Raw genomic sequence first — 144,179 nt, 5'->3', positions numbered from 1 at the left:
ACTGATCCGATGGCAGGAGCCAGGTGCTTCTCCTGGTGTCCCATGGGGTGCAGGGCCCAAGCACTTGGGCCATCCTCCACTGCACTCCCGGGCCACAGTAGAAAGCTGTCCTGGAAGAGGGGTAACCGGGACAGAATCCGGCACCCCGACCGGAACTAGAACCCAGTGTGCCGGCGCCACAGGTGGAGGATTAGCCTATTGAGCCGTGGTGCCGGCCTCATTTCTTCTTATAGTTGTTGCTAAAGTGCTTATTTTCCTAGACCATGTCAGCTTTGGGGATGTATATTCTTGAATAAGGTTGGAACACTGCTACAGTTACTACATGGAAATTTCTCTCTGGTTAAGTGACTTGTCCAATGGTATGCTTTATTTAAGAATTCTAATCTCAATAGCATATTTTTTTCTATACTTGGAGAATGTTTTCTTCTTTAATAGCCAGCAGCCTATGTCTTTATCTCTTTAAGCAGTTCCTTTATCTTCTTTCTTGCACAGATGTAAGAGAAAAAAAATGCAACAGATGAGGAGATATGACACAAAAAGGAAGAATTGGCTTTTTAGGAATCTGATCTATAAATGGCCTCAGGTAAAGAGGCAGTGTTTATGGGTGAGAATGTTGGCCAGTGGGTGATTTGATAATGTGAGTTTGAAAAAGTTCTTCACTGAAATCTCTTAGTGCAATCGGAAATCAAATCCTTAGTTGAGGTTTTTGAAGGAGAGGAAATATTAGGACTTGAGTGGGAAAAACAAGGTTGTAGGTATTTATTTAGAAGAGTACTGAAGGAAATTGATAAACAATATAGAGAATGTTTTCCTGGCAGCACTGAAATCTGTAGCCAAAGGTCTAAAGCAAGATTGACTATCATGGTTGCATCCTTTTCTCTTCTACATTCAGCTTCAGAGTTTGACAAAGAGAGAAGCAAGGGGCTGAAGAGCTGAATTATTATAACTGAATACATTACATCACACTGATAATGAAAAGGAGATGGATATGTGAAAATGTGTTAAGATTAATAGATTCAAAGTGATAAATGATAGTTGATGTTGGGGTACTGGAAGGAATGACCTGGAAGAAAAATAGATGGTGGCCAAATTGGATGTATAATATTGATATATTGATACAGAGGATTGCAGTTATTAGTAATGATAGGATTTGGCAACGGTAATATCTTTTATTTAAAGAAACTATAAAAAGAATTAATGTTCTAGAACTACTTTGTTCAATATGTTAGCTGTTAGTCACATGTGGCTATTTCAAATTAAATAGACACATTCTGAATTAAACTGACTAAATCCTAATGCTAGCACTTTGTGAATCTCCTAGTTCACAGTATTTAGAGTCTTTGTCTCACAGAGATCAAGCTTTTTGAAAAAAAAAAAAAAAAACAAACTTGTTTAAGTCTTATGTGACTTTCATTTGAAATGCTAGTATCTAAAGTCCACATATCACACATCTAACACAAGTAAGAATTAAGATATTACTACTTTTTCAAATCTCTTATATTTTTTGTTTCTCAAAGATACATTAGAGTAGCACTGTGGGATTACAAAGAAAGCACCCATCTATTTTCTCCAAATCAAAGAGCTTTCCTCTGGTAACTGTTCAGAAAGAACTTTTCCTAACAACTTAAATCTAGTGGCCTCACAGGTTTTCAAAGTCTGTAAGAGGCTGCCACAAAATTTTTTTAAAAATATATGTTCTGGGGCCGGCACTGTAGCTCAGTGGGTTAATGCCCTGGCCTGAAGCACTGACATCCCATATTGGCTCCAGTTCAAGACTTGGCTGCTCCACTTCCTATCAAGCTCTCTGCTATGTCCTGAAAAAAGCAGTAGAAGATGGCCCAAGGCCTTGGGCCCTGCACCCACGTGGGAGACACAGAGGAGGAGGCTCCTGGCTCTTGGCTTCGGATTGACACAACTCCGGCTGTTGTGGCCAATTGGGGAGTGAACCATCGGATGGAAGACCTCTCTCTCTCTCTCTCTCTCTCTCTCTCTCTCTCTCTGCCTCTTCTCTCTCTGTGTAACTCTGACTTTCAAATAAATAAATAAATCTTTTAAAAATACAATATATCTTCTAGGTAAAGTTTCCATTGCTATATAAAATGAAAAATACTAACCATTTCCTTTTCCTATTGAAATTCTAAAAATTTACTTATTTTGTATTCATTTTAGAGATGAAGTGATATAGAGAGTCAAACAGGCATGCAGACACACACAGATAAATCTTTCTTCCACTGACTCATTCTTCAAATTCTTACACTCAGGCTGATGCCAGGAACCTGGAACTCAATCTGGGTCTCCTATGTGAGTGGCAGAAACACAAGCACTTGGGGCAACACCTGCTGCTCCCCACCTCCCCTGGGTGCACATTAACAGAAAGCTAGGTTTGAAAGCAGAAGTGTGACTTGAATCCAGTCACTCCTTTATGGTACCAGGGCCAAATATCCAGCCCCCAACTTTATTTTTTTATTATAGTCCATTCAGAAATATATCAAGCAAATTTTTTTTTCTTTTCTTTGAAGAGTTTATGCTATTTTTTTACTTACTCGAAATAATTTATAATATTTTGTTGATTTCTGGAAAATAAAAGCAGAAATGTTAATCATCTCAATTTTACCTTATCATTCATTTGAATTTACTAACCTGTTCATAAATTTTAAGCTGAATTTTCTGTAAATAATCCACTTGAATATTATTGAAGATATATTTAGTGATGATCAAATAAATTCTTTAAAGATGGAAACTATTTGACCTAGAAATAGATATAGAATGCTCAAATGGGGTGAGAAAAATTACATGTGTTAAAATCTCATGGAAGAATGTATTAGCTCAACTTTCATTGACCTTACTAAAATATCTGAGAGAAGCTCATTTGAGAAAGAAAAGTTTCATTTCAGGTTACAGTTGAGATTAAAGATTTGGACATCTGGTGGAGGCTGCTTATAGTGGGTGCAGACACATGTTCACATAATGAGCCAGGAAAGATAGAAACTAGGCCAAATTTAAACTGAAATAATGAAACCTCACCACTGAGGGAATTCTCCCAGTGACCAAAGACCTCCCACCAACCCCACTTCTCAGTTACCCTGATGAGATGAAGTCTCTACCCTTAATCAAATAATCAATCATTAACATTAAGACATCAGAGTTTAAATATCCACATGGGTTTGAGGAGACAAATCCTACTGTATCCATAACACAACATTCAATTTATAGTCATGGGGTATAACACAATCATGGTTATAGTTCAGAGATTTATGATGACCTCTCCATTTGAACCATTTTTCACCAAAGAAAGTAGGTGCATTTAACCTAGGTGGCACGGATCTATTGGATTGCTTAACCTGTCCAAGTTTGTGAGGATAGCAGTGGAAAAAGCAGGATACCTAATACCCTTTATCTACCACCCTCATGCACAGAGACATTCCTGTGTGGTTTGATTTTTTAAAAGATTTAATTACTACTTATTTGAAAGGAAGAATGAGAGAGAGAGAGAGAGAGAGAGAGAGAGAGAGAGAGAGACAGCCAGGCTGAAGCTAGGAACCAGGAACTCCATTCTTGTCTCTCACATAGGTGGTAGAGCACAAGTACTTGGGCTACCTTCCACTGCCTTATGCCTTACCAGACTCATTGACAGAAAGCTAAATATGAAGTAAAGCAGCAAAGAATTGAATTGGCACTCTGATATGGGATGCTGGTGTAGTAAGCAGAGACTTAATCTATTGATACACAACACTGTCCCCTTGCCCCACCCCCCCCATTGTGATTCAACATAACTAAACTTACAATATTTAGTATTGATTATCCTGAGGGTCCTGATTTTATCTTTTATACCTCCAACATTTCTTTTTTTTAATATTTAGTTGTTTATTTTAAAATCAAAGTTACAGATAGAGAAGGGTGAGAGAGAGAGAAATAGCTCCCATCTGCTGGTTCACTCCGTAAATGGCTGCCACAGCCAAGACTGGGCTATGCTGAAGCCAGGAGCCAGGAGCTTCTTCCAGGTCTCCTACATGCTTTGCAGGGGCCCAAAAACTTAGGCCATCTCCTGCTGCTCTCCCAGAACATTGGGCAGGAACTGAATTAGAAGTGGAGCAGCCAGGTTACAAACTGGTGCCCATATGGGATGCTGGTAATACAGGTGGAGGCTTCACTTGCAATACCATAGCACAGGTCCCTGCTACATTTCTAAGCCTAAGACTGCCTATTTTCTTTGTTACTCAGAGAACCAAATATGGATTTCTATTGAAAGTGTTACCTTGGCCAAGGAGTTATTCTTCCAAGTGTTCTTTAGTTAGCATAAGTGTTGCCTGTCAAGTCTTAGATTTGTTATGCAGTCAATGGTTGCATTAAAGCCTCCTTTTGTATGGACATGGATTGAAAGGAATTCTCCATGGATTTGGGCAAGAATCTGGTAACCATTTCTAACTTGCTACTTCATCTTCCATGAACTAGGGCTAGGTACTAGAGCTATAAAACTTTTTTTTTTTTTTTTTTTTTGGTAAATTTGCATTGCTGTCATAAATAGAAGCACAGTACCTTGGGCACTGATATCTGATTTCATTATGCTAACAATATGTTTTCCTACAGAATTTTATTGTCATTGCTTACATAGCTTGACCCTTTGTTGTCCTATAGATAAATGAGTTACTTTCTGTGCTTGGAAATAATAGATTTTTCATGTCACCGCTTGGCATATGTCAACATTTTCTTTTTTATTTATTTACTTATTTTTAATTTTTTAAATTTTTTTACATTTTTTTGACAGGCAGAGTTAGACAGTGAGAGAGAGAGACAGAAAGAGAGTTATAGACAGTGAGAAAGAACAGAGAGAAAGGTCTTCCTTCCGTTGGTTCACTCCCCTAATGGCCGTTAAGGCTGGCACTGAGCAGATCCAAAGCCAGGAGCCAGGTGCCTCCTCCTGGTCTCCCACGCGGGTGCAGGGCCCAAGCACCTGGGCCATCCTCCACTGCACTTCCGGGCCACAGCAGAGAGCTGGACTGGAAGAGGAGCAACCGGGACAGAATCCGGCACCCCAACTGGGACTAGAAGCCAGGGTGCCGGCGCCACAGGCAGAGGATTAACCAAGTGAGCCACGGCACCGGCCAACATTTTCTTTTGATAAACTATTGAACTTTTCTAGCTGATGGCTTGCTCTGTTCCTCAGGATCTGTCCCCTGGAGGATTTTAATTTATCCTACTAAGTGGAAAAAGTTTTGGAAACTTCCATGATTCTGTATTTTTTTTTTCAATATTTATTTATTTATTTATTTGAAAGGCAGTTTCAGAGAGGTAGAGGCAGAGAGAGAGAGAGAGGTCTTCCATCGGGTAGTTCACACCCAAATGGCAGCAATGGTCAGAGCTGAGCCTATGTGAACCCAAGAACTAGGAACTGCTTCCAGGTCTCTCACATTGGTACAGAGACCCAAGCACTTGGACCATCTTCTACTGCCTTCCCAAGCCATAGCAGAGAGCTGGATCAGAAGAGGAGCAGCAGGTCTCCACAGGCATGCATATGGGATGCCAGCACAGCAGGCAGTGGCTTTACCCATTATGCCACAGTGCTAGCTCCTATGATTCTGTATTAAAATAAGACACTATTTGTAGAAGAATACTACCTTTTGAAACAGGTGTCTTGTCAGAACTGCTAAGTCAAAACCCTGCAAAATTGTATATAACACAACTACTTGGTCTTTAATATGCTCTGCAAAATTCTAGAAACTTACCTTCCTCCTTTATTTTACACTGTAATTTTTTATGTCTCCTCAATTCTATATACCCTATTGTCTTATATACTATATATTTTTGTCATGTCATTTCACTAATCAATTTACAGTCAAAAGGAAATGATCATTCAAAGCTCACTTCAAATAGAACTTCTTCCTTGGGGCCGGTGCCGTGGCTCACTTGGTTAATCCTCCAACTGTGGCACCGGCATCCCATATGGGCGCTGGTTTCTAGTCCCGGTTGCTCCTCTTCCAGTCCAGCTCTCTGCTGTAGCCTGGAAAGGCAGTGGAGGATGACCCAAGTGCTTGGGTCCCTGCACCCGCATGGGAGACCAGGAGGAGGCACCGGGCTTCTGGCTTTGGATCGGCATGGCGCACTGGCCATAGCAGCTATTTTGGGGGTGAATCAATGGAAGGAAGACCTTTCTCTCTGTCTCTCTCTCTCTCACTGTCTAACTCTGCCTGCCAAAAAAAAAAAAAGCTTCTTCCTTAAATTTTCCTTGATCTAGTACTTGAGAAGATATTTTTTCTCTTAAAAATTTCTGTAATATTGTAAACTCTTTTATTAGGAAACATAACTCTTCCTACTGAATCATAATTATTTGTATACATATTTATATCTCTAGTTAGATAATGATCTATAGCTAATTCAGCTCTCTTTACAGAGTAGGTTCTCAATAAGTATTTGATAACAATATACATTTTGCAATTCATTTTCAAACTGTTTTAAAAAATGACTAAAAAAACTATTCAGAATGCATTCAATATTAATTTCATAGAATATTTTCTAGCTGAAGCTGGTGTTTATTTCAGATTGAATCCCTTCAATGCAAAGAAATGTATGCATCAAATCATTTATTGGTTAAAAAAACCTCAATGTTTATATTTTAATTCACAGAAAAGTTATAAATATTGTACAGAGAATTTTTGTATACCCAACACCTCTTTTCAGTTTGTATTATTTTGTTATATTCATCTAAACTATGAACCCAACATTAGTATATTGCTATGGACTAACTAAATTTTATTTGAATTTTATCAATTGTCTCATTAAAATATTTTTTCCACTCCAGTGTTAGATAGAGGATAACTATAGATTTTGAATTTCTACTTGAAATAGAAGCAATATAGTAAACCCATTATGGATATTATGGAGTTGGAATTTTTCAACACAGGGAGACATGTCAAAGAGAGATTGGGTTACCAGTATATAAACTTATTCTTTTGGTTTTTGTAGATAGATTATCTGTGGAATAGAGTTTTGAAAATTTAAATTTTTATTTCTTTATTTGAAGTGTGAATTTTTCATGTTCTATTTATATATGAAACTGAGAGGTTTTAGAAATTTCCTGTTAGAAATTGTATGGCTTTTTTATTTTTATTTTATTTTTAACAAAAGTAAAAACAATATTTCATACTTATTATATACCTATTAAATACCATGCACTGTGATAGATACCAGAGCATGTATGCATCTCTGAACATAGGTGTACATGAAGCATGATATATCATCTATTTCTGCAATCAGCTGTATGTTGCTTGTGAGCTCCATTTAATTGAACTAACATTCTAAGACTGTCATGTGTATACAGTTCTCCTTATTCTTCTAGAATTGTGTCAAAACTGTGGGCGTTTACACCATTTGGGACAAAGAGGCCTTTCATCATCAGGTGTCTGACTCAGGTCACTGTGATTCACAGGCATCTGTTGTACATGATCACATGATCCTTCCTGACCCAGGGTCTCTCTCACTTTTCTACAATGATTAGAAAAGGGAAATCTTTTTTAAAATGCTGGAAAACACTTGCATTAGTTTGTGTCACGAGATACACCATGTAACCTTTCTTCTCAGAGTAGGGCAACCATACAAGACTCACGGGTCTCTCTCCACCTGCAACCCAGGGGGACCACTTTATTGTTTAGACCTGAGAAAGCTTTTCTTTTCCTCGTGGTTCTTCTACACCCTTCTTTTCCCTCTCTATTGTCCAAGTCTCAGTTCTTAATAATCATAAGGAACTACCATTGCTTCTTTCACCTTTGACATCACCCCCCTCTCTGCAATAATAAAGCCACAGTCCTGCTACCTGCTAGAATAGGCAGCAGTTGATACCGGTACTGAAAGCAATGCAATGAAGTAGGTCATTTTCTCATTTTACAAAAGACACAACTAATTAAAAGCAACATATTTATCCATTAAATAAATGACATAATAAAATAAGTAGCCACATCTTGTTGATTTATTTGGGGTCAACACACAAAAGTTGTTAGATACAGTGAATTAGGTTATGCTTGAAATAATAGATGATATCACGTGCAACATACCTCAACACTTAAATTAAAGTAAAAATTCAAAGGAAAATTGGTTTCCAAAGCACGAGTTTGCAGACTACACTTGATTTTGGAATTCTGTGCAGAACACATGCCTTCATTTGAACAGAATGTGGTAACAGATGCCTTTACTTACTTCTGGTGGGAATTGAGAACTTTGATTCATAAATACAAGGCTACTTGCCAGTATACTTAATGAGATTTCATATTCTTCCATTCTGACACTTTGAATGATCAGACTGCATCATCTTGTTTTATTACCTTGCACACCAGGAATCATGCTAGCCACTAAGCTAGTCATGAAGATATAATGGAGTGGTTCAGTGATCATTCCTTCCCCAAAATATGGGAAAGGAATATATTTTTGGTAAATGAGACAGGAACATAAGCATGGTTAAGCACTGGGCTTAGATACATATGCCAGAAAGATACCTCATGGATAAGTTCACTTGTTGATACCATATATAACTTAATTTTTAATTATGATGATCTTTTGGGTACAAAACCTTCTGCTTCCATTTCAATTATAAATATTTATGAAGTAGTTGTAATTAGTTTGACTTTCCTCAAGTGCATTAAACCACACTAGTTAAAATATTCTATTTTTAATTTGTGTACATTTACTCAGATATTTTCCTCACCTTTACCTCTATAAGGCAAAGAATAACATGTTAAACAGAACATGATATTAGTTGAAGTTTTTATTTTGCTATGAACAATGCAACACTGTTTTAAACTTTAGAAATTTTCAGATATTTATTTTAGCCAAGCAATGGGAAGAACCTAAATTTGAATAAAATAATATCACACTTATGAAAAGAAAACCCCACCATTTGCAACAACATGTATAGTACAGGAGTGTATTATGCTAAATGAAATAATCTAGACACATAAAAACAAGTACTGTATGATTTCACTTTACCTGGAATCGAAAAAAGTCAAACTCACAGAAGCAAAGTAGAGTGGTGTTTGTCTGGGGCTGAGGATAGGGTGATGGGAATTAGGAAATATTGGCAAGAGGTTCAACGTTTTCAGTTATGTGGTTAGTGAGTTTGGGAATCTAATGTATAGCAGAAGGACAATAGTTAATAATGCTAAATCATGTACTTGAGATTTACTAAGGTAAGTATATTTTTAATATTCTTACAACAAACAAAATAGTGGAAAGTATATGAAGTGATGGAAGTGTTAATTAGCTGGATTATGGTACTCATTTTACAGTGTATATGCATATCAAATCATCACCTTAAGTATATGTAATTTTTACTTGCCAATTTACCTCAATAAATGAGAATAATAAAACATGCCTATTCCTAAACCAAAAACATTTTTGAAAACCGAATTTTCATGCAATTATAATGCAAGTACATATTCCTGTTTATATAATGTGAAACTGATTTTTATCTCATAATTTTCAATCTGTTTCTTTAAAGAATATTTTATTAGCTTACCTTCATCTATTTTACATATATGAAATTCAGAATATTAAATTATTTTTCAAGTTAAGCCAAAATGTAATTATGACCTATATACTATTTCAAAAACACTTTTACTGATTTTGGAAGATGATTAATTTAATAATCAGAATGACTTCAAATTAACTATTATAGTTTTCAATTTTTTCCATTTATTGTAGTTGATTTTTGAAGAAGACATATGAAACTAATAAAATAAGTTATTATTTTATTTTCAATATGGAAATTTAAATTTTACATCTAGCTGTGGAATGAATCATGTTTGAAATACACTTAGTTTCAAAGCTGGGTAAAAGTTAGGGATTTATAAATCATTTCATATTTCAGGTATCTCTTATGTTAGCTCTGATTCTACAGCCATCAAGGCAAAAGGGGAAAGAAATGAACTGAAAAGTCTAACCTCCTGAAAGAGGAGTGTGCCTTTTCTATTTGATGGTACAAAGCTTGCATTTTAGGAAGTAAGCATGTTTTCTAAAACAGAGTTATTTATTAATATTAAGAAAAGCTATGGATAAAATTGTTAAGACTGATATACTACTATAGTTTGAATGAACTGTCACTACCTTGAAATTTACTGTATATGAGTGAAGTGCACATTTTTTCATTTGATTATTGTTTATAGCCTTTGCTTATATTTCTGCCTTTTACTTCTCATATGTTGAACTCTTTTTTTAATGGAAGCATTAAGCCTTTGAATATAATGTAAATTAAAAATGTTATCTCAAAAATTTAAAAAAATGAAAGAATAAAACATAAAAATGATAATAAAATAAAATAAATGCTTACAAAAAAGGGAAAAGCCATGGGATAGATAATGTAATTAATAGATAATATAGAATTGGTAATAAATTCACAGTAGTTATAGAAAGAATAAAAGTATGCAGCTGATTTTGTACATGTTTCCAGATTTTATTACATTTTTAAGTGAAGTAAACCTAAGAATAATAATCCTAATTCAAAACAGTGAATTGCAACCATTTGGTAGTGAAATAGTTATGGTTTGGGGAGGCAGCTGTAGGAAGTAAATTATATTAATGTGATTACTAGTGGTATAACTACAATTGTATAGCAAAATCTGGGATATGATACTGGGCACCAAGAGCTATTTGTACTTCCAGCATTTTTAAGTAAGAAAATAAAATATGATAACATGAAACTGCCAGTATTCTACTGTGAATTCTGAAAATGACAAGTCATGTGACTCAAATCAGGTAGTAGAAAGAAAGTTACCAGGATCACAATAAGGAACGTATAAAGACCAAAATGGTGAATAGAAAACAGAAGAAAAGTTACTAGCTGAATTCCTCAGAGCTCCTTCAAAACTGATTCTGAGCTAGTCAGATTGAGTGTGTCTCTGGTTTATTTATTTACTGATGGATCAAATGTCAACCAACACTTTTGTGAAGTGCTCAATTCATTATCTCTAATATGGATATTGGTTTGGAACAGAGAGAAAATGCACTCCCTCCTGGCCCCCAGGGAAAACTGTAATGTGCAATGCATATTTGAACAAGTGAGCAAATATATGTGAATGTGATGTGCATATGACAGTCTTCTCTAAAACATCAAAAGCTGGAATTGAAGTAATTGATGTAGACTCTTTTGCCAACTAGTAAGTGTGAAATGTGTATGAAGGCATAGACATCATGGTATCATTTATCAAGAAAAAAAAATAGATAAACACTTGGGAATCAGTTAAGAGATAATTTTTGGAAGGACACATACAATCTGAGGTTACATTTGGAAAACGAGTTACAGATGAGGTTGGGACAAAAGGATGTTTACTTTTCATTTTATGTTCTGCATTTATCTTTGATTTTTTTAAATCAACTACAGACTTAATTTGACTTCTTTCTTTCTTTCTTTCTCTCTCTCTCTCCCCCTTCCTCCCTCCCTCCTTCCTCCCTCTCTCCCTTCCTTCCTTCCTTCCTCCCTTCCTTCCTTCCTTCCACACACACAGAGAAGAGAGAGAGATAAAGAGAGAGTACTCTCATCCACTAGTTCAAAGACAAATGACTGCAACAAACAGGGCTAGGCCGGGACTAAAACCAGGAGCCAGAAATTTGATCCAGGATTCCCACATGGGTGCGTGGAGGTTTGCATAAATGAGAAGCTATAACTGGTTCTTGAACCAGATACTCTGACAATGAGAAATGGGCGTCTTAATCAGAGTCTTAACTATGACTGCCCCACAGTTTCAGCTTTTAACTTGAACATTTAATTGTTTTAAGAAATTTAATCATGTAATTTTGACAACTCCTTATGAAAAGATTTGAACCAAGTTAACAAAATCATATGATACCAGACCAGTGTGACAATGTACACTAAAGGTACCACTCTAGAAATGTTTGTGGGAGTCGGCACTGTGTCATAGCTGGTTAAACCACTTCCTGCAGCCTTATGTTCAAGTCCTGGCTGCTCCACTTCCAGTCCAGCTTCCTGTTAATGTGTCTGGGAAAGCAACAGAAGATGGCCCAAGTACTTGGGCCCCTGCACCCATGTTGGGGACCTGGAAGAAGCTCCTAACTCCTGGCTACCCTCTGGTCCAGGTCCAGCCATTGTGGCCATTTGGAGAGTGAACAAGCAGATAGGAGATCTCTCTCTCTCTCTCTCTCTGTCTTTCTCTGACTTTCCATGATTTTTCTATGACTGTGCCTTTCAAATAAAATAAGTAAATTAAAAAAAAGGAATGTTTATAGACTTGGTGGTTTCTATAACTTAACTATCCATGGAGTATAATCATGAAAAAACAAAAATTTTTCCAATCTTTAAAGTCTTTCAATGATTGCAAACCTACCTGTTATTAATATTTCATATGTTCACATTAATTTTGTGAATTTTAAATATTGCTTTAATTTTTCCCATGTTGAGAAAATTGTACATAAGGAAAAGATCAAACCAATACTTTATAATCTCCCTCTGTAATCTTTGAATACACTTTCCTCCCTTATGGAGATAATCTGAAAATATTCCATAAACTGGCCAAAATAATGTGCTCATATATTTACCAAAAGGTATAAAAGACAAGTTTTCATCATTGCCTAAAATATGGCCAGAAATGTTATTTTTAGAGGACATCAATAAAATATAATATCAAGAATAAATATGTATCTCTTTCTATGGAAAGGAGAGTAAAGTATGAATAGAAAAAATAGAAGAATGCTGTCAAACTCAATTCAGGATGTTTTCCCCGATTTGGAGGACTTGGAACTAGTTACAAGAGTAGAACAGATGAAATGTGGTGGGTACACCCTTTCAAACAACATCCATTTCCTCTATTGTTTATATAAAAAAAAAAAAAAAAAAACAAAAAACAAAAAACTGCAAATCTAGAACTAATGTTCTAGCAATGTTACTGTCTTCTTAAGCCTAGAAAAAAGGTCAACATTATGACACAACAGATTAAACTGCTGTTTGTGACACTATCATCCCATAGGGGAGTGCTGCTTTGACACCTGTCTGCTCCACTTTCAATCCAGATACCCACTGATGTGCCTGGGAAAGCAGAAGATGGCCCAAGTGCTTGTGCCCTACCACCTACATGGGAGCCCTGGATGAAGTCCCAGGCTTTGGTTTTGGCCTGGCCCATTCCAGCCACTGGGATCCCTTTGTGGAGCGAATCAGCATGTGGAATATTTCCTCTTCCTTTGGGGAACTATTTTTCTAACAGCCATTCCCTTTGCCACTTAAATTTATTTAGAAGCAATTTCTAAATGTATTAGTTTTAATTTTTTTTTAATTTTATTTTTTAAATCTAAATTCAGTGACATTGGACAAACTGTAATGATTCTTCTTTTTCTGAAGTTCATAATGTAACTGAATTGAAAGTTTATCATGTCAATATAGCATATACACATGCAAAATATAAATCAAATTTCTAAAGAGAGCTTAGAGTATAATCATAGACATCAATGAAATGGGAAAAAAAACAGGGGTATCCATGAAGACTGGAAATTTCTTATCTATAAAAGCCTAATTACTATACATTTATCAATCCAGACAAGAGCTAATAAAGACTGAAATCAAATGGTAATTTTAGGGGCTGGCGCCGTGGTTCACTTGGTTAATCCTCCACCTTCTGCACCAGCATCCCATATGGGTGCCGGTTCTAGTCCTGGTTGCTCCTCCTCCAGTCCAGCTCTCTGCTGTGGCCCTTCCAGGCCCAAGTGTTTGGGCCCTGTATCTGCATGGGAGACCAGGAAAAAGCACCTGACTACTGGCTTCAGACTGGCAGAGTGCTGACTGTAGTGGCCATTTGGGGAGTAAACCAACGGAAGGAAGACCTTTCTCTCTGTCTCTCTCTCTGTCACTGTCTAAACTCTACCTGTCAAATAAATAAAAGAATAAAATAAATGGTAATTTTAGAAAAATGAATTGTTTTTACTTTCATATTTATGAGTTTATTTTTTAATAGTAGGCATTACTGCTATTCAGAGTTTTCACAAACTTTCCTGAGAAAAACAAAATTATATAACAAATCACAGTTGATCCACATGGATTCCTTTTTTCTAAACACTATATCTGTGAGTGGAAATATGCCCTCTGCCAAGATAAGAATATGTCTAGAATTGCAACTGTGCAGTTCAGCATTGAAATACTCTTTCTCTTTGTGTTTAAGCTCTTTTGCAAAATGGCTTGATGTCCCTTCCTTCTGTGTCTCACCACCCAATATCATGATCTCATGCTAATTCAAGTGGAAGTGAAATGGTAATCTATGTATTTAGTTCCTCCTTAAAAATGAGTAATTGAAATAGCTAGCAAAATCGGGTATAGAAGGTTACACTTGAAAGATAGAGTCAAAGTACATGACAAAATGAACCATGGAGTTTTTGCACCAATTCATAATAATTACAATACCTTAAATTCATAGAATGCTTTTGTCTAGTGAACTCAGAGTGCCCTACATTTATTCAGTCATTTCAATACAAATAATTCTGTTTCATTTATTTTATGATACCATCGTAGCAACAGGGAAAGGAAATAAATGGATATATTAAAAGTAATTGCTTAGAAAGTGAAATTATTGAATATATTTTGACATATTTATCTTTCTCTTCACAACACTGAGTAAAATATATTGCATAAAGTAAATGCTTAGAAGTAAATATGTTGTTGAAGAATGCATTTTAGAAACAAGTATAATAAAACTTGATATGCTTTAGAATTAAAGAATATGTATTTTGATGCTATCAAAACTAGGTGTGAACCTTAATCCAACATCTTACATGTCTTATTTATCTGATTTAAGCTTACAAAACTCCAATTTGCTATTCATAAATTGAAAGAGCACCGTATTAGGATATCTGTGAAGGTTATATTAAATACCCCTGGGAAATTCTATAGCTCGTTTCCTGGCATACCACAGTCACTCTTAGTTATTACTGTAAACTATGTCACTGATTTAAAGATAATGGTTAGCTTCTTTTTGCTGAAATATGCTTTCCTCATTCTATTTCATTTTAACATCATTTTGAAATTTCCCTATCTCCTTCTCAACAATGATGTTAGGTATTGGAATGGGCACCATAACTTCTACATTCCATTCTAGAGTATTGAACCAATTTAGAATTAAGACCTTAAGAATCGAGAATGAATACACTAAGAAATTAAGATTTGCGACATCTCTAGGCCAAATGATCACTGATATTGTTGATATAATATGTATTTCAGTACGTTTCTAATGTAAAAAAGTGTACAATTTCACCAGTCACAGGCCTTTGTAATGTAGTGCCTATGTGCATGCATGTGTGAGTGTGTGTGTGTGTTTGCATGAAATAAATGGTTATAAGCAATTATGTTATTGGATTATTGCTAGATGAAAATCCATTTTGAAATCAGAAAGTCATAGATATTCTCATGTTTTAAAGAATGACCTCTTAATTGTCTGTCAATATGTGGAACACTCTGATATCCATCCCATACTTAGCACTGTGCCAAATGGAGCAGAGGAGACAAAGCTTAACATGTATTCTGTCTTTTAAGAGCAGCCACACTTAATTAGGGGAGAAGAATAAATGTGTTTAAAAATCACTAAACCAATGGAAATTTTTGTCAAATATGAGAAAAGGAGTAAAAACTCACAGGAGAGATGACTGTTGATTTGCAGGCAGAATTCTCAACATTCATTTATTCTTTTAATTGAAAAATGCAGTAACCCATTCTGTATTAGTTGTTGGTGAGTCCTGGAAATAAATATTAAATGTAAAATGAAACCTGTGACCTCTAGGATCTCAAAAGGCATATAGGTCAGTATGCAAAGAATGATAATACATCAAAATTCACACAATAAGATAAGTAAACTTCAGAGTAACTTATAAGGTTGGATGGATGTGTGAACGCTTAGATTTACATGTGTGTTTAACCTATTGGTAGCAGATTCTTCAAGTCTCACAGTTGAAGCCCTACACACACACACACACACACACAGAGTATATGCATGCATGCACTCTTAGCTATTACAAAAATGTAATAATTTAATTATATAACCTCTTGAAGCTTGTCTATTAATAATGAATCTTTCCAGGTCTCTAGCCTAAATTTAGATAATGTAATTTCTTTTAAAGATTTGTTAATTTATTTGAGAGTTAGAGTCAGAAAGAGAGAGAGAGAGAGAGAGAGAGAGAGAGAGAATCTTCCATCCACTGGTTCAGTCCCCAAATAGCCACAATGGCTGGGGCTGTGCCAGGCTGCAGCCAGGAGTCAGGAGTTTCTTCTGGTTTTCTCACAGGGATGATCAGGGCCCAAGTACTTGGGTCACTTTCCAGTGCTTTTTCTAGGACCTTAGCAAGGAGCTAGATTGGAAGTGGAGTAGTCAGGATTTGAACCAGTACTCATATGAGATGCTGGAGTCACAGTGGCAGCTTTACCTGCTATGCCAAAAAGCTGGCCCCCAATGTAATGTTTAATAGTTGTAAAATATTATGGATACCTAGGAAGTTTAAACCATGTCTTTAACATGCACACATATCCAAAATGTTTATCCAGGTCTGCCTTCACAAAATATAGATCTGATTATGTCAATCCTCTCAACATAAAATTTTCAATTGCTTCATCTTGTTCTAGGCATGCATATTTATACTCTGAAAATATGCCCATCTCTGGCCCTAGCCCTCATCATGCCTAGGTCATGATTGCTGATTCATGATGTAGCTACATCAGCTTTTCCTAGTTAAATCCCACACCTCTATCAGATTTCTGTCTGCTTTTGTCTTCTTTGTCACTCTCTTGCTGTGGATTTATGTTTTCATTTTTATTTTTATGTATTTTTAATGTTTCATTTATTTGAAAGACAGAGTGACAGATGGAGACAAATCTTCTTGTTGCTCATTAACTCTCCAAACAGCCACAACATTCATATGAATTCAGGAGCCAGAAACTCCATCCTGGTCTCCTACATAGGTGACAGTGGCCCAAGTTATCTTCCTCTGCCTTTATCATGTCCATTTTCAGGAAGCTATATCAGAAACAGAGCAGTCAGAACTCAAACTGGCACTCTGATATGGGATGCAAACATAGCAAAAGTTGGCCTAATTGTGCCTCACAACATGGGTTCCTATATTTTTATTTTTCTTTACTGTAATATTAATAATTGTCATGAAAAATAGAGCAGATAATTCTGTTCTTTAGAGGCAGAGGTTATGATGTTTAAGCAGAGACATTATAACTGATCTTTGACTCAAGATTATGTGAGGTCTCAAAACATCCCTTATTTGCTTTGTATTATAGAATAAGATACAAGATTTTATCATACCCATTGTCTTTAAATATCTACCATTTGACAAGAAATTTAAAAATAAAAAAAGAAAATCATGGTCCTTGTTTTCAAAAGTTCAGTGAAGATGGGAAGAAAGTACCTCCCGTTTGATAGGACAGGGGAAGATTTTATACAGGCGGTAGAATTTGGTTTATTTTTAAATATGGATAAGATCTGAACAGTAGAAACAGGTATGCAAGGTATTCCACCTTGAGACACCATCAGTAACTACTCAAAAAAGGGTAAGTAGCTTGTTGACAAATAAAAAGAGACAAAATATCTATTCCTTTACCTATTTATCCATCTACCTACCTATCATCTAGCATTTAAACATCCATCTCGATATATTTTTTCTTAAATAGCAGTAATGAACTTGGACTGAATGGTATGTATGTATATATTCGGATTCTTTATATTAGCAATCAGAGACTTACTGTCTTCAAGTGAATGAGATTATAAATACACACACTCCACCATGTGAATGGCATAGTGTACTGATTTAAATGTGATCAACACTTGATGTTATGGTCTGTGACTTTGGTCCTAGTAAACCTCAAAATATACTAATTGAACTAGCTGTAATAAGAAGGTTGCATTACTTACAAATTTCTTAAAATAATACTATTTTATAAACACTGATTTTGGTATTTACTATACACATTAAAGAAATTTTGAAATTTTTACTTGAAAACAAAAATATCTAGATATTTCAAAATGGTTTCTACTAGATTTTTGTTAGAAAAAAGAGAAATTAATATTATGATCCTCATATATAACTGTAGAAAACATATTTAAAATAGCATTTCTACCCAAACATGAATTTCCCAATCAGTTATTTCATCCCTAATATAACAGCATGACAGAATAAATACAAATTAATGCTACCAGGCCTCCGTGGAATCAGTTCTGAAGTGTTTATATGCAGTACTGAACTAAAAAAAAAAAGTAGCAGATAACTTCCATCAAAGAAACTGTGGCAATGTATTGTTCTGTTTCTGAGAGCACACACAAAGTGAAGTGCTTGTCAGTCAGGAGAAAGCTTGGACTTCAACGCAATGGCTATAAAGCCGCTTTGGAAACTACAAAACCAAATAGTACAGCTGGAGAGCGAGTATTTCACGCTTAAAAATATTGTGCCTCTAGGACTAATTATGCTTTTGCAAACTTAGTAAAACATTGCTGTTTATTTAAACTTCGCTGTACAAGATCTCCCTCAAATGAATGGTAGCTATTCTGATGCCTGCACATAAACATCTATTTTGTAGGGAAACTGGCAATTAAGGACTTGTAATGAATTCTAGTCTTTTTCAATCTTTTTAAAAGAACACCACGGCATCAGAGAAAGCAAGATATGAATTCTTTAAAAACCTGCCCTGTGTTTTTCTGATTACTTAAAATGCCAAGAAAGTAACTCATTTTTGTCTGTGGGTTATACATTTATATATACATTTTCTGTTATAAATCCAATATAAATTATGATTCATGATTTTTCAAATGGACTCTACTTGTAATTAGACATTCTATAATCTGTATAAATAATTCTAAGTAAGTATGAATCTATAGATATTTCTTTGTTGATACCCCAGCTAAATGATATAGACTCATTTTATAGGTTCATTCATTTTAAGAATACTTTTAACTCTAAAATATTCGGTTCATATCATATGACTGTGTGAATATAGTCTGGATATAGTTTATTATATAAATATATATGCATTCTCACAACATGAACTCCCTTATATTCTCAGTATAAACTCGTTCCTCCTTTACACTCACAGTATAAGTTCCTTTAAGGCTTTTTTAGAAATATAACAGTTAAAAAAAAAAAAACAACAAAACTATGTGATTATAGGTATGTCATCCCTTTGTGAGCTACTAGGGCAAACTCAAAGAACATATGATTACTGAATTTTTGATTCATACTTTATGACTAACAAAATTATAGCTAAATAGAAAGTGAGAAGAGAAGTGTTTTGGATAAATTGTTACTTAATAATTTCATCAAGCAGTCTATCTTGAGAGGGACAGATATTTCAGAAGTGAGGTGCTTTGTGATGATAGTGGAGTGGCTACTATGAAAACCATACTTCCCAAACAGTGAATGCACTGAGAAAGGTCAGACAGCTCTTTTGGTCTCCAATGGTGTTCTCCCCATGGATTGCACTTGGGGGAGGATCTTTTATCTGCTGCAACTGTTGGTGCATTTTTGATATGCTGAGTCATAAAGAATTCATAGGGCAAAGAAGAGTAAACAATTACAAAACCAGAGAGGGCTAAAGCCTAAGTATTGCTTCATGCTAGATTATCTTGCTTCGAATTTCATAACGTTTAGGGTTGAATTGGAATGTCATACAAGTTTCATGGCAATTTATTGTACTTCATCTGCACAACCTCTGCCCATAGCGCTTCTTTTCCCATTTAAACAAAACAAACAAATAAATCCAAATAACAATAAATTGAAAACAGTAATTGTTTCTTTTAGTACCAGTAACAAATGCACACATGTTGCCCATGTAGAATCAACCATGGAATCATTCCTTACAGCGTGTTATTAGGGAATATGCATGGCTTTATTTATTTTGTTAATACTCATGTAACAATGAATTAATTATATTATATTCTGTCCTCTCATATGTAATAGGACATTGGTGTTTGTGTTATTTTCCCCAGTAGCCATGCTCAAGCTCCTAAGAGCCTTGGGATTAATTTGTCAGATAACTTTGTTCTCTCACCCGTAAAATAGAAGGTTGTAAGAAAGGATTAAATGACATTTGGAAAATCTCTAGCCTAGTACCTGTCACATAGTAAATGTTCCATAAACGTTTATTGAATCCAAATATGATTCCCTTTGGGATATTTTCATTCTAGATAGTATCTCTCACCCCATCTCTGATTTTAAAACTAGGAAATAATACTACTGATCCTTAATTAGAGCAATAAAGAGCTTGAAAATAACAGCTTTTTTTTTTCTCTTCTGATGGTAGACTTATGTTTCTATTGTAATTAAGCTGATGTCAAGATTGAACCTGAATATAATCAAGCTGGGTGTATACATACACAATGAGATTTGAGGATGAGTAAAAACCAAACTGATTCACACTTTTTCCAAAACAACTTCTGCTATCATTAGTTTATGTATTCCAAAAAAGTATGATCTAGGTGTAGGAATATTTTCCAGTTATATTTATCTCTGAATTTCTGAATATATGTTAGTGTATATACATAAAATGCATCCCATACATTTCTGCTTAATAGATTGCTCTTGATCATAGTACAGGCATTAACAAAATATTATGGAGGACTGACATCCTCAGTTAATGTGGAGGAGGTAGATAAAGGAGAAAGGTTCTTTGACTATGTTCCCATGAGCAGGGTCTGGATGACCTAGTCATGGAGAAGGGCAGCACAGTTGAGAGTAAAGAAACAGGAAAGAAGAGACAGCTCATCTGAGAATACATAAGGAGAGTGATGAAAAGGTAATAAATGGGTGTCAAAAAAATTTCAATTCTTCACTGTTTTGTTAGCCCTAAGCACTGCTTGCTGAGGCTGTTGGTCAGTGATGACTCATTTGTTACTGCCAGTCCTTGGGTTTGAGGAGTTCCATGCTCTGATCTCCTTTCAACATGCTCTCTCACACGGTGCCCATTTTCTCTTAAGGTCATTGTGAGGTTGGGCATCTGAAGGAAGAAACTGGTAGAAAAAGTGCAAAGAATGAAGAGGAATAGTTCAAACTGAAAAGAGGTTCATTCGAGAGGAAGGAGGTTGACTGATTCAAAGCTGAGAAGCACATTCTCAGATTAACAATGAAAGTGGGTAGGTATCAGACCATGAGTTGATATTTTAACATATCAAGATATGTTTATGTCATAAAATTGTAGTGACCAATGAGGTGGAGCAAGATGGCAGTGGAGTGAGATAATTGGTGATCATCTCCCCCCAGAGATACTAATTTAAACAGCTATTCATGCACCAAGTAGCCTTCACCAAAGCTACAGAAACCAGATGAGAGACGGCATGCCCTGGTTTTAATATAATGATAAGATGAGAAATATTTAAGGAGCAAAGAAGGAATTGGCCACATCACACCTCTTTCAGGCCCAAGTAGTATAGGATGGACAAAATACCTTGTCTGTCACCAAGAGAGGAAGAATGAGTTAAGACCAGATCTCAGACTTGAAACACAGTACCAGGCCTACTACAGTAATAATAAAAAAAAATGGCTCAGAGCTCAGAACTAGGCTACTGTTGTGAGAGCCAGCACCTCAGTAACCCGAAGATTTATCCCCAAGCCAGTGCTACAGGAGGACCCTGTAGAATTTTCCTGGCATCAGGGATGTGTGACCAGTGGGATAGGCTTATTTTGTCACATATCAGCATCAGTTTCATGTGGGCCTTGCAAACACCTATAAGACTGTGCAGAGCCTGAAGATTGTGAGAGGCAGTTGTGACCCGGTTTAGTGACAGGCTGGCTGACTAGGGGACTTCTTTCATCACCCCTTCTCCAATCTAGGACATACAGCAAGGAACTACATGATAACTTCTTGGAACTTATGGGCAAGTTGGAAAAGCAAATCACTGGGAATATCCTAATGGTCCCCATACACAGTGGCAGCAGCCTCAGGCCACAGAGTTGATTTCAGCAGCAGACAGATCATAGCAATGTGGATATGGTTTTACCGTGGTGCTGCAGTGTTTGTTGGTTGCCACAGGGTCGGGTGTCTGGACCGATTGTGGCCCCAAGGGAAATTTGTAGGGGCAAACTACCCCTTTTTTATTGCCTCCCCAGTAAAGTCTTAGTGACATGCCGACTGTAGATACATGATAAATCTGAGTCCAAGGCTTTACCACAGCAGTAAGGCAAACCGGCAGCAGACTTTCAGCAAATCTCAGTTTTGGTGCCACCTAGTGCTGAAATGGTAGAAGAATCCATATGCTACGGAGTAAGTGCACTGCTTAGGATTCCCTGAAGGACATGCACAGATGAAATTCAATCATGAAGACATTAATCCTTTAACACATAGATAAAACCATAGACCAACAAACGCCAAAAACTCTCAGGGAACTATGACTCTATCTAATGAACAAAATGAAGAGCCAGAAATCAACCACCTAGAATCTGACATTTTTGAATGTTTGGATAAAGAATTCAAAATAGTTGCTTTAAGGAAACTCAGTGAACTTCAAGAGAACAAAGGGGAACTAATGCTCCAAGAGATAGACTAGACAGAAGATGGAAATAATTTGTAAGAAGTCAGATACATTTAACTGAAAACTACATTAAATGAAATTAAAAATGTAAAAGAAGGCTTCAATATTAGCATAGATCAAATAGAAAAAAGAATCAATAGAGTCAAAGATAGGCAATTTGAAAATACACAGAAGGATAAAAAGAAAAAGAATCAAGTGGAGGGGCTGTCACTGTGTCAAGCAGCAAAGGCTGCTGCCTGCAGTGCCAGCATCCCATATGGGCGCGGGTTTGAGTCCTAGCTGCTTCACTTCCAATCCAGTTCTCTGCTGTGGCCTGAGAAACTGTGGCAGTAGAAAATGGCCAAGTCCTTGGGCCCCTGCATCTGTGTGGGAGAGCCGAAAGAAGCTCCTGGCTCCTGGCTTTGGATCAGCGCAGCTCTGGCCATTGTGGCCATCTGGGGAATGAATCAGGGCGCGCTCTCTCTCTCTTGCTCTCTCTCACTCTCTCTCCCTCTCTCTGCCTCTCTGTAACTCTGACTTTCAAATTAAAAAAAAAAGAATCAAGTGGAATTAATAATGATGTCAAGAACTTTGGTATTGTATGAAAAAAAGCAACAACCTGACTAATGGGGTTCAAGTGGGACTTGGGAGTGCCAAAGGGTAGAAACCATGGTCAAAGATATATTAACAGGAAAACTCTTAAATCTAGGAAGTGTACCATTTTCTAGGTAAAAGAAGGTCAGATATCATCAGTCAGTTTCAACTCTACCAATTATAACCAAAGATATATTATAATTAAGGTTTTCAATTAAAGATAATGATAATATTCTCAAAGTTACAGTAGAAAATAAACAGAAAATGCAAAAAGGGGTGTCAGTGAAGCCTGACTCTAGACTTCTCAGCAGAATCCTTACAGGTCAGGAGTGAATGGGATGAGACTTTCACAGTTCTTAAGGAGAAAAACTTCCAGTAAAGGATAGTATACCTGGGACTGGTGCTGTAGCACAGCAGGTTAAAGCCCTAGCCTGAAGCACCGGTATCTCATATGGGCACAGTTCTAGTCCCGGCTGCTCCTCTTCAGATCCAGCTCTCTGCTTTGGCCGGGGAAAGCAGTAGAAGATGGCCCAAGTGCTTGGGCCCCTGCACCCATGTAGGAGACCTAGAGGAATCTCCTGGCTCCTGGCTTTGGATCAGCTCAGCTCCGGCCTTTGCGGCCATCTGGGGAGTGAACCAGCAGATGGAAGACCTCTCTCTCTGTCTCTACCTCTCTTTGCAACTCTTTAAAATGAATAGAATAAATCTTTAAAAAAAGAATAGTATACCTAATGAAATGATCCTTTAGATAAGAAGACAACATAAAGGACATTGCCAGACAAATAAACCCTGAAAACATGTAACAACAAATGTGTCTTACAATAAATGCTAAATGGAATATCTCAATTGAAAGAAAGGGTTGTTAACGAATAAGAAGAAAGTAGTGTAAGGTAGAAAGCTCAATGGTGATTATTTTAGCTACACAAATTTGCAATGCTCTGATATAGTACACATGACACCTAAACTTTTCATATCTTTAGTGTGATGACTAAAAGCAACTACATTGAAATCTTAAGAGACAACCAATGTAGAAAATATAGATGGAAAATAACCAATTTAAAAATAATACTGATACTATGTTAAGCAGGCATAATAGAAAGATATTACAATAAGACAAAAAAATGCAAAATGAGAGCCAATATTGTGACATAGTAGGTAATGATGCTGCCTACAACACCAGCAACCCATATGGATGCTAGTTTGTATCCTGGTTACTCCTCTTCTAATCTAGCCCCCTTTTCATGGCCTGGGAAAAGCAGTGGAAGATGACCCAAGTGTTTGGGCCCTGTCACCTTAGTGGCAGATCTGGGTGAAGCTTCTGGCTCCCGGCTTTGGCCTGATCCAGCCCTGGCCAATGCAGCCATTTGGGAGAGTAAACCAGCATGTGGAAGATCTTCACTTTCTCTCTTTCTGTATCTCCCTCTCTCTCTGTAAATCTGCATTTCCAAAAGATAAATAAATCTTAAAAATAGCTTAAAATGTATGAAGAAGTGGAATGTAAGTCTAGAATTATTTTCATTTGTTACCTCTCTCTTTTTTTTTTTTTTTTTTTTTTGACAGGCAGAGTGTGGACAGTGAGAGAAAGAGACAGAGAGAAAGGTCTTCCTTTTGCAGTTGGTTCACCCTCCAATGGCCGCCGCGGCCAGCGCGCTGTGGCTGGAGCATTGCACTGATCTGAAGCCAGGAGCCAGGTGCCTCTCCTGGTCTCCCATGCGGGTGCAGGGCCCAAGGACTTGGGCCATCCTCCACTGCACTCCCGGGCCACAGCAGAGAGCTGGCCTGGAAGAGAGGCAACCAGGACAGAATCCGGTGCCCCGACTGGGACTAGAACCTGGGGTGTTGGCGCCGCAGGCAGAGGATTAGCCTATTGAGTCGCGGCACCGGCCTGTTACCTCTTTTCTTTTAGGCTTATTTTCTCTTCTTTATAATAAATATCAAATTGGCATAATTTCAAAATGGGTTTAGATATCCAAAATTCATTTTTAAGTGTTATAGTAACAACAAAGCAAACATCTCAAATGCACTTAACCAAAATAATAAGCACAGAATCAAAACACTAAATACCAAATAAAATACTAAATAAATATATGTATATTTATATATACTATATAAATACTAAATAAATAGAAAACACAGAATCACAAAGGAATATTTTTTCTAGTTTATATTAACATTTATTCTTTTTTAAACTTTTATTTAATGAATATAAATTTCCAAAGTACAGCTTATGGATTACAATGGCTCCCCCCCCCAATAACTTCCCTCCCACTCGCAACCCTCCCCTTTCCCGCTCCCTCTCCCCTTACATTCACATCAAGATTCATTTTCAATCCTCTTTACATATAGAAGATCAGTTTAGTATATATTAAGTAAAGATTTCAACAGTTTGCCCTCACATAGCAACACCAAGTGAAAAAATACTGTTGGAGTACTAGTTATAGCATTAAATAACAGTGTACAGCACAGTAATGACAGAGATCCTACATGATATTTTTTAAAAATTGATTAATTTTCTATGCCATTTCCAATTTAACACCAGGTTTTTTTTTTCATTTCCAATTATCTTTATATACAGAAGATCAATTCAGTATATACCAAGTGAAGATTTCATCAGTTTACACCCACACAGAAACACAAAGTGTAAAAATACTGTTTTAGCACTAGTTATAGCATTACTTCACATTGGACTACACATTAAGGACAGATCCCACATGAGACATAAGTACACAGTGACTCCTGTTGTTGATTTAACAATTTGACACTCTTGTTTATGGCATCAGTAATCAAAGAAGGAGGTGCTTTTCTCTGAAGTGAGGAGAGAACTTCCACTTTGACTATGACCCTATCGGAATAAGATCAAAGTCGGCGAACCCTAAAGGCTTCCATAGCCTTGGCAAATCATGGCTAGAGCCTAGGGAGATTACTGACACCACAAAGGAATATTGTAAAAGATGGAGAAAGATAGTAGCTACAATTAAAAAAATAAACAAGACAACAATAGTAAAACCTTACCTATGAATAAGTGCCTTAAGTGTTAATCGATTAAATTATCTGACTAAAAGGTATAGAGTGATTGAATGGATAAAAAAAATCAAGAGCTAATTATATGTATCTTACAAGAAATTCTGTTCACTTCTATTGACACATATAGACTTAATATAAAAACAGAGGCCGGCGCCGTGGCTTAACAGGCTAATCCTCCTCCTTGCGGCGCAGGCACACCAAGTTCTAGTCCCGGTTGGGGCACCGGATTCTATCCCAGTTGCCCCTCTTCCAGGCCAACTCTCTGCTGTGGCCCGGGAAGGCAGTGGAGGATGGCCCAAGTCCTTGGGCCCTGCACCCTCATGGAAGACCAGGAGAAGCACCTGGCTCCTGGCTTCGGATCAGCGAGATGCGCCGGCTGCAGCGGCCATTGGAGGGTGAACCAACGGCAAAAAGGAAGACCTTTCTCTCTGTCTCTCTCTCTCACTATCCACTCTACCTGTCAAAAAATACATTTATATAAAAACAGAAAGATATTCCATGCCAATTCAACCTAAATGCAAGCAGTAATAGCCATATTTATATCAAATAAAATGCATTCTAAATCAAAAGCAATTAAATATAAGGAAGGTCATTGGGTAATGATGATATATTCCATCCAGAAAGAGGAAAAAATAATTGTAAATACATATGCAATCAAATGCATAAAGCTGATATTAATAGTCCTATAGAGAGACTCCACTACAGTGATGGTAGAAAACTTTAACACCTGCTTATCAGAAATGGACAGAACACTCAGACGGAAAATAAACAAAGAATCAGAAGAGCTCATTTGTACTGTATATCAATTGGAACCCACAGATGCCTACAGAATATGTTGTCCAATGGGTACAGAATACATGTTCTACTCAATAGAGCATTCCCTAGTGCAAATCTTGGTTACAAAATAACTCAAAAATTAAAAAATACTCGAATCATATTGTGTATATTTTCTAACCACAATGAAAGAAATCTAGAATTCAATAACAAGTAAAACTTTGTTAGCTATCTAAATACTTGGAAATTAAGGAAATTATTCTTATACAACCAGTGGATCAAAGTAGAAATTAAGGAGGAAGTTAAATAATTTCTTGAAGTGAATGAAAAATGAAACACAAAATCTGTGGGATATAGCAAAATCAATAATGGGATAGAAGTTTAGAAGAATTGATACTTACAACAACAAAGCAGGAAGATTACAAATAAAAAATTCATTGCTGTACCTCAATGAATAGGACAAGAAGAAATCAAACATAAAGAAGTAAAAAGAATAATGAAACTCAGAGCAGACAATAGAAAATAAAAAAGTTGTACAAAACCGTATATGTAAGGAAGAGATGGTTCTTTGAAAAGATAAGCAAAATTGGCAAATGATTTGCTGGCCTAACTAAGAAAAAAGGAGAGAGGGAAAAACACCAGATATGAAAGGGAGACATTACAACTGACAAGACAAAAATACAATGGATTATTAGAGATGACTATGAGCAACTATATAGCATCATATTTGATAACCTGGAAGAAATGGAAAAGGTATAGGACACATACACCATGCCAAGATAGAATCATGAAGAAATAGAATACCTATGAATAATAAAAAATAAGAAATGTGAAACAGTAGTAAAGAATCTCTCATCTAGGTAAAGCCTTAGACTAGATGGCATTACTGCTGAATGCTACCACAAATTTGAAGTATCAAGAGAAATTCTGTTGAATTAGTCCAAAAAATAGAAGATAAAAGGATCCTTGTAAACTCATTTTAGGAGGCCAACATTATTTTGATACCCAAATCAAGCAAGAATACAACAAGAAGAGAAAATTACAGGCCAATATTCCTTCTGAAATGTGATGAAAAATTTCTCAACAAGATATTAGCAAACCAAATTCAGCATAAGATTGAAAATTATTCACCATGACCAAGTGGGATTAATTCCAAGGATGCAAAGATTGTTTAACACATACAAATCTATAAATTTGATAAACCACATTAACAGATAAAAATATAATAGCATATAATCATCTCAGTTGATGTAGAGAAGGCATTTGATAAAATCTAGCATTTCTTAATGACAAAAACTCTTAAAGATTAGGTATATAAGAGCAGACCTCAACACAATACCATCACATGAATTGACAAAATTTGAAGACTTTCTCCCTATTGTCTGTAATAAGCAAAGGCTGTCCACTTTCACTGCTGTTGTCCATCACAGTACTTGAATTCCTTGCCAGAGCAATTAGACAAGAGAAAAAATAAAGGGAGTGCAAATAGGAAGGACGTAAAATTGTACAATTTTTCTGGTTAACATGATCTTATGTGGAGAAAACATCAAAGTCTCCACCAATAAGTATTAGAAATAAATACCATTAGGAATAATAGTTGAATTTAGGAAAGTAGTAAATACAAAGTTAAGATTCTAATATCAGTAGCATTGTTATACACCAATAGAAAATTATCAGAATAAAATACAAAAAATGCAAACTCATTTCCAATAGCTACAAAATAATAGTAGCTAAGAATGAATTTAACCAGAGATGAAACATCTCTGAAATGAAAACTATAAAACATTGATAAAATAAATTGAAGAAGACATATAAAAACTAGAAAAATATTCCACATCATGGCTTGGAATAATCAATATTGTTAAAATGCAAAACGAATTTACAGAATCAATGTAATACTTTTCAAAATACCAATGACATTTTCTTCGAAAGGCTCTAGTAAAATTTGTGTGGACTGAAAAAATACCTGAGGTATCCAAAGTGAAATTAAACAAAAATAACAAATTAGGAGGCATTATGCTACTTGACTCCAAAATAGATTCCAGAGCCACACTATCACAATACCACATTATTGCCATAAAGACAGACATATGGACCAACAGAACAGAATAGATACCCTAGAAACAAGCTCATGCACCTGCAGCTAAATGACCTTTCACAAAGGTGCTAAGAGCAGTCACTGGAAAATGAATAGCATTTTCATAACTAAACTGGATATATACCTGCAGCAAAATGAAAGTAGACCCCTATCTCTCACCCTGTACTAAAGTCAACTCAAAATGGATTGAAGACATAAAACTAAATCTTTAAAAATACTAAAGAAAACATAGGAGTTATGCTTTAGGACATTGTAATAGGCAAGGATTTTGCATGTGTGCTGCGGGGGGTATCAGACCCAAAAGTGCAGGAAACAAAGGCAACCATAGATAATTCTGCACAGTAAAGGACATGATCAACAGGGTGGAGACAATCTGTGGAATGGGAGAAAACTGTTCAGTTATATATCTAACAAAGGGTTAATGACCAGAATGCTTAAAGTGCTCAAACAACACAATATTAAAAAAAAAAAAAAAAAACAACAAAAACCAAACCTCCAATTGCAAATGGGCAGTAGGTTTAAATGTACATTTCTCAAAGGAAAACATACCATGACCAACAAGTGCATTAGAAGATGGTCAATATCTCTGGAGAAATGCAAATCAAAGTCACTAAAATATCTCCTCACTCAGGGTAGACTGGCTGTAATCAAGAAGATAAAACCTCACATGTGTTGTTGAAAATGTGGAGCAAAGGGAACACATGCACATTGCTAGTGGGAATACAAACTATTATAGCCACCATGGAAAATATTGTAGAGAATCCTCCAGGACCTGAAAATAGAATTACTATATGTTCCAGCAATCCCACGATTGGGAAAATATCTAAGGGAAATAAAATCAATGTCAAAGGGGGACAGCGCTGTGGTGTAGCGGCACAGCAGGTTAAAGCCCTGGCCTGAAGCGCTGGCATCCCATATGGGCACTAGTTCTAGTCCCAGCTGCTCCTCTTCTGATCCAGCTCTCTGCTGTGGCCTGGGAAAGCAGTAGAAAATGGCCCAAGTCCTTGGGCCCCTGCACCCAAGTGGGCGACCTGGAGGAGGCCCCTGGCTCCTAGTTTTGGATCTGTGCAGCTCTGCCTGTTGCAGCCACCTGGGGAGTGAACCATCAGATGAAGGACCTCTCTCTCTGTCTCTACCTCTCTCCAAGACTCTGTCTTTAAAATAAATAGAATAAATCTTTTAAAAAAATCAATAATCAATGTCAAAAAGATGTCTTCACTCCCATGTTTTTTTTTTTTTTTTTTGACAGAGTGGACAGTGAGAGAGAGAGACAGAGAGAAAGGTCTTCCTTTTGCCGTTGGTTCACCCTCCAATGGCTGCCGCGGCTGGCGCGCTGTGGCCGGCGCACCATGCTGATCCGATGGCAGGAGCCAGGTGCTTCTCCTGGTCTCCCATGGGGTGCAGGGCCCAAGCACTTGGGGCATCCTCCACTGCACTCCCTGGCCACAGCAGAGAGCTGGCCTGGAAGAGGGGCAACCGGGACAGAATCCAGTGCCCCGACCGGGACTAGAACCCTGTGTGCTGGCGCCGCAAGACGGAGGATTAGCCTGTTGAGCCACGGCACCAGCCCACTCCCATGTTTATTAAAACACTATTCATAGTAGCCAAGGAGGGAAAACAAATAAATGTCCATATAGTGATTAATGGAAAAAGAAAATATGCTACATATGTACAATGAAATATTAGTCATCCATAAAGAAAGATGGAATCCTGTAACTTGGTATTCCGTAGAAATTGAAAGAAGAATTGTGAGTAACAGTCTACAGAGAACAGGAAGCATGGAGTTGTAGGGAAAGATTGTTCAACAAGTACTGAGTTAAAGAAAAAAGTTCTGGTGTTCCATGACATACTAAAGTGACTATAGATAAGAATAATATATATATATATATATATATATATATATATATATATTCACATATAAAACTAGAAGAAAAGATTTTGAATTTTTTTATCAAATAAAAATTGGATGTTTGAGGAAATAGTTAATGTTTATTCTTATTGGGCATTATAGAGTATATACCTGTGTAGAAACATTGAATGATACCACATAAATATGTACAATTTTTTCATGTAAACTAAAAGCAAAAGAAAACGAATAAGAAAAAAAAAAAAACTTACGGTGACACTAAGTGGTAGGTACTGAGTAAGAAATTTCCAGGGACATCACAAGCAGAGAGACATATGCCAGAGAAGTTGAGCTTGAGTAGACAGTGCTGATAGGGAACACTTAGAACTTCTAAGATAACTCTATAGCCACATTTCTTTGAATCTTCTCCCCTCAATAGCTCTATTACATATAAATATCACAGTCCTTAGGAGTAATGTAACCTTCAGCAATTAACTAACCTATTGATAGGCTCAAGATAATAAGTTACTAGATTTCAAGTTCCAATATTTTATTTTTCTAGAAATTTGCAAGCCAATTATTGAACATATATTATTAACATTAAATTATAGAAGCTTAAAAGGAAGTATAATACATTAAGAGAAATATTGCTATTATTTAAATTTATATACTATAGTAATCCTATCTGCTGAACCAACCCCTGTTAACATGAATTTACTTATTTGAGAAAGTTGACAAGTAATGGTCATAAACATATCTATTATCTTGAAAAATGATGCTTAGCTAATGTCAAATGCTATAATTATTTATTATTTTATACAACAACTTAGACTATTGATATATACATTCAGTAATCTCTTATATGTTTAATAAAATATATTAAATATGGTTATCAGAACTGTACCTATGAAATACATGAAATCTGTTTTATTTATATTACTAAAAAAGAAAATAATTAAATATTTAAGCTTCTCAAATACATTTCTTATCAGAAATTATGTTTTTGCATAATTATTAGCACAAGCTATTGGCTTCATTAGAAAGGCTGTGTGAAGACTCTCCAGCAAAAGCAAGTTTTGAGAGTTGCAGCCTTATTAAAGAGTTGCTAAGGCAACCATTGCTAGATAATAATGTGGTGATAGAAAAGAAAAGACAATTTGAAGAACAAGGCTTCTCAAAATTCAGAGGAGAAATATAGCTGAACAAACCTTCAACTGAAAAAAAACCACAGGGCAATAGCAGCTTCTTTCTTGAATTATAAGAAGAGATGGCATGCAACAAGATGTGATGTGATACAGGTCATAATATATTTTGACCTCTTTGAATCCCATGGCCTTGATTTCTCATCATTAGTTTCTCATGATTTTAGAAGTGATGCAATTATAGTCCTACTATAAAAATCTTAAAGCCATATTTCAGCATTTTGGTAATAATAGTAGAATACCTATTGCCATGTGGCTGTTGTATACCCCTCTGGTCTGTTAATTTATATTTTTTAAAAAATATATTTATTTATTTATTTGAAGTCAGAGTTACAGAGAGAGAGGGAGAGATACAGAAGCAGAGAGAATCTCCTATCAACTGGGTTACTCCCCAGATGGCCACAATGCCAGGAATCGACTGGGGTAAAGCCCAGTAGCTTCATCTGCAACTCCTACATGGATGGCAGGGGACAAACACTTGACCCACCTTCCACTGCTTTCCCAGTCGCATTAGCAGAAAGCTGGATACAAAATGGTGCAGCCAGGACCTGTACTGTCACCCATATGTGTTGTCAGTGTCCCAGGCAGTGGTCTTACCCATTATATCGCAATGCTGGCACTAGTTTATTTATTTTAAGAAGATAGTAGCTACCATGAAGCTTAGTTTTTGAAGCCTAAACTAGTATCCTGAGAATAACAGTGTCACGTGTTCAAAACATAGGGTACCCTTGAAAGCACAGCAGTTTTTTATTTAGTTTCTTACTTTTTCATTTAATCATTATGTTCAGGGTTGATGAACTAATTTGAATGCTCAGTTAAGCCTTTGGTAAGAGAAGGTTTGTAATGAAATGTACTCACAATATTCAAATATGGTGATTTTAGATACTTCATTATGCTGGTATTTATTTATTTTAAAGCGTTATAGAGAGGGATGTGTACGCATGTGCACACACACACAAACAGAGGGAGAGAGAGAAAAAGTGAGACAGAGAAAGAGAATCTTCCACCCTCTGGTTCAATCCCTAGATGGCCATAATGCTAGGGATAGGTCAGGCTGAATTCAGGAGCCATGATCTTATTACAGGTTTCCCACGTAAGTGGCAGCGTCCTAAGCACTTTAGCCATCTTACACTACTTTTCACAGGAGCATTAGCAGTGAGCTGGATCAGTAGTAGCCGGAACACAAATTGGTACCCATGTGGGATGCCAGTGTTGCATGTGGTGGCTTTACCTGCTATGTCACAATGTTCGCCCTTTATTATCACTTGTCTAATGATATGGCTGATGTTGCTACAAACTGGTAAAAACCAAACCCTTAATTTTTTGCTAAACTGATCATAATTCTAACCTCAGATTTTTTCATGGCTTAATAATAATGGTTATTTATAGACATACATTTAGCATAATTTGTTTTTATTCTTTTAGGATAAGTTGTATATAATTATGCTATGCTGGATTTCTCAGCTTTTTTAGATCCCTGTCTCTGTAAATATGTTTTCCTGATAGAAAAGATCTCATTATCCCAGTAGAATCTGGTTAAAAGTGCCATTATTTTTCTTAAACAGAATTATTTTAACTTTGGCTATTGACTTGCTACAGTTCATTTTGTAAACAAATAAGAAACATGAAATCATTTGCTGATAGTAGGATTTAGATCAGACATGTTCTATGGAACACGAGCTCCTTAAAATTGTCAGGGTTGCATCTGGAAATTCTGGAAATAAAAGTGAAAAAGCGAAAAGGCTCCAAGTTACAAATTTGACAGCATCACATTATGATTTGACATGGACCCTGACTGACATTGTGAGGAGTGTGGTGGCAGCAGCATCAGCAGCACAGTAGCAAATAGTGCTTATGACATCTTTAAATTAAATCTACAAAATGATCATGCCAGACAACGAAACTTAAAATATTTAAGACTTCATTGTATGTCTCCTTATTCTTTTTTTTATCTTGTTGGCTATTTATTCTAGGTTTAATCTCTGAGTCATGATCTTCAATATTATATTTGCAAGGTTCCAGTTACATCTTTTTTTGGTAATAAATATATTTTAAAATGTACTTGCACACACACATACATGGTCAATGTGAAAAAATCCATGCTTCTTACCATTTCATGAAAAGCAAATAAGAATTAATAGGTACAATGATATTAGTGTTCTTTGGGATTGTTTCAGTTAGAAAGATGCTTAAAGAGCACAGGAAAAAATGATTAAAAAATCCTAATTCCAGGAGACTTCACTGAATAATGAGTTCTAACTAGACATGGAAATTTGCTCACATTTTATGCAGTTAATTTAAGAGAGAATGAAGAATGGGCTGTTGTAAAAGACACACATTATTTCCTCTGGAAAAGCTTTGAGCAGTGTGCAAAGTCAAATTTAAAATGTTTTTAATTGCAGTCCTTTATTGTTGCAATATAGGAACATAGTTGAAGTCTGTTGAACAGATTGGATCTTAGAAGAGACAAATGCTAGCTAATATAAAAGGAGCCTTTGGACTTGCATTTTCAATGCATAAACTTCCTCAGTAAATCCTTTGTCTAGGGTTGTAGACAAATGCCTGTAAGTGAATTTGTGCTTTCTCTGTGCCTATTTTACTACACATCAAATAGATGCTGACAAATAATCTCAATGGGAAGTCACCCCTCAAAGCATTGCTACCTATTTTTTTTTATTTCTGAATATTTATTATTCTCAAAATTATTACCCAGCACATTCATGTAAAACATTAAGAAGTACATTTTTCTATAAGTTTTGCATAATAATTAAATTTCACGCTTCTTCTGGAATACTGCTTTTTCACTATTTTTTTATGAAGTCAGCATTTTGTTTTCAATTTATTTGAAAAGAGAAAGAAGGATGGATCTGTTATTTAAGCAGGCTCTTCAGTTTACATAGTGCAATTTAAAAGCTCTGAACTCTTTCATTTGTAGTATGCAGGGTTCTCCATCTATGTCAAATCCTTGCACACTGTCTCTCCATTTCTTAGGGATAATTTCCCTTTGAGAAGTAAAACATATAGACCTAATCTATATCACTCAAAAATACATGCATACTACTCCTTGAGGTAGAATATAACTTTCTGTAACCTAAACTTTAAAATTGACATCTAAAAGTTATTTGAAATTTTATTAGTTTTAGAATTTACATTTGAAGATTTAAACAATTTAGGCAAAGTCATTACACATGACAAATTGTTTTCTTGCTTATGTTAATTATGTTAATTAACAAGGTGATACTTTACATGCTGCTTGTTTATTTAATCATATAGCCTATATGTTTCTGTAAAATATATATTTGGTCTCTGTCTCGGTTTCCTGACACACAGTTCCTAACCCTTGAAATTTCCAGATTTACAAAAATGACATTTCTATGTAAATGAGATGACTGATAACTGGGGATTCCTACATAGTTTCAGCTGGGGGCTAATCACCCAAAAGGTCAATGTCTGACTAGAAAGTTGAGACATTCACTCTCCCCACACCCATGTCTGAAGAGGAGATAGTGTTTGAAAGTTGAGTTTACCATCAGTGCCCAATGATTCAGTTAATTATACCTATTTGATGAAACTTCCATAGAGACATAAAATGCCAGGGTTCAGTGAGCTTCTGGTTAGGTGAACTACCTTCTGGGTAGGTTTCTGGAATCTCTGTGCCCTTTCTCCTATCCCTCACCCTATGCATCTTTTTCATCTAACTGTTCAGCTGTAGATCTTACAATATCATTTATAATACAATATGCGAGATCATGAAATTCATGGGAAATATGTGGAATGTAATAGTTGTGGGCTGGTGTTGTGGCGTAGCAGGTAAATCTACCATCTACAATGCTGGCATCCCATGTAGGTGCTGGTTTGCACCCAGCTGCTCCACTTATGAATGAGCTCGCTGCTAAAGGCCTTGGAAAAGCAGAAGCCAGCCCAAGTGTTTGGCTCCCCACTAACCATGTGGGAGACCTGGTTGATGCTCCTGGCTCCTGGCTTTGGCCTTGCCCAACTTAGCTATTGCAGCCATGTGGGGAGTGAACCAGTAGATAGATCTTCCTCTCTCTTTCTCCATCTCTCCCTCTCTCTGTAACTCTAACATTCACAAAAATAAATGAATCTTTAAAATATTTTTGTGCATGATTTAAAAAATTGCATAAAAGGTTCATATATTTGAATTTTATTTTTCCAAAATCTCTTTATGTACCCTTAAAAATGACTAATTGTAGTTAAATTCCTATGAGTCGTTCTGGAAAATTAATAAATTCAAAGAGATTTATAGATACTAGCTCATAGTGACATAGTGTCAAAATTGAATTGCATTATAAGAGCATTGTTTGATATGTAAGGAAATATCCCCACAGTTCAGATGTGAGAAGCCTTGTGATAAGTGGAGAGTAGAGAGTAGCGAAAAGCAGTTTTACAAGGTAATGATGAGCAGAAAAAAAAAGAGAAAGCAAGAAAGAAATTCCATTTAAAATAGCCACAAAATAAAATATTTTGGAATACATTTAAATAAAGGAGTGGAAGATCTCTACAATGAAAATTATAAAACATTGATGAAGATGTAATAAAGAATACAAAAATAATGGAAATATGTTCCTTGCTTATGGTTGGAAGTATTAATATTCAATAAAATGTCTCTATTATCTAAAGCAATCTACAGTTTCATAGAATCATTATAAACATTCTTTACAGAATTAGAAAAATATCCTAAATTTCACATGGATAATGAAATATCCAGAATAAAAAAAAATGATCTGGCAAGGGGATCAAGTCAGAGATATCCCAATACCTGACTTCAACAAATATTGCAACACTATGAAAATCAATGTGTAATAAAATAAGACACGTGGGTCATTGGAATAGAATCAAGAGCCCAGAAAATCCACATACATACAGTGAACTGATTATTGACAAAAATGACCAGTATCACCAGCCATCAGGGAAATGTTAATCAAACCACAATGAGACTTCACCTGAACCCTGTGAGAACAGCTATTATCCTAAAGACAGAAAGTAACAAATTCTGACATGGATGTGGAGAAAGGGAGATTCTTCTACACTACTGGTGGGAATGTATGTTATTGCAATCCCTGTGCAAAACACTAGAGAGTTTTTTTAGAAAGCTAGCAATAGACTTGCCATTTGATCAGGCAATTCCACTGCTGGGTATATACCTTACAGATGTGAACACATTGTATCAAAGAGATTCCTGAACCACCATGTTTATAGCAGCCCTATTCACAATAACCAAAATATGGAATCAACCAAGATGTCTTGCATTAGATGAAATGATAAAAATTGTTATACATGTATTTATGCATAAACAAATATGTATGCATAGATACACAATGAGATATTATTCAGCTATAAAATAAGAATGAATTGATTTGTATCAAAATTGTTGCAACTGGAAGATTTTTAAAAAGTTTTATTAATAGAAAGAGAACAGATTTAATATAATTCATAAATAAAATTCTAAAAAATTAATCATACTTCCTCCTACCCTCTCTTATTCCTTCTTCCCTTTCCTTTTTTCCTTTAATTTTTGCAATGATATATTTTCAATTTACATTATAATCATAGGCTTAATATACCAGTAACCATAATGCTCAACATGTGAAAAGTAGAAACATAAATGATATCCACAATAGTCATATCATAAGATGTCTGTTTCATTCTCATAAATCTTTTATTTTCTATATTAACTCTCACATATCAGAGAAAATACTTGATTTTTTTAAGACTCACTAATCATGGTGGTCTCCAGTTGCATGCATTTTGTTGCCAAAGACAAAATTTCATTATTTTTATGGCTGAGTAGTATTCCATTGTGTATATATGCCACATTTTCTTTACTTAGTTGTCAGTTGATGGACATCTGGGTTAATACCATAGCTTAGCTATTGTGAATTGAAGTGCTATAAACATGACAGTATAAATAACATATTCACATAATGATTTCATTTTCTTTTTTTTTAACTTTTATTTAATGAATATAAATTTCCAGTGTACAGCTTATGGATTACAATGGCTTCCCCCTCCCATAACTTCCCTCCCACCCACAACCCTCCCCTCTCCCGCTCCCTCTCCCCTTCCATTCACATCAAGATTCATTTTCAATTCTCTTTATATACAGAAGATCAATTTAGTATAAAGATTTCAACAGTTTGCACCCACATAGAAACACAAAGTGAAACATACTGTTTGAGTACTAGTTATAGCATTAAATCACAATGTACAGCACATTAAGAACAGAGATCCCACATGAGGAGCAAGTGCACAGTGGCTCCTGCTGTTGACCCAACAAATTGATACTCTAGTTTATGGCGCCAGTAACCACCCCAGGCTGTCGTCATGAGTTGCCAAGGCTATGGAAGCCTTCCAAGTTTGCCGACTCTGATCACATTTAGAGAAGGTCATAAAAAACATAGTGAGGATAGTAACCAATGATCCTAAGAGTGGCATTAACCAGGTTTGTTTTTTTTTTTTTTTTTTTTTTTTTTTTTTATTAAACTTTTATTTAATGAATATAGATTTCCAAAGTATAGCTTATGGGTTACAATGGCTTCCCCCCTCCCATAACTTCCCTCCCGCCCGCTACCCTCCCCTTTCCCGCTCCCTTTCCCCTTCCATTCATGTAAAGATTCATTTTCAATTCTCTTTGTATACAGAAGATCAGTTTAGTATATATTAGGTAAAGATTTCAACTTTTTGCCCATATAGCAACATCAAGTGAAAAAACTACCATTGGATTACTAATTATAGCATTAAATAGCAATGTACAGCACATTAAAGACAGAGATCCTACAGAATTTTTTTTTTCAAATTAATTAATTTTCTATGCCATTTCCATTTTAACACCAGGTTATTTTTTTTTTTCATTTCCAATTCTCTTTATATACAGAAGATCACTTCAGTATATAATTAGTAAAGACCTCATCAGTCTGCGCCCACACAGAAACGCAAAGTATAAAAATACCGTTTCAGTACCAGTCGTAGCATCACTTGGCTTTAGACGACACATTAGGGACAGATCCCACATGGGGTGTAAGTACACAGTGACTCCTGTTGCTGATTTAACAATTTGACACTCCTGTTCATGGCGTCAGTAATCTCCCTAGGCTCTAGTCATGAGTTGCCAGGGCTATGGAAGCCTTTAGAGTTCGCTGACTTTGATCTTATTCCGATAGGGTCATAGTCAAAGTGGAGGTTCTCTCCTCCCTTCGGAGAAAGGTACCTCCTTCTTTGATGGCCCCGTTCTTTCCACTGGGATCTCACTCACAGAGATCATTCATTTAGGTCTTTTTTTTTTTTTTTTTCCCATGATATCTTGGCTTTCCATGCCTGCTATACTCCCATGGGCTCTTCAGCCAGATCCGAATGCCCTGAGGGCTGATTCTGAGGCCAGAGTGTTGTTTAGGACATCTGCCATCCTATGAGTCTGCTGTGTATCCCACTTCCCATGTTGGATCTTTCTCTCCCTTTTTGATTCTATCAGTTAGTATTAGCAGATACTTGTCTTGTTTGTGTGATCTCTTTGAGTCTTAGACCTATCAGAGCTATCAATTGTGAGCTGAAATTGGTCACTTGGACTAGTGCGATGGCATTGGTACATGCCATCTTGATGGAATTGTGTTGGAATCCCCTGGCACGTTTCTAACTCCACCATTTGCGGCCAGACCGATTGAGCATGTTCCAAATTGTTCATCTCCTCCCTCTCTTTTTCTACTCTTAGATTTAACAGGGATCACTTTTCAGTTAAAATTTAAACACCTAAGAATAATTGTGTGTTAATTACTGAGTTCAACCAATAGTACTAGAACAACAACAATAACAACAAATACTAAAATGGATAAAGTATTACATTGTACATCTAAAGTCAGGACAGGAGCTGATCAGTTCATTGTTGCTTATAGTGTCCGTTTCACTTAACAGGTTTCCCCTTTGGTGCTCAGTTGTCACCGATCAGGGAAAACAAATGATATTTTTCTCTTTGGGTCTGGCTTAATTCACTCAGCATGATGTTTTCCAGATTGCTCCATCTTGTTGCAAATGACTGGGTTTCGTTGTTTCTTACTGCTGTATAGTATTCTATGGAGTACATGTCCCATAATTTCTTTATCCAGTCTACTGTTGATGGGCATTTGGGTTGGTTCCAGGTCTTAGCTATTGTGAATTGAGCTGCAATAAACATTAACGTGCAGATGGCTTTTTTATTAGCCAAATTAATTTCCTTTGGGTAAATTCCAAGGAGTGGGATGGCTGGGTTGTATGGTAGGGTTATGTTCAGGTTTCTGAGGAATCTCCAGACAGACTTCCATAGTGGCTTAACCAGTTTGCATTCCCACCAACAGTGGGTTAGTGTCCCTTTTTCCCCACATCCTCTCCAGCATCTGTTGTTGGTAGATTTCTGAATGTGAGCCATTCTCACCGGGGTGAGATGGAACCTCATTGTGGTTTTGATTTGCATTTCTCTGATTGCTAGTGATCTTGAACATTTTTTCATGTGTCTGTTGGCCATTTGTATTTCCTCTTTCGAAAAATGTCTATTGAGGTCTTTGGCCCATCTCTTTAGTGGGTTGTTTGTTTTGTTGTTGTGGATTTTCTTGATTTCTTTGTAGATTCTGGTTATCAATCCTTTATCTGTAGTATAGTTTGCAAATATTTTTTCCCATTCTGTTGGTTGCCTCTTCACTTTCCTGACTGTTTCTTTTGAAGTACAGAAACTTCTCAATTTGATGCAATCCCAAATGTTAATTTTGGTTTTGACTGCCTGTGCTGTTGGAGTATTTTCCAGGAAGTCTTTGCCTGTGCCTATATCTTGCAGGGTTTCTCCAATGCTCTCTAATAATTTGATGGTTTCGGGTCGTAGATTTAAGTCTTTAATCCATGTTGAGTGGATTTTTGTGTAAGGTGATAGGTATGGGTCTTGCTTCAAGCTTCTGCACGTGGAAATCCAATTTTCCCAGCACCATTTATTGAATAGACTGTCCTTATTCCAGGGATTAGATTTGGATCTTTGGTCAAATATAAGTTGGCTGTAGATGTTTGGATTGATTTCTGGTGTTTCTATTCTGTTCCATTGGTCTATCCATCTGTTTCTGTACCAGTACCATGCTGTTTTGATAACAACTGCCCTGTAGTATGTCCTAAAATCAGGTATTGTGATGCCTCCGGCTTTGTTTTTGTTGTACAGGATTGCTTTGGCTATTCGAGGTCTTCTGTGTCTCCATATGAATTTCAGCATCGTTTTTTCTAGATCTGAGAAGAAGGTCTTCGGGATCTTAATGGGTATTGCATTGAATGTATAAATTGCTTTTGGGAGAATAGACATTTTGATGATATTGATTCTTCCAATCCATGAGCATGGAAGATTTCTCCATTTTTTGGTATCCTCTTCTATTTCTTTCTTTAAGGTTTTGTAGTTTTCATCGTAGAGATCCTTAACGTCTTTGGTTAAGTTTATTCCAAGGTATTTGATTGTTTTTGTAGCTATTGTGAATGGGATTGATTTTAGAAGTTCTTCCTCAGCCGAAGCATTGCCTGTGTATACAAAGGCTGTTGATTTTTGTGCATTGATTTTATATCCTGCTACTTTGCCAAACTCTTCGATGAGTTCCAGCAGTCTCTTAGTAGAGTTCTTTGGGTCCCCTAAATAAAGAATCATATCATCTGCAAAGAGGGATAGTTTGAGTTCGTCCTTCCCGATTTGTATCCCTTTAATTTCTTTTTCTTGCCTAATAGCTCTGGCCAAAACTTCCAGAACTATATTGAATAGCAGTGGTGAGAGAGGGCATCCCTGTCTGGTACCAGATTTCAGTGGAAATGCTTCCAACTTTTCCCCATTCAATAGGATGTTGGCCGTGGGTTTTTCATATATTGCTTTGATTGTATTAAGGAATGTTCCTTCCATACCCAGTTTGCTTAGAGTTTTCATCATGAAAGGGTGTTGTATTTTATCAAATGCTTTCTCTGCATCTATTGAGAGAATCATATGGTTTTTCTTCTGCAGTCTGTTAATGTAGTGTATTACGTTGATTGTTTTGCGAATGTTGAACCATCCCTGCATACCGGGGATGAATCCCACTTGGTCTGGGTGGATGATCTTTCTGATGTGTTGTTGCATTCTATTGGCCAGAATTTTATTGAGGATTTTTGCATCTATGTTCATCAGGGATATTGGTCTGTAATTCTCTTTCAATGTTGCGTCTCTTTCTGGCTTAGGAATTAAGGTGATGGTGGCTTCATAGAAAGAATTTGGGAGGATTCCCTCTTTTTCGATTGCTCTGAATAGTTTGAGAAGAATTGGAGTTAGTTCTTCTCTAAATATCTGGTAGAACTCAGCAGTGAATCCATCTGGCCCTGGGCTTTTCTTTGTTGGGAGGGCCTTTATTACTGTTTCAATTTCTGTGTCAGTTATTGGTCTGTTTAGGTTTTCTATGTCTTCCTGGCTCAATTTAGGGAGGTTGTATGTGTCCAAGAATCTGTCCATTTCTGATAGATTTCCCTGTTTGCTGGCATACAAGTCCTTGTAGTAATTTCTGATGATTCTTTTTATTTCTGTGGCGTCTGTTGTTACGTTTCCAATTTCATCTCTGATCCTATTGATTTGGGTCTTTTCTCTTCTTTTTTTAGTTAGTTGGGCCAATGGGGTGTCAATTTTGTTTATTTTTTCAAAAAACCAGCTCCTCGTTTGGCTGATTTTTTGTAATGTTTTTTTGGATTCAATCCTGTTGATTTCTTCTCTGATTTTAATTATTTCTCTTCTCCTACTGGGTTTGGGTTTGGCTTGCTGCAGATTTTCTAGATCCTTGAGATGACTTGAAAGCTCATCTATTTGGTGCCTTTCCAATTTCTTGATGTAGGCACCTATTGATATAAACTTTCCTCTTAACACTGCTTTTGTTGTATCCCATAGGTTTTGGTATGTTGTGCTGTTATCCTCATTTACTTCCAGAAAATTTTTGATTTCTCTTTTAATTTCTTCTATGACCCATTGTTCATTCAGGAGCATGTTGTTCAATCTCCATGTGTTTGCACGTGCTCTAGGGATTCCTGAGTTGCCAATTTCCAATTTCATTCCTTTGTGGTCTGAGAAGCTGCATGGTATGATTCTAATTCTTTTGAATTTGCTTAGACTTGCTTTATGGCCTAGTATGTGGTCAATCCTAGAGAGGGTTCCATGTACTGCTGAGAAGAATGTAAAGTCCTTAGATGTCGGATGAAATGTTCTGTAGATATCTGTTAGATCCATTTGGGCTATAGTGTCATTTACATCTACTGTCTCCTTGTTGATCTTCTGTCCTGTTGATCTGTCTATCTCTGAGAGTGGAGTATTGAAGTCCCCCAGTACTATTGTATTGGGGTCTAAGTCTCCCTTTAAGTCCCTTAACAAGTCTTTTAAATAAGCTGGTGCCCTATGATTAGGTGCATATATGTTGATAATCGTTATATCTTCCTGTTGAATGGATCCCTTAATCATTATATAGTGCCCCTCTTTGTCTCTCCTAACAGTTTTTGTGGTAAAGTTTATGTTGTCCGATATTAAGATGGCTACGCCCGCTCTCTTTTCATTTCTGTTGGCGTGGTATATCTTTTTCCAGCCTTTCACTCTCAGCTTGTATGGATCATTGTTGGATAGATGGGTTTCTTGTAAGCAGCAAAAGGATGGGTTTTGTTCCTTAACCCAGTCAGCCAATCGGTGTCTTTTAACTGGACAGTTCAAGCCATTAACATTCAATGTGACTATTGAGAAGGAGTGACTTTGCCCTGCCATTTGCCAAAGATGTTTTCTAATATCTGGTTTGAGATTCCTGTGATCTTTTGCTGTGAGGTTTCCTTCCTTTAACTTCTTTCATATTGGTGACCGTGTTTCTGTGTTTCTGTATGTAACACATCTTTAAGCATCTTTTGCAGGGCTGGACGAGTGGCGACAAATTCTTTCAATTTCTGTTTGCTGTGAAAGGTCTTAATTTCACCTTCATTCACAAATGAGAGCTTTGCAGGATATAATATTCTGGGCTGGCAGTTTTTCTCTCTTAGTACCTGGGCTATATCTCGCCATTCTCTCCTGGCTTGTAGGGTTTCTGATGAGAAGTCTGCTGTGAGTCTAATTGGAGATCCTCTGAGAGTAATCTGGCGTTTCTCTCTTGCACATTTTAGGATCTTTTCTTTGTGTTTCACTGTGGTGAGTTTGATTACGACGTGTCGTGGTGAGGATCTCTTTTGATCGTGTTTATTAGGGGTTCTCTGAGCTTCCTGTACTAGGATGTCTCTGTCCTTCTCCAAACTTGGGAAATTTTCTGCTAGTATCTCACTAAAAAGGCCTTCTAATCCTTTCTCCCTTTCCATGCCTTCAGGAACTCCTAGAACCCGAATGTTAGGTTTTTTAATAGTATCCTGTAGGTTCCTGACAGTATTTTTTAGATTTCTGATTTCTTCTTCTTTTCTTTGATTTGACTGTTTCCTTTCCTGTTCTCTGTCTTCTAATTCTGATATTCTCTCTTCTGCTTCACCCATTCTGTTTTTAAGGCTCTCTAATGTGTTTGCCATTTGATCTATTGAGTTCTTCATTTCATTGAGGTTTTTTGTCACTATCTCAGATTTATGTTCCACTAGTTTTTTCATTTCATTTTGATTCCTCCTTAATATTTCATTTTCACGGGAGAGATTTTCTATCTTGTCCATTAAGGATTTCTGTAGTTCAAGAATTTGTTTTTGAGAACTTCTTAATGTTCTTATCATAAATTTTTTGAAATCTGTATCTTTCATTTCTTCTATCTCATAATCTTCATAATCTTGCATTGGCGTGTCTTGTTCACTTGGGGGCGTCATAGTGCCTTCCCTGTTCTTGGAACCTCCGCTTCTATGTTTCTTTCTTGGCATGTTAGAGATAATTTGTGGTGTTTTTGTTTTTGTTTTTTTCTCTCGTTATACTATGCCTCTAAGTGAGCTGTCTGCTTTGTTGGAGCCTTAGGGGCTGTGATGGGTGTGGCCAGAGAGCTATGCTTGTTTCTTCAGGTTTAAGGCTGTGTACAGAGCAACTCTCCCAGATTTCTCACTCACTTGCTGCTTGCTGGCTCGCTCTCTCTCTCTCTCTCTCTTTTTTTTTTTTTTTTTTTTTTTTGACTCAGTTGGGAGTGGAGTTGAGTGTAGTTGAAATCTGGCCTTTGTGAGTATTCGTTTGATCTACCCCTGGGACCATACACAGAGATTATGCAGCCCTCAATGTGTTCTCCAATTTCGCTAAAGATACTGAGTTTGGCTGAGCTTTACATATGTAAAATCGCGGTGCTCTTTGTTTTGCTTGGTGAGTGAAGGGAGAGGCCTCTGTTCCCCCTCCCCCCAATGTCTCGGACTTCTCAGGTCTTTGTCTTACCCTCCTCCTCCGTTCCCGCGCTGGCGAGATTCTGAGGCTCTGGCTCCTCTCCCGCCGCTGCCACTCGGCTCGTCTCGGTTGGTTTTCCACGCGGTGGGTTCCCTGTAAGTCCTCTGTGTCTCGTCCACGAGATCCGGAAGCGTTTCCTCTGCAGTTTTTTTCTTGAGTCTTTTCCTGAGGCTGCAGTAATTCCACTTTTATGAAAGTTTATTTTCCCAAACTAAGGCACACGTCCTCACTATCCGCCATCTTGGCTCCGCCCCCCCTTAACCAGGTTTGAACAATTATACAGCATTAAGTGGGGAAGAGTACCATCAGTACACACAGGTTGGGAATAAAGCCATTGGTGGTAGAGTAGAGGTTATGATTACAAAGGAATGAGGCCCAAGTGCGCTAGACAGGGTCTAGAACAAAGGACAGAGTCATTATTAGAGGAGCTAAGAAAGGTGCTGTCTAAGCTACAAGTAATTTTTCTGATTGAGAGGCAAATAGAACCTGATAGAAGGGGCTTGATAATAATCTGGTGGGCTTTAGGCCTTGTAAATTCAGAAGCCCAGGCCTATCTATCTCTTCACATGGGGTATATCCTAAGGGAGGTGTGAACCTCCTATGGGAAGGCACTCTGTTGACTTTCATTACTAGGCTGGCCTGGGAGGAGAGCTGGCCAGGTAAAGGCAGGGCGCCTCTCTAACAAGAAATTTACAGTTCTGCCTGCAATGTTGCTGACCCTACTTGGCCATCCCCTCAGCTGCAGTGGTCACTTTGGAAGTTGGGCTGAGTGAAGGGCATTTCAGCTTAGAGCCAAAAAGATCTGTGGCTCTGACCTGGGCATCCTTCGACTCCAGGGCAGTTCCATTTCCAGTGATCCAACTCTTGGCAGAGCTGCCAGGGCTCTTCAGAAGCTGACTTCTGCTGAAACCCAGGCTTACCACATTGAAAGCCACTGCAGTGGACTGGCCTGTTGGGTCTCCTTGGGGGCAGATCACTGTACAGATCAGCCATTAATAGGCCTGCCACCCATTGCTTCTGATGCCGAGCTTTCTTTTCCTCCTGGTTTGTGTTAAAGCAGACCAGAGGATGCAAGTCAAGGGAGTGCCCGTGTCCCATCTCTAATCTTCGGTGACCTGAACTACAAGTCTATAGTCACTGGCATGTTCTGTAGTAGTTTTTCTAAGGTAGACAATGCCCATGAGGAAAATCATATTCTTACTTAAAAACTTTCTTTCCCTTTGGTCTGAAAGGGAGGTTTTTTTCTACTTAATGTGTACTTGGCTGATGGCAAAGTGAATCTAGCTATGAGATTATTATTTAAGTTCTTATTTTGGCTATGCTATTACAGAAAAATGTTAGCCATCTCTTTTATAAAGTCTAAAGATTAAATTGTGCGTCCTACAGATTCCTTCATAAGAGAATTAGTTTCCTACCTTGAAGAGAATAGAGAAATGAAAGAAGTTGGGCTTAGAATAGAGAAATGAGGGAGCAAGTCCTAGATCGCTTGCTGACAATAGCAATATCACATGAATACTTAGCAAACCGTTTCAACCATTAGATAACAACTTAAGAAAACATTTACCAGAAGGTCCAATGCCTTCTATAAATTTTAAGAATCATGTATTTGAAAACACCTCTTAAATATCTAACATGGTGTAGTTTGTTTAACCAGTAAACTTAAGCACAACCATCTAAAATGTTTTTAGTTTCTTTCTACCAACAAGTTTAAAATATATGATACACAGATTCAGGTCACACAAATTAAAATGTATCTTTGATTGATTTTAGCAGCTTAAATTTATGGACAATCTTATCTAAAGCCATTTAAAATAAAACTCTTAATAAAACTTCCCCATGTGGACATACAATATGTACACACATATAACATAGCATAGTAGACCAATATAGCAATTTTAATAATAGCTTTTAAAATCTTTAACTCTTTTTGTAGATTGCCAATTGATTTGAATTGCTTTTGTTTTTAGTAACCTCAGTTAACCATACTTTCTCTCAGTTGGTACTGTTAATACATTATTGGCTTCATCTGTTTACAGAGCCATCCAAAAGTACTGAATATAATAGAAGTGGCTGGAAAAAGTCCATAGGAACCTATAGGAGGACAGCTAAACACAGAACCAACAACGCTTTAGTTTTATGAGCAGCACATCATATATAACTGTGGATGACAAAAGACTTTAAGTCGCCATGTTTAAAATTATAAACTCATCAACCAACAAGAGGCACTTGCTTACTTCACAGTATTTTTGAAAGCACCTGTAGGATTTTACAAGTATTTAACCCTTTAGGCCTCTGGTGCTTTCTCATTAAGATAACTATCATATCTAGTAACACAAGATCATTAGACTTTTTAATTCTCAAACATTTGTATTAATAGCATTTTCCATTATAGAAACTTAAAGTCTGGTACCACATCACATCTTGACAGTCCTTCTAATATAATCCAAATAGACTGATTAGTTGGTGTCTCTATAAGATGAGAGACATAGGTCCTTCGATTTTTTCAGTTGGGCCCAAACTGGAAAAACCAAAGTCCAGGATTTACTGGAAATTTTAGAGACCAGATTGTTTGAAACTTTGATTTTTTGAATGCCTGTCAAGAATGCCAAGAAGGCTCAAAATCCAAAATATCTAGTTGAAATAAGATTCCTTAAAATCATGACATAACATAGACCAAATTTGATCATTGTTACAAGGTGATTATTCAAATCTTTGAAAATAAGCACATATTTAAATAACCCATAGCTCTTAATAAAAATTCAGCTGTTTTTGAACAATTAGAATTTCACAGACATCAAGAGAACATAATAGATTACTTTAACGCATTGCTTTAACAGAGCATCAGAGTTTAATTCTATGTCAAAGAGAAATTGAGCTTCCTGTGATCTTTTGCTGTGAGGTTTCCTTCCTTTACCTTCTTTCATATTGGTGACCATGTTTCTGTGTTTCTGTGTGTAACACATCTTTAAGCATCTTTTGCAGGGCTGGACGAGTGGCAACAAATTCTTTCAGTTTCTGTTTGCTATGAAAAGTCTTAATTTCACCTTCATTCACAAATGAGAGCTTTGCAGGATATAGTATTCTGGGCTGGCAGTTTTTCTCTCTTAGTACCTGGGCTATGTCTCGCCATTCCCTTCTAGCTTGTAGGGTTTCTGATGAGAAGTCTGCTGTGAGTCTAATTGGAGATCCTCTGAGAGTAATCTGGCGTTTCTCTCTTGCACAATTTAGGATCTTTTCTTTATGTTTCACTGTGGTGAGTTTGATTACAACATGTCGTGGTGAGGATCTCTTTTGGTCATGTTTAATTGGGGTTCTATAAGCTTCCTGTACTAAGATGCCTCTGTTCTTCTCCAAACCTGGGAAATTTTCTGCTAGTATCTCACTGAAAATGCCTTCTAATCCTTTCTCCCTCTCCATGCCTTCAGGAACTCCTAGAACCCGAATGTTGGGTTTTTTAATAGTATCCTGTAGGTTCCCGACAATATTTTTTAGATTTCTAATTTCTTCTTCTTTTCTTTGGTTTGCCTGTTTCCTTTCCTGTTCTCTGTCTTCTAAGTCTGATATTCTCTCTTCTGCTTCACCCATTCTGTTTTTAAGGCTCTCTAATGTGTTTGTCATTTGATCTATTGAATTCTTCATTTCATTATGATTTCTCGTCACTATCACAGTTTCTTGTTCCACTAGTTGTTTCATTTCATTTTGATTCCTCCTTAATATTTCATTTTCACGAGAGAGATTTTCTATCTTGTCCATGAAGGATTTCTGTAGTTCAAGAATTTGTTTTTGAGAACTTCTTAATGTTCTTATCAATTTTTTGAGATCCACTTCTTGCATTTCTTCAATCTCATCATCTTCATAATTTTGAATTGGGGTGTCTTTTTCATTTGGGGCCATCATAGTGTCTTCCTTGTTCTTGTTAGTTTGGTTTTTGCATTTGTTGTGTGGCATGTTGGAGATATTTGGTTTCTTCACTGTGGTGTTTTTTCTTGTTACACTATGGCTCTATATTAAGTGGACTGTCTGCTTTCAGTGGAACCTTAGAGGCTTGAGATGAGTGTGGACTGAGAGCTGTGTTTGGTTCCTCAGGGTTGTGGGTGTGTCAAAGATGACACTCCCAGGTTAGTTGTGGTAAATCTCTCTTTTTTTGATTCAAAAGGGAAGTAATTCCCCACAGCTGAATGTAATTGGAGGTAGTTAGCAGGCAAATGATATACCCACAGGAGCCAGAGATCAGAAGCTCTTTCCCAAGGACCACACAGGGAATCTCTGCTGCCCTCAGTATGGGCTCCAATTCTCCTGCAGTCTCTCACTGGGTTGCCAAGTTAGATGCTAATCTCCTGTTATTTCACCCCTCCCCCCAGAGTCAGGTGTTTCTGCTAGGCTCAGGGCCAGTGCAGACCTGAGGTCGCCCTGCTTATGACGTATGTCCAAAATGGCGCCTGCTCTGTCTTGCTCGCCTTTGAGAGGTGAGCGGAGACAGAGAAACTTGTGTCCGTATTGGTCACCTTTTTATTTTTTCCCTCTCTCTCTTCTAGTTGGTCTGGTGAATTTTTCCCCACAGAGTTTCAAGCCTCGTTCCCTCTAGCCTCCTCTTTCCACTTGCCCGCTGGTGTCTCGGGCTATTGAGGTTCGGCTCACCTCGCGTTCCAGCGCTGGTGTGTTGAGTCTGCAGCTGGTATCCCGAACTTGGGCTCCCATGCTCTCCACGCATGTGCACTGTGAATCACTAGTTCCGGAAGAGTTTCCTCTGCTGTTTCATCCCCTACTCTTCCTTGACCCTGCAGTATCTCCACTTATATTAAACTGTCTCTCCCCCGGACTAATAGTGTGCTCCGTGCCTATTCCGCCATCTTGCCGCTCTCCGATTTCATTTTCTTTGAGGATATTACCAGGAGTGAGATAGCTGGGTCATATGGTAGGTTTATTATCAGATTTCTGAGGAATCCTCAGACTGTCTTTCATTACAATTGTACTAGTTTACATTCCTACCAACATTATATTAGGGTATGTTTTCCTCCACATCCTCACATACATTTATTATTTTTTAATTTTTGGATTTTAGGATGACATCATGTTGAGTAAAAAAAAAAAAAAAAACTGAATACAGAGTCTGCATGTTCTCCCTTACATGTTAGTGCTAAAATGAATTATAGAAAGGAAAAAACTGCCTTGTCTTTCAGTTTTGCAACAAATACAGTGTTTTCCCAAACCTTGTTATGAATCCCTATTTGGCAGAATGTCTGGACGTATATACTACCCTAGTTTTGATAATCTGTGACCACCTTGAATTTTACTGTACAGTGCTAAGATTGACATCTTTTCATTTGATTTTTGTTTATGGCCCTTTCCTGTATTTTGCTGAACTATGGCCTTTTTGATTTTTGTTTGATGAACACTTTATTTAGTGAAGCATTAAGCCTTTGACTATAATGTAAATTGAAAAAATGTTATCTCAAAAATGAAAATCCAAAGTTTAAACAAAAAATTTTGACAGCATTCAAATATTTTAATTTACTCCATAAATGTAGGTAAATTCTGTCTAAGTTTCTCACATAACCTTGTTTACACTAAGGAGAGAAAAAAGTGTAAAACAAAAAAAAATCTCAATTTTGTTACTATAGGTTACTGCATTACATCAAGTTGAACTGTTGGAAATCATAATCTCATAATCAAGATTTTAAAATCTAAGTATCTTAAGATGGAGAAGTGAACCCATATTGTTATCTAACATTAAGAATTTATACAATTTCTCTTTCTGGATCTCCATCTTATTTTTTGAGGTCCAGTTCTATCTCATTTGTCTCGAAACACTTTTACCAATCTTTCTGATTATTTCCTAGCCCTAGATTCACACATCTAATGAGCTTGCAAGTCTATAGTAGTTTTAAGTAAAGGGATATCATTACTACCATCCATTCTTCAATAGTTCATCTTTCACCTGAATTTCCACCATTACTCTACACTCATCATGTAGTATAATCTTCACACTGTTGTCTGATTTATTTTACAGAAAGCACTCATGATCATTCAATATCTTTCACCAAAAGACAAAATCAAATCCATATTTTTTATTCCGTATGACAGCTAGAATATATTTTCAACTCTTTAGAGTGATATTCAAAGTTACATTGGATGCTATAAAACCTTTGTCATATCATTCAGATCTTAACTTTTACAGGATACTTTTGTTATTATTGCTTTCTCTGCCACTGATAATTTTGTCCCTGGAACCATAGAAGGCAACAATGATGATGCATGCTGAAAACTGATGTAGTTGAAGAATTAATACTCTAGAAACAACCCTCAAATAATGTTACTTGGATGATGATGGAAACTCACATTGCATATCTCACACAGACTTTGGATGGGATAATGATAAGGTATATAATTTATATCATTTCTCAAAGCTTCACATGAGATTAAGCTCCAATCACCCAATGGTTCTCTGTGATAGCTAGCTTCATAAGGTGAACCCATTGACTGTCTTCCTTTACCTGAATCACCGTACCACTCCCTTGTTGATGCCCTTTCCAAATAAACTAGTTGATTACAAATCCTTGTCAATTCTGGTAACACAAATAAGAAAACATATCTTTCACAATGAACACTCCAGCTTCATCCAGGCCACTTTTGTAGATACTTAATAAAGTTTTTAAAATATTCTCATATTTACAACTCCAAGAGTGTTACTTATATTAACTTAGGATATGAATGAATGTGCCTGGTACCAAGGAGTCTTAAACTTCTCCATCACTTTCCTTAACTCTTTTGTTTCTGTTCTTACAAATAATCTAGTAAATATTCTCCTTACACATACCTTTCAGTGTCTATAATAATATTTGAGCCTGTATGTTCACATACATAATATGTTTTTTAAATGAGGTTTCATTTATAGAGTTATCATCATATTTTCTAGCCTTCTGAAATACTTTTCTCTTCAAAATTATAGTGGAATTATGTTCTAATCATCTTATATAGGTCTAATGATTCTTTGTTAGTAGTTCCAATATAGTCAATATAGTCTATGATGTGATTGTATTTTATTCAATGATTAATTTTTTTGTTTGTTTCTAGTGATTTTCCCTACAACAGTGTTTCAATATGTACATTTCTACCTAGGTCTTACATGAGCATTTATTTTTATGGCTTATAGTCCTGGTAATAAAATGCTAGATTAATGGTATTTCTAGATTTAACACAGTGGAAACTGAAAAACTCATGTCTCTAACATCTAAGCAATTCAATTTTCCATCTTCAGTCTATGAGAAAATCCCTTTCCATGTAACATATCTTAGAACTATTTCTGAATTTTTGGACAATCTAGCAGAAGTAAAATATTTTTATTGTTAATTTTTATTTCCGTGACTACTAGCAAATTTAAGCATCTCTTTTTATTTCTGTCATTTGAATTTACTATGCTATAAAATTTTATTCCTATCTTTCACTAATTAATCCCATGCAGATACTAAACTCTGTTTATAAATATTTCTGAATTACAAATTTTATTCTAGATTCACATTACTTCTGCTGAAGTTTTTATCTATCATTACAACATTTTAAAATTTATGTTATCACTTCTTAGTAATGTGATTTTAATCTTGATTGAATAATATCATACTTTTTTTTTTAGCTTTATTTATTTGACAGGTAGTTATAGACAGTGAGAGAGAGAGAGAGAGACAAAGGTCTTCCTTCCATTGGTTAACTCCCCAAATGGCCGCTACGGCGGGTGCTGAGCTGATCCGAAGCCAGGAGCCAGGTGCTTCCTCCTGGTCTCCCATGCAGGTGCAGGGGTCTAAGCACTTGCGCCATCCTCCACTGGCCTCCCAGGCCACAGCAGAGACCTGGAAAGGAAGAGGAGCAGCCGGGACTAGAACCCGGTGCCCATATGGGATGCCGTCGCAGCAGGCGGAGGATTAACCAAATGAGCCACAGCACTGGCCCCAAGATATCATATCCTTTACACATGTAACACTCTAGAATGTTTTTACAAGATTTTCGTTTTTTCCCACATTTTGTTATTGAAATTTGAATTGTTTCTATGTTGCCTAAAGAAGAGTATATTTATTTTTACTCAAGATGGAAAATCTATTTCGGCAATTTAACTTTTTCATGTCTTCTTTAGTATGTTAAAAGTGGTTTGTCTGGCTGGCGCCGTGGCTTAACAGGCTAATCCTCCGCCTTGCGGCGCTGGCACACCAGGTTCTAGTCCCGGTTGGGGCGCCGGATTCTATCCCGGTTGCCCCTCTTCCAGGCCAGCTCTCTTCTGTGGCCCGGGAAGGCAGTGGAGGATGGCCCAAGTCCTTGGGCCCTGCACCCGCATGGGAGACCTGGAGGAAGCTCCTGGCTCCTGGCTTCGGATCAGCGAGATGCGCTGGCCGCAGCGGCCATTGGAGGGTGAACCAACGGCAAAAAGGAAGACCTTTCTCTCTGTCTCTCTCTCTCACTGTCCACTCTGCCTGTCAAAAATAAAAAAAAAAAAAATTAAAAAAAGTGGTTTGTCAGCTAGCGCAGTGGCTTTTTTTCAAGGCCAGCTCTCTTCTGTGACCCAGGAGTGCAGTGGAGGATGGCCCAAGTCCTTGGGCCCTGCACCCCATGGGTGACCAGGAGAAGCACCTGGCTCCTGGCTTCGGATCAGCGTGGTGCGCCGGTTGCAGTGCACCAGCCGCAGCGGCCATTGGAGGGTGAACCAATGACAAAAGGAAGACCTTTCTCTCTGTCTCTCTCTCTCACTGTCCACACTCTGCCTGTCAAAAAAAAAAAAGTGGTTTATCAATATTATTTTCTTTTTTAAAAAATTTTTGTCAATATTATTTTCTCATTTAAACAATCTTAATCTATTGTTTCTATTTAATTAGTTTTAGTCCTTGATGAATTTATTCTTTCCAATTTCCTTTGGTGTACTTAGTTTTTTTCCCTAAATTTCAAAGAAGGATTCTGAATTCATTGATTTTTGGTATTCTTTCATGATAACCACAATTAAGATTATACTTTTAGTCTGTGGCCATACCAGCCTGAATGCTCCTGTTTTCATCTGATCTCTGAAGCTGAGCAGGGTTGGGCCTGGTTAGTACTTGAATGGGAGATTACACTCTTAGTCTTAATATTATGCTTGCTTTATCTTTAGATTTATTGCAAAGTACTTTCATTTTCATTCCTAATAGATAGTTTTACTTTTCTTTTACATAAGAATTATTTAGGAGCCCTTTATTAGTGATCTATTAGTTTATGGAATTTTTTGGTAATTAAAAATTTTCTAAAATTTCCATTGTAACTGGCCTAATGCTACAGAAGCTGGCCTTTAAAATGTCTACATTTTTATTAGGGTTAAATTGCCTTACCTATGTCTTTTATCATCAAATCACTCCATCCTATTTACTATTTTCAAGCTTAAATTTCATATTGTCTGAAATTAGTTTTACTAACCTTGCTTCCTGCAGACACCATTTGTATACTATCTCTTTATTTCAATACAAATATAAAATTATCGCCATAATTAACTAACCTAAGCCACTCCAGAGCTTAGTGGCAGCTGTTCCAAGCAACAAAACATCTACATCTTAGAACTGTAAAATAACAACTATTTATTCTTGCAAATGAGACTGCTAGTTAGTTTGCCTACATTGGCTGAGCTACTCATTTGTCTACTGCAAGCTACAAGCTAGGTAAATTGTTCTGATGAACTATGTTGGGTGTACTTAAATGTTCAGAGGTTAGCTGATTATAGGCTCATCTAGAGTAGGCTTAGATGATAAAGATAAAACTGTACTTTCCTTTTTTTCCATTGTGGCTTTCACACTCCAGCCAACATGCACAATTCTTTTTTTCCATAATGATGGCAAAGTTCTGTGAGACAAGTCGTGAATGAAACTTTGTTACTCCTACCAAAACCAGCCAAAGCAAGTTCAAAAATAGCTTACAGCTATGGAATGAGATGATAACTTTCGCTTCTTGATGGAAGGAACAACAAAATTTCATAGAGAAGGGCAGTCTCAGAGAATTCAGGTCATTTTTAGAGTACTCTCTCCTTAAATCTTACTGCATAGATATGTTTGTTAATTGTCTTTGTTCTAAACATCATTTGTCTTAGTTTTAGCTTCTAATCCAATTTTATTTATTCTGTATTTTAAAGCTAATTTTATGTTTATGTTCTATTTTACCATTTTAAACTTTGTTCAATCAAATTACTGCTAGTTTTACTTGTTTCTCTTCCTTCTTAGAAGTTCTACTCCAATTATTCTTTGCTTTCTTTTCATATTCAATTCAATACATGATGCTCTGCTATATTTATGAACATGAGAGCGATTTTCTCTTACTCAGGATACATTTTTTCATCATGTTATAATTCATCATTCTGCCCCCAATTAAAAGAAGATTGTTAGAATAAATTTACCTCTTCCCCTTTTTCTCTTCTTTCTTCCTCTGTTCATTTAGGTGCTGAGATATTTTCCCTCTTTTCATGAAATTTAAAATGTAGAATTTTTCTTCTGTTAGTATTTCCACTTTTGGTTTTTACATAAAAATGATCATCAGATTGGCATAGTTCAAGCTGCTACTTGTGGTTTTGTATTATAAAATTCTAAGAAAAATAGTCACCTCACATTCATTCTGGTTTTGTATAGTTATTTTAGCAGTTTCCTGGGAGATATTGCTAAAGTGTCTTGAGAAAGAGGCTTCCCCCCCCCATTTGCACCACATTATTACATGGGTGAAGATTAGTATGGGGCACATTGAGATCTAGTAATCTACACATCCTACCTCAGGTGATTTTCTTACCACAAGATTCTTGGCCACCTCAATTATTAAGATGTACTGGAAGAATAAGGAAAGAGAAGAATGTGTGAAATCATTCTCAATAATAGTGGGAGATTAATTGATGGTTATGTAGAAGAGATAACTCACAGTTAGGAGTTGTGAATTTAAAATGAGATGAATAAGCATGGCTATGAGTTTTTTCTTCAGTTATTTTTAGCTTCTCAAGAGCAGACAAGGAGTGAGAAGACAGATACATTTAATTAGGAATGGGACTTTTCAGGGGCAAACAAAGAATGGAAGACAAGCAAAGGAGTTGAAGTTATATACAAACAAGTGATTATAATGAAGGGGGATGCAAAATTCATTTTATATGGATATGAATATAATCGATGCAATACCAATGTTGAATAACTTTTAAATGATTACAGAGTTTAAGAAAAGGTATCCTTGTTGTAATTGCATATCCTGTATGACCAAACCAGAAAAGACATATTCACTTCCATTGGACCAGAGGTACATATAGGAAAGTTTGAGAAACATTGTATGAGGGAATATTTGTGAAAAATAACTGTTGATACAAATTCAAAATATTGTGATCTGTGACAATCATTGTAACTCAGATTATATAATTTCAACTTTGATTAATTTCATTGGACACATGTGAAAATATTTTAAAGATTTATTCATTTATTTGAAAGAGAGCAACCAGGATAGAGAGAGAAAGAGAGAGAGTAAGGGAGAGAGAGAGAGAGAGAGAGAGAGAGAGAGAGAGAGACTTGCTATTGTTTGTGGTCATTTTTTGCCAGTAGGTAATGTGATCTGCCAACAAATAAGTACAGGTTCAATATATTTGAAAATATTCTTAAAAAGTCAATTTAATTATTAGCTTATAATATTGTTTCGACTTTATTTTTCGGGGATATTAATGATACATATCACTACCTTCCTTTGCCTGTTTTTCATTTCAGCCAAATTTCTAAGGCATTTTTTTCCTTGCTTGCTTATTTTAGTCATTTTAGTTTTTCTCTTTTGCCGCTGACTACGTTTTTGTTTAATGTGTTTTCCTTTCAGTTCCTTATGGTTAAGTTTGTATTTCTAAAATAATTTCATCTCATTATTTTACTTCTTTTTTGAACATTATTCTTTCATTTCTTCCAGTTTTTCCTGCTTGTTTATTTGTTTGGATATTCAGATTCAAAGTGTTTCTTCATTTATCCACATGCTGTTTTGACTACATTTGATTCAGTATGGGTTAGGTATTATTTTCTACTTTGTGTATTTTGGGAGGAAAATATTTATTTATCAATTTTTGAAAGGTAGAGCAGCAGGATGGGGCCTGGCAGGCTAGGGGAGACGGAGTGGTAGTGTTAGAGTTTTCTTTCACTGTTCATATCTCAATGACACACAAAAGCCTTTGAGTAGGGCCAGGCAGAAGCTGGGAACCTGGAATGGCATTGGGTCTCCGTGTGGGTGCAGGACCTCAAGCAGGTAAACCATCATCTGCTGCCTCCCAGTACATACTAGCAGGAAGCTAGATTGGAAGCTGTCTTGATGATCAGCTTAACCCACTGCACCAGCCAGCCAGGAAAGTATTTTATCTGGGAAATTAGGTGCCTAAAGCAAAGGCAGAGTTGTTTTTTTTTCTTTTTATAAAGATACCTCTTCTCTAGTTCTAGTAATAATCACTTTTTTAAAAGATATATTTTAAGGCAGAGTTACAGAGAGGCAGAGGCAGAGGCAGAGGCAGAGAGAGAGAGAGAGAGAGAGAGAGAGAGAGAGAGAGAGAGAGAGAAAGGTCTTCCATCCGCTGTTTCACTTCCCAGACGGCTGCAATGGCCAGAGCTGCACTGATCCAAAGCCAGGAGCCAAGAGCTTCTTCCAGGTCTCCCATGCAGGTGGAGGGGCTCAAGGACTTGGGCTATCTTCTACTGTTTTCCCAGGCCATAGCAGAGAGTTGGATCTGAAGTGGAGCAGCCAGGACCTGAACAGGCACCCATATGGGATGCCAGCACTGCAGACTGGGGCTTTATCCCACTGCATCACAGTGCTGGCCCCTTAATAAGAAAATTTTAACAAGTATTTTCTAGTTGTTTTCATTAGTTTTATATGGAACTGTCTTCCTTATTTTATTAATTCCCTGCAATGGGTTCTTCATTTGAGAGCCCTTCTAAGTGCAGTATTTTCTATGGATAACAAGTGTGCCCAGGTATCATTGGGGTGAAGTGTTGATGAATCTTGCTTCATTTATTCATAATCTATTACCTCCTTTTTTTCTTCATGGCCAGTATCTATCTATCATCTATCTATCCATCCATCCATCCATCCATCTATCTTCCCTTCTTTCAGCAACAGTGTTTGCTTAAATCTGCTGCTTCTTTTTCTGTAAACTTTCAAATATTTTACCTGTAACCAGTATTCACCTTTGATCAGCATTATGTCATTCACTTCAATTTCTTTTGGGGGGCAATTTAATTAAGTCTTAGGGTAATTTTCCATTCCTTTCTGCTCTTGTATACCCAATCTGTTACACACACACACACACATCATCCATTTCCAGAGACAGTGGAAATTCTTACAGACTATCTGAAAGTCCAGTAGCACAGTATTAATAATGAGAAGGATGTGAGGCCTGTGTAGTTCAGTGTGCTCCCATATTCCCAATTGCCATTCCTTGGAAAAGCCTGGATGTTTGTTCAAAAGTTAGATCTACTGAATTAAGATGGGATACATGATTTTGAATTTTAATATTCTCTCCTAATAATCCCACTGAAGTGTAAGAATCCTTTCTGTTTGGCCTCTTTATATCAAGATACTATGGTACATCCTCAGTAGCAATGGATCAGTCCTCTATGTAAGTGATTATACATGAATAATAAATTTCAGATGATGAAACTTTTTGATTTTACAGATTGCCTTCCATATATCTGAAATGTAAAATATACACATCCACTTCACATCAAGAGTACAGACTATTTTCACTTTAGTTACTACTTCAACCAAGGCAATTTAAGGAGTCTAAAAGAGAAGAATAAATTAACAATACCTTCAGTACATTGCCATTGCCTCTCATCATTTTCTTTCGTGTTACTTTGCTCAAGATCTAAATCCATGAAAAGAGGACTTAATTAGTCAATCTTGATTTGTACATCTCCTTGAAAAAGAGAAGGCAGTGGGGAGTAGGCAAACAAACTTTGATTGTAATCCCAACAGAGCCACATGAAAAACAAGGCATAGTTCTCTACTGAAAAAGTCAGATCTCTACAAAAAAGTAGAATCTTACTACTGAAAGGGGAGAAAAGATGTTAGGCATAAATAATAGATGTCTACCAGGATAACTTAATATTAAGTAAAATAAATACTTTAGGAATACAGCATTGAGTAACTTCAAACTTAAAAATATATGTCATCTTGTATACTACCTTGAAGTGACCCAAATGATTGGATTCTGAAATCAAATTCACATGAATCAGAAATTTTACTATCACATTCTAATAATAATTTCAAAGTCATTAGAAATCAAGATGCTAGATGAAGCATTGAATTATTTTGGAAACTGAGGACTAATTCCAGATTTTTTCTTTCCTCATCAATACATGTTCTTTGGCTCACAGAGCCAATTAAGGTCTCCAAGTGAGGAATTCCTTAGTCTTTTTGTAACACAACCAGGTTAAAATATTCAAAGATCCATATCTTATAAATATGTGGATTCTAAATTTATGTATCATAGGCAGTGCTCCACCAGAATTTCCTATTAAAAGTATTCCTTATGTAAATCAATTCCTTCTTTTAAATATAAGTAACATTACCTCAGGAGATACATATTGTGTTATCAATAGAATAGATAACTCAGGTACTTGTCTTCTTTCTTTGTCTTGGCAGATGTTCCTTTGGTAAAAGAGAAGAAATAGGCAAAAAGTCAGATCCTTTAAGCTCTTTTCCAATTTTTCAAATACCTTCTTAAAAATTGAGTTAGAGGGTGGCGCTGCGGCTCACTTGGTTAATCCTCTGCCTGAGGCGCCGGCACCCCGGGTTCTAGTCCTGGTTGGGGCACCGGATTCTGTCCCAGTTGCTCCTCTTCCAGTTCAGCTCTCTGCTGTGGCCCAGGAGGGCAGTGGAGGATGGCCCAAGTGCTTGGGCCCTGTAACTGCATGGGAGACCAGGAGGAAGCACCTGGCTCCTGGTTTCGGATTGGTGCAGTGCGCTGCTGTTGCAGCCTTTTGGGGGGTGAACCAACAGAAAAAGGAAGACCTTTCTCTCTCTCTCTCTCACTGTCTAACTCTGCCTGTCCGCCCAAAAAAGTTGAGTTAGAAATGTACTTGTAAGTGATCCACATTTCAAAACAGTGCTTCAAACTTTCAGAATAAATTTCTACCTGGATTATCTTATTTATTACAATTATTTAAATGTTATGTTATTTTTAAAATTGTGTTTGTTTATTTGAGGGACAGAGAAAAGCACACACATGCACACACATACACAGAGAGAGAGAGAGAGAGGGAGAGATCTCACATCCACTGGTTCAGTCCCCAAGTGCCCTCAATGACAGGGCTGAGTCAGGTTCATAGTTAGAAGCCTGGTACTTAATCCATGTCTCTCAGGTAGGTGGTAGGAAACCAACTGCTTAAGCCACCATGGCTGCTTTTCAGGGCCTGCAGTAGCAGAAAGTGGGAATCAGCAGATGGAGAAGATATGAAACCTGGACACTCCAATGTGGAATAAGAGCATCTTAGCCAGCATCATAATTGCTCAGCTAAATGCCCATCCTATATTTTCTTCTTGATGCAATTTTCATATACTACTATATGTAAACATATAAGCATCCATTTCCCATTTCTAGTTCTATTTTCCCTCAGATTATGCATATCATTATTTAACTTAATAGTGTTTTACTAATGCATTTTGCTTATTTTCTTTTCTCATCCTTAAGTTCACCATTAGATTACAAATTAAACGAGAATAGGTTTTTTCTTTCTTTCTTTTTTTGACAGGCAGAGTGGACAATGAGAGAGAGAGACAGAGAGAAAGGTCTTCCTTTGCCGTTGATTCACCCTCCAATGGCCGCCGCAGCCAGCGCTGTGGCCGGCACAGTGTGCTGATCCAAAGGCAGGAGCCAGGTACTTATCCTGGTCTCCCATGGGGTGCAGGGCCCAAGCACTTGGGCCATCCTCCCCTGTACTCTCGGGCCATAGCAGAGAGCTGGCCTGGAAGAGGGGCAACCGGGACAGAATCCGGTACCCCAACCGGGACTGGAACCCGGTGTGCCGGCACAGCTAGGCGGAGGATTAGCCTGTTGAGCCACGGCGCCGGCCGGAGAATAGGTTTTTTCAATATTGCTAAATATACCTAGCACCTATACCATAGTTGAAATAAAAAATATTTATTGAATCTAATGAGTTGGATAAATTTCCACAACATCTATTTACTCTTCAATTCATTTGAAAGTAGGTGCAACATGACCACTTCACTACACTTTAAATTTCAATGTTTTTGCTGCTATTTTGAGTCATTTATTGCCAGCTACTCTTTTATAATAGGCAAATTACTCCATTCAAAAACAATCTCTATTAGCAAAAAATTAAACTTTGAAAACTTGGCTTATATATTTGAAATATTTAGATCTTCATCTGCCAAGCTAGATAGAGTTTTTATTTTATTGGAAGAACACAACATAAGTTTAATGGACATTAAATTGTTCTTCATTATCTAGGAATATTTACATTTTAATAAAATATTATAACAAAATGAAAGATGATTTTGGATTTTTTCCTATTTTCCTCATTCTATAAAATCATACAATATACCTTATTGAAATTTATATTTGATGTCACTTAATTCTAACTCCTGAAAAGGTCAGGGAAAGTTTAATTCTCTGATCTGACCTAATTATTATCATAATTGAATCATCTGTAAGTTGCCCAAATAAAATAAGGACTGAGTGAAGTTATTGTATGTTCAGTTCTCATATTTTTGAACAATAGCATCAGATAGGTAAATTATTGCTCTGTTAAAACCATTTAGAAGGTGAACTCCTATCTCACTACCTCAATCATCTGAAAAAAAAAAATGAAAATTACTTGATGAAGTTTGCCCTATTTTTCCTCTAAGCACAATATACTAGAATGGATGCAGTTTTTCTTACTGGCAAAGATTGTCAAAAAGCCACCAGACTCCCTTCATGTGATGTTAAAAGTTGTTGACTTTAAAAATATGTATTTGCTTATTTGAAAGTCAGAGTTACAGAGAGAAAGGGAGAGACACAGAGAGATCTTCCATCTGTTGATTCACTACCCAAGTCATCAAAATGGACAGGGCTGGGCTAGGCTCTCCAGTTCCTAGGAACCAGGAACTTCATCTAGGTCTCTTCTGAGGTTGGCAGAGACCCAAACACTTGGGCCATGTTCCACTGCTTTTTCCAAGCCACTAGCTGGGAACTGGATTGGAATTTAAACAGCCATGACAGGAATTGGCATTCATATCAGATGCTAGCTTCACAGGTAGCAGCTTCACCCACTAATGCCACAATGCTGGCTTCAAAATTTGTTGACCTTCAGAAACTTAGCTGAAGATTCATAGCCATAAACTTTGTCCCCATTCTTGACCAATGGATTATCTTGAAGTCAAAGTGGGTTAAAAGATCTTATCTCTGGATGATCAGAAATATTTCTTCTTTTTTGCACCAAGAAACACCTGCCATAACTTACCAAAACTGCCTGATCCAAGATCTGGAGAAAAGTGGGATAAAACACAATTAGTTGATTTCAGTTATTGCTAGGTTATTATTTAACTATTTGCATCATTTTCCAAGTCTATCCAGAATAAGAAATATTCACATTGAATGGAAGGAAGACCTTTCTCTCTGTCTCACTCTCACTATCTATAACTCTCTCTCTCTGTCTCTCTCTCTCTCTCTAACTCTGCCTGGCAAAAATTTTACAAAAAAAGAAATAGTCAGATTAAATTCACAAACATTATTATCATTGTATTCAGATCTTTAGTGGAATTTTAGGGAATATAATGCAAAATCATACAAATTTTAGAGTAACCAACCAAAGTATTATGAAATAGTTTCGAAAGGGGTGTATGTCTGTGTTGTATGCTAAGCTTTGGTGTAAAATGCATTCTGTGATGGACTGAAGTTCAAAAGTCTAAGCACTAGTTTTTTAGTACTGGTTAATCAACACAATCTATTTGTTTTTCTTCACCAGGTGAGATTACTCTAGGTAGGAAATACTCTATGGTATTTTAGTGCTCAGCCCAGCTTATCAAGAGTTTCCAAAAAAGCTTTCAAGGAATTCTTTCCTCTTGGGTGCAGACCTCAGGAACACAGTCTAGATTCTCTGTTTCAGTATCATTCCCTATTACTCAGGCCCACAGTTGTTCTTCAGACTTGATTACCAATAGAAACAATCTATAACATCCTTCATCATAACCAGTCAGATATGTATGTGAGATAATTATTAACAATAAACAAAATTACCAAACTCATGGTGAAATGTATACAATGCTTTTTGATTTTAAGATTTTTTATTTATTTATTTTTTTTACTTGAGAAATATAGTTACAGATAGTGAGAGGGAGAGATAGAGAGCAAGGTCTTCCATCCACTGGAATCCATTTGAGTTCATTCCCCAAATGGCCACAATGGCCGGAGCTGAACCAATTCGAAGCCAGTGGCCAGGAGCTTCCTCCGAGTCTCCCACACAGGTGCAAGGGTCCAAGGACTTGGGCTATCTCTCATTGCTTTCCCAGGCCGTAGCAGAGAGCTGGATCAGAAGAGGAGCAGCCAGTACAGGAACCGGTGCTCATATGGGATGCTGGCACTTCAGGCAAAGTTTGAACTTACTGTGCCACAGCACTGGCCCCCACGATGCTTTAAAGTCCTGATTTCTGTTCCTATTTTCCTTTGCAACATTCAAAGCAGCTATTTTTGTATATGCCCTGTTTCAAGATTATCAACCTTCTCCCCAAATTGAAGAGCTGGTGATGGAAATGGAGCAGAACACATTAATATCACTATGATTCTCTCAAGAAGACACTGAGGTTTTCTGAACAATAATCAATTTCACAATTTTTCAGCTCTCTATACTGTTGGACATTCCTTCCAGTGATATTTACATCTGAATCAAGCTAGATTTTAAATGTTACTCTATTAATTATTCATTATAGGACAGGCTTGCACAATTTTGTAAGCTCAGATATAGAAAGTTTATAGTTCATGTGTTTTCTTGGATCTCCAGAGATTTCTGTGAAGAATGCTTAGCAAATAATTATTTTGATCTCAAGGTCACCTTTTTTAAAGCTATAAGATGTCTTGGAATAATCTTCTAGTAGTTACCTTGATATCAACTGATTATGTGTTGAGGGAAATAAATTTGTTGATAAATTTAGACAAATAGAGAAACAGATGTTTCAGATGCCCTAAATGCTCTGAGAGAGAGAATGAGAGAGACAGAGAGAGAGAGAGAGAGAGAGAGAGAGAGAGAGAGACATGTCCCATCCACTCCATAAACATATGCAAGGGTCATGGCTAGGAGCAGGAAGCCAAAGCCATCTGCTGGAAACACTATCCACATTTTGCACATAGGTAGTGAGAACCTAACTACTTGAGTCAGCACCTGCTGCCCCCAGTATCTTCTTTATAAGGAATCTGGAATCAGGACTGGAGATGAGTGTTGAACCTAGGCACTCTGACGTGGGACAAGCTCACCTTAATTGTCAGGCTAAATGCTTGCCTTTATTAATATCTATATTCTATATAATAAAATGTGTTGTTTGAGAAATAATTGGATGAGTTTAATCAAATTCACACACTCTGGAAAGTACCACCACACTCAAAATATAGTATAATTTCATCACTACTGATATTTCCTTCATGTTTCTTGTAATCACCTCTCACCCCAAGTTCAAGATCACCACTGATATGCCTTCTACTAAAATAGAGTATCCTTCCTTGTTCTATAATTACATAGACCTTGAAATTGTATGGTAGAATTCTTCTGCAAGAGTTTCTTTTGCTCAAAATATTTTTGAGATTCATCTGTGCTGTTGAGTGTAGTTTATTACTTTTTGTTTTTTACTATTGAGTGATGTTTTATTGTGTATGAAAACAATAATCAATCCATTCACTCATTAACAGTGATTTCAAATTTGAGGATTTCATAAACAATTAGAGGTTTGTATGTGTGTGTGTGAGAGAGAGAGAAAGAGAGAGAGAATATGTGTGTATGGGTAGCCATATTATTTTATGTCTTTCATGTAAACACTCAGGATTCCTGAATTATACAAAGTGTATAATTAAATTTATAAGAATTTTCTGAAATAAGTTTCTAAGTTCTTGTGCTATTTTGTTTCTATCACTTAATATTGAATGTTCCAGTTGTTAAACATGCTCACTGACACTTTATTTTGCTGGTTGTTTTACTTACTTATTTATGTTAAAGATTTATTTGAAAGTCAGAATTACAGAGAGAGGGTGAGAGACAGAAAGAGAGGTCCTCCATACCTTGGTTCACTTCCCCGATGGTTTCAACAGTCAGTGCCGGGCCAGATTGAAGCCAAGACCCTGGAGTCTCATTTGGGTCTCCCACATGGGTGGCAGGGGCCCAAGCACTTGAACCATCTTCTGCTACTTTATTTTTCTGACCATTAGAAGGAAGCTATGTCAGAAATTGAGCAGCCGGGACATGAATCAGCACCCATAAGGGATCTGGGCTTCGCAGGCAGCAACTTTACCTACTATACCTTAGCACCAGCCCTACTAGTTGTTTTAATTATAGACATTTATGTGGCTTAGTGGGTAAAGCCGCCGCCTCCAGTGCCAGCATCCCATATGGGTGCCGATTTGAATCCTGGCTGCTCCACTTCTGATCCAGCTCTCTGCTGTGGCCTGGAAAAGCGGTAGAGGATGGCCCAAGTCCTTGGACCCCCGCACCCATGTGGGAGACCAAGAGGAAGCTCCTGGCTCCTGGCTTCGGGTTGGAGCAGCTCTGGCTATTGCGGCCAACTGGGGAGTGAACCAGTGGATGGAGGAACCCCCCACCCCGCCTCTCCTTCTTTATCTGTGTAACTTTGACTTTCATATAAATAATAAAAATATATCTTTAAAAAATTATAGCCAGTTAGTCGGTATATACTGCTTCCTCAATGTGTATTAAATTTGAATTTCCCTGAATGTTAATTATGCTAAAGATTACTTATCATTTATTTATCTTGTTTGTTAAGTTTTTGTTCATATTGCCCTCTTGATTTTAAATTGAAATATCATTATATGATAGTTATTTACATATCCTATATATAAATAGTTTGTCATATTGTACATATTTTCCTATAGTGTATAACTTGATTTTTATCTTTAAATTTATGGTTTAGTTCCCTTATTTATTATTTATTTATTTGTTTATTTGAGAGGCATAGACAGAGAAAGAAATAGAAAGAGACAGACACTTTCCTTCTGATGGTTTGCTCTGCAATGTCTACAATAGTCTCAGGCTGGGCCACAGTCGTGAACCAGGAGCTCAATCTGGATATTCCAAGTGGTGGCAGGAGCCCAGCCGCTTCTGCCATCACTATTGCCTCACAGCTTCTGCATTCACAAGAAGCTGGAGTCAGATTCAGAGCCAGGTATGGCACATTTAGAAACTCCAATGTGGGATGCGAGATTCTTAACCACTTGGCCAAACACCTGCCCCTTGCTTTTTAATTTTTAAAGCTGCCTTTGGAAAATCACAAGTTTCTAATTTTAATCAGATGCAGTTTAAATTTTTTTAAAAAGAGTTATTTATTTATTTGAAAGCAGAATTGAGAGAGAGAGAGAGAGAGAGAGAGAGAGAGAGAGAGAGAGAGAAAATCTTTTATCCTCTGGTTTACTCCCCAGACAGCCACAATGGCCAGGGCTAGGCCAGGGCAAGGCCAGGAGCCGAGAGTTTCCTCCAGGTCTCTCATTAGACAGTAGGTGCACAAGCACCTGGGCCATCTTCCGCTGTTTTCCCAGGATCACTAGCAGGGAGGGATCAGAAGTAGAGCAGCCAAGACACAGTCAGTGCCCATAGAGCATCTTGGCTTCACAGGCAGTGGCTCTACCCACTATGCCACATACTGGCCCTCTTTTTTATTAAATTTTTCTGTCTTACCAAAAAGTTGTGCCCAGGTCTAGAATCTACAGAATTTTTCTGGTGCTAACCTCCAGAAATCCTGTAGTTTCACATTTTACTTAAAGTAGCTTTAAGTCCTTTTGAATTCATTTTTGTGACAATATGAAGTATGCTAAAAATTTATTTGGGTCTAAATAAAAGGTTAATTTTCCAGCATCATTTGAATTATCTTAATATCTTGGTGTAAAATTAATTGAATAAATGTATACATGTACATTTATGTTGTTTCCACTATTCTATGGTATATCCTTATGCCAACATTTTTCAGCTTAACACTGTGTGTTTATATTGTGAAATTAAGTAGTGCTTTTCTTTCATTATTAATTTAAAAATTTGTTTAATCATCATATTTTTGCCACATAAATTATTGTATACATTAATCAATTTTGGTGAAGAAGAAAATAGAAACTCTGCTGAGATCTTGATTGGAATTGCATTAGACTCATGGATCTGTTTAAGAAAAGGTAAAATATTAACTATATTGTCTTTCAAATTATAAACATTATCCAACTTTCCTTTTATTTAGATATTCTTTAATTTTTCTCAGTTATATTGTGCTGTTTTCATTTGACAGATATTTACACATTTTGTTAATTTGTGACTATTTCACATTTGATGTTATTTAATGATATTTTTAAAAGTTTAATTCTTCCGATACAAATTCATTTGATATTTATATATTTACTTTTTTATTTTTTAAAATTTATTTATTTGAAATTCTGAGTTACACAGAAAAGGAGAGACAGAAGCAGAGGGAGAGAGAGAGAAAGGCCTTCCATCCGCTAGTCCACTCTCCCAATTGACTGCAACAGCCAGAGCTGTAGCAATCCGAAGCTAGGAGTTTCTTCCAGGTCTTCCACGTGGGTGTAGGGGCCCAAGGACTTGGGCCATCTTCTATTGCTTTCCCAAGCCATGGCAGAGAACTGGATCCGAAGTAGAGCAGCCCATATGGGATGCCAGCACTGCAGGCAGCAGCTCCACCCATTACGCCACAGCACTGGCCCCCAGTAGGTTCATTTATTAAGAGCACAACTGGGCAAGCCAAGGTATTTCTGATTAAATAACATTTCCATTTTGCCTATCAAGTTAGCAACACTTTCAAGAACTAACATGCTCTCAAGACTTCACTTTATATGTAAATGTATACCTAGGTGATTTGTCACCTTTGCAAAAGGTCAGGCAGAGCAGTTGATACATCCAGTTCTTCCTGATTCCCATTCCCCTCATGCAAACACCAAAGGTAAGCCATGCACTATTGTGTATTGTGTCATAGCCTGGCCTGTTCCCTTTACTTCAATGAGTTGCATGCCCTAGGAAGGGTGACATATCTTGATAGACCCATAGCAGAGGTCCACCCTTTCCTGAATGGGGCCTCCAGGAATTCTACTTAGCTGCTCTTGCCAGTTGCTGTCAGTCTGCCCCATTCCATTGCTGTCTCCCAAAGGAGTACTTCTCCCAGGACACCATTTTCCATTATCCATCAGCAAACTTGCTTCCTGGAACCCACAATATATTTCATATTGCAATGAAAGTCCATTTCAGGGTTAGATATCCATAGTGTCCCACAAAAAAACTGCTCGAATTTGGGAAGCTTACAATTAAAGATCTGTAGAAATCATGGTTGAATCTCCCACCTCTGCCCGTAACATTTACTTTTTTTTTTAACTTTTATTTAATGAATATAAATTTCCAGTGTACAGCTTATGGATTACAATGGCTTCCCCCTCCCATAACTTCCCTCCCACCCGCAACCCTCCCCTCTCCCGCTCCCTCTCCCTTTCCATTCACATCAAGATTCATCCTCAATTCTATTTACATACAGAAGATCAATTTAGTATAAAGATTTCAACAGTTTGCACCCACATAGAAACACAAAGTGAAACATACTGTTTGAGTACTAGTTATAGCATTAAATCACAATGTACAGCACATTAAGGACAGAATATTTACTTTTTTATAGTAATAAATAGCTAAATTCACTTAGCTTCAGCAAATTTAGTTTATAGCACCCGTAATATTTTTATGTCCATGAAAAAGTCATTTGAGATGACAGTTTTACTTCATATTTTGAATCTATATGCTTTTTAATGCTTTTTAAACTGAGTAAAGCTTTTCGGACAAAGTTGAGTTAATGTGGAAAGAGTGGAATTCCTCCAAAGTTACTGACATCAGCGTTGTTAAAACCATACTATTAGTATAAATGAAATAATTGGTATTTATAGAATACTACCCTCAAAAAGGACAGAATTCATATTTATTCCAACTGTGCTTGAAATTATATTGACCAAAACCCACAATCTTAATGTTTAAAGTATTGAAGTCATATGGTATATTTTTCATCATAAAATAAACATTCAGAAATAAATATCCAAGAAATGAACACCAAATTTTTGAGTATTTTAAAAGGTTTAGAAAAATAATTTAATGAAATCCAAAACCTATCCCCAATAAAACTCTCAACAACATATATCAAATTCAAAAAATTTATAAAAAGAATAGAAACACAAGCTACAGGTTGGGAGAAATATTTGTAATACTTAGACCTGAAAATAGACTAATATCAGAATAAAGAATCCCAGCTAATTAATGTTTAAAATCAAATGTGCCAAATAAAATGGTCAGAAAAATAGAAAAGGTGTTCCATTTATGATGAAGATATATAAATGCTAATTCTGTAAAAATGTTTGGCATCATTAATTATTAGGAAAATAGATTAAGTTGAGAATACTGACATTATGGCATTCTACAGAAGAGGCAGAGCAACTGGGTCTTTTATAGATTGATGGCAAGAGTGTACAGTGGTACAACCTTTTGAATAGTTTCCAATTATTTTAACTGTCTCCACTCTATGACCCTGTAATACCACTGCCATCTCTTCATGCAAGAGAAAGACATACAATTAAAGTCTTGTGAACTAGAACGTTGATACACTATGTGTATTTATAGGACAGCATTAAAAGGAAATGAATTACTGATACAATCACAGCTATTCCTCACAATTTGTTAAGCTAAAGAAATCAGATAGTAAAAATACATGCTGGATGATTAAATGTGTGTAGTGTCAGAAATATACATGGTTAATCTATGGTGATAGAAATCAGAATATTGGTTGACTGGTTGCAGGGAAATGAGAGAAAGAATTGCAGGAAACTTTCTGGGGTGACAATAAAGTTCTTTATCCTGATCCAGCTGATGGTTACACACCACTATTTATTTGCCAATATTCACTGAGCTGTATAATTACATTTGTGCATAATTACATTTGTGAATGTAAAAAAGCCAAAAATCTTTGCAATAATTTACATGGCCCTTACAATTTCACTTCACTTTATTCCTCTGAGTTTTTTTATCCCTATAGATGCCTATACATGAACTAAATCATAGACATTCATCCTTCCATGGTTTTAGTTGAATGTCCAAGTATAATCTGAGCTGAAAGCTTTGCATTTTACCTCTCATGCTTCCATTTTTTGTTGTTGCTTCTTAAAGATATCCACTTGCATGCCTATCAGTGGATGTTTCTGTCGGGTCTGTGCACAAATAACTCTTCTCCACAAGGGCTCTTGAAAAAGCATGATCCACAATTTCACCTCCCTTCTCCTTCCCTCTCTTCTTCTTTGGTTTCCTCCAAAACATTTATCGAATCTGTCATTTTGTAAATTTTCTGGATTCATTTGTCTCCCACTGCGCTTTGTGAAAGCAGGCATTTATGTTTATTTTCTGTTCCCTGCTGTTTCCCCAGTGTCTAGAATACTTCCTGGCATATAATTAAGATTTAATTACTACCTATGAGTGCAGGAATGCGAATATAAGGCTTTCTTCACTTGGGTAAACTCCCAGATCTTAAATGACTCAAATTGTTCCAATGTTCCATACATCTGTGAACAGAATGTTGGACCTGACCATGTTGTTGGTGGGTAGTCTTGATCCCCCATATGCTTTGGCCACCAGGAGTCAGCAGCTGCGGGGGTTTTCTTGGGCATGCTGTTATTTGTTCTTTCCAGTGAGTTTCTGGACATCATTTTCTTCAGGAAAAACAAAAACAAAAACAAAAACAAAAAACAAAAAAACAAACTTTTCTTTTGTGAACAATAAATGACTTATAGCTGTGCTACATAGTCAGAAGTTACAAGGCTTGTAGGGGATTGCTCTCCTATCTCCTTCTATCAATCCCCTAGAACTCTGTTCTCTCTTCCTCTCTCTGAAGTACTTGAAGTGTTTGGTTTCTGAATCTCTTTAGGGTGCTGGAGGGCAAATAGGTTTATTTCTTGGCTGCAGCTTGCTTCTTATACTTGTATTCAGTACTTTCCCCTAGCTTCATAAGTCAGAAATTCTTCCTTGTGATCTATTTTTAACATGTGTTTGAAATAGTACCACCCTTCTTTTTTTGTTATTACTTTTTTCCCCCTTTCCCATCATTTCACTCAGGTCTCATATGGAACAAATGATAGCCTTGTGTCCTTAGTGCATCATGTTAAACTAGAAGTCTTTTTTATATCTTTTTTTTTTCATCAGAAACCAGTCCTAGGCTAATCTTTCAAATTATGAAGTTCAGTCATACCTAACTTTACTTACCTTTTCTCTCCTCTTATCAGTACAGATTGCTTTATTAACTTAAGCTAAAAAGTGAGTGAGGAGTTGTCATTTTGAGTGACAGATCATTGTTTTTGCAAGAACTAGAAAATTTATATGAGTGTAATACAACTAAAGTACTAAACTCTGCGTTCTCAAACCAGCAGAGTGCTGATCCCTGTTTTCTAAACTGAAGGTTCCAAAGAATGGCCATTCTGGTTTAGGATAAATAAACTATAGAAGATTAAGATATTCTTGAAGATACCAGGGAGTCTGATCAGACATGTTGACTATAATTATCATTGAATATCCTTTAACTGCTATGAATCAAAATTAAATTGTCTTTTGTTTAGTGGCAACACGATTTATTTTTGAGAAGGAGAGATAAAACCATAAAATATTAGGGGAGACTATATTTCAGAACAGATATCTTTGAAGTGGAACATGATCTACATAGAAGTTTTTATGCAATGGCTCAGATAACTCCAGCAGGAAATTCTTCCCAGGAATAGGTGAGATTTCTGTCATATGTTAGTGTCTGAGGAATTCCTGAAAGTACACACAGGCCATTCAAAAGTATTCTTTCCAGGTATTATCTGCGTGATTAATGTATCTGTTTTAGCTAATGTACAATTAGTTTGACCATATTTCACCTCAAAATAGGAAGACTTGAATTAAATCCTGGGTTTCTCCTTAGTCTGTTATCATAGACAGGATAAACAAATGTATAAAGCCTCATTTTTCTGAAGTATAAAGTCATAGAACATTATTTCAAGGACAGATGGTAAATTTTTTAGTGTGATAAAGCATTAAAATTATGTATTTCCCCAAAATATTTGTTTTATAAATTAAAACATCACTATTACTATCATCATTCTTATTTCAACATTGTATCCCTCTACATAGGTACAGTGACACATTTTTTTTTTGTATCTTACCCTCCAGCAGAAGAGAATTTATTCATTCTTCAATATTTCTTTCAGGCCCGTGGCTGTAGAAAATTCATGTTTAATCTCTTCAAAAGGAACACACCAGTTTCAAGTAGGTTACGACTCCGGGGATGCATTTATTTTACTATACATTGTGACTTCTTTTCCTTTACTTTTCAGGTAACTTTAGGAAGAAAAATTCATGCTTGTATTTATAGTATGAGTGAATCCACAGGAACAAAACATTTAGCAGAATACTACAAAAGGTAAGTTGGCAAAATCGCAGGAGGAGAGAGAGATCAAGTCCTCAAGTATCCTGTAATGTTTTCTGAATGATTGCCAAAGTACTCTTCTCTGCCTGTCATGAGGAACTTCCTCACACCTGTCACTGCAGCCTCATACTAGCGAATGAGTAAGGAATTGTCAATGGTAAGTGTACTCTAGGGAGCTGTCATTCACACACCTGCAGTAACCATCTAGTAACATTGTCTTTTCAGAATATCAGAGAATGAATGTCAACAGACACTCTCCAGGCCGTGCAGCAAACCCTCAATGCAAAGTAATCACCATTTATATAATAAAGCAGTGGATTGCTTAAAAGAAGTTCAGAGTATACAATTCACCAATTGCTTGCTTGCACAGATGAGACCTCTCTAAAAGCTTAGTCTCTAAAACATTGGTTTCTGAACTCAAACAAGAAAAAAACCCATGATCAGTTTGTACAAAATAATGCTAACAGAATACATGTATTCAGTTCTACCAAGGGGACCACTCTTTTATTACTCAGAAGATTCATAAAATAAACTCATGGAACTAGCATTGTGCTGCATTGGGTTAAGCCATATGAGCTCTGGTTGGAGACTTGGCTGCTCTGTTTCCTGTCCAGCTCCCTGATAAAGCAGTGGAAGATGGCCTAACTGCTTAGGCCACCACCACCTACTACAGGAATTCCAGTCTCTTGGCTTTGGCCTGGCCCAGCCCTGACCATTGTAGCCATTTGGGGGTTGAACTAGCACAGCGGGTGAAAGATCGCTCTCTCTTCATCTCTCTCTATAACTAACTTTCAAAATAAATATGTAAATTTTTTTGACAGATATAGTTTACAGACAGTGAGAGAGAGAGACAGACAGAAAGATCTTCCTTCCAGTGGTTCACTCCCCAAATGACTGCTATGGCCGGTGCTGCGCCTATCCAAAGCTAGGAGCCAGGAGCTTCTTCCTGGTCTCCTATGCAGGTGCAGGGGCCCAAGCACTTGGGCCATCCTCCACTGCCTTCCCAGGCCACAGCAGATAGCTGGACTGGAAGAGGAGCAACTGGGACTAGAACCCGGCGCCCATATGGGATGTCGTTGCAGCAGGCAGAGGTTTAACCAAGTGAGCCACGGTGCCTGCCCAATGAGTAAATCTTAAAAAAAAGAACTCACAAGCCCAAGATGCTTAAAAATAGACAATGTTCTTTAAAAAAAAAAAAACATGTTTTATTTTTCTAGAAAAATTTAATAGAAAATACAGAGAGTTCCTATGTAGTCCCTAGGTGGCCCTCCTCTTGATTCCTTTATTAACACCCTGCATTTACATTTTTAATATCCTGCATTACATTTGCTACAATGAATGGGACAATATTGACCCATTTTCGTAACTAAATCCACAGGCTACATTGATTTCTTCACTCTGTGTTGTGAATTCCATGGTTTTTGGCAACTCTGTGACATATATTCACCATTAAAGCATCATTTTGACCAAGGCAGCTGCACTAATTTAAAATCTCCTGCGCTCCATACCCAGTCTTCTTTTCCTATTCCCTTCTCACACTCTGGAACCTTGAAAACCACTGATATTTTTGTCTGTTTTCTGGAATGTCAGTTAGTCAGAATCACACAGTATGGAGCCATTTTAGATTGACTTTTTTCACTGAGCAATATGCTAAGTCTTTTATAGCTTGATTGCTTATTTATTTTTATTTCTGAATATTATTATATGAATAAAAGTGTAATTTATTTACCTATTCATGTATTAAATGACATTTTAATTGCTTCCAAGTTTTGGCAATCATGAAGAAACCTTCTATAAACATTCCTGTACAGATTTTTGCATAGAAATAAGTTTTCTAACTCACTTGTGTAAATATCAAGGAGCATGATTGCTGGATCATATGGTAAGGCTATATTTGGTTTGTAAGAACTGGCAAACTATTTTTGAAGTTGCTGTCTCATTTTGCATTCATCTTGATAGTAAATGAGAGTTACCATCACTGCACACCCCATAAGTATTTGATTCTTTCAGTGTTTTGGAGTCCAACCATCATTAGAGGTGTTTAGGAAATTATAAATATAAACTCAAATGCAACACAAAGAAGAATGAAGGATCTTAACTTTATGTAAAATTAATGAACATACTTGAAAAGCTAAAATAATTGATTCAAGAAAGTTTTGAACACATTGCTTTAATTGCATATATTGGTATACCATCTAAAATCAAAAAGAAGTTCAAGGTCACCTTGAAATATACTTGGTAATTTTTCTTCCAGATATATACAAATTCTTGTATCTTTATGTGCTGTCTTTCTGCCATGAGTGTATAACTATTTGTCTGCTCTATTTTCTCTTTTATTTCCTCCTATAACATGTAAACAGTGTAATCCCCTTTATCTGTAGGGAATGTTATCCAAGATCCTCAGGGGATACGTGAAGCCATGGATAGAATTGTTCTTCTCATATACTATATTTTTCCATGCATACATATGCATGATAAAGTGTAAATTTTTTTACAGATTTATTTACTTATTTGAAAAGCAGAGGAGAAAGAGAGAGAGAGAGAGAGAGAGAGAGAGAGAGAGAGAGGCAGAGAAAGATAGAGAGAGATCTTCCATCTGCTGGTTTACTCCCAGAATGGTGACAATGGCTGGAGCTGGGCCAGTCCAAAACCAGGAGAGCCAGGAGTTTCTTCTGAGTCTCTCACTTGGGTGAGGGGAGCAGGCACTTGGGCCATCATCTGCTGCTTTCCCAGGCCTTTAGTAGGGGGCTGGATGGAAAACAGAGCAGCCGGTACTCAAACCAGTGCCCATATGGGATGCCAGCACCACAGATGGCAGCTTTATCTGTTATAACACAACACCAGCCCTAATAAAGTGTAATTTGTAAGTTAGGCAAATTAAGAGACTAACCATAACTAATAATAAAACAGAAAAATTCTCTTCTAAAATAAAATTTACTTATAACTTATGAATTTCTTATTTCTGGAATTTTCCTTGGAATATTTTCAGACCACAGCTATACTTTGCTATTTGGCTACAGAAGCAAAATCATGAATCAGAGTGAACTGCTGTGCACACATTTAGATCAGCTGGTAGCATCCCACAGTTCTCTAAGTCACCTTCATTTCCCTTAACTTTATTTTCCCTTTCTTTGTATGGACAATTTATACTGACCTAACTTCAAGTTTACCAACTTTGTTTTGCTGCCTCAAATCTGTTCTGAGACCAATCAAGTCCATTATCTTTTGCTTGCTTGCTTGATTTATTTATTTATTATTTTTGGTCAGTGATTATCCTTTTCAACCACTGGATTTCTATTTGTTTGTTATTACAGCTCCTAAATGATTTGCTGAGATGTTTCAACATTTTATCATGTGTTTTATTTTCTTTGAAATAGTAATTATCACATTTAAAAATTATTTTCTGCTAATTTCAGCATTTAATTCATTTTGGCATCTGTTTCTGTTCATTGAATTTTTTTGTTACTGTGGTTTATAACTTCCCTTCTACTGCACTGTGATTGTGTCTGCACATTATAAAGGCAAATTGCTGGGGTTCTGGAGTGTGCTTTGTTCTACTGAAATGTGATTAGTGCTCTACCCAGTTATTGACTAGGCTGTACTCAGACTTCAAACTCTGACCCACATTCAGTTATCAGCAGCTAAATTCTGCTCTTACTCTTTTTGTTCCAACTTCTGCTTTTTACCAGGATCTCCTTCAACAAAAAAATATTTGCAGTATTAGTTAATGAAATTGAGATACCAGTTAATTCAAGTACTAGTTAATATCTACCATGATCAGAACAAAAATCTTACACTGAAGTCTGTTTCCTATATTCTTGCTTAATGCTACATTCCCCTCGTCAGATTCAACTGAATTTAGGTATGGCTATCTGATTGCTACAAAGCAAATGAAATATGAACAAAAATAGTGCTATTTCTATCAAGCCCTATGAGCACCTCTCTTTTAAATTTTATACTTTGCGTTTCTGTGAGGGCGCAGACTGATGAGGTCTTTGCTAATTATATACTGAATTGATCTACTGTATATAAAGAGAATTGGAAATGAAAAAAAAAAAACAACCTGGTGTTAAAATGGAAATGGCATAGAAAATTAATTAATTTGAAAAAAAATTACGTAGGATCTCTGTCTTTAATGTGCTGTACATTGCTATTTAATGCTATAATTAGTAATCCAATGGTAGTTTTTTCACTCGATGTTGCTTTATGGGCAAAATGTTGAAATCTTTACCTAATATACACTAAACTGATCTTCTGTATACAAAGAGAATTGAAAATGAATCTTTACATGAATGGAAGGGGAAAGGGAGTGGGAAAGGGGAGGGTTGCGGGCGGGAGGGAAGTTATGGGAGGGGGGAAGCCATTGTAACCCATAAGCTATATTTTGGAAATTTATATTCATTAAATAAAAGTTTAATTAAAAAAAAATCTGCACAGTATTCTCTGCTTATGGCTGTACGCAAAGAATTCTGTAATCTAGAGTTGAATGTGGCTACAGGGGTGGAGGATCCCTAGGAATCATAGATAGACGGCTTTGTCAATACCACAGTGGACTACTATGTAAATACGACTCCATCTGTTATTGAGTTAAGTGATATGAACTATGGGACTCCTTTCTTTGAGCATCAAGGATTACTGTGATGTTTGAATTAAACAACATATTCATTCTGCATAAAATATTTCAATTAAATGAGAAGAAAAAAGAATCATAAGGCAGAGAAAATTTTTGAAATGGGCAGTAAGAGGAATCAGAGTTGCAAGATGAAAGTGAAGTGCATTGGTGCTTTGATTTTCTTAAAAATACTAATAAAAGTTAGAAACCATTGTGTGTGTTTTTCTCAAACGACTGTCGAGAAATTGGCAAGGATACAAGATTATTTTCTAAAATAGAAAGTTCAAAACATTTTAAATAAATGAATAATATGTAGGCTTTACTAAGTCATGTTTGCTTTATCTCTTTCTGAGTTCTTGTATCTTGTATACAAGAACTTGTTCTTATATACCCTTCCATCATATATACTGCTATTTTTTTTTTTTTACATTTTAGTGTCTTTAGTGACTTCCACCTCCAGCCTTTTCTCCATTTATCTAGTTACCATGAACTTCTAGAAAATTCCTAAGATCATTGTCTTGCTTAAAATATTTCAATGTCTCATCATATAAACTGAATCGCTGAGTTCCTTTCCAAATTATGAAAGGTTATTTATGTTACGAATCCATTTATACTTCTCTCTGAAAACTCAGGTCCTCAGTTAGTTTTCTGTAGACACAGTAGACCATCTGTGGACATCTGAATGCAATGTGCCCCCTCATTCTGAAGTACACTTCTTTACAGTCCTAAAAGAGTATCTTTGATCTTTGTCAATTTATGTAAATATCGTTAAATTCATCCAAGATTCAGTTTCATCCACTGACAAAGAAAATGCACATTAACACTTATTTTATAAAGTTATTGTGACAATTAGATAATATAATTATTATTAAAATAAAAATTGTTCCAACTTCCAGAAGATAAAAAGAAACTAGCAGATATACCTTCCACACAAATTTTCACGTCTCAAAGTTTGTAAAACTTTTTATTGAAATAAAAGACAAATTTAACTGCTGGTTTTTTTTTAAAGATTTATTTATTTATTTGAAAGTCAGAGTTACACAGAGAGGAGAGCGGCAGAGAGAGAGAGAGAGAGAGAGAGAGAGAGAGACGTCTTTCATCCGCTGGTTCACTCCCCAATTGGCCGCAATAGCTGGAGCTGTGCCTATTAGAAGCCAGGAGCCAGGAACCAGGAGCTTCTTCCAGGTCTCCCGTGTGGGTGCAGGGGCCCAAGGACTCGGGCCATCTTCTACTGCTTTCCTAGGCCGTAGCAGAGAGCTTGAACGGAAGTGGAGCAGCCGAATTTCAAACTGGTGCCCAAATGAGATGCCGGCACTTCAGGCCAGGGCATTAACATACTACACCACAGTGCCAGCCCCAAATTTAAATTCTGTTTTCTGAGCCCTGGCTATATGTCCAGAAATAAATTGATTAAATTTAATTATTACAGCATTACTTTGAGAAAATATCATTTCCAGTGTTTTATGAAATGTGATGGAGTATCTGGCATCTACCCAGCATCTGGGTGTGATGTTCACAAATAAATCCTGTAGCTGCCAGCTAAGAGAATTGTCTCATTCCAAATCACAAGTCCTTCTCACCTCGCACCAAATAACTGACTGAATGGGAATTAACAGTCGGACACTCTCCATCCAACTCCATGTGACTCAAAAGACTTACCCTGTATTCAGAACCCACCACAGGATCAGCTGAAGTTTTGTTGATATTATGTAATGACTTAATTCCTCCTCGCCCATTTCATTTCCTTCTCTTCCCTTTCATAATGGCAAAATAATTCACCGATTAATGTCCTTTGTTCTTCTGTCTGTCTTGCAGTATGCTTCTCTGCATCTGTCATGAGACAGATGAGACAATAGAAGCCATCTTAGCAGCTACGTGAATCTTTCACAGAGCCCCCAAGCCATGGCATCCTGGTGGTGCCCCTGTCTTCTGCCCTTTCCATTGAGGGCTCCATGAGATTTCAAGCAACTGCCATAAAGTGATGCCAAATTGTGAAAGCATTTTTGATTCATCTCTTTGAGAATTATAACTCTCTCAATTTAAACATGATGCATTCTTACCATGTTTAAAACTGGGAGAGCTCTGTGCCTCAAAGTAGGTCACAATCTTTGAAGAGCAGTGATTGTTTTCTGTACTTTCTTAGGACCAGGAGAAAATCCACTGAGACAGAGCTGGAAAACAATCTATTGATCACATTCACTCAAAGGTATTCTCATGAATATCTGTTTTGTTCCAAGACATCATTTGCTCTGCTATGTATTTTGTTTGTTAGTTATTCTGTTTCTTTGTCTCTTTCTGTGTTCCACTCCTATGCCTACATACACAGTAGCTTGATTCACTCTTTTGATAGAATTCTATCATAATTTATAATAAAACTCCTTTGTCTATTTGCTGCATATTTCCGTATCCACTGATATTTAGTAACATATCTTCAATGCAAGACCAATAAATCTATATTTGGTCTGGATCTGAACAAATTCTGTGGTAAGAGAACATTATTCAAAAAAGATCTTCAAGGGATTTGACGAAGTCAAATGTAGATAAGAGTGTATCATTAGGGACACAAAGCCATTTTGCTCTGCTAGTATAATATAATAAATGATAGAAAAATTATTCAGCCAGAGGTCCTCTTTATTCCCCATAAAAACATTCCTAAATTGTCCTTCAACCAGAACTAATGTATATAATAAAAAATGCAGTGGCAATGAAGTTGGCAACTATGTCTTAATGAATATGTGCTAGGGAAAAATATGCTTAATTGACAGCCTTGGAAACACAAGCACCATTGCTCCAAGAACAGATACAGTGTAAAATGTTCCTGTACAAGCTTCTCTTATTGTGTCCCTCTGGACAGGCTGATTTTGACATATGAAAAGGCAATTAAATCTGTTTAGCTTGTTCAGGGGTAGAACAAGGCATGTGCTGAGTCTTCATAAAGACAGGCATTAGGTTTGTTTTGCTTTGTCTTATTTTTTAAAGGTTTCTTTTTTTCCCCAGTCTCTCAGCAATGGAATCTCTGAACTGAGATATTGGTTTTCCTAAAGGTGTCACTCAACCAGAGAGTGTTTTTCAATCCTGCAAGAAAATTTAAAGTGCTCTTGTTGATGGAATAAGTAAGAATTCAGGGCAAGTGGTCGCACCCATTTAAATTGGCATAATAGTCTTAGCCTCAAAAATCACAACCACTCTATTCCTCCACAAAGATGCCTGTGACAAGTCATCTGGTTTATAATCCAGACACTCAAATGGCTGCTGGAGTTCAAGACAAATCTTCATTTCTCCAGGAGATGGAAATCAATCCAAGGGAGTAAGCACAAAATGGAAGAATTATTCAGTACACTGACCAGTAAGAGAGTTTGGGAAGTTATTATGAAGCAAACATTGAAACTCTCAGTTCAGTGCACAGCAGTAGATAGGAAAGGTACAGAAGATAATAGGTTAAGTTAGTAGCAAAAGAGAAAGCAATGCTCAGTTATCATTTCTTTAGACTGCAGCTTTTTACCCTTTCTGCAGTAATCTGTGGTTTCTGCATTGCAAGTATGTAGATATACACACACGTATATTATCAGGAGGAGGGCACGTGATCATGAAGGATCATTCAAAAGGTCACGGGAAATACGGACAATATTCTAATTCCATTTTCCTTGAATGTAGCTTGAAGTAATTTCCTTTTAATTTACCAGGTTCTAAGAGGAAAGAGGTAGATTTTCCTGACAGATTGGGGTTGATTGATGATGATGATGATGATGATAACAAAAACTAACATTATTTATTGTGTGCATGCATCAGAAAATATGCTGGAACACATAATGGTGAAATATTCTAAGCTACTACTAAATCTAAAGACAGGAAAGCATTGTAATTCCATTTTCAGAGTGAGAAAACGCCCTCAAAAAGATTAAGCAGTTTGACAAGATCACAGAGCTAGTTAACAGAGGAGCTAGATTCAAAACACTATTTGACTCTAACTCTGTGCTTTTTAATTAAACTCCAATGGTGGTTTTCTCACTAATTATTATCATTTTGTGCTTGATATTTATTCAACAAATAGTCTTGTACGATTTATATGTCATACATGATTTCAAAATGGGGGAAGTTAAACAGATGTAAATAAACAAACATTCCCCAAATTATGCCAGGGTTGATATCAGCCCATTGGAAGTTGGAAATATAATTATGCAAAAATGCATTTACCACGTCTAGTCTACTGAACAGCCTAGCTCAGCAACACTGTCCTGTTGTAAACAGTATCAATTGTTTACCCTTGCAACCATATGACTGCTCCCACCCTCTCTCTCATGAGAGAGTATTGCACCATATATCATTGGCCTGGGATAAGATGAAAATTCAGAATCTGAAGTACCACAATAAAGTTGAAAAGTCTTAAGTTGTATCATTGTAAATAGAGAAACATCTATATACTTGACAACATTGATATACAGACAAGTCATCAATTTGTTTACCATATTAATTTTGGGTCTTCTGTGCATGGAGAAATGGTTAGAACCAGATTTGGAAAAATACAGGATGAAGACATTCATCTGATAAGAAAAAGCAGTAAGAAAACTTTTTAAAGATTTTTATTTTTGGAGTTTTTAAAAACATTGTTTTTAATTCTAAAATCTATCAAATATAGAGAACTCCATAAAAGAAATACAACACCATGGTGACCACATCTAAGTTATAAAATAGAGTTTTACCAATCACCCATGCTAACACAAACCCTACCCTCTTTTTGAAATAATCACAGTTCTGAATCTTATGGCAACCACTTTTCATTCTTTCTAATTTTATCACCCAAATGTTCATCTCTAACCATGCATTTTGTTATGCTTCACCCTCTATAAATCTCTTTTGACAAGAAATTTGCTCCATCTGTTTTTCCTTATAATTTATTTGTCTAAGAAATAGTCTCTCTCTTTCCCTCAGCTCTCCTGTTTACAAATAAATTTTAAAAATTTAAAAATTTGAAATTTAGAATAAAGAGGATTCAAGAGTCAATTCAAAGAGATCCTACTGGAAAAAAATATGGAAATATGGGAAAATTTAAGCATTTAAAAAAACTAAATAGCTGGAGTGGGTTAAAAATGCATCCAATGTTTAAATCCATGAGTGTGTAATGATAAGAATGTGAAAAAATAAAACTGATTAATCATTGTTGATAGATTATAATACAATTAGTTATTGCTATAAAAATTGGTCAACAGATGAAAGTATTGAGTATTTATCTTTGTAAACAATCTCCATTCCTGATCAATCTCAAATGAGGGGTGTTTTTTATTGACGGAAGTGTTCCAGCTAAGAAGTTGGAAAAGAATAATAATAGAATATTGCCAATTTGTAACCCATAATGAGCTACATAATCTGAAAAAAAAAAAGCACAAACAATTGAAGGGATCATGTACCTTATAATGGAGGGAAACAGAATGCTGTAAGTCGTCTATATTATGCAGGGTTCTTCAGAGAAACAGAATCAATGGGAAATAGAAAATTATAGATCATAGACAGCAATGGTATACAGTAGATGAAAAATGATAGCTAGATAGAAAGAGATATATCAGAAGATCTATTATAGGAATTGGTTTACAGGATAATGGAGGACAATAAATCCCATTATCAACTTTCCACAAACTGGAGAACCAGCAAAAAGAGTTTTGTGATTCGATTCATATCTAAAGGCCTCAGAACCAAGAGCACCATGTACAATGGCAGGAGAAGACGAATGCATCAAATCAAACAGAAATGAATTTGCCCTTGCTTCATTTTTTGTCCTATGTAGTTCTTCAGTGAATTATATGATGCCAACTGACATTGTTAAGAGTGATATTCTTTACTCACCCTGAATATTCAAATGCTAATTTATTTCAGAAATGCCCTCACAGACATATCCAGGATTATATATTTTACCATCTGTCTGATCATCCCTTAGCTCAGTTGAGTTGACACATAAAATTAACCACCATAAGTTTATCCCTTATTAACCAGGCACCCATACAGATCTCCTTACATCATACTTAATCTCTAAATAATTGCAAGAAGAAAGATTTAATTCTGCTTAACATGAACTAACAATCATATATAAAATGAAAACACAACAAGAATCCTTTCTGAAGAAGTAAAGTCCTTTGCAACCATCTGTGGAGTGAACCAGTGGATGGGATATCTCTTTTTCTCTCCCTCTCCCTCTCCCTCTCTCTCTCCCTCTATGTCTCTTCCAGTCCGTGTAAACTCTGCCTTTCAAGTAAATAACAAAATCTTAAAAAAGAAAAGACTAGTGGATCTTCTGGGTTATGTGGGTCAAGTGGTAGAGCAGCTTGCACAGCAGCCTGGATCTGCTACAGAGCTGTTTATTCTCTGGGCCCCACTCAGAACTAGCAGCTGTTCAGAACACTGAATAAATGGGAAAAGGCAATAATATAGTATGAGGAATATGTTGTCTCCAGGAGCTAAAGAACTTTATTTGGTGTTCTTTTTTGGTTGTAGAAGCCAGATGAACTCCTTCCCCTTTGAAGAAATATTTCAACATGTCCTCCACCACTAGGCCCCTCAGAATTATAGTGAGATAGAAGACCTTTGAATTTAATTTGGATTTATTTCCTATCCTCTGATCTACAAACATCTGACTAATAAATCTAGAGTAGTTACTTCTTGTTCACTAGGTTCAATCAGCACAGTGTCATTGATAACAGTGCAATATTTTATATCTCGTGGAAGGGAAGACAACAAAAAACCCTGTGAACCAAATTATGACTTAAATCTCTAAGAGTTGATTTAACCCTGTGATAGCACAATATTGCTAGACTTTTCAGTTTAAAGCAAACTGTTTTGGCTGAGCCTTATGGAAAGCCATGGAGAAAAACATATTTGTCAGATCAATAGCTTCATACTAGGTACCAGACTTTGAATTAATTTGCTCAAGCAATGAAACTATATCTGGTAGAGCAGCTGCAATTGGAAGCACCACCTGGTTAAGTTTACACTATTTTAGTTTAATTCTCCAAAATCCATCTGTCGTCTTCACAACCAAATAAGAGAGTTTAATGGGGATATCATGGGTATCACCTCTCCTGTATCTTCCAAGACCTTGATGGTAGCACCAATCTCTGCTACTCCTCCAGTGATGCAATATTGATTTTGTTTACTATTTTTCATAGCTAGAATCAGTTCTAATGATTTCCTCTTGTCCTTTTCTCCTATAGCAATCCCTGTTCCATAGGTCAAGGATTCAGTGTGGAGATTTTGTCAGCTGCTATGTGTGCCCATTCAATTATGCACTTCTGGAACTGGGGGGATAACTACAGGATGCATTTGGGGACCCACTGGGTCCACAGTGCAGCAGACTTCAAGTAAAGTTCCCTTGATTACTTGGCCTTCATAGGCCAAGTGCTGTTTTGTAATCAGTGTCAGTTCAGAGCTAAAATTCAGTAGTCCTCCAAAGGTAAGGTCAAATTATGTCCTTTTCCTTGCTATTACCTTGATGAAAGACTATAGGTACCTATGGAGAAGGCTAGGAGAAATATTAACTGTAAATATCCAGTGGTTTGTGGTGTCATTTCTCAGGGCAATGTGACCTCTCTTTACTTAAGGGATTCTTCTGTCAACTTGAAGGTCTGGGAAATAATTGGAATTGAGTGAGGGATTTTGAAAATCTTATGATTCAAATTAGGTTTTTGGTGTCTTGACTTAGACATCTTGGGTAGTTGAAAGGATTCAATGATCATTTAGTCTGTGCAAGCCAAATTACTCTAATTGCTTCTTTGACTTCACTGCCCATCCTGATAACACTCTCATTTTGTCAGCTGAGTATTGCCACTGGACCTCTGAATTCCTGGGATCCAGCTATTCTCAATACATTTGGGCTTCCCGGAGGATTGTCTGCAGTACCCACTGTAGACTGTGATCTCAAGAACAGAGCAATCACAGAGGTCTTTAACAGTCCTGGGAGTAATCCCATGAACATTTATTTCTCAAAGAATTAAGGCAAAATATGCCTTTTGGAATCTCCAAGAATAAGTGAGTAGATCTTAAATGATAAATGTGCTCTAAAATTCCAAATTGCCTAATACTCTGAATCCCTTTTCTTTACATTAAATAAAGGGAAGTAGAGAATTTCCAACTTACTCATGGGGAACCATCTTTTAATCTATGTTTCATCTAACCAAACTACTGGAAGAACCCTTTCTAAGTCTCTAAGCTTTATCATTCAAAGTAGGATCTGCTTGGTGAATCCATATCATTAAATATAGTCTGTTCCAACTTTATGTTCCTTCCACACTTATCCCACAACCTTAGTTTTTAACATTTTCACACATGTTTCCTGGATTCCTATCTGTATAAATTAGAAAATTCAAGTCGTTCTCCTGCAGTGTTTATATATAATATGTGTGTATATATATATATATATATGTATATATATATATATATATATAATCTATCTCCTTATGGGCATCATTTTGTATTTATACATATATATGGGCATCATTATGTATATATATACATATCCTTATTGGCATCATTTTGAATCTCATCCTTAGAGGACTGCTGTAATTTGAGCTTAGTTTTAGGTTCAACTGAAAAAGCATTGGTAGGAGCAGGTCATGGAGAGAACTAACCTTGTCATGCATAGCATTGAAGTGTTGTCCCCTAAGTTGGAGGTGTGAAAACCTTCATAACTCTGTATTCAACTACCAGAAATTATAGAGGGTCACAGAATCACTGTGGAGATATGACTAGCAAATCTAGCCCATGTGAAACTCCATAGGAAAACTGAGATGCTTTTTAAAATAGCTAATACACTAAGATAAACAAGAAAATGCATACATTTAAATCAATACAGACTTTTTGGATTTAAGTTTTTATATTTTTTATTTTTATTTTAATTAGTCTTTAACATATTCAATGTGATTTTTAGATACAATTCTAAGAACATAACAATATTCTCTTCCTCCCTCGCTTGCACCCCCTCCCTCCCACACTTGTTCAATATAGTTTAAGGTTTCAAGGAAAATTATAATATGCAAGTTTGAGGACACTTCAGAAAATTCATGCAAAATTAAATAAGAGATAAATATGGTACAATGAAAGTTTGACATTTATACATAGTTTTCATAATACACATTTCCACAAATATTGATGACCCCCATATTTAACTTATATTTACTCTAATTCAATCTATGCATACACTGCCAACCAAACCGACACTCTTCACACACACTTATATACTCTACACATACGTACACACATATATATGAGGAGGAAAGTGTGTGTGCACATATCTGCCCATCTATCTATCATCTGTCTGTCTACCTAATCTATCATCAACATCAACATCTAACACCTATCAAAGGAGACAGAAGAATAGAAAGAAAAGACACATCTAAACAAATGTGCTCTTTATGAGCTGATTAGAATTGAAGAAAGGGCTGGCTACTTAGTGATTTTGAAGAATAAATATTTCACACATCTAGGAGTAGTTGGAGTTATGGTGCTGTGACTAATAAGCCAATAGAAAGATAATATATATAATAGATAGATGATAGACGGACAGACAGAATGGGAATACATGGATAAAGAGCATTATATCTGGAAGCTGGGACAGTGGAAGAGATTTGCAGTTCTTGATTAAGTTCAGTGTTGTTTCCCAGAAACAAGGTCTGAATATATTTTCTAGACCAAGATCTGGATATATTTTTTGATTGTCATGCTGTGAGGTAATATATGGTTAGAAACTAGGGATAGCAAATATCCTAAAGTATAAAAGACAACCTTTTCATTAATGTGCAAATACACAAAAAAATGAACACATAACTACAAATAAAAGTTCAGTATAAAATATAAAAATTGTAAGTTGAAAACCAATGGATTATAGATAATAAGTGATCTTTCTTACATTTGCATATACTTATTTATAATACAATGTAGTAACAAAGAAAGGCAAAAAGGAACTCATTATTTAAATTTAATTATGTCAGATAATGATGATTGGAGAGAGGTTCAAATGCAGTCCATAGAAGTAGTCCTTAAGAGGTTTCAGGAACAGAAATATGTCAATTATGAATCCAAATTAAGATTATAATTCAATCAAACTATTAAAAGTGTTTTTACTCCTCATAGAAGAATCAAAATAAAACTTTTTTTAGACTCGAGAATTTTGAGGTCTGGGGAACCCTGTAATATCTAAGTCTAATACATAAAATTCTAGAATTAAAAATGAGATTTTTTTATGAGTGATGATTCATTTAATAAAGTATATTCTTAGAAAAGATTCACTGTACAACTTCTTTAAATATATCTCTCTACTGCATTGATTTGAATTGATTTACACATATTTTACTAAAATGCAGATTTTCTGGAACTTACAGGGAGTGTGAATAAAGTGTGATCAAAACACTAGGTTTAAAATGTGTTTAATTATGTGCTTAAAATGTTCAGTAAGAAAACACTTGGACATCTTTTAAAAATGTCTAGTTAGAAGCTGTTTTGTAGTTGATCCTGTAGTCATGTGATACTTTTTAAGTGCCAAATGTAGTCAATTAAAATTATTTCGTATTAATTAAGTTTTCAGAAAAGAAAGGTAACTTAGAACCTTAGGACAGAGAAGCAATATGAAAAAAAATTCTATACAGCTTATTTGTCAAAATTTTTTTTTAAAATGTTCAATTCATTTCTTTTTTTAAATTTAATTTCTTTAAAAAGCAGAGAGAGAGAGAGAGAGAGAGAGAGAGAGAAAGAGAGAGAGGCAAAGAGAGATAGAGAAAGAGAAAGAGATCTTCTACCTGCTGATTCATGCACCAAATAGCTGGGATGGTCAGGGCTGGGCCATCTTGGTGGCAGGTGTACAAGCACTTGGGCCTCTTTTGCTACCCTTTCCAAGTGCATTTACAGGGAGTTTGATTGTTAAGTGGAGCAGCTGGTATTGAACTGGTGTTTTGATATAGAATGCCAGCTTTGCAAGTGGTGGCTTAACTGCTGTACCACAATGCCAGCACTAATTTGCCAAATTCCCTAGAAAGATGCGTACGACAAAAATCATCTTTCTTCCCCATAGTGATCATGGCTGAGTTGGATAAGAAAATGAGGGGAGCAGTACGTTTGACATGCTGTGTAGACAATGTACTTTAACAGAATGAAATTAGGAACTCAATGCAATCAGCAGTCCAAGGAATACAGGTTGGTGCCAAGGCCCACATAATGGTTATATAAAGAAATAGTGGGATATATATATATATATATATATATATATATATATATTTTGACAGGCAGAGTGGACAGTGAGAGATAGACAGAGAGAAAGGTCTTCCTTTTGCCATTGGTTCACCCTCCAATGGCCGCCGCGGTAGGCGTGCTGCGGCCAGCGCAGCGCGCTGATCTGATGGCAGGAGCCAGGTACTTATCCTGGTCTCCCATGGGGTGCAGGGCCCAAGCACTTGGGCCATCCTCCACTGCACTCCCTGGCCACAGCAGAGAGCTGGCCTGGAAGAGGGGCAACCGGGACAGGATTGGTGCCCCGACCGGGACTAGAACCCGGTGTGCCGGCGCCGCAAGGCGGAGGATTAGCCTAGTGAGCCGCGGTGATGCTTAATGCATTAGTTTTTGCTTGTGGGTTCAATAAAGAATTTGGAAGAAAAATAAGAGTCAAAGATAACTTGGGATTTTTTGACTCAACTTCCTCTTGAAATTATTTAATTTATTTTGTAACTTTTTTTTTTTTTTGACAGGCAGAGTGGACAGTGAGAGAGACAGAGAGAAAGGTCTTCCTTTGCGGTTGGTTCACCCTCCAATGGCCACCACGGCTGGTGTGCTGCGGCTGGCGCACCGCGCTGATCCAAAGGCAGAAGCCAGGTGCTTCCTCCTAGTCTCCCATGAGGTGCAGGGCCCAAGCACTTGGGCCATCCTCCACTGCACTCCTGGGCCATAGCAGAGAGCTGGCCTGGAAGAGGGGCAACTGGGGCAGAATCCGACGCCCCGACCCGGACTAGAACCTGATGTGCCGGCGCCGCAGGTGGAGGATTAGCCTATTGAGCCGGGGCGCCGGCCTATTTAATTTATTTTGAAATCTTGAGGGAGAAAGAATATACACAGAAGAAAAAGGATTCTGTTCTGATCATTGATAGTGAGATCCCTTTTAGGTGTGGAATGGAGATGTAGAAGTAAATTGGGTTTATAGGCATGCAGTTAAAGATAATGTTCAAGACCAGACACAAACTTTTCAAAATAATCAGAATATGAGTAATCTTTTCTAGATAGAACTAGATGTGTTTTCCTTGGAATTGCAGGTAGATAGCGATTAGAAGAGATGACATCTCTGAAACACTGAGAAGGATGTAAGAGGAGCATAAACTGTCAATGATAGTGAGGACAAGTGGCTCTTAAAGTGAAACATTGTTTTCGAGTGTGTTTTGTCCAGAATTCAAGTGAAGAAAATACTTATAAAGGAAAAAAGATCAATTCCATTGCCTGTGTCTAATATTTTCAGAGATATCAGGTCATTGGTTGTGTATTTTGAAAGACACTGGTGATCACTGCAATAGAATTTTTCATGCAACTGTGGAATCATTTCCATTTGGGTTTAATTAGTTGGTTTCAAGAAAGAATGCAATAAAAAGAGAAACAATGAATGTAATATTTCTCTTTCTAGTGAATTTTGAGGTAAAACAGAACTACTAAACCAATGCATAAACCAGAAATTATTGATTATATTCTCAAATATTACATATCCAACAGAATCCCAAAAGTTAGTTGATTGCCAAAACTGCTTTTCATTTCCTTAATATTCTTATTATAAACACAAGCTATTAGTATAATTTCTTTTGGCATATGTGCTGTGTTTTCCTGTAATTTTAGAAGAATTCCCTAGGGAAACTAGCAATAAGTGTTTCAGTCAGTGCTCTGCTATTTTAAATATTTTCTACTGCAGAGTCTACCACAGATATGCATTTCCTTTGCTGTTTTATTATTTCTAGGAGAGTAATATGTACTTTAATTTGAAATTAATATCTATCTGTCTTTAGTATTTACTATTGAAACCAATACCAATTTTGTGGTTACTATCATTCAAGTTCAAATCAGGACAAAAATACAGGTAATTTTTTGGATGAATGACTGTAGAGGGGCTTCCTACCTTGTGAAAATGGACTTTGGAAATATATATATATATATATATATATATATATATACATAAATTTGTGACTATAAATGATTTTAATATGTTGGTATATTCACTCTGTACCTTAAAGATTGAGCTTGTACCTCCTGCCTCAACAAAGACGCGATATGGTCAGGCGTTGTGGCGTAGTAGGATAAACCACCTGCAATGCCAGTATCCCATATCAGAGCCAGTTTGAGACTTGACTGCTCCACTTCCTCTCCAGTTCCCTGTTAATGCACATGGGAAAGTGATGAGGATGGTCCAAGTCTTTGAGCCCCTTCACCCACATTTGAGACCCAGATGAAGCTTCAGTTTCCTGGGTTCAGCCTATCCCAGCCCTGGGCATTGTGGCCATTTGAAGTGAACCAGCAGATAAAAGAATTCTCTTTTTCTCTTTCTATTTCTGTAACTCTTTCAAATAAAATAAATAAATAAATCTTTTTTTTTTAAAAAAAGGAAAGAAGTGAAGACATTTGGTTCTTAGTTTTCATACAGTATCTCAAAGTCAGATACCATGGGAATATGTGTGTAATCTGCATGAATCCACCTATGATGTCTCCTGATTCATTTTATTCCATAGCTAATTGATGCTTTAGCTCCTATCTTTAGCCATCTGCTCAGGAAAAGCCATGTTATCTCATATAACACTGTCACTTGTCTTTTGACTTCTTCAGAATTAAAGTCAAGGTCTTATTTGACTTCCCCTGGTCCCAAAATAATAAGAGCTTTGGTATTTGATGATCTTAGGCCAGATGCAAATAGACCTGACACCTTCTGCCAATCTGGACTTAGACAGTGTTTCACACTAGCAGGCAAGGGATAGGACTTTGAGAGAAGCTTCCTGGAGTGTCTCATTGATACAACCTGGACGTTTGCTGAAATTAATGTCCCTAGCCAATTGTTGGCATTGAGATAAAGGAGAAAAAAATAAAAGTCTCCAGATAAACTGTCTTCCTTTCTTTCTAGACATCAGCTGCAGGACCTCTTAATAAATCTCGGACTTATGAAATTTTTGTTTCAGGTTGTATTTTATAAAAATATATTAAGACAGAAGACTTGAAAAGAAGTGAGAAATGGTTTGACCACACTTGGAAAACTAAAAAATATGCCATAAGGGTGAATCCTGCTAATTAACAAATGCAGACAAAAGAAGCAAGGACACTTCATAGTCATTTTTATTTCTAAAATATTGTTGACCTCATATTGAGATACAAGCTTTAACATGCAAAAAATATATTCCAACACAGAAACATGCCTCATATAATTTCAATCTTATGAGGTTAACATTAAGGTTTATTAAGGGGATTTTCCATCTCCCTAGAGAAAACACATATGGAAGGAACAATATTAAATGGTGGGGACATATTACTGTAAAGACATAAAATTCTAGATGAAAGGGAAAAGATGAGATCACATATGTTCTGCAAATGTAGAAAACAGGGTAATATTTTGAAAGGAATGATCAAATGCTGGCTTTATGACTTTGGCAGCATGCGTTCTAAAATTGGAATAACATAGAGAATATCATGACCCCTGCACAAGGATGACAGGCAAATTTGTGAAGGATTCCATGTTTTTAAAGGACTGCCCATCAGATTGACAGAGTTTTCTCAACAGAAACAGGAATGAACAGAGATATTTTCTAAATTCTTAAATGAAAAAACTTACAACTTAGAATACATTATCTAGCAATGCTCTCATTCATGAAAGAAGGTGGAATAAAGACCTTCCAAGACAAGTAAAAATTGAAAGAATTCATCACCTCCTATTCAACCTTAAAAATGATGCTTACTGGTGTGCTACATGTAGAGACAGAGAAAGACAATCATCATCAAAGGTAGGAAACCTTCTAGTAAAAAGAATGGATATTGAAAACAAACCATAGGGATTTCTTAAGGAAAAATTTCAAGACCAAGTCATAATTTGTCAATATTAACCTTAAAATAGAAATGAATTAAATATCTCAGCAAAGAATACATACTGGTTGAATGAATACATGGAATATAACTCAGCCTACAAATGAATTAACTCCAACATTTGCAACAAAATGGACGGAAGTAGAGATCATTATGTTAAGTGAAATAAGTCAGACAAAGAAAGACAAATGCTGGCATGTTTTCTTTCTTATGTGGAAGTTAACATATGGAGAGAGAGTATCAAAATGATGTGGATGTCATATTTTTGATATACAGGTAGTTTTAAATATTATTTTCACTGAATTTTTCAAAAAATGAAACAATAATGGATTGGTACTAGGAAGCTTTGCAAATCCATATTGCAGAAGTATACACACACATATGTGTGTCTGGCTGGAATGGCCATACTAGTGTCAGGGTGAAGCCAAAAGCCAGGAGTTTCATCCAGGTCTCCCACATGGACGCAGGGCCCCAAGGACTTGGACTATCTTTGATTTCCTGGGTGCATTAGCAGGGAGCTGGATCAGAAGTGGAACAGCTAGGAATTAAACCGCACCCATATAGGATACTGGCACTGCAGGTAGATAGTGCTGGTTTCAACATACTTTAGTTTTAATACCTATCTCTATACTCCAAGTTTGATATTAATTGTTTATTTTTTTCAAGATTAAAAAGATTCATTAAAATCTTTAGTTTTGAAAAATGTACATGCTGGAGATTTTTCCTAAATTGCCAGTCTAGATGCTCAGAGACAGAAATAATATGGTACATTTTTCTGAGGCCATATATTGTATTTTTCAGAAACCTGGGCATGGCATAAGTGTTAGAAGATAAGGAACCCAAGTGCAAACCATTAGTTCTTTGTGAGGAAAAAGCTAATCCCAGGTGCCTCCAGTGGTGTTTCTTCTACCAGGTGAGATGGTGAAGGATTTGGGATCTTTTCTTGAAATTTCTAACATTTGATTCAGGGGAGAGCAGCTTCTGTCAGTGAGCCACTTTGGGAACACCAGCATGCACAGCAGCAGAGTAAAGCTTGTAGTGTTGTCTTCTGGCCAGATAGAAATAATAATGGAAAAATGACTGTGGTTGTAACAAATTGACCTCGGAAGCCTGAGAGTTCCCCTTTGTGTACCACTGAGGAGAGAATAGTCAATATATTTATACCATCATTAAAATCTCATATGATTACTATAATAATCTCTTTGTTCAGTGTGTATAGACTCAAACACATAGACCTGAATGGTATAACATCTTTAATTGTACCCAATAGTTGACTTTTGTGCCATTGACTAGCAATACATAAAGCTAAGTAGATAAAAACTGATTTATCAGGGCAGTGAGCAGAAACATTAATGAAAAAGTGTTGCCTGCTCCTACAAGTCAGTGCACAATGAAGTACAGGAACTGTGCCAGATGAGCTATCTCTGCAAAATCGACACTAGGAAACTTGCTGGCAAGGTCTTTCTTTACATCTACCTAAGTTTTAACAATGGGAAATTATGTGCATTGCATCTTCGTGCCATTCGCACTCTCTTGCCACAGTGTGAGGTGTCTCTTTGGGTTTTCTTTCACACAAGTTACTGAACAGCATATGAACATTACCAATGGAGTTAATTCCCAGTTTCTATAATTCAGCTGACCAAAGAGGGCCTCTCTGTGTTAAGGAAAGAAATTTTGTACAGTCTGCCAGTTGTGCATTGTGCCTCAGCTTTCTCCGATGTCAGTTTCCCAGGCACTGTATGTCCTCAGCCTTTTCCCTTCCTCATATCTTTGTCTTTCCCCTCCTTCTTCCTCTAGTTATCTCTTCTTAATTTCTTCTCTCCTCCAAAGGAGGTACATGGGTCCAATATTTTCTGTTGCACAATAAACTTGACGTACATGCTGTGTGTTTCATTCATGCCAACACGTGAGCAGGTGGAAAGAGCAGATAGACACATGATTTACTGAGAAAAGAGAAGATAAAGATTGAATGGTCAATGCACAGGATATTTACCTACAAAAATAACTTTAAAATAATAGCTCAAGAAACATTTAAACATGTGAGGCTTAAAGATATTACAGATATTTAACATTTCATGTAGTATTTTTGTTATAATTTAGAGAGTTTATGGGTCTATGCATTTTCCTGAGTGATTGCCTACCTTAGAAAACACAGTTGGAAATTTTGATGAAGTGGAAGTTGGAGAGAAAAAAAATGATGAGCTGATGTTCCAGAATAATTTATGTACAAAAACTTGAGAATAATATAACAAAGGATCTCTTCAACATCCCATCTTCCAAACTAGAATGGCTGAATAATTTAGAAGTTGTAGACAAATTGACTTACACTGGAGAAATGCTTCAGGGGCCAGATGTATCCATCTGTGGCTTGACTATTGTCTTACTTCTTGTTCCTTAGAAATATTCTGTGGCAGGAACACTTGTGTAAGTGATTCCTTAAAGGAGAACTCCCAAGAGAAAGCTGAGTTACAGGAGAGGAAAGACAGCTATGTAAAGATGTGGTTTCAATAGCACCGTACCTCAGGCTTGATTCTCTAAGGAGCTGGCATGTGAATTGTACTGTGGAACCAAAAGATCCGGGGTTCTGTGACCTCTATCAGTCAGATACTGTTGAACCTTGGGAGAGAGGAGCATAATCACATCCCCTGTAAGATAGTTTGCATTAGCAGAAGAGTGTAGATGAGAGCCATTAGCAGCTATTGATGCAAGTGACCAGGGACAGAGAAACCAGGCTTATACACAAGAACTGTCTGGGCATCAACTGCATTTGTTACAGGAACATATTTTGATACAGTTTACTAAAGCATGATGGGGCATTTCATATTTTTAGAAACAGGCATATGTGGTGTAGAGACTATTTGATTATTGATGATTTCTAGGTTTCATGTGCTCACAACTCAGTAAGTAAGACAAATATGTCTTCAACTGTTCAACTATAATGTATTTTTCTCCAGGTGTTATTTTAACAACATGTGAAATAGAGATCAAAGGAGTATATGGTCATGAAAGCTATGTGATGTACAGGAGAATGAGTCATTATTCTCTAACAACAAGAAGCTAGTATTAGACCTATCTGTGCATTCACTCAGTGACCTATTATTTTACTTCTACATTGGATGTCCTCTATAATCATTTAAGGTTTTTTTAAAATTATAAGCTAGACTATTAATACTTTATGCTTGGTGGCAATTATAGAGGCAATATTTAGATTACTAGTGATTATTAGTGTCTTATCATATTGGTCGTCAGTTTCAGAAGTTCCTTTTTCTATGCTCTTTCAGCACCATGTTTAAGATATGTTTTTTGACAATGCTTGGTATATGGTATTGTTGCCTATTTCATATAATTGTAGTTGTTTTAGCATCATGAATTTGTTATTTTGGTAGAAAACATGGTCATAATATTTAGCTTGTAAACTTTCTTGACCACTGAAATGCAGATTTTTTTTACTATGTAAGAAATCTTTGGAAATTCTTTATATACTTTGTGTATAAATGAATGGGCATTTGAAATTTAGTTATATTTTTGAAACAGAGTTAATTGTGTATATCTTAAATGGTTGCAAAGAGAATTAAGAAAATGTATTACAGTGTGTTGTGTAAATGATGAAACACTATTTAAGTATAAATTATCCATTCATCAAAAGATATTGTGATGCCTATTATGTAAAATGCTCTGTAGTGAGCAAAGGAGTATCGAGAATAAATATGACTAACCTCTTTTCTCAAGTTCCTTCCATTATAATATTGTAAGACCAGATTAATTTTAGCATGAGCTGGGATGCTCTAAATACAAAATCCAGATGGTAAATTCCCTAAAAGAAAAAGATTGCTTCATGCTTGCTTTGATTTTTTCAGTGTCTGGAAGTGGCCCTGCCATATAGAATGCTCTTAATTAATGCTTATTGAATACTTCAAAGAATATTAAATCAATGATTGAAGAATTGAAAGATATAAATAGGTGAAAACAGATTGCCCAGTACATAACCATATTCAGATGCAAATAAAATACTATCTTATGGATTCGTGCAAGGAAAGAATCACTTCTGAATAAGGAGCATCAATTCGTCTTCAAGGAGAAGTGATAATTCACTGGACTTTATAGAATAGACAGATTGTAACATAAGGAAATTGATACATTTTTAGAATAGAGGAATGACTAAAGTGAAGGTCAAAAAGGGGTAGAAAAATATTCCAGTGCTTTGCACATGTTACCAGTACATAATTGGATTCCTTTAAAAGACAGGATTTTTTTGTGTGCGTAGATTTGGAACACAACATGCTTATCAATAATGTTGTCTTAATTCACAATTTAAAGGAGAGCAGTTTTGGAATATTGAGTAGGCTGAGAAATATAAAACTATGTATTTGAAAAGATAGTCATGCTGTGGCAAAAAGATAATTTGATTAAAAGTTAAGACATTTTAAATTAGTCATATTGGATAATTAGAAAAATAACATTAACTAAATGTTGACTAAATAGGAGCTTTCACTCCCACTGGAAAACCTATTAAGTAAAAGGTTATAAACTATGGAGAAATGCTTGCTATTTGTCACTGTTTAAAGAACTACTGCACTAACTGGAATGTTTAAAGAACTAAATATTTTTCCACAGTTACAGCCACCTGGTGAGTTGCTAACAGTTAGACAAAGGCAACCTTCAGGAAACATATCTATCACAACGCCCCATGCAGTTTCAGCCATAAAGAGTTCAACTACAAAATGGATATTTCCCTTGGGCTGTTAAATTTTGTTGCAGAAAAACCTCCCTAGGGGAATTAAATGTCCCTTTTCTTTTTAATTGACTTGATTTTATAGCTTTAGAGTTATTCAATGATTCTGATGTTCAATAAGCATTTTTTAAATCTGTGTGTGCCAAACACAAACCCAGGAACTATGAGAAAATAAACAAAGTGAATTTTCACAATACTATTATATATATATATATATATATGTATTTATATATATGTATAAATTTCAAATGGTACATCTATTTTTGATGGCAGAGAAGCACAGAAGAATATTTTCTAATAATTGATATGAAATATATTAATATTTTCTTCATTCTATCTGTGTTGACTCCAATGCTTAAATCTTGCATCAATGGTAACCGAACATAAAATTTTGACCTATATCACAGTGTGTTTCCTTTCAAGATGAATGGTGTGGAAGATAAAATAAAAACATGTATATTGCTTTTCTAGATTTTTCAAGAAAGTATCTTACATAACATTAAGAAAATATAGGTGACTATTAGTGAAAAATACAGAATAATATAATGAGAATTTACCTTCAATTAACTTACAAGAATAATACTGTTAATATTTGAGTGCTTTTTTAAAAAAAACATTATTTAACTTATAAAAGTTTCAAGTATTTTATACATACAGATTTAAGAACATATTGATACTTCCCACCACATCCTCCTTCATGCCCATGTTCCAAATATTCTTTCTCCTCCTTCTCCCATTCCCACTGTTAATTTTTGCCAAAATCTGCTTTCACTTAACTTAATGATCATTACATTAACCCTAAACTAAGTAAAAGAGTTCAACAAATAGTACAAAGGAAAAAACAAAACAAAACACTGTTCATCAAAAGAAAAAAAAAGTGTAAATAACCAATGAATCTCAAAATTTCCATTTCACTTCAATACTTTACACACATTTTAGGTACTCTATTAGTGACCTCGGATCAGGGAAAACATGGAATCTATCTTTTAGGGACTGGCTTATATCACTAAGTATAATGGATTTCAGTTGCATCCATTTTGTTGCAAAAGACCTGATTTCATTTTTTCTACAGCTGAGTAGTTCTGAATAGTGTATGTATATGTATATATGCATGTATGCACATGTCTATATATGCATGTATGTATATATGTAATATGTACATGTTTAATATGTATATATGTTAGGAAACTGGCACAGTTTTAGCCAGGTGGCAGCACAGCGCAGCTACCTGAGCCAGGCTCCACCCCCATCCTAATGGGATTCACTGCTCCTGCTTCCCTGCCTGCCCTCAGGCAAAGTTTTAAAAGGGCCTGTTCCTGAACACGTGCTCTCTTGGCTCTGCTCCTTGCTCTCTTGGCCTCTCTTGGCTTCTCTCCTCCTCTTGTCTCTCTTCTCCTTCCTCTCTCTCTCTCTTACAGTCTCCTTCTCTTTTTCCTTCACTGCCCCTTCACTCTGGTCTGTTGGGTGTTCCCCAATAAACCCTTTCCCTTACTCCGGTGTCCGGTGTGCTTTGCGACGGCTAACATTAAGATATAACAATATACATATGTATACAATATATGTATATGTGTACAACAGTTGATGGATATCTTGGTTGATTCCGTATCTTAGCTATTGTGAATTGAGCAGGAAAGAACATGGGAGTAGAGATAATTCTTTCAAATGCTGATTTGGTTTGGGCAAATTCTCAGGAATGGGATGGCTGGATCATATGGTAGGCCTATTATCAGATTTTTTGATGTATCTCCATACTATCTTCAACAGTGGCTGTACCAGCTTACATTCCCACTAACAGCAGATTACGTTATCTTTTTCTCCACATCCACACAAACATTTGTTCTTTGTTGATTTTTGTATGAGAGACATTCTAACTGAGTTAGGTGAAACCTCATGGTGGTTTTGATTTGTGTTTCCCTGATGGTTAGTAATCCTGATAATTTTTTAAATGTCTGTTGGTCATTTGAATTTCCTCTCTTGAAAAATGCCTATTCAACTCTTTTGCCCATGTCTTAACTGGATTGTTTGTTTTGCGGTTGTTGAATTTCTTAAACACTTTATATGTTATGGATATTAATCCTTTATCAATTGTGTAGTTTGGAAATAGTTTGTCCCATTCTGTCTGTTTCATCTTCATTTTTCTGAGTGTTTCTTTTGCAGTGAAGAAGCGTCTCAGTTTGATGTAATCATTACTGCTTAATAATTTTGTCTTTGATTGCCTGCACCACTGGGGTCTTTTCCAATAAGTCTTTGCCTATGCCAATGTTTTGCATAGTTTTCCCATTGTTCACTAATAATTTGATGGTATTGGGTCATAGATTTAGTTCTTTGATCCACTTTGAGTGGATTTTTTGGTAAGGTGTAAGGTAGGGGTCTTGTTTCATATTTCCACATATGGAGATCTAGTTATCCAAGTACCATTAGTTGCTTCAGGAATTGATTTTAGTTCCCTTGTCAAAGATAAGTTGGGTGTAGATCTGTGGAATTATTTCTGGAGTTTCTATTTGGTTTCATTAGTCCACACATCTGTTTTTGTGCCAGTGCCAGGCTGTTTCGATTATAACTGCCCTGAAGTAGGTCTTAAAATCTGATGTTGTAATGCCTCTGGGTTTGTTATAGTTGTATATAAGATTGCTTTAGTTATTTGGGGTCCCTTGTGTTTTCATATGAATTTTAGCAACATTTTTTCTAGATTTGAGAAGAAAATCATTCATATTTTTATTGAGATCACATTGAATCTGTAAATTACTTTAGGTAGTATGAGCATTTTGATGATGTTGATTTTTCTAATCATGAACATGGAAGGTTTCTTCATTTTGTTATGTTTTCTTCTACTTAATTCTTTAATTTTTTGTAATTTCATTATAGAGATCTTGACATTTGGTTAAATTTATTTCAAGGTATTTAAATATTTTGTGGCTATTGTGAATTGGATTGATCTTAAAAGTTCTTTCTCAGCCCAGCCATTTTCTGTGTATACAAAGGATATTGATTTTTCAGTGTCAATTTTATATCCTGCCACTTTTCCCAACTCTTTTGTGAGTAACAATAGTCTTTTGGTGGAATCTTTTAGATGTAGTATATATAGCATCATGTCATCTGCAAATAACGATAGTTTGGCTTCATCCTTTTCCAATTCACATATATTTGATTTAATTTTCTTGCCTAATGGCCCTGGCTAAATCTTCAAGAAATATATTGAATAGCAATGGTCAGAGTGGGCATCCTGTCTGGTTCTGGATCATAGGGGCAATGCTTCCCACTTTTACCCATTCAATAGGATTCTGGCTATAGGTTTGTCATAAATTGCCCTGATTGTGTGGGAAATATTTCTTCTGTACCCACTTTGCTTAAGGTTTTCATAATGAAAGTATGTTGTACTTTATCAAATTATTTCTCTGCATCCACTGAGATAACCATATAATTTTTGTTCCTCAGTTTGTAATGTGTTATATCACATTTACTGATCTGTAAATGTTGAGCCATCCCCGCATACCAGGGATAAATCTCACATGGCACAGATGAATGATTATCTAATTGTGTTGTTAGATTCGATCAGCTAGTATTTTGTTGAGGATGTTTTCCTCTATGTTCAGCAGGGCTATTGGTCCATAAGTCTCTTTCTCTGTTTTGTCTTTTTTTCTAATTTAGGAATTAAGGTGATGTATGCTTCCTAGAAAATGTTGGAGATGATTTCCTCCCTTTCAATTGTTTTGAATAGTTTGTGAAGAATTGGAATTTGTTCTTTAAATGTCTGGTAGAATTCAGCAGTGAAGCTATCAGGTCTTGCACTCTTCTTTGTTGGGAAGTTCTTATTATTGATTCAATCTCTGTCTTGGTTATTGGACTGTTTAAGCCTTCTGATTCTTCATGACTCAATTTTGGTAGATTGTATGTGTTCAAGAATCCATCCATTTCAGCGAGGTTTCCCAATTTTTAGGTATACAGCTCTGTAGAAATTCCTGTGGATTCTTTTTGTTTCTGTAGTATATATTGCTACATTTCCTTTTCCTCTCTGATTCTATTGATTTGGGTCTTATCTCTTCTTTTTTTGCTTAGTTGGGCCATGGTATATCACTTATGTCTAATTTTTCATAAAATCAGCTCTTAATTTCATTGATTTTTTTTGTATTTTTTAAAGATTTATTTATTTACTTGAAAGTCAGTTACACAGAGAGAGAAAAGGCAGAGAGAGAGACAGAGAGAGAGAGAGAGAGGTCTTCCATCTGCTGGTTCACTCCACAGATGACTGCAACGGCTGGAGCTGTGCAGATCTGAAGCCAGGATACAGGAGCTTCCTCTAGGTCTCCCACACTGGTGCAGGGGTTCAAGGACTTGGGCCATCTTCTACTGCTTTCCCAGGCCATAGCAGAGAGCTGGATCAGAAGTGGAGCAGCTGGGTCTCGAACCAGCATCCATATGGGATGCTGGTGCTTCAGGCCAAAGCATTAACATGCTGTGCCACAGCGCTGGCCCCTAAACTTTCTTCTTAACCTTGCTTTTGCTGTATCCCTTAAGATTTGATATGAAGCATTATTGTCTACCTTCATTTCAAGAAATTTTTAAATTTCTCTTTTCATTTCCTCTTTGACCCACTGTTTATTTAGGAACATGTTGTTCAGTCTCTGTGTGAGTGCATATGGTCTAGAGATTCTTGAGTTGTTGATTTCCAGCTGCATACCATTGTGGTCAGAGAAGAACATGGTATGATTTCGATTTTTTTTTTTAATTTGTTGAGACTTTCTTTTATGGCCTTGCACATGATATATCCTAGAGAAAGTTCCATGCACTGATAAGAAGAATGTTTATTATGCAACTATAAAGATGCAAAGTTTGTAGATATCAGTTAGGTCCATTTAGTCCATAGTGTCAATTAGCTCTATTGTTTCTTTGTTGAATTTCTGCCAAGTAGATGTGTCCATCAATGAAAGTGGGATGTTGAATTCCTTGTTACTGTTGTATTGGAGTCTATTTCTCACATTAGACCCATTAACATTTCTTCTTAATAGCCCGGTGCCCTGTAATTGGATGCATACACTTTTATTATAGTCAGATCTTCCTGTTGAATTGATCCTTAATCATTACATAGTGCCATTTTTCATCTTTCACAATTTTTGTGTTACAGTCTATTTTGTCTGGTATTAGGATGGCTACTCCTGCCCTTAATTGCTTTCCATTAGCAATGAATGTATTTTTTCCATTTTTTCACTTTCAATCTGCATGTATCTTTGCTGGTGAGATGTGATTCTTGTAGGCAGCCAACAGATGGGTCTTATTTTTTAATCCATTTAGCCAGTCTCTATCTTTAACTGGACAATTGAAGTCATTTACATTAAAGGTAACTATTGATATATAAGAACTTGACCCTGCTATTTTTCCATAAGTATTTATATTTTTTTATTTCTTCTACAGCATTACTGGGATATTTTCTGCCTTCACATTCTTTCATAATGATGGCTATCTTTATGTGTTTCTGTGTGTAGCACATCTTTAAACATCTTTTATAAGGCTGAAGGAGTGGAGAAGACAAATTCTTTCAATTTCTGTATGTTATAAAAGGTCTTCATTTCACCTTCATTCATAAATGAGATCTTTGCAGGGTTTAGTATTCTGGGTTAACAGTTTTAATTTTCTCTTAAGACTTGGACTATGTCTTGCCATTCACTCTTAGCTGGTAGGATTTATGATAAGACAGCTGTGAATTTAATTGGAGATCCTCTGAAAGCAATCTAGCATTTCTCTTGTGCACATATTAGAATCTATTTTTTATGTTTAATGGTAGAAGGTTGACTGCAATGTATTGTGGTGAAATCCTTTCTGGTCATGCCTGTTAGGAATTCTATGCATTTCCTGTAGTTGGATGTCCCATTCTTTGAACAAATTGGGGAAGTTTTCTGTGAGTATTTCAATAAATAAGACTTCTAGGCCATCCTCTCTTCCCACAAGTTCAGGAACTCCTATGACCTATATGTTGGATCATTTGATAATATTCACTAAATCTACAACACTGTTTTTCAATTTTCTCATTTCTTCTCATTGTTCTTTTTTGTTTTATTTAGTCTGACTGAAAGATTTTCAAAGATTTATCTTCTAGCTTGGATATTCTTTCTTTTGTATAACCAAGTCTGTTTTTAAGGCTTTCCATTGTGTTTTTATTTGATCAATTGAATTCTTCATTTGTAATATTTGATTTTGATTTCTTTTAAAATATCAGTTTCATGAAAAATTTTTAATTCATTCATATATGAATTTCTTTATGGATTTGCTTCTTATTACTTTTGAGTAATTTTATGATTAGTCTTTTGAATTCCATTTCTGGCATTTTATCAATCTTCATCTTCAAATTCTAGTGTTGAAATGTTTTGTTCCTTTGTGGGGTGGTTCATGATGTCTTCCTTATTCTTACTTCTTGAATTTCTGAATTTATTTTTATGCATTCGTGAAGTTACTTGTTGATTTTTTCCTCTGATGGTTTTTACTTTTGAACTATGCCTCTGTGGCTTAGTAGAATACCTGCTCTTTGATGAATACCTAGTGTTGTCTGCTGGGTGTGGCCTGGGAACTCTGGTCAGTGCTCCAGGGTCTAGGGTTACACCCAGCTTGGGATTGTAGATCTCATCTTGTTAACAAAAAGGACAGAATGGTCACCTCTGTTGGTGTGATCATCCCCTCACATCCTCTCTTTCAATCTAATAAATGCCTGGGTATTGCCCCCTAGAGCATTCAACACATTCACTCCTCCATATAAACCATACAAATCATCTGTGTGGTTCTTACTCCAAGCAGGGTTCCTACTGCAATGATCAGCTCCAGGCAATCAAGGAACTCTGAGAATATGGAACCACACCCACTGATTGTCCAGAGACCCAGCTACACTCTGTATCTTCTTGTGTAGACACCACATCCCCACAGTCTCAGCACACAAGGCTCCCACAGGTGCTGGGTGCAGAGGTTCAGGTCTGCCCTGCCATCCTGTCTTGTCCACAGAGAGGTAGATTATCCCTGAACCAGTTTTCCCTGGGAGACTTGAGACCCAGGGCCTGTAGTATGTTGAGAGGCTATAGGTGCCTTAGTCCTGTGTGGGTACCCACCCACCTGTCAATCTTCCTAGTCTGGCTTAAAGTCAGTAGGGACAGTGGAATTTCCCTCTGCTAGAATCTCTGGATCATACATGTACACAATAGCCAATGGCCAAATGTTGCCCTCTCCCCACCACTGCCACAGTACTGCCAAGAAGGTGGTGTCCTGTCTTAGCCACAAAGGCTTCCACAGCTGACGCACAAGCCCAAAATGATGCCCACCCTTTCTCAACTGGGCAATAGGCACAGTTGTGGGGAGGTTGGGCAGATAAACATGCACCTTTTATTTCCAATAGGACTGTGGATAACAGCCAGCACCTAGCCTCCAGGCTGAACTCACAGGATGCTCTACCTTTGGCTCTATCACTATGGGTTGCTGCAGTCTGCTCTCACTGCCGTCTCCACGCTGCCACATGCCCCAGCTCTAGACTGCCACAATTATGTGTTGTGTCCTTGTTTGTACTGCATGTCTGCAACTTCCAAACTGGTCAACAACATTCCTCTTCCTTTTGTTGAATTTCCAGTGTGGTTTTCTTTTTTTTTTTTTTAATTTTTTTTAACTTTTATTTAATGAATATAAATTTTCAGTATACAGCTTATGGATTACAATGGCTTCCCCTTCCCATAATTTCCCTCCCACCCACAACCCTCCCCTCTCCCGCTCCCTCTCCCTTTCCATTCACATCAAGATTCATTTTCAATTCTCTTTATATACAGAAGATCAATTTAGTATAAATACTTCAACAGTTTGCACCCACATAGAAACACAAAGTGAAACATACTGTTTGAGTACTAGTTATAGCATTAAATCAAAATGTACAGTACATTAAGGACAGAGATCCCACATCAGGAGCAAGCGCACAGTGGCTCCTGTTGTTGACACAACAAATTGACACTCTAGTTTATGGCGCCAGTAACCACCCTAGGCTGTCGTCATGAGTTGCCAAGGCTATGGAAGCCTTCCAAGTTTGCCGACTCTGATCATATTTAGACAAGGTCATAAAAGACAGAGTGAGGATAGTAACCAATGATCCTAAGAGTGGCATTTACCACGTTTGAACAATTATACAGCATTAAGTGGGGAAGAGGACCATCAGTACACACAGGTTGGGAGTAGAGCCATTGGTGGTAGAGTAGAGGTTATGATTACAAAGGAATGAGGCCCACGTGGACTAGACAGGGTCTAGAACAAAGGACAGAGTCATTATTAGAGGAGCTAAGAAAGGTGCTGTCTAAGCTACAAGTAATTTTTCTGATTGAGAGGCAAATAGAACCTGATAGAAGGGGCTTGATAATAATCTGGTGGGCTTTAGGCCTTGTTAAGAGGCCCAGACCTATCTATCTCTTCACATGGGGTATATCCTAAGGGAGGTGTGAACCTCCTAGGGGAAGGCACTCTGTTGACTTTCATTACTTGGCTGGCCTGGGAGGAGAGCTGACCAGGTAAAGGCAGGGGGCATCTCTAACAAGAAATTTACAGTTCTGCCTGCAATGTTGCTGACCCTACTTGGCTGTCCCCTCAACTGCAGTGGTCACTTTGGAAGTTGGGCCGAGTGAAGGGCTTTTCAGCTTGGAGCCAATAAGATCTGTGGGTCTGACCTGGGCATCCTTCGATTCCAGGGCAGGTCCATTTCCAGTGATCCAACTCTTGGCAGAGCTGCCAGGGCTCTTCACAAGCTGACTTCTGCTGAAGCCCAGGCTTACCACATTGAAAGCCACTGCAGTGGACTGGCCTGTTGGGTCTCCTTGAGGGCAGATCACTGTACAGATCAGCCATTAATAGGCCTGCCACCCATTGCTTCTGATGCCTAGCTTTCTTTTCCTCCTGGTTTGTGTTAAAGCAGACCAGACGATGCAAGTCAAGGGAGTGCCCGTGTCCCATCTCTAATCTTTGGTGGCCTGAACTACAAGTCTATAGTCACAGGCATGTTCTGTAGTAGTTTTTCTAAGGTAGACAATGCCCATGAGGAAAATTATATTCTCACTTTAAAACTTTCTTTCCCTTTGGTCTGAAAGGGAGGTTTTTTTTTTCTACTTACTGTATACTTCGCTGATGGCGATGTGAATCTAGCTATGAGATTATTAGTTAAGTTCTTATTTTGGCTATGCTATTACGGAAAAATGTTAGCCATCTCTTATAAGGTCTAAAGATTAAATTGTGCATCCTACAGATTCCTTCATAATAGAATTAGTTCCCTACCTTGAAGAGAATAGAGAAGTGAAAGAACAAGTTGGGCTTAGAATAGAGAAATGAGGGAGCAAGTCCTAGATCACTTGCTGACAATAGCAATATTGCATGAATACTTAGCAAACCGTTTCAAGCCTTAGATAAGAACTTAATAAAACATTTACCGGAAGATCCAATGCCTTCTATAAATTTTAAGAATCATGTATTTGAAAACACCTCTTAAATATCTAACATGGTGTAGTTTGTTTAACCAGTAAACTTAAGCACAACCATATAAAATGTTTTTAGTTTCTTTCTACCAACAAGTTTAAAACATATGATACACAGATTCAGGTCATACAAATTAAAATGTATCTTTGATTGATTTTAGCAGCTTAAATTTATGGACAATCTTATCTAAAAGCCATTTAAAATAAAACTCTTAATAAAATTTCCCCATGTGGACATACAATATGTACGCACATATAACATAGCATAATAGACCAATATCAAATTTCTTTCTAATTCTCCCCTGAGAGTGCACTGCCTATACTTGTTTTTGGTTTTGTTTTGTTTTTTAACTATTTATCCCTAGCCTAGTGCAGTACTTCATTCTCTATTCTGCCATCATGGAATTCCCCCTGGATGCTTTTTTGAGTTATCACTTAAACTATTTGAGAAATAAGAATAAAAAATTACCCTTGTTTTCAAACATTTTTGGTAGAAAAAAAAATGAGCTTTTTGAGCATCTCCTGTTTATCTTCAGAAGTAATCTATCTATAGATATGGTTATGGCATTTCTTCCTTTTCCCTGGATCTATGGGTCTCTGTCTGTTTTGCTCTCCCTATCACTCTCTGCCTTAATCTTTTTAACTACCTGAAAGCACATAGCTTGTTTTCTAAAAATGGTGAAATAATATTATATATAATCCTAACTGCTCGTTTCTTCTCATATGAGCATGATTATTATTTCAATGTATATAGCTTTAACTTATTCGTTGCATGGCTGCATGTTTTGCAACATAGATATCACACAAGGTATTTAATAATTCTCTCCCTCTTAAGCATTTAGTTACTAATTTTTATTGTTACAGATAATGCTGCAATTATAAAAATAAAAAATAAAAATAAAAAAAAATAAATGTGGGGGGCAGCACTGTGGCACAGAGGGTTAAAGCCCTAGCCTGAAGAGTTGGGATCCCATATGGGCGCTGGTTCGAGTCCCGGCTACTCCTCTTCCGATCCCGCTCTCTGCTATGGCATGGGATAGCAGTGGAAGATGGCCCAACTCCTTGAGCCCCTGCACCCACGTGTGAGACCCAGAAGAGGCTCCTGGCTCCGGGCTTCACAGCTCTGGCCGTTGCAGCCATCTGGGGAGTGAACCAGCAGATGGAAGATCTCTCTCTCTTGTGTGTCTCTACCTCTCTTTGTAACTCTTTCAAATAAATAAAATAAATCTTTTTTAAAAAGTTATAAATGTGAGTAAAACTATAAGGCTTTGCTGTCTTTGCAGTGAGACTGTTGAGTCATGGCTTCTTACCTTTGAACATTTTAATGAAAATTTGATATTATTTTGTTAGCATTTTGTTTTTCTATGTTTTTAAATTCACTTATTTTACTTTTATTTATTAGTATCAGTTTGTGCCAGGTTCTGTGCTAAATGCTGCAGATACATGATTGAAATAAATATACTACAGGCTGACAAAGGCTGGTGTAAGGAACTTGGAGATCAATTTAGGCAATTTTGCACATTATGAAAATATTTATTGAAGAAGACAAAAAGCAAACTAAGTTTGTCTGAAATGTAAAATAATTTTTGTTGGAGACACTTGTAGTTAGAAAGAATGGGAATTGGATAGGTGAGGAAGAAAATGATCTAAAAAAGAGTAAAAAACATGTATGAAGTTGATGAAATTCAGAATTCTACTCTGACCATCTTTGAGCATAACCTGCTTTTCCTTCACAACAGGAAAACTAGGTCAGCTAGCTAGAGCATCCTCCAAGTCATCGTAGAAAAGGGGACAGAAGGAGAGTCAAACTTAGTTCTAATTGAGTTTTATTTAAAAAAAATACTCTTTCACCTGGCTTTTCTGGACAAATCGAGTGATGTATAGGAGATTTTTGGAAAACAACAGTTGAGCTGTAGCTATTGAGATAGGAACACAATGATTTTGTGGTGATAGAGGGTTGAAACTCCAAAATCTAGGGTGAGGATAGCTTAGAACTTCAGAGATGTGGCAGAGAGAATAGTGTTAATGATCACTTGATTTTCAGACATTCTTTAACCTTCAACATATTTAATGAAGTAAAACATCCTGTATGACTCCCCTAAACTATTTTAAGTACCTTAAATTTAATGACTGCTGGGTTGACATCCTCTCCTTTCCCTCTCTCAGATGACTCAACTGACCTTAACTCGACTTCCAGTCTCCCTTAACCTCACTAAGAAATATATTGAAATAGCAGTTTAGAACCCTGGATCCTGTACTACTCAACCAAAACATGTCTACATTGGACTCTATTCCCATCCCAATGGACTTCTTTCAATTTCTCTATAGGACACACACTACCCACCTAATAACATGGGAAAATAGAATAGATTGAATTGACTACCTCCAAGAAGTCTCTCCAAAACAAGAACTGGATTCAAATATTTGAATTGAACCAGAAATTCTAAGGCATATGAGTTGATTGAAGGGCTATTTTGGAAACAATGGCAACCAATGTCTTCCAATTCATATCATGCCCACTTAGAGTGTCCTATCAACCATAAGCAGCATTTTCTTTCCTTGTCTGTGCCATGCAATATACTTTTTGTGTGGAAGACAGATACTAACTTTACTACTTCCTCAAAGCACAATGACTTGGATTTTAAGAATGTTTATTAGTATCTTCACTTATTTAAATTTTTTCACTGATTTATCTTATTTATTTGAGAGATGTAAAGATAGAAATATTTCATCTGTTGAATCACTGCCCAGTGCTCACAGTAGGGGTGGGACAAGCTGAAGTCAGGAACTAGGAGCCCAATCTGGGTCTCCTACCTGAGTGGCAGGGACACAACTACCGTTGTCATCATCTACTGCCTCCTAGAGTATGTATTAGCAGGAAATTGGAATCAGGCACAGAGCTGGGACTAGAATCCCAACATGGGATGTGTGTGTTACAAGCAGAACTTTAATTATTAGACCAAATGTCCAACCTGAGACTTTTACTTATTTAAGGAAACTCCACCAGATAATATGCAGCCCTCTATGGAGACCTCTCTAAAATAATGCTATCCTTGTTACTTGATTTCCTAGAGAGATAACTATTTTATGACTTATGTGCATGCTATAGACAGTTATCTGTACAATGGGAGTTCTCCAATTAGAAAAAAAAAAGTAATGGAATTTGACCTTGACATTAACTGAGGTGATTAATTTATACTGCTTTGGCCCCACCTGATATTCAAGTCGATGTCAAGTCACTGGCCAGGGTTATTAGGTATGACAGACTTGCTGTAGACATCACCCCTTCTGGTCAATGAAAAATCTGAACAATTGTTAACACCCTTGGCTGTTCCAGGCTGGTGATGTCTTGGGCCAAATGAAAAGGTTAACACAAAAATTATTGAAAGGTCAGTATATAAACTTGAGCAAAAATCTGCCAGAATTTCTAAATTAGATGCTGAGGATTTGTGGAAATTGTTAAGTTAGTAGTGTCTGAAGACTTAGGAGATATATCTGAGGTCAGCACATAGGTTGGCCTCATCCTGATACTTGGATTTCTATTGATAGTCATCCTAATTAAATGTGTTATAAGACAAATAGAACAGCTTGAGTTCTAGTCCCTGCTAGTCAGAGTTACTCAAGTGATGGAAACAGTAATATACTTGTGGAAGATTCAACAGAAACTATGACTGCAGCAACCTCCCCCAGCCCTCCTTCTCATAAAATCACATTGTCAGCCTATTTGGGATGATATAAGACCTCAAGAAATACAAAACGCTCTTACCAGCATGGCATTCCAGGGGTTTATAGACCACCTCCTATAAGCTAAGGCCAAATCCAGACCTGTCTGCTAGCAAAGCTAAATTCTTTACTGCAAAATATTCCATCTCAGAATGGATTCTTCTTCTCCATATATAATAGAAAAAAAAGTGTGTTATCTGCAAACATGAAAATCAGTCATCTAGCCAATGTGTGACATTTTTAATGATCAGAAACATGATACATGTCATTTAACATCCCACAAAGAGGTCTGCATATAGTGATTGCTAATTAAAGTTAGGCTCAATGAACCAGAGTGCATATTGTATTTTTATTTTACCATGAATGAAAGTGAAATCTTATATATGATTGAAACTAAGTGTATATTACCAGTAAGAGAGTTAAAAAGGAATGTCTTCAGAAATAAACAAGAGGAATGGAAGAATTTGTCTTACCAATAAGAAAAAGAATCTTAACATAAACCAGGTTATTTTCCTAACAGATGTATATTGCAGCTTATGTGAAAAACAGGCAGTACACAGTGCCCCCATTGATACCTAGTGAAACTGTAAATCAGAATTAAGTCAAATAAAATAAGACTATGTGATCTCATGCTGATTCAACGCAGAAGAGAATATACAGTAGACAACTGACCTTCCAAATGTAAGGTAAGCAGGATGGATTTGTTCCAATTGGGACTATGGTTTTTGTTTAGAGTTTACTGAAAAAATATTTTTCTTTATGAACCAAATTTAGAGATAACAAATTTAAACCATATTATGCAATGAGATTTAACTTGGCCATTCACCTGTGCTCAAAAGTCAGTTGCAAAGCTAGAAAGTATTTTGGACAGAGGTAATAAGTTTGCAATCTGGCACTGAGTAACAAAAACTAGGCACCACTTTTTCCTGCTTTAGCTCACTTAGTAGATTGGATTTTAAAATTAAATGACACATATACAAAATATTTTCAGAAAAATCCCACGATTAAAATAATTATTTGTATTTGAGTTTTCATCTTTTAAAAGTTTTTTTTTTTTTTTTTTTTTTTTTTTTTTTTTTTTTTGCTGTTGCATATTTTCAACATCCCAGAATTCTAGTCTTTCTGGAATTGTCCTATTTTGTTCTCTTGTGATTTGAGTAAAGGGATAACATTTTTCACTCACTGTAAGTCAAATTTATGTTAAGACCTTTGGAGCATAGTTGAAAGCCACTCCCTTACACAGCCAAAGAATTATAAATCCTCCTGTTTTATGATAGAGCCATGTAAATTAGATGCATTATAATCATGGCAAATGTTACATAAATGAGACATGTATGGCTGGCTTTATAGGTTTTAATAAACACTAAATTAGCTATTTGTGCCACTGTGACATAACTTTAATAGTAGTTGTGATTAAATAAAGGATCAAATTTATATACAATTTGACTAAGCTATTTTGTTGGTTCTCTGGTCCTTTGACTAAAAAAGGAGCTTAATTTATGTAGTGATTTTAATTTTTGGTTATTAAGTAATCAAAACTTATGGCCATGAATAGTTAAGAAAATAATGAATAGAATTAAAATTATTATTGAAAAAAATCAAACATCCGTGTTCAATGTTTTTTTTTTCCCATTATGAAAAATCAAATGCTTCCCTGACCCATCTTCTCTGGTTTGCGCTTCCCAGAGGAGGCAAAGTGAGAGAGAGGGAGGAGAGAGGAGAGAAAGAGAGAGAGAGGGTGAGCACTGTCATATACTAGTCCACTCGCCACACATCTATGATATCTTAGTCTGAGCCAGAGCCAAAGTTGTGAGCTGGAATTTCAATCCAAGTCTCCAATGTAGATGGAGGATTTAGCAAACCAATCACTTGGGTCATCACCTCTGTCTCCCAGTATCCACATTACAAGAAGCTGCAATCAAGAGCTGCAGTTGGGCAGGGAACTCAGGTATACCCAAAGGGAACATATGTGTCTTAACTGCTAAGCTAAACATCTATCCTGTACTAAATTTTATTCAAAAGGTCTTTGCAATGAAATTCAAAATTTTCAGGTTGATATTATTTTTGGCATCCTGAAATTAAATAAGAGGGTTAATTTCTTGTACTTATTACACACACATGCACACACACAGACATACAAGCACACTATCCATACACTTTTCCTATTAAGTGTATTTCATTGATTTTGTCCATAGCAAAATGTAGTTTACTTTATTAATAACATGTAAATATATTCACAAGAATGTCAGGTAATAACTACCATTTCACTTTATTTATTGAACAACTTTTTTCCTTGGAAATGACTACAGGGCTTTTTTAAAAAATTTGTTTAACTTCATAATAATTTTTGTTAATTCATCCTCAAACTCTGGCAGAAATATGTATCTCCAAGATACATTCACTGAGTGTTTTAAGGTTGCTAGGTACTGCTTGGAGAGTCTGGGACATACAGTATTCCATAAAAAGCACTCTGAAAACTTTTAGCTAATGGTTTGGCTGCAGAGACAGTTACTAAACAATATTATAATAAATAAAACGTATTATCTTTAATGTTAGAATGGCTAAAAGCTATGGAATGTTACAAGAGCATGTGTGTTGAGAACTGATGAAGTAAGGAAGAGAGGAAGTTAGGAAACAGCCCAATAGCCTGTGCCGTGTCACAGTAGGTTAATCTTCCGCCTGCAGCGCCAGCATTCCATATGGGTGCCGGATTCTGTCCCAGTTGTTCCTCTTCCAGTCCAGTTTTCTGCTGTGGCCCTGGAGTGCAGTGGAGGATGGCCCAAGTGCTTGGGCCCTGCACCCGCATGGGAGACCAGGAAGAAACTCCTGGCTCCCAACTTCAGTTTGGCACAGCTCCAGCCGTTGTGACCGTTTAGAGAGTAAACCAATAGCAAGAAGACCTTTCTCTGACTCTCTCTCTCACTGTCTGTAAACTCTACCTGTCAAATAAATATCTAAAAACAAATAAATAAATAATTTAAAAATAGCCTGGGTATAGGTCATTCTTTAGATTCCAACTTTAAAAAAAAATATTTTATTTATTTGAAAGATAGAGTTACAGTGAGAGCCAGAGGTAGAGAAAGAGGTCTTCCATCCACTGGTTCATTCCCCAGATGGCTGCAACTGCCGGAGCCACACTGATCCCAAGCCAGGAGCCAGGAGCTTTTTCTGGGTCTCTCCCACGTGGGTCCAGGGGCCCAAGGACTTGGGGCATCCTCTACTGCTTTCCCAGGCCATAGCAGAGAGCTGGATTGGAAGAGGAGCAGCTGGGACTAGAACCAGTTTCCATATGGGATGCCGGCACTTCAGGCCAGGGTTTCAACCAGCTGCACCACAGTGCCAGCCCCAAGATTCCAACTTCTCTTATGAAGGAAATTAGTTTTTAGTATTTGAACAGAGAAGTGGCACAATCTAACCTATGTTTTTAAGAAAAATTTTCTTGGCTGCTATGTCAAATAAAATGAGGGCTATGTTGGGAAGGGGACAAGGTAGAGAAAGAAGTATTGGGAGGCAATGAAAAGGAACCATGTGATAAATTGCATTGCTACTGCTTATACCAGTCAGCAATCTAGGGTTTTGCATTTTTCTTTTAATCATTATTTCCGTGACTCGCTGCCCTCATAGAGTAATCAGAACTGACTGTTTTGAATGTGCTCATCCTAGACTCTCTCTTCACCTTCTTGTACAGAATGCCCTTTCCCTGCAATGAAGATCCTGTTTAATGTCCAAACTCTTGCTCTTTATGATTTTCTCATTTTGATAGAGCAAAGATTTTAGTAGATTCTTCTGAAAGGGCACATGAAAAATAATCTTTTGCAGTACTTGCAAATCTGAAAATGTCAGCAGTCTCACATTTGATGGATATATTGGCTGAATAAATAGTTTACTCCCCTCTGTTGTTTGAAAACACTGTACCTTTGCACTCCGGTTTCTAATATTGAATTTTCATCTTATATTAATGGGACTTTGTGTGACATTCCCCCCATCTTTTTATCTATTGTGTTTTTAAATTTGGAATCAGTATTTAACATCTCTCTTTTTTTTTTTTTTTAGCATTGAGATTTTGATAATTATCTCAATAGTTTTCTTTTATTACTATTCTTTGAAATTTTTTTCTGTATTTTTTTTCTTTCTTTATGAAACTACTATTATTTAGATATCAGGATTTTTCTATATCAATAATTGTCTTCTTGACTTAATTTATGAAATTGTGATTATAAATTAGATGCCTTGTGTAATTGCATTTCTATTTTATAGCAACTTACTTCTTTTTATTTTGAGAGGTTTCCCTGAATTTATTGAAACTTTCATGTCTGGCATCATATATTAATTTCTATAAATTCTCTTTTGTGTTCTGAATATTCCTTTTCTAATGACTCTATTTATTACCATGTCCTTCACGTAGCCATATATTCACACAAGATATTCTAATGTATTCACTTTTGCTAATGTATGATGAATTTTTTCCTGCATCCTTGAATACACATTTATAAGACTTGGTATCCCATGCTCAGGTTAGTCAAAGACATTGTTTCTGATCTCACTAAATAAAACAGAAAAAAAAAAAAAAAGAGTTTTAGCAGCTCTTAGGACCACACCTACTTCAGTCTTCCTGACTCTTAGTGTAATGCTGTCTCAGGGCTTAGTCCTTTGCTCTCTGTATTTTGCCACGCTATGTCATCCTCTTCACTTCATGGACACTCTCACTCATCTATGTGTTTTCAAACACTCCCTATATTTTGATTGTTCTTGAGCATATATCTATAACTTGGACCTGTCCCTTGAACTCCAAACTTCTTATTGATGATTGCTCTCTTTATATATCCACTAGGATGTCTCTCAGATATTGCAAATTTAACAAGAGCAAACTTTTGTGTTCTTCATGCTCTAAATTTGTTCTAACCACAGTCTTTCTTCATTCTTAGTGATTGTGTTCTCAAAATGATGAAATCAAAAACTTTAAAATCAACCTTTACTCCACTGTTTCTTGCAAAACTTACAACATCATCAGAAAATATGTTTCACTTTATCTTCAAAGCACATGATATTCATTTCTTATGAATTAATTGCTTTCACTCTGGTCCTAGCAATTACCTTTTCCTTTATTAGATAATTACAGTGGTCCATTTCCTTGTTCCTTGTTCCTTGCTTTTAATCTTGGATTTTTCTAATATCTTTTTAATATATTAATGAAATTATTCTTTTAAAAATTAGGTCAGATATTGCCAGTGTTCTAACAACTGTCTAATGATTTCCACCTTCTAAAGAATAAACACTAAAGTTTAAAAATGGCCTACAAGCCAGGACTTGATGTGACCTCCCACTATTTATCTAATCTCTGCCCTACAGCAATCCCCTCCCTGCTCATTTCTAGTTTAAGACCAGTTGCTTCTACATAAACACCATGAAAACTCTTATCTAATGGTGTTTATAAGTTTTATGATTTTGCCTAGAGCTTTTATCACAAATAGATACATTCTTGCACCCTCATTTCTTCAAATGTTTAAGATTGTTTCAGTAAAGTCTTCTTTAATCACTTTGCTTAAAGTTATAAAATTATCTCAGCAACTTGCATTTCTTTTCTATGACAATTATCTTCTAATATGTAATATAATTCATTTTTCCCCAGAAAACTTTTATTTAAAAAATAGAAACTTCATACATTTTGTAATTACAACTTTAGGAACATGGTGATTCTTTCCACCCCCTTCCTCCTCCCTCTCCTATTCCCACTTTTATTTTTTACTTATATTTTCAATTAACTTTATAAATGTATGATTTATCTTATGTTAAGTAAAGAGTTCATCAAATAGTATGAAAAAAAAAACAAAACTGTTCCTCAACACAACAAGGGCTACTCAAAGTCATTGTTTCTCAGTGTCAAGTTCACTTCTACAGATTTCCTTTTAGGCGCTCTGCTAGTTACTGCAGCTCAGGGAGAACATACGGTATTTTTCCCTTTGGGACTGGCTTATTTCACTATTTCCAGTTTCATTCATTTTGTTGCAAATGACTGAATTTTATTTTTTTAATCACTGTGTAATATTCCATGGTATACATATCCCATAATTTCTTTATCCAGTCTTTAGTTGACAGGCATTTGGATTGATTCCATGTCTCAGCTATTATGAATTGAGCTGGAATAAATGTGGGGGTGCAGATAACTCTTTTATATGCTGATTTCATTTCCCTTGGGTAAATTCCAAGGAGTAAAAAGCTGGGTCATAGGGTAGGTCTATATTCAGATTTCTGAGGTATCCATAATATCTTCCAAAGTGGCTGCACCAGTTTACATTCCCACCAACAGTGGATTAGGGTACCTTTTTATCCACATCCTTACTAGCATTTATTGTTTGTTGATTTCTGTATGAAAGCCATTCTAATGGGGGTGAGGTGAAACCTCACTGTGGTTTTGATATGAATTTCCTTGATGGCTACTGAGCCTTTTTTTCATGTGTCTGTTGGCCATTTAGATTTCCTCTTTTGAAAAATTAACTGTTTCAGGAGCCAGCGCTATGGTGTGGTAGGTTAATATTGTCCTGCGGGGCTGGCATCCCATGTGGGCGCCATTTCTACTTCTAGCTGCTCCTCTTCTGATCCAGCTCTCTGCTATGGCCTGGGAAAGCAGTAGAAGGTGGCCCAAGTGCATGGGTCCCTGGTCCCATAAGGAAGGCCCAGAAGAAGCTCCTGGCTCCTGGTTTCTGATAGGCTAAGCTTCGGCCATTGCAGGCATTTGGGGAGTGAACCAGTGGATGGAAGACCTTTCTTTCTGTCTCTCTCTCTCACTGTCTGTAACTCTACCTCTCAAATAAATAAATAAAAGAATCTCAAAAAGAAAAGAAAAAGAAAAATGTCTTTTTAAGTCTTTGGCCCATTTCTTACCTGGGTTGTTTTGTTGTTGCTGTGTTCATTGAGCTCTTTATATATTCCGGTTATTAATCCTTTATCAGTTGGATAGTTTGCAAATGATTTCTCCCATTCTTTCTGTTGCCTCTTCACTTTGCTGAGTGTTTCTTTTGCAGTAAAGAAGATTCTCAGTTTGATGCAATCCCATTTGTCAATTTTGGTCCGATTGCCTGTGCCTCTGGAGTCTTTTCCAAGTACTCTTTGTCTATGCTGATGGCTTGCAGGGTTTCAACACTGTTCTCTAATAATTTGATGGTATCATGGTATAGATTTAGGTCTTTAGTCCATTTTGAGTGGATTTTTGTGTAAGGTGTAAGGTAGGGGTTTTTCTTCATACTTCTGCATGTGGAGATCAAGTTCCCCAGCACGATTTGTTGAAGACTATCCATGCTCCAGAGATTGAGTTTAGCTCCTTTATCAAAGATCAGTTGGTTGTAGATACATAGATTGATTTATGGCATTTTTATTCTGTTCCATTGGTCTATCCATTTGTTTCTGTACCAGTGCCAGGCTGTTTTGATTGTAATTGTCTTGAAATCTGGTATTGTGATGCCTCCAGCTTTGTTTTTGTTGTGTAAGATTGCTTTAGCTATTTGGGGATCTCCTGTGCTTCCATATGAATTTTAGCATCTTTATTTCTAGATCTAAGAAGAATATCCTTGGAATTTTGATTGGTATCACATTGAATCTGTAAATATTTTTCTGTAGTATGGGCATTTTAATGATATTATTAATTTTTCCAATCCATGACATGGAAGGTTTTTTTTTTTTATCTTCTCTTTCTTCCTTTAATATTTTGTAGTTCTCATTGTAGAGATCTTGGACATCCTTGATTAAATTTATTCCAAAGTATTTGATTTTTTTGTAGCTATTATGATTGGGACTAATCTTAGAAGTTCTTTCTCAGCTGTGGCATTGTCTATGTATACAAAGGAGGTTGATTTTTGAGTGTGGATTTTATAACCTGCTACTTTACCAAATCATTCTATGAGTTCCAATAGTCTCTTAGTGGAGTCTTTTGGATCCCTATACATAGAATCATGTCATATGCAAATCATGATAGTTTGCTTCCTCCTTCCCAACTCATATTCCTTTGATTTCTTTTTCTTGCCTAATGGCACCGACTAAAACTTCCGGGACTATACTGAATAGCAAAGAGGAGAATGGGTGTCCTTCTGTGGTTCCAGATCTCAGTGGGAATGCTTCCAACTTTTCCCCATTCAATAGTATAGTGGCCATGGGTTTGTCATAAACTGCTTTAATTGTATTGAGGAATGTTTTTGATTTCACTTTAAAATCTCAATTTCATGGGAGAAATATTCTTTCATGTCATGTACTGATTTTTTTACTTCATGGATTTGCTTCTGATTACTTCTAAGTAATTTCTTCAGTCTCTTCATCTTCACATTTTGGTATTGAAGTGTTGTGTTCTTTTCAGGGTGTCATGTTGTCTTCCCTCTTGATTCTTGAATTGCTTCATTTATTATTCAGCATTTGTGGAGATACTTGTTTTGTTTTGTTTTTTCCCTGTGATGGGTTTTCTGTCTAGACTATGCATCTGTGGATTTGTGGAATATCTGCTTTTTCAGTGAATATCTAAAGTTTTGTAGTGGGTTTGGCCAGGGAGCTCTGATCAGTGCCCCAGAGTAAGGGGAATGTCTAAGATGACACCCAGGTTGAGCATGGTAAATCCCCACTTTTTTTTTTTTTTAATCAAAAAGTAGGTTTGTTCTGCTCTGTGCTATAGTGCTATGTTCACCTCCTCTCTTGCTCAAAGGATACCAGTGCCTGGGTGCTAGCCCTAGTGGGTACAATATTCGTCTGCACTGCCACAAGAACCATACAAAGAATCTGTGCAGTCCAGGGTATAAGCACGGATTCCACAGCAATGACCCTCACCAGAGAATTAGGGAGCCCTGAGTATGTGGAGTCTCCCACAGTGACTGCCCGAAGTCCCAGCCACACCCTGAGCCCTCCTACACTGCCACAGTGTTTACCCAGTCCGGGCACACAAACGGCTCACAGTCAGGAGCACCCATCCCCCTGTCAGTTCTCCCCACCTGACTCAGGCGTCTCTGCTCAACTAGTTGCTGGGTGCATGGCACACAAGTTGGCACGGCTGTTGCTTACATCCAAAGTGGCCCCTGCCCTCTCCCGTTTTGTTAAGAATGCAGGTTAGGGTGGTTGGGGAGAGAGAAATGTGTCCTCCCCTTTTTTCCCTCTAGTTTGGTACACTGTCCCTCAAAAGGTACACTGTCCCCCACAGGGCTCCTAGTCGGATTCCTGCCAGGCTCTTCCTGCAGTTCTATTGCCAGTGGCTTGGGCTGCTGCAGTCTGGTTTCAGCTCACTCTCCAGAGCTGGTGCTAAGGTTCTTGGCTGCTGGAGTCCTGAGTTGCAAGTGTCCATACCCTCCACGTAGGTCCATAGTGTCCCTCTAGATTCCTCTGCTGTTTTCTCCCTAACTCTTCCCTGAGACTGCCCTCTCTCCACTTTTAAAAACTATCTTCTCCTAGAGTAGAGCATTAAGTGCCCTCCCTATTCTGCCATCTTGTTTGTTGTCTTCTATCTTCCACTAAAATATAATGTCTATGAGAGAACATTGAATTACATTATTCATTGACTTAATATATTATTCCACATGAGAGATGATCACTGGAGACTTATTCCTAGATTCTAACTTGATTAGAAAAGGATTTTAAAATGCTGTTGTGGGTCCGGTGCTGTGGCTTAGCGGGTAAAGCTGCTACCTGCAGTGCTGGCATCCCATAAGGTGCCTGTTTGAGTCCCAGCTGCTCCACTTCTGATCCAGCTCTCTGCTTTGGCCTAGGAAAACAGTAAAGGATGACCCATGTCCTTGGGCCCCTGTACCCATGTGCAAGAACTGGAAGAGGCTTCTGGCTTCTGGCTTTGGATAGGCACAGTTCTGGCCATTGTGGCCAATTGGAGAGTGAACCAACGGATGGAAGACCAATCTCTCTCTCTCTCTCTCTCTCTCCATCTCTCTCTGCCTCTCCTTGTTCTCTCTTTGTAACTCTAACTTTCAAATAAATACATAAATCTTTAAAAATAATAAAATAAAATGCTGTTACAGTATGTACACTGATATAAATGAAAATACGCTTGAAATAAATCAACAGGAAAGTACATGAAAGATAAATACAAAGATGATTTTAAAAAAATATGGATGAAATATGAGCCAGTAGACAGGACGATAAATCAGTATAAGGTATCTAAAATGAAGAACACAAAGAAAAAAAATGACTCCCATCAATAAATAGAACTTAAAGTACTCGTGATATCAAAAGTTCTTGGAGTAGGCATTGTAGTTTAGTGGGTTCAGCTGTTGCTTGGAATGTTAGGCATCTAATAACAGAGCACTTAAGATTGAGTTCCACCTAGTGGTCTAAGTATGTGGGCTTCTGTCATTTACGTGAGAAACATGGATGGAGTTTCTGGCCCCTGGCTCCAGCCTGGCCCAACCCTAACTGTTGCAGAAATCTTGAGAATGAACCCACAGATGGAAGATCAAATGATCTCTCTCTCTCTCTTTCTCTCTCTCTCTCTACCCCTTCCCCCTCCACCTCCTCCTCTCTGTCCCTCTCCTTTTCAAATAAATAACTAAATAAAACATAAGAAGCTATAATACAAAATAAATGAAGTCTCAGAAGCAAAGAAGGGAGAAAGGCAAGCATAAAAAATTACTTGTGAAACAATTGATGAAAATCTCCCAGATATAGTAAAAGTCACAATATTATGGTTTGAAAATACATAAACCCTATGGAAGAACAAATACAAATTAATAATATTATAGTCATTCTGAGATGATCAAAGATAAAGAGAAAATGAAATCAGCTAGAGTGAGAGTACACATTAAAAAAGGAAAGAAAATTTAAAATCCTATGTCATTCTTATAAATAATAATGTAATTTAGATGAAGGTGGAATTGGGGCCAGGGTTGCGGCATTTTTGGGTAAAGCTAAAGTGCCTTTTCACCCTGGCATCCCATGTGGATGCCATTTATAGTGCTGGGTTGCTCAACTTCCATTCCAGTTCTTTGCTGAGAAAGCAGAGAAAGATGGCCCAAGTCCTTGGGTGCCTGCACCCATGTGGGAGAAGTGGATGAAGCTTCTTGTTCCTTGCTTTGACCTGGCCCAGCCCCAGCTGTGGCAGCCATTTGGGGAGTGAACCCGTGGTTGGAAGATCTCTCTCTCTCTCTCTCTCTCTTTCTCTTTGCTTCGCCCTCTCTGTAACTCTGACTTCCAAATAAATAAATAAATGTTTAAAAAAATGATGACAGTGAAACTGTAAGGGATAAAAGGAAGAAAAAATTATATACCTGGGGGAAATCTTCTAATGTAAATGCTAATTCAGGTATATTCTGAAAAACAAAAATTAAGGAAGTTCATTGTAAGGGAAGTCAACGTTGGGCACAGTGTGTTAAGCCACAGCCTGCAGTGCTGGCATTCCATATCATAGTGCCAGTTCACATCCTTGCTGCTCTGCTTCCTATCCAGCTCCACGCTACTCAGCTCAGGAAAGCAGAAGATGAATGCCCAAGAGCTTAGATTCCTGCTACAGATCAGGTGACCATGATGGATTTCCCGGCTTCTGACTTTAGTCCGGCCCAGCCCAGGCTATTGCGGCCAATTTAAGGAATGAATCAGCAGATTCTCTCTTTCTCTCTTTCTTTCTCTCTTTCTCTCTCTCTCCCTACCCCTGTGTGTGTGTGTGTGTCTCCTCTCCCTCCATGCCGCTCCCTTTCTGACACTCCTTCTTTCAAATAAATAAATATATATATATATATTTAAAAAATTAATTTCCAAGGGAGGATCCATGATCTGAAGTGATAAAATGCCAGATGAGAATATTATTAGAGAGAAACAAAGATCACCAGGGATTATAATTATGTGGATAATTATAAAATATTTTCCCCTAAATTTCTATAAAATTCATGATTGTTTTGAGGAAAAACTGCTATTGCTATGAGCTGTATAACAAATGTAGATATGATACAAAGAATAGCACAATGTGACTGATAGGAGGTGCTGACAAACAGATGTATAAATTTTTAAAGTTCTAGCAATGGACCTGAAGTAGTACAATATCAAAATGAAGTGGATTGATAAAAACTGTATATCGTAACCCTGTAGTAAATGCTATAGAAAAAGACCTCCAAAAATTGTAGCAAAAATGAGGTAAAAAATACAAATGATAAATTATAACGGAATTCTCTAAAAACAGTCATTTAACTGTTTAACAGGAATGTTAAACAAATGTCAAGCCTACATCAACTAAAACAACTATATGAAATGTAAATAGCATAAGAGCGATTATCATGATTGGAGGCTCAGATGTGCTGGACTTTATGACTCACCAGATTCATTACAGAACAAAACGGCTATAGTCCATTGTTCCTGAGTTTTCATCTTCCTTGATAGAAATTATTTTTCTCTTCCATTAGAAGTAGAATCTTGGTTTGCTGCATTTTGATCCCTGCAAGGTGTCCGGCACCTAACAAATCTTCCCAGGCAGATGAATCAATTAATTCACAAGCGTTTTTTGGGATTCCGCTCCCGGGCGAGGTTCCCAGGTCCCAACAAAGTGGGGGCCGGGGAAGTCGCACGTCAGAGATTGGGAGGGCTCCTTTTATAGACTCAGGGCATGGGGGTTAAAGGTTGAGGCGGGTCTGATCCTCATTGGTTGACCTTTAAGCACCCACAGGGACCTTGACAGGGACTTTTCTTCCCCGGAAGTACAGGTAGGGACTCTCCATTCCCGGAAGTATAGGCCTTCCCTCCTTGCAGATCCCAAAGCTACCAATCCCGAGGTTTCTTCTTCAGTAAGTAGTCTTTCACTTAAATGTTTCATTTTCAGTAAATTTCATTGGAAACATGGAATTAAAGTATAATTTTATTTCGATGTGGAAATTTTTCTGAAATCCTTGCACAGCTTTCCCATAAAATGCATTTTCCATGAAATGTTTTAAATGTCCTATGTGTGTCTCTACTTCAGCTGATTCTGTTTCCCTTGGTCCCGAGTTCTCTCTGCTTGAATTTCTTCAACTGGACAACCACTTTCCTTCTATTTGAATTAATGCAGATATACTGCTCAGCCTGGATATTAAAAAATGGTTCTTTGTCTTCAAAAGGTTTATCTTTATTAGAGGGTTCACATAAGGACAAACGGGTAATACAAATTGTAGTATTATGAATAATGGTGCGTAATTAATAAACAGCTATTTCAGGAAACTGCAGGTGGAAGAAATTTATCTGGCTTTTCTGAAGCCATGTGGAGAGACTTCAACATATTGGTACTACCATCAATCCTGAAAACTATTTTTTCTCTCTACTTCCTGGGGAATTATCTAATTGTTCATCTTGAGAAAAGTCCCTTCTTTCAGTTTGTCTTTCTTTGCTTTCTCTTCCAGTCTACTGAGCCTGCGATGAGAATGTATTTAATCTGCTTTCATTCATGCTGGCCACATTTGTTAGACAAATTTTGTCTCTTAGATTTCCTCTCATCTATGCCAACAGTCGAACTGTCTAGTAAAGTGGGAACAATGGTTGCATATCTAAAGGCACAGTACCCAAACAATTTTAGCAATGTAATAAAAGATTATTTATTTTTTTAATTCTGAGGGATTTTTATTTTAAACACAATGTATTGTTCTATGCACCATAGATCAAACTTTTGTACTCTCTGAAATATAAACTTTTTTTTCTCTCTTTTTTTAGAAACTTTCATTTAATGAATACAAATTTTGAAAGTACAACTTTTGGATTATAGTGGTTTTCCCCCCACAACCATCCTCCCACCTGCAAACCATCCCATCTCCTACTCCCTCTCACATCCCATTCTTCATTAAGATTCATTTTTAATTATCTTTATTTCTTATCCACTTGTAGGTATAATGTGTTGTGTTTCTCAAAAAGTTTCAGTTAGGAAATGCAACAGGGGACTATTTTGTTGTCCTCTTAAAATTTCAACAGAAAACACTTTGTTTTTGCATCCAAAATATAAATAGCATGTGTATTTTATAATTTTTCTACTTGTTATCATTGGGATATTTAACAAACAGCTATTATATTATCAAACATAAGTTATTATTTTTCCAGGGATTAGCTTCATTTACATGTTTTCCCTGTGTAAAAACATTATCAATGCTAATACACTTAGCAGAATGACTAAAATTAAAAAAGACTGAAATAATAAGAAATGACAAGAAAATGGTATAAGGAGCCTTTATATATTGGTAGTGAGAATGTAAATTGGCCCAAGTATTTTGGAAAACCACTTCAAAGTGTCTAATAAAATTAGTCGTAGTTTTATCTTCTGCTAAGTATATTTCCAAGAAAATAAGTGCATATGTCCATCAAAAACATGCATAAGATTATGCATAACTAGTCTTTTTCATGAGATTAAAACAAGTAACAAAAAACAAAATGATCAATAAAACTAGCCAGAATATTGACCAATAAAATGCAACATATTAATAAATCAAAACACTAAAGAACAATGTAATGAATAGTTTACCAATGTTTGCAACAACAGAGGGAATCTCTCATACATTACATGGAAGAAAAGTATTTGGATGCAAAATATTATATGCCAAACAATTTTATTTGTTGGAAGTTCAGGATAATTAATAGTAGTCTATTGGACAATGTTTTAAGAGTAGTTTGCTACTTTTGAATATAAGTAAAGAGTAGTACACTTGGAGACACCAGGAACCATTCTGAGGTACTGGATGTGTTCTAAATCTTGACCTAGGATGTGATTTCATGAATGCACACTGCACCTCTAAAACTGTTTAAAAAATATCAGCTGCTCTATATTTTTCTTCTTTTGTAAATTAAATTAATATTTTAAAGTTGTTTCCTAAAACAATGTAATGTTGTGAACGCTGTTATATTTAACATGCTGGCAGATCATTTTCTTCCTAGGTAAGTTCATAACACATATTGCCGATGCTCAGTAAGTCTTTTGTTTAATAAGAGTTAATGGATAAAACTGACACTCATCAAGGTGATTGTCTATTTTATTAATAGTTATAATCATTTATTAAATCTAATATCTGATTAATCAACATCTAATTAGGAAGTTAAATTATAGTTGTCCCTGTCTTGGGAACAATAAGTTAATGTAAAAGCAGCCAAATGATAAAAAGAAGTTTAGTCAAGTAATAGAAGTTTAGTCAAAGATAAAAATAAGTTTATGATAAAATGTTAAATGATAAAAAGAAATTTAGTCATTTGACTTTTTATTGTTGTTGTTCATGATCAAGTGAACACATGTACACTTACAGACAATACATCATAGGAAGAAATATCATTCCTAAACAAATTAATATTTCAGTTTAATAATTACATAATGATGTTTCTATTGTGGCAGATTTAGACAGAATGATAATTTTGCAGATGATGTGCTTGCACCATCACAACTTAATTGAGAAAGATTTCTTCACAACCTTTATAAGAGAGAGAATATTTCTTTCTATTTAAACAAAATAGCATCAATTCCATCATATCACCAGTTACCAAACAATTTCATTATAATCTGCCATCAATTATTTCTTATCTGCTTAATCACAATTTCAATCTAAATTTCTTACACAAAACTTTTAGTCATAGCTTGCAAATTAATAATATGGAAACTAGATTTTTCCTTTTTATTCATTTCTCTATTGGATGTTTCTATTTGATAGTGCTGTGAAAACCAAATAAATTGATTGAGTCAAAGATATCAATTCTAAAAACAAATGGTTTAATTTGCATTTAATTACATTACTTGGCATTTTGAATTTACAGGCTTATGTATTTGGGCTGGTGTTCTGACACAGCAGGTTTAGCCACTGCTTATAATGCTGGCATCCCACATCAGAGTGCCTTTTTGAGTCCTGACTGCTCTGCTCAGGATCCAGATCCCAGATAATGTTCCTGGGGAGGCAACAGATGATAGTCTAAATACTTGGGCTCCTGTCAGTTCGTGGGAGAGCTAATAGTTCTGTGCTCTTAGTTTTGGACTCAGTTCTAGTTGTTGAAAAGCCATTTGGGGAGTGAAACAATGGATGAAAAATCTCTCTCTCTCTCTCTCTCTCTGTATCTTTGCCTCTCACTTGCTTTCTGTTTTACTCAGCCTTTCAAAACATAAAGCTATAAAATATTAGATGCTTTTACATTACAAGTATATATATTGTCTCCATAATTTCAGCTGAGAATGAGAAAAATACTATTCATTCATATCATTCTAATATCTGGGAGAAAACAAATCTATCATTTCTATTACAAAAATATGATCAATTAAATTACTGGGTAGCTTATCATTCCCTTATACTTTAGAAAAATGCAGCAGGTAAAAAATTAATTGAAAAAAAGACACGGGTATTCCATTTTTGATGATTACTTCATAAATATGGCTAAATTTTCATGAAATGTGAAGAAAATGACAATACATCTACAGACAAATGAACAAACAGCCTTTAAGTGGAACTATTTCAAGACTTTTCATTTTTTCAATAAAATCAATTATTTTTATACAATTATTTTTGATGAAATTAATTATTTTTTCAATAAAGTTAATTTAAATATTTTATTTTTATGGTGATGTAGTAAATTGAAACTAGTATAAGTGGGTTTCTTTATTTTTAAAAACTTTTATTAATACAAATAATTCAAAAGCATCAGCTTTCATGATTAATCTGAAAATAGAGTGAGTAAAGCATGTATCTTGCCTTCAAAGGAATTCAAGTTGAAGGAAGACAGAATAGCCACACTCGATGCGTGATGATGTGTTGAAACAACCATAAAGATAAGTGAAACAGTGATCTTCTACAATCACATAACATAATATACATAACTAAGGATCATTTACTCAATTCATTTTTGTTATTCTCAAAGTTCACATATTGAAAAATGGCAATATTTGATGTAGAATGATATGCTGTGATTCTCAAAATTATACAGTCAAGGTATGGGGGCTCAGCAGTTTAACACCCTGGGCTGAAGCACTGGCATCCTATATGGGCACCTGTTCAATCCAGCTCTCTGCTGGATATTGGCCACTTCAAATCCAGCTCTCTGCTGTGGCCTGGGAAAGCAGTAGAAGATGGCTCAAGCCTTTGGGCCCCTACATGCACATGGGAGACCCGGAAGAAGCTCCTGGCTCATGGCTTCGGATTGGTGTAGCTCCGGCCATTGTGGCCAACTGGGAAATGAACCAGTGGATGAAAGACCTCTTTCTCTCTCTCTCGCTAGTATTTTCCACTCTATTTTCTGTAATCTATGATTTTCAAGAATTTCTATGACAAATAATTCTTTTTCTAGAACTTTCTATTGGCCCAAATTACTTTTGGGTTTCTAAAATAGAAATTGGCCACCTTCCTCATCCATTCAATATGCATTCTTTTGTTTCTACATTTTCTGTCCAACCAGAAATACAGCTGTCCTATGGTACTCCACTGACATAGAGGTCAGTACTAAATGTTCTTCCTAGAATAAGTAGTCCACAGCAAATGCATTTCATAGGACTATGCTCTCTCCCATTTCCTACAACTCTACCTCATAGAAAAGGGTCTCTAATATGGTCACCTTCCTTTGAAGAGGACTTTAGCACATATTTCAAAAATTTTCTTTTCACTCCAACTCTGCAATTGCTTTGGACTATTTCAAAATTCAGTTGTTACTCATCAAACTGATTTTGTTTAAGCACTGTACATTATGTATATTTTAATATGTTCACTCTGGTATATATCATGATGAATACAAAGTGGTTATTCAGAGTCTAGCCTAAAGTTCAAATTGGCAGACAGATATTGAGACTGAATAGTTGCAGCAGAATTACTAAAGAAATTTATTGAAAAGCCTATGGAAAGAAAGTATTTTGTAAGATATACGTCACTTCATAACCTTAATTCCAAATCTAGTTTGCCTGTCTGATATCCATATCTTTGATCTCTACTTCTCAATTCCTCCCCAACCCTTTACCACTGAACTTTATCCTATTGAGCTTCTCTTTGTTCCATGCCTTTTAAAATTGTGTGTCATTTCTCATATGGTTTCATCGGTCTGAAATATCTATAAATCTTCTAGGATATCTTCCAAACTGTTGTTCCTAATTTTCAAATTAAAAATTGACTATCAGAGGAAAATTTCCCTGATATCCCAAAGAAAGCTGAAATGCTAATGTGTCTGTTCTCCCATGCTCTTTATGTCTACTTCTGGTAGTTGCCACGATATTTTATAATTTTTGAGTGTCATCTCTTTAACATGATTCAGAACTCCTAGAATATAGAGACTGAATATACATGTTTAATAAGTAGGATATAATAAGTGCTCAAAATTTTATGAAATGAAGATTGACATACAAAAGAAAAAAGATGCTAGAGAAATTCATATCAAAGAACAGTTCTTTTATTAACAGGATATTCCTTAAGAACAACTTTCCTGTTAGTAATTGATTAATTTTAAACTGCAATGAGAATTTCCTCTAAGGTTCCTAATTGTCTAGATAGCTTTAAAGAAGGAAGCTTCAAATTAGCGTGCTCAAAGCAATGTTTTGTTGTTCACGTAAATTACAATGCTGAATTTCTTATCAAGTAGCTTCACAAGGTGGCTCTCTTCCATGTGGCGTCCCTCAGAGAGTCAGGCTCCTATCAGGTCATGAATCTGCCATCTCTGAAACAAGGTTTTTAAATTGTCCAAAAATGAAAGAATTACGTGTGTACTAGATCTAAGCCCATAATTGACACTTTTTTTTTTTTTTTTTTTTGACAGGCAGAGTGGACAGTGAGAGAGAGAGACAGAGAGAAAGGTCTTCCTTTGCCATTGGTTCACCCTCCAATGGCCGCCGCGGTAGCATGCTGCGGCCGGTGCACCACTCTGATCCGATGGCAGGAGCCAGGGGCTTCTCCTGGTCTCCCATGGGGTGCAGGGCCCAAGCACTTGGGCCATCCTCCACTGCACTCCCTGGCCACAGCAGAGAGCTGGCCTGGAAGAGGGGCAACCAGGAAAGAATCCGGTGCCCCGACCGGGACTAGAACCCAGTGTGCTGGCGCCGCAAGGTGGAGGATTAGCCTAGTGAGCCGCGGCGCTGGCCCCATAATTGACACTTAACACTTGTGCTCATATTTTATTGGCCAGAAGAAGTCATGTAGCATCCCTTAGCTAACAGAGGGCTAGCAAGTGTTCCCAGGCATAACATTACACCAGAGAGACCATATATTTTGGTGGTCTGATAGCACTGTATGTAATATAATGAACTGGTAAACATCTGCAAATAGTGGCTATTGTGTGGAAGCTAGGGTCTGATCATTAAAAAGAATCTGATTTCTTCAAAATATGATTAGAAGTAGATGATTAGATAAGATTTTTTTAACTACTGATTGAATAAATATCCTTCTGAAATGCCATCACTATGACTCGCTCCCTACATTTTATTGTTGCTGTGGAGGAAATGTGCTTTGGAAAAAAAATGCATTGTCTCAAATAAAATATATAGGCTTTATTTAAAGTACATGAAATTGGTATCAGGCATTAGAATTTCATTTGACCTTAACCAAAGTAATCTAAGTCTCTATGAAATTCTTATTTCATGTGCAATTACTCCTCACTTATGATTTCAGTTCGTCTGTGACAAAGGGGCTCATATTTCTTGCTCATTTAGAATAAAAAACAATAAGTATAGTTGCTTTGTCATTGAACTCATACATGCAGCTACAGAGTGCTCAATGCTGTTTCCTTTTCAAAATGCTTTTCAACTAGCATATATCTGTCAATAAACACTAGCTTTTTCAAAAGTCACAATTAGATTAAGCTAAATGATCTTATTTCCTATAAAATACACTAAAAATCATTTATATACCAATATTAATTTTTCTTATTGCTACTCCTCATTGTTAATACAACATCAATATAAAATAACATGTGCAAATTCCAGTATTTGCTGTGAAAGATATAATGATAAACAAAATTTATTGTAGAACCCAAAAATGCAGCATTTTCCAAAATTGACATAGATTACTATCTGAAAAGACATATTTTAACTTAGATTCCAAGGAACATCAGTATTTCTCGGGAACACAGTTTAGGAAGTATTGTCCTTTTGTATAATGGAATAGATTTAGTTAAAGGAAGAATAATATAGTCAGATAAGAGGAGGTTGCAGAATGTGACACAATTCAGTTTTGGTTACACCTTTGCTGTGTTATATCTGTGTGACTAAAAGTGCATTTGGTATCTTCTTTAAGCCTCAGATGAAGTTGCCTTCATGAGTAACTTAAATATTATATAGGAAAATTTGCAGAACAGAAAGAATAGGTGCTTAATAATTGTTGATTGACAATTAATGTCATTACTCTTTTTTCAAGTCAAAATGGGAAAATTTTAAAGTTTCTGGTCCTTGCTATCAGTCACTAAATCACAATCAGTACCTCTACCTCCTAATTCAGGAAATATAAGTCCCTCTACCCACTGAAAATGATAGGTCACCTAGAATATATGAATGTGTACATTTACTGTACAGAAGGACCTTTCCAAACTTGCCAAAATTTTCCACAACTTTCACAAATTACTCTAAATGCTTAGTAACATCATGATCATTGAAAATTAGTTTTGGAGAAAACTGCCTGTACCTTACAACACTGAAACAATTCTGCTCAATGAGCATATATTTTGTTAACTTAACACTAACAGCTGAATGATTCAATTGAAACAAAATTACAGATTGAATATTAAATTTTCCATTATAAAAATGAATTAGCTGGTCAAGTGATGGGTACATTTTTTAACTATTCAATTTTCCATCCCCTTTCTCATACATTCACTCACTTTGTCACAACAGAATTATTAAGCACCTGTTGTTTTCTGAACAAAGTACTATACTTTAGGTAATGGTGCTAGGAAAAAATGTTCATTTTTTAAAAGATTTATTTATTTATTTTAAAGTCAGAGTTACACAGCTAGAGAACGAGAGGCAGAGAGCTAGAGAGAGAGGTCGTCCATTCTGCTGGTACCCTCTCCAAATGATCACAATGGCCGGAGCTGAGCTGATCCAAAGCCAGGAGCCAGGAGCTTCTTCCAATTCTCTCATGTGGGTAAAAAGTCCAAGGACTTGGACCATCTTCTACTGCTTTTCCCAGGCCATAGCAGAGAGCTGGAGCATAACTTAAGCAACGGGAACTTGAACCAGAGCCCATAGGTGATGCCTGCACTGCAGGCAGTGGCTTTACCAGCTCCACCACAGAGCCGCCCCCAAATGTGCATATTTATAAGTCTTATGAAACTTAAATTGATCATTGTAGGTGTTAAGATGCATCCCACATCACAGTGCCTAGGTTCAAGTACCAGCTCTACTACTGATTCCAGCTTCCTGATAATCTGCGCTGTGGGAGGCAGCAAATTTGGCTCAAGTACTTGGGGCTCTGCCACCCATGTGGGAGACCCAGATCGAGTTCTGGGCTCAGGGCTTCACCCTGGCCGAGTCCTGGCTGTTGTGGGCATTGACTGGAGAGTGAACTAGAATATGGGCAATCTCTGTTAGCTCTCTTTCAATCTCTGTCTCTATGCGTATCAGATTAATAATTAAATAATATATAATAATGATATCTAATATTATTGATTTTCTTTGATCTTTATAGTAAACCTATAAGATAGTTACTTTCATTATCTCAATTTTATGAGTTTGCTATAGTATGAAGTTGTGATTCTTGAGTGCTGGAAAGGAGGCATTTTGATTCTAGAGTCCGCATGCTTAATCCATGTGACACACTGATACTATTACTGAAGTTGCTTGTAGCTTATCCTTAAACAAATATACATCACTAAAGGCTTATTGAAAGCAGTTATTTCTTATTAATGGTAAAATAGAGTATAAATGAATATATTTGTGATTCTGAGTAATAAAAATCACTCCTCTTTTCAAAAAACAACCCAGTAGAAATGAGACAATGAAATTATTAGGATTCTAAGTTTAAGTCTTCATAGGTTTTGTTTAAAGAGTCTGAATTTCAAGAAATAAATTAATTTAAATAGTTTTAATTATAGTACATTTTACGTTGGATTCTCTGCTCCATTTGGCACAAACTGTGACATTATATTTTCAAAACTATTGATTTATTATTTTTCCTAGCCCTTCCTAGAATTTCTAGTAAGTTGATGTGTTTCCAATGTGACAGATGCAACACGATGATTAACTATTTCAAGAGAGAACTATTATAAATATATAGAAAGATGGGCAATTCATTTTGTATTTTATGTGCCACTTCACACAGGTTACAACACTAATGTCTATGATACAATTGGTTACTTCAAGGACAGAAAAAATATTCTTTGTTTAATGGACTTCATTTTTCATTTCTTTCAATGCCACTCTTTTAATAAGAAAGATTGTATAACTTAGAAAACACAAGTTCATTTCAAGAAATAATTTTTTCTTTTAGAAAAAATGATAATGATTTACTTTGAGACTCAGGTAATGCTAACGTAAATCATTGTATATTGATAGCATGAGAAACATGAAAGTTTGACTGACATTTGTTCTTATAAATGTTCCCTCTTCCTGCTCCAACTTTTGCTATTTTTTTTTCATTTACTATTTGTGAAACTCTAGGCAGTAATTGATGGAACTGAAAGTAGTATCACAATATTATTGTATATATCCCTCCCCCTAAAAAAACCCACCCCAATTCACAACTCTGGAATTGATAACTTAACCCTCCTGTTAAGTACTTTATTGTCAAATGACAGCCATGCTTCTTCGTTTTTGTCAAGTAGATCATCAATGAATACAAATTTCCTCAAATCTTTAATAAATATAGGAAAAATAAGAATAGTAGTGATAACAACAATCAACAAAATCAGACCTTCTCACCAAATGTATAATTCTTATTATGTTTTTTCTACCTTCTTGACTTTCTATCCCAGATCGTATCAATAACAGTGACAATTCACAGTCATTAATTTATTTTCCATGTAAAAACTGTAACATTAAATTGGTTTCAGACTTTAAACATTCATTTGGATGTTTATACAATTTTAATATTTATAAAATGCTTGTCTTCCATTTTGAATAACATAGGTATATTTAACTTAACTTATATGCAGTCTTTGGAAGTCTTATATCCTCTTTTGCCTTAGTTTGGTCAGCATGAAGGGAAAAATATTGCCTATTTCGATACATGCTAAAGATCAGGAATAATTTGAAAAAAATGCCCAGGATATAGTAGAAACTCGATAAATTGAAAATGTTAAAAGGAATTATTCCAGACAACTTTTGCGATTAAATGAATTTTTAAAGTGGGTATGGTAATATTTTTATTCTGCCCTGTGAAGTCGTCATGTGGAATGAATCAAAAGTGCATTCTGAAGCACATCCTAAAAACTGGCTGCTTTGAGCTATTTTCACGATAGTTATCCATTCACCACTAGATGGTGGTCTTCTATGTTGTAGCTTTTACCTCTATCTTGAGGAAGGTGTTTTCATTGTCCCTTCCTTCTGTTCTTCCTTCAGTTATTCATTTATCCTTTTATCTATTCTTCTCATCTACCGAAACATCCATACATCCTCCCACCCATTCACTCATGCTACCATTCAATTAATAAAGCATTAATGAAAAACAACTATGTATTGGGCAATGGAAATTTTTTAAAAAATACAGACAGACAAAGCAGAATTTCATGGTTTTCCTGTCCTTAAAGAGCCCGCTGTCTACTTAAAATACTTGGAACATTTATTCAGAAAACATTTGCTAGGAACATACCTTGTGTCATGTTCTGTTCTATGTATTGTGAACATAGCTGAAGAAGAAGAAAAGCACTCCATCCTCTTGAAACTTGTATTGTCATAGAAAAAAACAGATGCTTATATAGGATAAATACAAGATAGTTTTATACAAGCCACAAAAGATAGCATGGAAAACGGTTATCTTCACTGAAGAAAACCTGTCCCCCTGCCCAAAGATACTGTTATACCCAGTTCAGTTGTCCCCAAAGACCACCAAGGAGCTGATACCACTGTAAAGCACACGAGAGTTTTATTACAGGTCCGGGCCTGGTCTCTCAATCAACACCGACACAGCGGGTCTGAATTGAGAGCCCCGACCCTTCAGTTAACAGGGTTTTTATAGGGTTTTCAGAGACATTCTATACATCATGGTACCATTTAGCAAATCATCTCATCCTGCAGGGAATTCAATCCTTGAGGGCAGATCACTGTACAGAGCAGCCCTTAATAGGCCTGCCACCCATTGTTTTTGATACCTAGTTTTTTTTTTCTCCTGCTTTTTGTTAAAGTAGACCAGAGGATGCAAGTCAAGGGGGTGCTCAGGTCCCATCTCTAATCTTTGGTGGCCTAAACTAGATAAGTCTATAGTCATAGGCATGTTCTGCAGTCGTTTTTCTGAGGTAGACTAGAAGTCTATAGTCATAGGCAGGTTCTGCAGTAGTTTTTTCTGAGATAGACAATGTCTATGAGGAAAGCTATGTCCTTATTTAAAACTTACTGTTTTGACAGGGAGGTCTTTTTTATTTATTGTTTACTTTGCTGATGGTGAAGTAAATCTAGCTATGAAATTATAATTTAAGCTTTTATTTTGGCTATGCTATTACAGAAAAATGTTAGCCATTTCTTTTTTTTTTTTTTTTTTTTTTTTTTTTTTTTTTTTGACAGGCAGAGTGGATAGTGAGAGAGAGAGAGAGAGACAGAGAGAAAGGTCTTCCTTTTTGCTGTTGGTTCACCCTCCAATGGCCGCCGCGGCTGGCGCATCTTGCTGATCCAAAGCCAGGAGCCAGGTGCTTCTCCTGGTCTCCCATGCGGGTGCAAGGCCCAAGCACTTGGGCCATCTTCCACTGCCTTCCGGGGCCATAGCAGAGAGCTGGCCTGGAAGAGGGGCCACCGGGACAGAATCCGGCGCCCCAACCGGGACCAGAACCCAGTGTGCCGGCGTCGCAAGGCAGAGGATTAGCCTGTTAAGCCACGGCGCCGGCCAGCCATTTCTTTTATAAGATCTAAAATCAAATTTTGCATCTTGGAGATCCCTTCATAATAGAATTAGTTTCCTACCTTGAAGAGAATAGAGAAATGAGAGAACAAGTTGGGCTTAGAATAGAGAAATGAGGGAGCAAGTCCCGGATGGCTTACTGACAATAGCAATATCACATGAAAACTCGGCAAACAGTTTCAACCATTAGATAACAATTTAAGAAATCATTTACCAGAAGAGTCAATGCCTTTCACAAATATTAAAAATACATATATTTGGAAACATCTCTTAAATATCTAACATGATGTAGATTGTTTAACCAAACTTAAGCACGAGCATACAGAATGTCTTTAGTTTTTTTCCACAAACAAAATTAAAACATCTGATACAGAGATTCAGGTCACATGAATTAAACTATATCTTTGAATAATTTTAGCTGTTTAAATTTATGGACAATCTTTTATCTATAAGCCAATTAAAAATAAAACTTAATAAATTTTTCCATGTAGACATACAATATATATACATATATAACATAACATAATAGACCATAGAAGTTTCAATAATAGCTGTTTTAAAAAAATCTAACTCCTGTTTGTAAATTACCAATTGATTTGAATTACTTTTTGTTTTTAGTAACCTCAGTTAACCATACTCTTTTTTAGTTCGTAACTTTAATACAGTATTGGCTTCATCTGTTTACAGAGCCAGCCCAAGGTACTGAATACAATAGATATGGCTGGAAAAAGTTCATCAGAACCTATAGGACAGCTAAACACAGAACCAACAATGCTTCAGTTTTATGAGCAGCAAATCTGATATACAAAACTGTGGATGACAAGACTTTAAGTTGCCACATTTAAAATTATAAACTCATTAACCAACAAGAGGCACTTGCTTACTTTACAATATTTTTGAAAGCACCTGTAGGATTTTACAAAGCATTTAACTCTAGGCCTCTGAGACTTTCTTATTAAGATAACCATCATGTCTAGTAATACAAGATCATTAGACTTTTTAATTCTCAGACATTTGTATCAATGCCATTTTATATTATAGAAACTTAAAATTTAGCACCACTTCACATCTTGACAGTACTTCTAATATAGTCCAAAGAGCCTGATTAGTTGGTGTCTCTACAAGATGAGAGACATATGTTCTTCGACAATTTCCAAGGGACAATTTGTAAATTGTCATAGTTTAAATGCTTGAAATTTTAATTTTTTTGAATGACTGTCAAGGATGCCAAGAAGGCTCAAAATCCAAAATATCTGGTTGAAATAAGATTTTTTAACATGATGACATAATATAGACCAAATTTTATCATTGTTACAAGGTGATTATTTAAATGCCTGAAAGTAAACACATTTAAATAACCCATAGCTCTTAATAAAAAAGTTAGCTGTTTTTAAACAATTAGAATTTAACAGAGACATCAAGAGAACATAATAGATTACTTTAACTCATTGCTTTAACAGAGGATCAGATTTTGATTTTATGTCAAAGAAAAATAGACTAATAGTTTTGTAACCAAAAAACTTTTTTATAACATTCTGTGACTTTTTTTACACCTTCTGTAACTTACTTAAAACTTTCTTTTCCATTTTAGTTTAGAGTAAACTAGCCATTAGTGTGAGGTCATTTTTATGAACCATGTTTTTTTTTATTTAAAAATTCTTTTTTAACCTTTTTTATTAAGTACATATTTTTATATTTGTGATTTTTTATTTACCAATTTTTTTGATTTACATTTTGGAACAACCTGTCAAGAATCTTTAAATTAAGACAACATTTCTAAACAAGGCAACACATCAAATTTCAGCCTTAATCTTTCAATTGTGGTAGGCACCCTATACCTGGGTGAAATCTTAATCAGCAAAACTCTGCTGCCTTTTCTGGCTTTCTCTGTTCTGGTGTGGAAGGACTCCACCCAGCCTGAGTAGTACAAACAGTAACAACAGGTATCCTTAGCCTCTGCTGGGTAGTAACTTAGCAAAGTCTATCTCTAGGCCTCCAAAGAGGCTTCGTCCTGTTCTTCATATTCCTGGTGGCTGTGAGGGCCCCTGTTTGGCATTGCTGCAGGCACAAGTTTAGCATCTCTGAGTTACATTTCTGTCAAGCATGGGGAGCACAGTCAGATAATACCAGTTGACCAGAGCTTCTAGCTGTTTTCCCCGTGTGAGTGTTTCCATGAAGCTGATGAAGCAGGGAGTACGCCAGGTAATCTGGGACAAAAAGTGTCTGTCGGGAAGAAGCCACCATCCATCCCAGCAGTGAATAACAGCACCCGCTGCCAGCTCCCAGACTGCACCCAGTCAACAGTACCGCCTCTGAAACAGAGTTGTTCCGGCAGCTGCAAGACGGGTCCCAAGAGTGACTGTGGGCCAGGGGGCTGGGGTGTCCTGGGTGAAAAGCTCACCAGAGATTAACTTGATTTAGGAGAATTTTAAGTTATCACTACCCCATGCCAACAGGCAGCTGACCTTTTATCCCTTCACTCCCAGCAAAGGGGTGCAGTTAACATACCACAAAACAGAGAGTTAAAAAGTCTAAAATGTCCCTCTTTTTTTACTTAGAACACAGTTTTATGCTTGCAACCCTTTTAAAGATTTTATCATACAGTTTAGAACAGTTGGTTCTGAATGGAATTTTCCCATAATGTGCCCCCCTTGGTTGCACAAAACAAGAGACAAAGACCTCGGGAACAGGCACTGATCCAGAGTGGGATTGCTTCGCTCGCTTGGCGAACACGGAGCTGCAGGTTAGGGCCCATTCAGACTCCGTAGCCACAGGGCCCTGGAGCCACAAACACATTCACACCACATATGTACTCTCTTCCATTACAGACACCAGACTGGTGCCTGGTAGGGGGGCAACAGAAGCCTCCCCTTCCTCGCAAAGGCGGGCCTGAGTACAGAGCGCCCCAGGGCAACTTACCGGGTCCTGAAGTCCAGGAGATCAGTCCACTTGCCCCATTTGGTCGGCCATGGGGAGTCAGTCTGGGGGGAACAGGTGTGGCTCCGGGAGTTAGGATCCCTAGGAATGAGTCCAGAGGTGTGCCTTCCCATCCTCTCCACCTGCCATTCCTGGGCCCCAGCTGAGTCCTGCAGGTTGAGGCTCAAAGGGCCAGCTTTGAGCACACAGGAGGTTCCCAGCACTTGCTAATGGCTCAGCAGGGGTTTCCCTGCTGCATATAAAGGGAGAGTGGTGGAATGTGCTGGCCCCTAGGGAGCTGCTTCTTGTACCTTATCCTGTGCCCCCACTGCCGGCCCCACAGCCAGGGCGGGGCGGCTGGTAGGGAGGAGGGAAAATTAAATCTTCTTCGGAGTCGCCCTGTAAAACAGAATAGAGCGAAGGCTGAAGTCTTAGTTTTCTTTTTATCTGCTTTGCCGGGACAGTCCTGGACGGCTAAAATCTCCTTCAAAGGCTGTTCCTGAGGGAGTAAAAAAAGGCTTTAACCAAGTAAGGGAGTTTCTACCAGATCTTGCCAGGCCAGGATGTAGGGAATTTGATTTGGGGAAAAAATCAGTTTTAACTGAACAGGTAGTATCAAGGTCAAGGGTGTCCTCAGGCGCCCACCCTACTTCAAAGATAGGCCAATCTGCAGAACATAGGGTGGTTAGTCTCCCTTTCTAAGAGTTGTCTAAGTCCGTCCCATTGTAAGAGTTTCAGAAAGGTAAATACAAACAGCCAAAAACAAACACCAAACAGACTCACAAAAAAAGACACTGAACAAAACAAAAAAGACAAAAATGGAAGGTCCTGCCACGCTGAGGGAGCGACCCGCTTCATTCCTACTAAGGTGGGGAGCCTCGTCCCCTACTAATGGAGGAATTGGAACGTATTCCAAGACCCCCGGTCAGCGGCCCTCCAGCGCTTCCGCCTAGGCCCTTTGCTGACCCTACAGAATGCAGACTGGTAATTACCAAAAGCGCCAATACAGACAAGACAGGACAAGAACGAATACACATGTACTGACTGGTCAGCTTTCAACTCTCCGGTTTGGGAGTCCTTGGATTTTGAGGATCCCGGGAGGGCCCCCAAATGTTATGCCCACTTCAGTCGTCCCCAAAGACCCCCAAGGAGCCGATACCACTGTAAAGCATATGAGAGTTTTATTACAGGTCCGGGTCTGGTCTCTCAATCAACACCAAAGCAGCTGGTCTGAATTGAGAGCCCTGACCCTTCAGTTAACAGGGTTTTAATAGGGTTTTCAGAGACATTCTATACATCATGGTACCATTTAGCAAATCATCTCATCCAGCGGGAAATTCAAAGGACATCTCCTAGAATTGATTAGTGCATCCAGTGGCGGGAACGGACCTACTAAAGGTGGTTGGATGGCTTTGGGGTTGATGCCTTTTGAACTGATTGGCCGAAGCATAGGGTCCGAGCTGCTGGGGTGTATGTGCCGAACTGCAGGGTCTCGGGTAGCTATCAATCACCTTATCTGCCCTGAGAAGACACCAGGAACTCTAGGTATTTCTCTGTTATCTGTTAATCGGCTGTTGGGAGGAGAGTTTACTGCAAGGGAAGTTCTTTATTTACTTCTGGCTTAGGGTTCAGGGCCTGGTCAGGCCCAAGTTACAAGATGGAGGCCTAATTTAAAATAGCTACACCTTGGTTCAGGCTCAGGTCTCACAATACAAAACTTACAGAATCGATTTCTCTAAGGAGAGCTTTTTTCATGTCTCTGTTTTGATCACATTGTTTGCCATTATCCTGCTGTGTTTTTGTTTGTCCTGAAGCTAAATTGTCTACACATCATGATTTATTTTTATTTTCAACTAATTAATACTATTCTCGAGTAGGTTTTTTTTTTTCTTTTTTAGTTTGGAAAATAAGAGCAAACATGTCCCTGGTCTCTTGTCTTCCCCATGCTATTAGGCTAAAATGGAATTCAGGATCATTCCTCTTCTTCCTGTTTGTCCATTTGAGTATCTCTCTGGTGAAGAAAACTTCCCACCTAGAATTAGATGTGTACACTGGATAAGAGCCACTGAATGCTTAAGGCATTTCTGAGCAAGCTTTACTGCCCTATTTATAAGACAACAGGGTGCTGTGCTTACAAAGCCCAGCTACTTCTGGGAGCCCACAGGCAAATCTGTTACCAGGCAACAACTGATTTCTTATGAAAACCAAGTTTAAAAGCCTACATCATTAATTAAACAGATAAGGATATAGTCTTCCCACAGTTTTTAACCTGCAAGCAATGAAGTTCTGTACCACATAATGGAAGAATCACCGCTTTGGTTTTACAAAGATTTTCTTGTTTTCAGTCATATACAGTAGATAGCCGCTGTGAGGTTAATAGGGGAGTGGCACATTTTAAAAGTTCACTTATTAGCTAGAGCAAGTTTACAACTTTTATATATTAGAAATGTGATTACTACCAGGACGTCTATACTTAAGCTTCAAGCAAGGTGCACAGATTGGTGATAGTAGTTTAACATAAAATGGTCACTTCAGGCTTAGATGATAGAAAAGGACAGGAACCAGCAGGATATAAGACCAGACCATAAGGGAGCCAACAGAAGACAAAACAACTATGGAACACAAAGTCTTAGTAAGAAGTCATTGTCAGTTTTCAAATACCCAAATTTGTATGAGTGGAAGGAGGTGCCATATGACTGTGCAGTTCTACCAGATCTGCAATGTATTTTTCAGTATAAACACAGAGGCCAGCTGTTTTCTACCCTTATAGTTCTACAATGCAAGATATATAATCATGACAGATAGGGAGAGGAAGTAAGACCTAGCACCTAATAGTGATATTGGAAGATGTGAATGGGAGAGAGATACAGGGAGATAGGAAGACTCAGAGCTAACATTAGTCCTACTGGAATCTGAGAATAAACTGTGTTAGGCTGATGCTACTTCAACAATCCCATATGAGCTAGCTTGAATATTCTCTGAGTGCATTATAGTGGAAACTGACTCTCCACTTTTAACAACAGTACTCATATTTGGTTTGAATATTCATTTCAGTACAGTTTGACTTCCTCTAGTAGGTAGACTAATGTTAAATAAATTTACAAGAATATTGATTTGGAAATATCTGTTTATGTTTATGAAATAAAGTGCAGATAAGTGTATATGTAAGTGTCCAGGAATCTTATCCATTTTGTCTACACTTTGTCTGATTTGCTGGCATATATCACTTCATACTGGCTCTTGATGATTATTTTTATTTTTTTGGTATTTGTAGTTACAGAGTCCACTGATCTGAGTCTCCTCCCTCTTTTTTATTTTTATTAAGATGGGTTAATGGTGTATCAATTTTGTTGACTCCAAAAAAACAGCTCTTCATTTCACTTATCTTAAATATTGTGATTTTCTTTCAATATTTTTCAGTAATTTTAATTATTTCTTTCTTTCTACTAACTTTGAGTTTGGTTTGTTCTTGTTTTTCCAGGTCCTTGAGATGTGTTGATAGCTCATTTACTTGACATCTTCCTTTTTTCTTTAAATAGACACTAATTGCTATAAACTTACTTCTTAACACTGCTTTTTCTGTATCCATAACTTTTGATATGTTGTATTGTCATCTTTGTACATTTCGAGGATATTTTTTTTCCTTTGATTTGTAAGCAACAATTTCATTGAAGATGTTTTCTATGCTTTTACTCTTGGCTTTTCTCTCAAGAATATCCATAATTCAAATATAGGTTCCTTTATTTGTGTCCCAAATATTTTAGAAGATGTATCCATTTTCGTGTAATTTTTTGTGTAGTTTTTCTTTTTTATATGAATGAGATATTTGAAAACTTCTATTATGAAGTTTAAAAATGTATTCTTAAGCTTGATATAGTCTGTTGTTGAGGCATACAGCTGCATCTCTTATTTGGTTCACTGAACCTTGTATTTCTTTTGGTACTTTGTCAAAATTCTTACTTGTTTGCTGTTTTTTTCAATTATATGATTAATTGATTTCTCTATTTCACTTCATGATCTATCTATATCCTCTCTTTTTTCCTTTGAATATTCTCATGATCATTTTTGAATTATTTACTAGCCATTTAATAAATCTTCTCTTTTGTGGGATCTGATATTACAACATTATTGTGTCCCCTTTGAGTCATCAAATTGTCTTGCATTCTCATACTTCTGTGTCCCCATGTTTATATTTGAAGATCTGGCAGATTAGTTGTCACTATTACTTTCTTTTTTTTATGATATTTATTTATTTATTTATTTTTTGACAGGCAGAGTGGATAGTGAGAGAGAGACAGAGAGAAAGGCTTACTTTCTTTTTTATTCCAAAGAAACCTTTTATTTAATGAGTACAATTAATAAGTACAACTTTAGGAATATAATGATTCTTCCCACCATATCCATCCTCCCACTCCACCTCCTCCTCCCTCTCCTTTCCCAGTCTCATTTTCCATTAAGATTCAATTAACTTTATACACAGAAGACCAACTCTATACTAAGTAAAGATTTCAATAGTTTGCGTGCATGTGCACACACACACAAATATAAAAAAACTGTCTGAGAACAAGTTTTACAGTTAATTCTCATAGTACAACTCATCGAGGACAGAGGTCCTTCATGGGAAGTAAGTGCACAATGACGACTGTTGTTTTTAACAATTAAAACTCTTATATAAGATGTCAGTGATCACCTGAGGCTCTTGACATGAGCTGCCAAGGCTATGGAAGCCTTTTGAGTCCACAATCTCTGTCAGTATTTAGACCAGACTATAAGCAAAGTGGAAGTTCTCTCCTCCCTTCAGAGAAATGTACATCCTTTTTTGATGGCCCTTTCTTTCCACTGGGGTCTCACAGATATCTTTCATGAAAGACATTTTTTGCCACAGTTTATTGGCATTCCATGCTGAAATGCTCTCATGGGCTTCTCAGTTAGATCAGAATGTCTTGAGGACTGATTCTGAGGTCAGCGTGCTCTTTAGAGTGACTGTCATTCTATGAGTCTGCTGTGTCAGGTGTAAAGTCCCTAAAATAGGCATCTTGCTTCATATTTCTGCATGTGGAAATGCATTTTTCCCAGCAGCATTTGTTGAAGAAACTGTCAAACCAAGGATTGGTTTTAGCTCCTTTGTTGAATATAAATTGGTTGTAAATGCTTGGAGTGATTTTTGGCATTTCTACTCTGTTCCATTGAACTATCCATCTGTTTTTGTACTAGTACCATGCTGGTTGATTATAACTGCCTTGTAGTATGTCTTGAAATCTGGTCTTGTGGTGCCTCCATATTTGATTTTGTTGTATAAGATTGCTTTAGCTGAGCAAGCTTTCCTGTGTTTCCATAAGACTTTTCACCATCATTTTTTTCCAGATCTGAGAATGGCTTTGGTATTTTGATTGATATTACATTGAATCTGATAATTGCTTTTAGAAGAATGAAACTTTTTATGATATTAACTCTTCCAATTCATGAGCATGGAAGTTTTTTCCCATTTTTATAACTTTTTTATAACTTTCTTTAATATTTTATAATTCTCATTGTAGACAACTTTGACATTCTTGGTTAAATTTAGTCCAAGGTATTTGATTTTTTTTGTAGCTATTGTGAATGTGATTGATCTTAGAAGTTCTTTATCAGCTGTGGCATTGTCTGTTTATACAAAATCTGTTGTTATTTTTTGTATTGATGTTATATCCTGCTACTTTAC

At 36.6% G+C, this 144,179-nt stretch overlaps 1 pseudogene; it reads left to right on the top strand.

The window, feature by feature from the left end:
- Positions 1–92,296: 92,296 nt before the first annotated feature.
- Positions 92,297–92,397, top strand: LOC133761275 (U6 spliceosomal RNA; annotated as a pseudogene).
- Positions 92,398–144,179: the final 51,782 nt, after the last annotated feature.

The sequence above is a fragment of the Lepus europaeus genome, chromosome 5, assembly GCF_033115175.1.
Source record: "Lepus europaeus isolate LE1 chromosome 5, mLepTim1.pri, whole genome shotgun sequence".
In the NCBI taxonomy this organism is placed as follows: Eukaryota; Metazoa; Chordata; class Mammalia; order Lagomorpha; family Leporidae; genus Lepus; species Lepus europaeus.
The sequence above is the reverse complement of the archived record's forward strand: the minus strand, read 5'-3'. Positions and strand labels throughout refer to the sequence as shown.